The sequence below is a fragment of the Pristiophorus japonicus genome, chromosome 9 (assembly GCF_044704955.1).
Source record: "Pristiophorus japonicus isolate sPriJap1 chromosome 9, sPriJap1.hap1, whole genome shotgun sequence".
NCBI lineage: Eukaryota > Metazoa > Chordata > Chondrichthyes > Pristiophoridae > Pristiophorus > Pristiophorus japonicus.
Window position 1 is genome coordinate 215,371,761 of NC_091985.1, and position 143,792 is coordinate 215,515,552.

At 47.6% G+C, this 143,792-nt stretch overlaps 7 protein-coding genes and 3 pseudogenes across 15 annotated transcripts; 5 read left to right on the forward strand and 5 right to left on the reverse strand.

The window, feature by feature from the left end:
- LOC139274365 (U2 spliceosomal RNA) overlaps positions 1–24 on the forward strand; it is a 239-nt pseudogene extending 215 nt beyond the window's left edge.
- A 122-nt stretch (positions 25–146) lies between these two features.
- On the forward strand, positions 147–347 carry LOC139274334 (U2 spliceosomal RNA; annotated as a pseudogene).
- Positions 348–3,723: 3,376 nt separating this feature from the next.
- On the forward strand, positions 3,724–4,225 carry LOC139273655 (histone H2B 1.2-like). The gene has a single exon (XM_070890692.1). It carries the CDS (start codon positions 3,724–3,726, stop codon positions 4,099–4,101), a length of 378 nt encoding a protein of 125 aa, XP_070746793.1. The 3' UTR covers positions 4,102–4,225.
- Positions 4,226–7,982: 3,757 nt separating this feature from the next.
- Positions 7,983–8,294, reverse strand: LOC139273661 (histone H4). Its single transcript, XM_070890699.1, has one exon. The coding sequence runs from the start codon at positions 8,292–8,294 to the stop codon at positions 7,983–7,985; it is 312 nt and encodes a 103-aa protein (XP_070746800.1).
- Positions 8,295–9,095: 801 nt separating this feature from the next.
- LOC139274119 (histone H1-like) lies at positions 9,096–9,794 on the reverse strand. The gene has a single exon (XM_070891161.1). It carries the CDS (start codon positions 9,792–9,794, stop codon positions 9,096–9,098), a length of 699 nt encoding a protein of 232 aa, XP_070747262.1.
- A 2,542-nt stretch (positions 9,795–12,336) lies between these two features.
- LOC139273675 (zinc finger protein 420-like) lies at positions 12,337–49,671 on the forward strand. The gene is made up of 5 exons (XM_070890712.1): positions 12,337–12,450; positions 13,224–13,310; positions 15,296–15,410; positions 21,218–22,317; positions 48,205–49,671. Exons 4-5 carry the CDS (start codon positions 21,571–21,573, stop codon positions 49,108–49,110), a joined length of 1,653 nt encoding a protein of 550 aa, XP_070746813.1. The 5' UTR covers positions 12,337–12,450; positions 13,224–13,310; positions 15,296–15,410; positions 21,218–21,570; the 3' UTR covers positions 49,111–49,671.
- LOC139273651 (gastrula zinc finger protein XlCGF67.1-like) lies at positions 29,126–75,524 on the reverse strand. Of its 9 annotated transcripts, none has more exons than XR_011595273.1 (3): positions 75,438–75,524; positions 74,573–74,663; positions 29,126–29,754 (listed from the first exon to the last, which is right to left on the reverse strand). XR_011595273.1 is itself a non-coding variant. In XM_070890679.1 (2 exons), exons 1-2 carry the CDS (start codon positions 71,145–71,147, stop codon positions 29,385–29,387), a joined length of 393 nt encoding a protein of 130 aa, XP_070746780.1. In that variant the 5' UTR covers positions 71,148–71,179; the 3' UTR covers positions 29,126–29,384. The 9 variants fall into 9 exon arrangements, 1 of the variants encoding a protein (XP_070746780.1); XR_011595275.1 differs by lacking the exon at positions 29,126–29,754 and adding an exon at positions 64,484–64,591; XR_011595280.1 differs by lacking the exons at positions 74,573–74,663; positions 75,438–75,524 and adding an exon at positions 75,277–75,338.
- Positions 75,525–85,977: 10,453 nt separating this feature from the next.
- Positions 85,978–86,289, reverse strand: LOC139273665 (histone H4). Its single transcript, XM_070890704.1, has one exon. It carries the CDS (start codon positions 86,287–86,289, stop codon positions 85,978–85,980), a length of 312 nt encoding a protein of 103 aa, XP_070746805.1.
- A 5,489-nt stretch (positions 86,290–91,778) lies between these two features.
- On the reverse strand, positions 91,779–92,904 carry LOC139273637 (zinc finger protein ZFP2-like; annotated as a pseudogene).
- Positions 92,905–137,368: 44,464 nt separating this feature from the next.
- On the forward strand, positions 137,369–138,699 carry LOC139274120 (zinc finger protein ZFP2-like). Its single transcript, XM_070891162.1, has one exon. The coding sequence runs from the start codon at positions 137,689–137,691 to the stop codon at positions 138,697–138,699; it is 1,011 nt and encodes a 336-aa protein (XP_070747263.1). The 5' UTR covers positions 137,369–137,688.
- Positions 138,700–143,792: the final 5,093 nt, after the last annotated feature.

A 143,792-nucleotide genomic window follows, 5' to 3' on the forward strand; every position in this document is an offset into this window, starting at 1 on the left:
ACTTCCAGGAACGGTGCAGTGGCTCTAGGCCTTTTGGCTAAGAGCATTGGCGCAGAGTGATCCTTGAATGGGCCCAAGGTGACCTCTGGCGTTTGTGATTTGACAAAGAATTGGAACGATTGGCTACGAATTTTAAAAAAAAGAAACCAGCTTCTCGGTTTTTTGGCCAAGATCATGCGTAACTGACCTGACAGGGGAATAACCATGACCAGAAAGTGGTTCTCCCTGGATCAGGAAGGTGGTTCTCCTATGCTTTTTGGAAATAGGAGGTGGGTGTGGGGCTTGACCCATCCACCTCCATGGCACGAACCTGATATTGCAGTACTTCCAGGAACGGTGCTTGGGCTCGAGGCCTTTTGGCTAAGAGCATTGGCGCAGAGTGATCCTTGATGGGTGCAAGGTGACCTCTGGCGTTTATGATCTCACAAAGAATTGGAAAGATTGGCAACGAATAATAAAAAAAGAAACCAGCTTCGAAAAAGGGTGCCAAAAAAGTCATCAAAAAAACATCACCAAAGGGCGGCAAGAAGCGCCGAAATTCGAGGAAGGAGAGTTATGCTATCTACATCTACAAAGTGATGAAGCAGGTTCACCCCGACACCGGCATCTCCTCCAAGGCCATGGGCATCATGAACTCGTTTGTGAATAATATTTTCGAGCGCATTGCGGGTGAGGCTTCCCGCCTGGCCCATTACAACAAGCGTCGCGCCATCAGTTCCCGGGAGATCCAGACCGCCGTGCGCCTGCTGCTGCCCGGGGAGCTGACCAAGCACGCCGTGTCGGAAGGGTCAAAGGCGGTGACCAAGTACACCAGCTCCAAGTAAAACTCCACGCTGTCCTGACAGAACAAACCCCAAACACAACGGCTCTTTTAAGAGCCACCCACAACATAATTGAAAGAGCTGCACAAACATCACCCTTTAGACTGAATTTACTGTAATTATTTCCTGAACAAGTGTGTGTGAGAACCTTTGTAGTTCCAGCTGTAGATTTAGTTTTGAATTCTCATAAGTAGCTTCACTGACCGGCTTGACCTTGGCGTCACTGGAATTTCCTGTAGTGAGTAAACTACAAACACGGTCCCTGGTCGCTTTCCCTTTGTTCTCAGACCCGTTCATTCACAGCGCCTGCCGACGAATTTATTTTGGGGGGCGGGGAAACTCCGATTTCAGTCACATTCTCAATCAAGTCCTTTTCACGAGTTTTTTTTATTCCGTTGCGCTCAGTCCGTTTATTAACCCGAGACTCCCCGCAGTGTAACAACCCAGAATGGGAGTTCTTAGAGATTGGAACAGGGGCAGTTTGAACACCCTGTCCCTCTTCTCTTTTTACAGAAGGACTCTCAGTTCTGGTCTCACTCCCACAGCAGCTCCTGTGAAAACAAGTTCACTTTTACGAAGATGGAGCTGGAATGTGTCCCGTTACAGAATCAGTGGGGACTGAGTCCCGCCCGTTACAGACAGTTTGAAGCTGAAGCCGAATTTAATCCTAATTGTTACAGGCTGGAATTTGCAAGGGAAATATGGAATAAGACAAAAGGAAACAAAAAGTGTTTTGAAGTATTTGGCTAATGGTGAAGTTACTAACTCAATCCGCAATTTTCACAATTATTGGCGGGATTTTTGAATTTAAAAAATCGTTAGGTTCTGGCTGTTGGGAAACCAGTAATTTCCGCCCTCCTTTCATTGGTGGACTAGACAGGCTGTGATTGGTCATCGGAAACGGCCAATGAAATCCACGACAGAGTGACCAATCACAAGTTCGCTCCCTGCATCCCTCCAGAAGGGATAAGAAGGGCAAATATGGGAGGAGTTTATCATTCTTTCTCTGAGCCTGTGGATTGTGGAAATGTCTGGAAGAGGAAAAACCAGCGGTAAAGCTCGGGCCAAGGCCAAGTCTCGCTCCTCCCGGGCTGGATTGCAATTCCCCGTGGGCCGTGTTCACAGACTCCTGCGAAAGGGGAACTACGCTGAGCGTGTGGGTGCCGGAGCCCCTATCTGACCGCTGAAATCCTAGAGCTGGCCGGCAACGCGGCCCGCGACAACAAGAAAACCCGTATCATCCCCAGACACCTGCAGCTGGCCATCCGCAACGACGAGGAGCTCAACAAGCTGCTGGGAAAGGTGACCATCGCTCAGGGCGGGGTGCTACCTAATATCCAGGCTGTGCTGCTGCCCAAGAAAACCACCACTTCGTCCAAGGCCAAGTAAAGCGGACAAGATTTAAACTAATAACCCAAAGGCTCTTTTCAGAGCCACTCACAGTATCTGTGAAACGGCTGCTTACTGTATTAATGGAGACCTTGAGTTCAGGTACCGATAAATTGGTCTATTTCAGACCTGTATGCGGGAGTTTTCAGTTCCTGGTATTTCCATTATGGTTTTCTGCTCACACAAACTGTTCTAGTTAGCAGCTAATAATTAAACTACAGTTGTCAGAGACTCAAAACTTGTATAAATACCGCAACCGGTTCCCTAAATATTTAATCTTATCAATGAAAGCTGTATGAAGAAAGTCGGCGGTTATTAAAAGGGCCTAGTTTAATTCTGGTCTGGTTTGAGAGTTTGAATGCTGGTTCTGTTCCCGGGAGCTCCAGTCGTTCCGGGCTGTGTATTTTTCTCCTAAGCCGGTCAGTTTAGGCCTACACTGAGCAGCCAAGCGCAAGACGGTCACTGCCATGGATGTGGTGTGCACTCTGAAACGGCAGGGCCGCACTTTCTATGGATTCAACGGGACTCTCTTCCCCCAAGCACAAAGCAAAGGCTCTTCTAAGTCCCACCCACCGCCTCACGGGGGGAGGGAGGGAGATATAGTTCATTTACATTTTGTTCGGTATCGATAGATATTTTAAATCAGCATATGCACGATGGACGGAATATCCTTTTAGTTTCAGAATTATAGATATTTATCATCGAAGCTTACAACACGGAATGAGGCCACTTCGGCCCATCGTGTCCGTGCCGGCCAACAAAAGGCTATCCAGCCGAATCCCACTTTCCAGCTCTAGGTCCGTAACCCTGCAGGTTACGGCACTTCAAGTGCACATCCAAGTAGTTTTAAATGTGGTGAGGGTTTCTGCCTCTACCACCCTTTCAGGCAGTGAGTTCCAGAGCGCAGCCACCCTCTGCGTGAAGATATTTCCCCTCTAAATCTTCTACCAATTACTTTAAATTTATGCCTCCTGTGCTAAGGGAAATAGGCCCTTTACGGCACAGAAGGTACGGCATATTCCAGGTGAAGGTAACACTGAAACAACTAATGTAGTTACAGCAGTGAAAGATAAGAAAGGTGTTGAATTAAACGGTGGGAGGAAGGCAGCATCAGGGAGGAAGGACATTGAGGGTCTTTTGACCTCATAGACTTCCAAGTCCTGACCAGAAGTGGCCCTCAGGCAATCTCGGTTACAAACCGGTCAATGTCTGTCAAACATGTAGAAATCTAGATCGATAAAGAACAGAGTATAAGTCGGGAGGGGATGTAACTGATGACCTAATTGAAGAATTTGAGATTGTGGCGAGCAGTAAATCTGATTGGTCTCTTTAAACATCCAATCAGAGAATTACAGAACAATAGAAATTGACAACGCAGTGAGTGAACCAATCACAATTGTTGCCTTCACCCATCCCTCATTAGCATAGGGCTGTGGGCGGAGTGTGGGGCTGCCTATATAATGCGAGCTCCGAGCTAAGTTTACGTCATGTCTGGGTTGGATTGAACAAGACGATGCCTGAAGAGAAGAAATCAGTTACTGCCAAGAAAGGCGCCAAGAAAGTGATCAAGAAAACACCACCAAAGGGCGGTAAGAAGCGCAGGAAGTCGAGGAAGGAGAGTTACTCCATCTACATCTACAAAGTGATGAAGCAGGTTCACCCCGACACCGGCATCTCCTCCAAGGCCATGGGCATCATGAACTCTTTTGTGAACGATATTTTCGAGCGCATCGCAGGTGAGGCTTCCCGCCTGGCCCATTACAACAAGCGCCGCACCATCAGCTCCCGGGAGATCCAGACCGCCGTGCGTCTGCTGCTACCCGGGGAGCTGGCCAAGCACGCCGTATCGGAAGGGACAAAGGCGGTGACCAAGTACACTAGCTCCAAGTAAAACTCCACGTTGTCCTCACACAACAATCCCTAAACACAACGGCTCTTTTAAGAGCCACCCACAACGTCTCTGAAAGAGCTGCACAAACACATCACCCTTTAAACTCAATTTACTGTATTTATTTCCTGAGCAAGTGTGTTTGACAGCATTTAAAATTCCAGCTGTAGATTTAGATTTGAATTATCAGATAAGCGGTTTTACTGTCCGGTTCAACCTTAGCTTCTCTGATGAATTTTCCTCCCAGTAAACTGCACACACTGTCCCTGGTCGCTTGCCAATGAATTATGATCTTGTTTTAGGAGGTGAAACTCAGACTTTAGTCACCTCATTCTCTCTCAAACCCTTTACAATATAAAAAAAATTCTAGTTCGGGTCAACCCGCTTATTAATCCGAGATTCCGAGTGCAACAGCCCAGACTGGGAGTTCTTACAGAGACCAGAACAGGGAGTTTGAACCCTCTGTCCCTCTTTTCACAGAAGAACTCCCAGTTCTGGTCTCACTGCCGCCTGTGCGGATGATCGATCCATGATCTGTGATTCCCAAATTGTACAAAGATTGTGCTGGAATGTGTCCCGTTACAGAACGTTTGAAACTGAACGCGAATTTAATCCTGATTGTAACATCCTGGAATTTGGAAGGCAATAAAGAATACGGCAAAAGGAAATAAAAAGTGTTTGGAAATCTTTGGCTAATGTTGAATTTATTAACATAATCCGCATTGTAAAAATTATTGGCGGGGTTTTTGAAATTGAAGATTCGTTGGCAGTCGAACAGTAATTTTCGCCCTGTTTACATTGGCGGGCTAAACAGACGGTGATTGGTCAGCGGAAAAGACCAATGAAATCCACTTCAGAGCGACCAATCACAAGTTCGCTCCCTGCATCCCTCCAGAATGTATAAGAAGGGCAGATGTGGGAGGAGTTTCTCATTCTTTGTCTGAACTTGTGAATCGTGGAAATGTCTGGAAGAGGAAAAACTGGCGGCAAAGCTCGCGCCAAGGCCAAGTCTCGCTCCTCCCGAGCCGGACTGCAGTTCCCTGTGGGCCGTGTTCACAGACTCCTGCGAAAGGGGAACTACGCTGAGCGTGTGGGTGCCGGAGCCCCGGTCTACATGGCTGCTGTGCTCGAGTATCTGACCGCTGAAATCCTGGAGCTGGCCGGCAACGCGGCCCGCGACAACAAGAAGACCCGCATCATCCCCAGACACCTGCAGCTGGCCATCCGCAACGACGAGGAGCTCAACAAGCTGCTGGGAAAGGTGACCATAGCTCAGGGCGGGGTGCTGCCGAATATCCAGGCTGTGCTGCTGCCCAAGAAAACCACCACTTCGTCCAAGGCCAAGTAAAGCGGACAAGATTTAATCTAATAACCCAAAGGCTCTTTTCAGAGCCACCCACAGTATCTGTGAAGGGGATGCTTACTGTCTTAATGGAGTCAGAGCCCTTTAATTCATGTACCGATCGATGGGCCTGTTTTAGACCTGGAAACATAGAAAATAGGTGCAGGAGTAGGCCATTCGGCCCTTCGAGCCTGCACCACCATTCAATAAGATCATGGCTGATTATTCCCTCAGTACCCCTTTCCTGCTTTCTCTCCATATCCCTTTAGCCATAAGGGCCACATCTAACTCCCTCTTGAATATATGTAACGAACTGGCATCAACAACTCTGCGGTAGGGAATTCCACAGGTTAACAACTCTGAGTGAATAAGTTTCTCCTCATCTCAGTCCTAAATGGCTTTCCCCTTATCCGTACGCGGGAGTTTTCAGTTCCCGGTCTCTGCATTACGGTTCTCTGCTCACACATACACTTCCCGTTAACAGCGAATAATTGAACTACAGTTGTCACTCAACAATTGTATAAATACTGCCACCGGTTCTTTAAATATTCTTTAATCTGTCTGAAAACGAGAGAGTCGGCAATGATGAATTAATGTAGTAATAAAAGGGCCTAGTTTAATTCTGGTCTGGTTTGAGATAGTTTGAATGCTGATTTTGTTCTCGGGAGCTCTGGCCGTTCCCGGGCTCTGTATTTCTCTGCTAAGCCGGTCAGTTTAGACCGCACTGGAGCAGCGAGCGATGCACACATACAGGACCCGAGTCCATTGCAGTGCTTCCCAGATCTACCTGCCCCCATTCTCCGGCAACACCGAATGGGGAAATCTGTGCTCTGCCCCGGGGAACTCGAGGTCAGAGCGACGCAAAGCCGATGTCAGTTTCTGAAAATATTAAGACTCACCAGTTAATCGTCAATAATTCCCATGTGAACCGAGTTGGTATATGAAGACACGATCAGTAATCAGTCTCACACCCTCTGCCCGTCCCTACAATGGGTTAATGAACAACACGAAGCTCTGGTTACAGTAGATCGCAGCTCTTTCCTTTGCTGATTTGGTGGCTCTGAAAAGAGCCGTTGTTGCACTTGGTGCTGAAGCTTGGAGCCGGGGCAGGGGGAGTCTAGGCGCGCTCCCCGCGGATGCGGCGGGCCAGCTGGATGTCTTTGGGCATGATGGTGACTCGCTTGGCGTGGATGGCGCACAGGTTGGTGTCCTCAAAGAGCCCCACCAGGTAAGCCTCGCTGGCTTCCTGCAGGGCCATGACGGCCGAGCTCTGGAAGCGCAGGTCGGTCTTGAAGTCCTGAGCGATCTCCCGCACCAGGCGCTGGAAGGGCAGTTTGCGGATCAGCAGCTCGGTGGATTTCTGGTAGCGGCGGATCTCCCTCAAAGCCACGGTGCCGGGTCGGTAGCGATGAGGCTTCTTCACTCCGCCCGTGGCCGGAGCGCTCTTCCGGGCCGCTTTGGTCGCCAGCTGTTTGCGAGGAGCTTTCCCTCCGGTGGATTTGCGCGCTGTCTGCTTGGTCCTGGTTCTGAACGGATCTCAACACAATCTGGGACACACGGATTGTTAATGCGGGGACTCCTCTTTGCTTCCATTTAAAGTGTGTGAGGGTCCGCATGGAGCTGTGATTGGCTGCAACCCGACCGCCAATCAAGTTTGAACCAAGCACCGAGTGAAAATGAAGGGCGAGGAATACTGGGCCCTAATTGGCTGAACTGAAACTGACATTTGGTCAATTTCAAAAAGCCCGCCAATTTCAGAATATCAACCAACAGAGATTAAATAAAATCTAATTTCCCGCCAGCAATTTAAGAATCCCGCTCTTTATAACGGCGATTGTGCCCCATTATAAGTCACCAATCCCATTCTGTCACATTCCGGTTTGAATTATGTTCCATTCCCTGATCCGTCTGTACCGGGCGGGAATAAATCCGCGGTCACTGCTTCCTGTAAACATAAAGTCCCGCATCGATCCCGCCAGTGCCGTCCCACTTAACCGATTCTCACACAGAAACCTCACATGACAGGAATTATCTGTGAGGGGAGACTGTAATGTGTAAAGAGGACTGTGTATCCTGCCCGGTAATTGTGACTGTCAGCCGGAGTTTCTGATCTCTCATATTTACAATAGTTGTAAAATATTTAATAATTCCCATATTCCTAGAGACTACACTCCAAAAGTACTTCATTGGTCTTGTTCATTGGATGTGGTCCTTGCGGCTGAGGGGGGGGCGGGGGTTGGGAGTGTGGAGGGGGCGTGGGGAGGTGATCAGCTGTGATCTTGTTGAATGGCGGTGCAGGCTCGAAGGGCCGAATGGCCTACTCCTGCACCTATTTTCTATTTTTCTGTGTCTTGAGACGTTCGGTGGTCGTGAAAGGCGCAATATAAATCCAAACCTTTCTTTCCATTAATTAAACAGCCGAAACCATTTCCCAACCAAACTGTCCGCGCTCCGATCCCCAGGTCGCTGCTCTCTCTGTGTGCCGGTGGGTGGCTCTTAGAAGAGCCTTTGTGTTGTGTTTGGGGGAAAAGGGTCGAGTTATTCAGCCGCCGAATCCATAGAGAGTGCGGCCCTGCCGTTTCAGAGCGTACACCACATCCATGGCAGTGACCGTCTTGCGTTTGGCGTGTTCAGTGTAGGTGACCGCATCCCTGATCACATTCTCCAGAAAAACCTTCAGCACCCCGCGGGTCTCCTCGTAGATGAGGCCCGAGATCCGTTTGACACCGCCACGGCGAGCCAAGCGGCGGATGGCTGGTTTGGTGATGCCCTGGATGTTATCACGGAGCACTTTACGGTGCCGCTTGGCTCCGCCTTTACCCAGTCCTTTGCCTCCTTTCCCGCGACCAGACATGATAATGACTCTTCACTTAAACTGCCGCTGAATGAGAAGTGAACTGCTGCCGGCTCCTTTTTATAGAGCCGGAGCCGACCTGACTGAGAAAGCGCAGAGTGAGAGAGGCGGGAAGGGGAGGAGACATAGTCAAGATTGACAGACAGAGCAGAGAGCGGCCTCTGATCTTCCAGCTTTCTGCAGCCGCTAATTTCAAACCGTTTTCCGACAATAGAACCGAAACAGACTCGGAATTTATATTCAAAGCTTCCAGGAACCTGAAGCTTTTAAATAAAGTCCCGCTACAATTAACAATCGCGAATATTCCCGCCTATATACAGCCCCTTCCCTGTCAATCTCAGACCTTGTTCCATCTCCCCACACTTCCTCTCACAGACGGGTTCAACAGTTTACAAACACCTTATTCCAGCTGATTTGGAGAATGTGGTGTTTGGGGTTTGAGTTGTGAGGCGGGGTATCTCCGCCAGTGTCACCGTCTCACAGACTCTCCCCCTGAATCTGTGAAATGACAATGACCAGGAACTGAGACTGGAGCTGAACACATCCCCAGTTACAGTGAGGCCCGGGCCGGACATCCCATTCTCTGTGTGTTTTATTGCAGACACTGGGGGAGGGGTGGGTGCAGCCAATGTCAGCGAGTCACCAGGGATCCTGGCTTCATGTTCAATGATTTCTGTCTGAAATCTGAGCCCGGCCCCGGGACAGGGATCATTTGATTCGGGGATCAACTCTTTTCTGAGAGGCGTGGGTGGCTCTGAGAAGAGCCTTTGGGTTCAGATGTTTACAAGTTGCACTTTTTATTTACTTTTTGAGCGCTGGTTTCTTGGGTTTTGTTGATTTGGCCTTGGCCCTCGGTTTTCCCACCTTTTTGGCCGCCTTCACCTTTGCGCCCGAGGCCTTCTTGGGGCTCTTGGGCTTCGCCGCTGCCGCCTTCTTCCCAGCCGCCGCTTTCGCTGACTTTTTTACTGTTAGCGCCTTCTTGGTGCTCGTTTTCTTGGCCGGAGATTTCTTGGCTGCTGGTTTCTTGGCCGGAGATTTCTTGGCTGCTGGTTTCTTGGCCGGAGATTTCTTGGCTGCTGGTTTCTTGGCTGGAGATTTCTTGGCTGCTGGTTTCTTGGCTGGAGAGTTCTTGGCTGCTGGTTTCTTCACCTTCCTTCCCACTTTCCCCTGGTTTTCCTTCTTAGCGACTTTGAAGGAGCCCGAGGCGCCCGTGCCCTTGGTCTGCAGCAGGAAGCCATTTGTCACATTCCTCTTGATACTGAACCTGATCTGGGACCCGCGCTTCTCCACATCCACGCCTTTGGCCGCCAGAGCCTTCTTTATCGCGGCCAGAGACATCCCCTTGCGATCGCTGCCATCGGTCACAACCTTGAGGATCTGTTCGCCCAACGTGGGGCCGGCTGGCTTGGAGCGGGGAGCTGCCTTCTTCTTCTTGCGGGGGGCCTTGGCTTGAGCGGCGGCGGCAGAAGGAGCTGTTTCGGCGGCTGAAGTGTCAGTCATGTCGGCGACTCTGTGGAAAATCTCTCTGACAGTCAGAGCTCGGTCAGAAATGAAACGACGGGAGGCGGCGGCACAGAGCAACTTAAAGGCAGCGAGCGGACGGGGCGAGACATCCTGCTGTCAGCTCCCCGCCCCTCCAGCCTCTCTGTGTTTCTCTCTCCTCATTAACTGTCCGATTCCAATTCAACCCGGGCCCTCCAGATTTCCAGACTGGCCTCTTTCTGTCCCGAAGACCGGGATGTTTGTTATCGAGAAAGCTTCCTCCGAATTAATGGCAGCATTGCTGCACTGATCGCGCTCACTCACCCGATCGCGGACATTTTCTCTGTTTTTCGATTGAAATTTGAAATCACATCAAACTTGACGTTTAATTCCCACTTTAGACCTGAGCAGGGCAGCAGGGCGATCCTGTGACAGGAAAATCTTTGAATTTTACACAAGCGGGACTCTGGAATCCGGCGATGACACAAACAAAGTGACATTCGTCTCACCGGCCCGCCCCTTTAACACACTCTCGCTCACACAATGTTCACATCTGCACATTCACAGCACAAACTGTCCCAGATTTACAGCTCCCAGCACAGGGTTACCTCTCCGCTCGGCCTGTGCTGCCGATTCTCGGGGTTAGTTGTAGTTTCCTAGCTCAGTAAGTGTTAAACACTCTGAGGCCGGCGTTCCTCAGAGTGTCTGTTCCCCAGATTCAGGGGCAGGAGCCAATCACAGCAGAGGCTGGCTTAACCCATATATGCTGTTAAGTTATTACATTGTTCGCACGCAGAAATATGTTTGATTAACGTGAAAATAGAAATTATGAGTTCACCGCCCCTCCACCCTCTCTTTGTCTCTCTCTCTCTCTCTCCTCCGAAAATGAGGGACATATAACAGTAACTGGTATCCTATCCATCCCATACTCACCACCCAGAGATGGCTATCAGAGGGAGCGACAGAGAGACAGACACAGAATCAGTCTTAAACTCCCTAACTGTGTCTCAATATTACTCTCAATAATAGTATCACACATTCATGTATAGCACCACCGAAAGAGAGAGAAAGAGACAGACACATTATCAGTCTTACACTTGGTATCAGTGTTTCCATATTACGCTCAGTAACAGTGCCACACCGTCATGTATAGCACCAGAGAGAGAAACAGAAACAGTATCATAGAAACATAGAAAATAGGTGCAGGAGTAGGCCATTCGGCCCTTCAAGTTTGCACCACCATTCAATATGATCATGGCTGATCATGCAACTTCAGTACCCCATTCCTGCTTTCTCTCCATACCCCTTGATCCCTTTCGCCGTAAGGGCCATATCTAACTCCCTTTTGAATATATCTAACGAACTGGCCTCAACAAATTTCTGTGGTAGAAAATTCCACAGGCTCACAATTCTCTGAGTGAAGAAGTTTCTTCTCATCTCGGTCCTAAATGGCTTACCCCTTATTCTTAAACCGTGACCCCCGGTTCTGGACATCCCCACCATCGGGAACATTCTTCCTGCATCTAACCTGTGCAATCCCGTCAGAATGTTATATGTTTCTATGAGATCCCCTCTCATTCTTCTAAATTCCAGTGAATATAAACCTAGTCTATCCAGTCTTTCTTCATATGACAGTCCTGCCATCCTGGAATCAATCTGGTGAACCTTCGCTGCACTCCCTCAATAGCAAGAATGTCCTTCCTCAGATTAGGAGACCAAAACTGTACACAATATTCAAGGTGTGACCTCACCAAGGCCCTGTACAACTGCAGTAAGACCTCCCTGCTCCTATAGTGTTGTACTCACAAGTGTTTCCACATCACGCGAAATAACAGTATCCCCCCTTCACAGACAGTACAAGAGAAAAGGATTGTAACAGAGTCAGAGATGGGGGAGAGTGCTAAGTGAGAGATCGGAGAGATCGAGGCAGGACGGTGAGACACAGAAAGACTTACACAGTATCTGTCCCAATTGATCTGTGAGGTCCGGTTTTATCCTGAAAGTTCCCATTGGGGAGACAGAAGATACAGTCCCCTCTCTCACTGATATTGTACCACATACAGACACATTATTAATCCCACACTGCGGGACAGTGTCAGAGAGTGAGAGAAACAAGGTCCCACATTTAACCCTCGCTTGCCTGTTGTACTCCCTGTAATCTTGCAGCTCAGGGCCGTTCGGTATTACTCTCAGTAACCGAGTGTTTCACTCTGATTCAACTAAACTGGGACAGTTTCTGTCAGATATTAACTCCTGCACAGTCCCAGCAAACACTCCTACTCCGCCGTCCCTCCGATGTTTCGACAGGATTGTTTTGTGAAGACGGGCTCACGAAGAGAAAAACACCCTGCATAGAATGATCCCAAATTGAGCATCTCAAAGGGGCAAGGTTCCCAGCTTTAAACATTCTCTGTCCTTGCCCCCCCCAGGCCCAGTTCCTTTGCTCAGATTCTGATAAAAGTAAATTTGGAAAAGTTCACTTTGATTTTTAAAGGCCGAATTATTGCAGCGAGCTGCGCGTGCGCGGATAAGCCCCGCCCCTTGGGTCGATTGCCAGTGAGCAGAAGAGCGCATACGCCCTCCCCTCCCCCAGCCCTGCCTGTGAGCGCCATTCACTCAGTGAGCGGAAGAAGGTGGTTTAAACAACCGGGAATTGAGTCACCGCGGCCCCGGGGTAAGGCAGCGAGCTGCAGCCTCCTTACAGCAGCACATCGCTTTAGGAGCGTGTCCGCAGATGGGCTCAGAGATCGGCACTGAGTCCGGGGGAAGTTCAGGGGGAGTCGGAGTCTGTGTGTAACAGGCGGAGTGGAGCAAGAACTGGTCTCAGTGCGTGGAGTGAGTGGGGGAAGGGAGAGGCCATTCTCGGGCTGTGTGTGGACAGCGTGTGTCCCGGGTAAGGGAGACAGAATGGGAAGGATCTGCTGTTGACAATCATTGCTGCTTTCTCCCTGCAAATCAGTAGTGAACGTTCCTGCTTTAGTTCCAGTCTCATCGTGTTTGTTGTCATTGGACAGCGAGCAGTGGAAGCAGAGCCGGACACTGAGGATTTATACAAGGAGCATCTATTGCAGGCACCGGGTGAGAAATGTGAAGGACATGTTTTAAACAGTGGCTCTTTGTTTTTGGTTGAACGGTTAGTGCCCTGGGAGAGGGGAGTAGCAATCTGAGCTGTGTAAAAGTCCGTGCCCCATCGGGTAGTCCCATTCCTGAAGCAGGGCAGGGGTTGGGTTGTATCTGGATGTCAGTAAATTGCTGTAAATCTGCCCAACACACTTGGTGTGCAGAAGCTCAGTGCTGCAGAGGAGTCAGACACTGACACTGTTTGTATCGCTGGCTTCCCTTTGTGAATGTTCATAATGAATATTAATTGAACGATTACATTAATCACTTTAGTCTTTTCTACCTCTCCTGTTCTTGAATGATCAGAGATACCTTATCCTCCTGCAGGCAAGGAATTGAAGGAACTGGAACAAATGTGAAGTTTCCTCCACCTGAGACATAAGGAACAGTGCAACCAGCTCCTTCTCACACACAGTAGGTTCAGTACCGATCACAGTGTGCGGGTACATCGACAGGTTATCCAAATTAAACATGTTTGTGGTGCTGAATGGCCTCCTCCTATTCCTGTGTAACAGGCCCGAGGGGGCTGATGGCCACCTCCTGTTCCTAAATTAACAGACTGGAGATACTGAGTGGCCTTCTCCTGTTCCTAATGTAATAAACACGAGGGGCTTAATGGCTTCCTCCTGTTAATATGTAACAAGCTCTCGGGGCAGAATGACCTTCCCCTGTACCTGTGTATCAGGTTAGAATAGGTTGAATAGCCTCCTTTAGTTCTTATGAATAGCCACTTCTATTCCTGTGTAACAGGTTCCAGGGGCTGAATAGCCTCCTCCAGTCCCGATGGAACAAGCTCGAGGGGCTGAATGCCTTCCTCCTGTTCCCATGAAACAATCCCATGGGGATGATTGCCCTTGTCCTATTCCTAATGTAACAGACCCGAGGGGCAGAATTGTGTTGTCCTATTGCTTTTTAACTCCAGTTGCTGAATGGCCTTCTCCAGTTCCTAATGTAATCGGCTCAAGGAACTGAATGGCCTTCTCCAGTTCCTAATGTAATAGGCTTGAGGAGCTGAATGGCCTCCTCCAGTTCCTAATGTAATAGGCTCGAGGAGCTGAAAAGCCCTCTCCAGTTCCTAATGTAATAGGCTCGAGGAGCTGAATGGCCTCCTCCGGTTCCTAATGTAATAGGCTCGAGGAACTGAAAAGCCCTCTCCAGTTCCTAATGTAATAGGCTCGAGGAGCTGAATGGCCTCCTCCTCTTCCTATATAACATTCTTGACGGGTTCTATGGCCTTCTCCTGCTCCCATGTCACAGGGTCAAAGGGCTGAATGGCCTGCTCATGATCCTAATTAAACATGCTTGGGGGCTGAATGTCTTCCCCCTGTTTCTATACCACATGCTCGAGTGGCTGAATGTCCTCCCCCAGTTCCCATATAACATGCAGGAGGGGCTGAATGGCCTCCTCCAATTCCTCTAACAGGCTCGAGGGGATGAATGGTCACCTCCTGTTCCTGGTTAACAGTTCCGAGGGGTGGAATTGGCCTACTCCTGTTCCTATGTAACAGACCCGAGGGACTGAGTGGTCTTCTCCTGTTCCTAATGTAAGAAGCTCGAGGGGATGAAAAACATCCTGCTGTTCCCATGTCACAGAATCAAAGGCTGAGTGGTCTGCTCATGTTTCTAATGTTAGAGAGGCTGAATGGTCTCCACTTCTTCCCACATAACAGAATGGAAGGGCTGAATGGCATTCTCCTGATCCAATGAAACAGGCTCGAGGGGAAGAATAGCCTCATCCTGTTCCTGTCTAACAACATTCGGTGCTGAACAGCCACTTTCTGTTCCTGTGTAATAAGTTAGATGGGATGAGTGGCCTCCTCCAATTGCATTATAACATGTGCAACTGGCTTATTGGCCTCTTCCAGTTCCTATAACATTCTCGGTGGGCTGAATGGCCTCCTCCTGTTCCTATGTAACAGGTTCGAGGGACTGAATGGTCTCCCCCTGTTCCTTATGTAACACGTCGAGGGACTGAATGGCCTCCTCCAATTCTAATTTAACAGACTCTAGGAACTACATGGCCTCCTCCTGTTCCACTGTAACAGGCTCGAGGGACTGAATAGCCTCCCCCTGTTCCTTATGTAACAGACTTGTGGGACTGAATGGCCTCCTCCTGTTCCTTATGTATCAGGCTCGAGGGCCTGAATGGCCTCCCCCTGTTCCTTATGTAACAGGCTCGAGGGACTGAATGGCCTCCTGGATCCATGTGCTGTAAGGCCTCCGCAAGTTCCCAGATCCAGGGACCGTTCTTCCCTGCTGTTTTGGAAATAGCATCGGGCAGTAAACAGGAGCTCAATGCTTCTTGCCCGCCAGCTCTCTGATCGGCTCCTCGCGCTGATTATGTTTTCTCATCTCGCTCAAACGTCACAAAATGTTGCTTTCTTTTCCATCACCTCTAGAGTTATTAGCCAAGTTTGCATCGAGCACATCGTGATCTCACCAGTAACAGCACTTTCCCGACGGTTATCCACGAGGCTGCTTCTGACATTTTCTTCTGCGTAAATGTTAACCACCGTAAGTAACTGAAAAATTTCATTTCTACAACAACAACAAACATTTGCATTTATGACAGATACAGCATGAATCTCACACTCACTCACTGTACCCCTGACTGTCAGATACAGAGTGAATCCCACACTCACTCACTGTACCACTGACGCATAATAGCTCGTCTCTACTCGAAATATTTCTGAATCGCATTCATCCAATATAATGAGGAAAAAAAATTCACAGATATAGGATAAAACACACTAACATACCAGAAGCTGACAGATACAGAATAAATCCCACTCAGATACTAGAAAATGACAGGTTCAGAATAAAACCCACACTCACATACCGGAAACTGACAGGTACAGAGGAAACACACGCTCACTTACCCCAGAATGAGAGATACAGAATAAAACCCACACTCTCATACCAGAAACTAACAGGTACAGAGGAAACACACACTCACTTACCCCAGAATGAGAGATACAAAATGAATCCCACATTCACATTGCACAAACTGACATATAAAGATAAAAATCCACATTTGAATACCAGAAACTGACACCCTACACATCTACCACAAACTGACAGGTGCAGAAAAAAAACACAATCACATACCAGAAACTGGAGGTACATATTAATTCCTACACTCACACAGCAGTAACTGACCAGAACAGAATAAAATCCACATTCACAAAGCAAAAACTGACAGGTACAGAATATAATCAACACCCAGATTCCAGAAACTGTCAGGTACAGAATGCAATCCACACTTGGATACCAGAAAGTGACCGGTACAGATTAAAACCACAGTCACATATCAGAAACTGACAGGTACCGATTCAACCCCATACTCCCATACCGGAATCTGATAGGTACAGAATAAAATCCATATTCCAATCCGAAAAACTGACAGATACTGGTCAATATCCACACTTACCTTCCAGAAGCTGATGATATAGGTTAAAGTACACACTCAGATACCAGAAACTGACAGGTACAGAATAAAACCCACACTCACATACCAGAAACTGACAGGTACAGAATAAAACCCATACTCGCATATCAAAACTTGACGGGTACACAATAAATCCCAACTCACACATAGCAGAGATTGACAGGTACAGAATAAATCTCTCACTCACTTCACAAAAACTGACAGGTACAGAATAAAACACACACTCTGATACCAGAAACAGAGAGGTACCGATCACTCATTTCAAGGGGATCCTTCACTAGGAGATTGTTTATTAATCCTATCTCATTACACAGGACCAGATCTAAGATAGCCAGCACTTCAGAGAGGGAGAGGAAACCAGTGATTGTAGAATTAAACCCAGCCAGAGTCAGCACCATCAGGGGAGGGAAAGGGAAGGGAACAAGTGAGTTTAGAACTCAATTCGGCCAGAGTCAGCACCTTCAGGCGAGGAGAACCAGTGAGTGTAGAATTGAACCCAGCCAGAGTCAGTACCTTCAGTACCTTACGCCTGATTTCCAAGTGTTTTTCTGAGCGTGCAAAAATCTACACTTACTCCATTCTAAGTTAGTTTGGAGTAAGTTTTCGCTGCCTAAACTTGCAAAACGGGCGTAAGTGGCCAGACACGCTCTCTTTTGAAAAAAAATCTGTTCTAAAATGAAACTGTTCTAACTCACTAGAACTGGAGCAAACTAAATGACGAGAATTGCAATTTCTAAGATACTCCATTCTAAACTAGTTGCTCCAAGAAAATAGGAGCAACTCAGGCCAAAACTTGATCCCACTAAGTGACACTCATGAGGAAAATTCAACAAGAACTTTCACTCATCTATTTTTAGGGATATCTTCCTTATTTTAAAAATAAATTAGAAAATAGTAGTGTTGTTGCAATAGTAATCCTGCTCAGTACAAGAGGAACCGCAGGTTCAAACATTTGGTGTATGTGCTTGCACGGACGTGTCAAGGAACGGAGGGCCTTGGAAGGCATGTTCACAGATCCCTGAAGGTAGCAGGACAGGTAGATAAGGTGGTTAAGAAGGCATACAGAATACTTGCCTTTATTATCCGAGGCGCAGAATACAAGAGCAGCGAGGTTATGCTTGAACTGTATAAAACACTAGTTAGGCCACAGCTAGAGTACTGTGTGCAGTTCTGGTTACCACATTTCAGGAAAGATGTCATTGCACTAGAGAGGGTACAGAGGAGATTTAGGAGGATGTTATCAGGACTGGAGAATTTTAGTTATGAGGAAAGATTGGATAGGCTGGGGTTTTTTTTCTTTGTAACAGAGGAGGCTGAGGGGAGACCTAATTGAGGTGTATAAAATTATGAGGGGCCGAGATAGAGTGGATAGGAAGGACCTATTTCCCTTAGCAGAGGGTCAACAACCAGGGGGCGTAGATTTAAAGTGGTAGGATGTTTAGAGGGGAAATCTCTTCACCCAGAGGGTGGTGGGGGTCTGGAAACCACTGCCTGAAAGGATAGTAGAGACAGAAACCCTTGCAGCATTTAAAATGAACTTGGATTATGTATTTGAATTGTTGAGACCTACAAGGCCATGGACCAAGAGCTGAAAAGTGAGATTAGGCTGGATAGCTCTTTGTTGGCTGGCATGGACACGATGGGCTGAATGGCCTCCTTCAATGCTGTAAACTTCTGTGATTCTATGATCCTGTACTGACAGTGATGAAGTTTGTAAATTATGAGAAATATAGAAGATTAAGGGGTGATGTAATTGAGGTGTTTAAGATGATTAAAGGAGTTGATTGGGTGGATGGAGAGAAACTATTTCCTCTGGTGAGGGAGTCCATAACAACGGGACACAACCTTAAAATCAGAGCTCGGCCATTCAGGGCTAATGTCAGGAAGCACTTCCTCACACAAATGCTGATTGGCTGTTTCTCTTGTCTGGAGAGTCTAGAACTAGGGCTCATAGTCTCAGGATAACGGACGGCCATTTAGGACTGAGATGTGGAGAAATGTCTTCACTCAAAGCGTTGTGAATCTTTGGAATTCTCTGCCCCAAAGAGCTGTGGATGCTCAGTCATTGAGTGTATTCAGGGCTGAGATCGATAGATGTTTGGACAGCAAAGAAATCCAGGGATATGGGGATAGTGTGGGAAAGTGGAGTTGACGTAGAAGATCAGCCATGATCTTGTTGAATGGCGCGGCAGGCTCGAGGGGTTGTTTAGCCTACTCCTGTACCTATTTCTTATGCTCTTAAAGCATAGTGGAAATCCGGAACTCTGTTCCCCATAAAACGGAGGCTGGGGGCCAATTGAAAATCCCAAAACTGAGATTGATAAATTCTTCTTAGGCAGGGGTATTAAGGTAATGGAACCAAGGCAGGTAGACGGAGTTAAAATACTGATCAGCCACGATTAATTGAATGGTGGGACAGGCTCAAGGGGCTGAATGTCCTTTTCCTGTTCCTATGTTCCTACTTACAGTGATGACTTTTGTAAACAGCTTTTACAGGGGATTAGAAGGTGAGGATATTCAAACAGGATTAAACCTGGGCCCCTCCTGTGGCTATGACTCAGTCACACTGGGTGTTACCTTTACCCAGTGAGCCATTGGGAGGAGGCTCCAGTGACCCTGTTGGAAAATGCAGGTGAGGACAGTGGAATAGCCTGTCGACACTCACTGTCGAGGATCACACATGGAGATTGGGCACATAGGTCATACATTGGTGAGTGTAGAACTGAACCCAGCCAGAGTCAGTACCTTCAGGGGAGGAGAGGGAGGGGAACCAGTGAGTGTAGAACTGAACCCAGCCAGAGTCAGTACCTTCAGGGGAGGAGAGGGAGGGGAACCAGTGAGTGTAGAACTGAACCCAGTCAGAGTCAGCGTCTTCAGGGGAGGAGAGGAGAGAAGGATAAAATAATAGGAATATGTGCAATGTGCCTTGCTCTCTCCCTGGATCCTAAAACTACTGAACTCACTCTTCCCATCTGAAGTCTACAGGCTCTAAAACTGAAGCTTGGTGTCCCTCCGTCCCGACTCCTTCATTTACACCTCCTTCCCCCCCTTGGTTGTGTTCCACACTCTAGGCCCTGGTCCTTCCCCGGGACAAGGAGAGGACCCGCTGGGCTGACTGGCCCTGCTTTATAACATCACTGCAGTGCCTAGCAACTAACCTCCCTGAGCCGTGCTCATTATGGTCTGGGTTTAGCATTTGATGGGACAGTGTAGAGTGAGCTTTACTCTATATCTAACCCGTGCTGTACCTGCCCTGGAGTGTTTGATGGGACAGTGTCGAGGGAGCTTTACTCTGTATCTAATCCGTGCTGTACCTGCCCTGGAGTGTTTGATGGGACAGTGTAGAGAGAGCTTTACTCTGTATCTAACCCGTGTGTACCTGCCCTGGAAGTGTATAAGAAATAGGAGCAGGAGTAGGCCATTTGGACCCTCTAGCCTGCTCCGCCATTCAATAAGATCATGGCTGATCTGATCATGGATTCAGCTCCACTTCTCTGCCCGCTCCTCATAATCCTTTACTCTCTTATCGCTCAAAAATCTGTCCATCTCCGCCTTAAATATATTCAATGACCCAGCCTCCATAGCCCTCTGGGGCAGAGAATTCCACAGATTTACAACCCTCAGAAAATAAATTTCTCCTCGTCTCAGTTTTAAATGGGCGGACCCTTATTCTAAAACTATGTCCCCTAGTTTTAATTTCCACTATGAGTGGAAATATCCTTTCTGCTTCCACCCTGTCGAGCCCCCTCATTATCTTATAAGTTTCAATAAGATCACCTCTCATTCTTCTGAACTCCAATATGTCTAGGCCCAACCTACTCAACCTATCCTCATAAGTCAACCCCCTCATCTCTGGAATCAACCTAGTGAACCTTCTCTGAATATCCTCCAATGCAAGTATATCCTTCCTTAAATACGGAGACCAAAATATATGAAGGTTAAAATCGCCCATGATTATTGCCGTTCCTTTTTTACAAGTTTCCATTATTTCTTGATTTATGCTCCGTCCAATTGTGTAGCTACTATTAGGGGGCCTACAGATTATGCCCACCAGTGACTTTTTCCCTTTATTATTCCTTATCACCACCCAAACTGATTCAACCTCTTGATCCTCTGAGCCAATATCGTTTCTCATTAACGCACTGATCCCATCCTTTATTAACAATGCTACCCCACCTCCTTTTCCTTTCTGTCTGTCCTTCCGAATTGTCAAATACCCCTGAATATTTTGCTCCCAGTCTTGGTTACCTTGCAACCATGTCTCTGTAATGGCTATCAGATCATACCCATTTGTATCTATTTGTGCCGTCAATTCATCTATTTTGTTGCGAATGCTACATGCATTTAGACAAAGCTTTTCAATTTATTTTTTTCCCCTTTTTTCCCCTTGTTTCCTCTGACTTCAAACTTACTTTCTACATGTTTGATGGGACAGTATAGAGGGAGCTTTACTCTGTATCTGACCAGAACGTATTTCAGGCACACACTCGGTGCTCAGCATACCCGTAGAATACAGTGTAGAACTGAACCCAGATAGAGTTAGCACCTTCAGGGGAGGAGAGGGGAACCAGTGAGTGTGGAACTGAACCCAGCTAGAGTCAGCACCTTCAGGGGAGGAGAGGGAGGGGAACCATTGAGTGTGGAACTGAAGTCAGCCAGAGTCAGCACCTTCAGGGGAGGAAGAAAATAGCGAGAAGGAAGAAATGATGGAGATTGTGCGATGGGTTTGGATTTCCGCTCAGGGAGGAGGGATGGGGATTTACAGCTTTGGGGGGAACAAGACAGAAAAGAATGTTCCATAGAAACTAGAATTGTCTGTTCTGAATTTCTGTCCTGTCCTTACAGTGATGAGTTTTGCAAACTCCTTTCACAGGGTATTATAAGGGGAGGATTTACAGACGGGGAACTCGAACCAAACATTGTGTCAAGATCTGACAGAGTCACTCGATGCATCAGGATCTGAATATCATCGGCCTTTGAAAGGGAAAGGAGAAATGTTTGTCTGTGGGAAAAGATTTCAAACATCAGTGTGACTGGAAAAGCACCAGACACACACACCCGAGTGAGAGTGTTCCAGTGCACTGACTGCGGAAAGAGCTTTAACCAGTTACACAGCCTGAAAAAAATCGCACCATGTACAGCGGGGAGAAACTGCAAACGTGTTATGTGCGTGGGCGAGGCTTTAACTGATCGTCCAACCTGGAGAGACACAAGGATAGCCACACCATGGAGAAACCGTGGAAATGTAGTGACTGTGGGAAGGGATTCGGTTACCCATCTGAGCTGGAAATTCATCGACGCAGTCACACTGGGGAGAGGCCGTTCACCTGCTCGGTGTGTGGGAAGGGATTCACTCATTCATCCAGCCTTGTAGCTCACCAGCGAGTTCACACTGCGGAGAGACCTTTTAAATGTTTGGACTGCGGGAAATGCTTTAAAAGTTCCGGGGAACTGAGGCGCCATAAACTTGTTCACTCTGATAAGGGAGCTTTTAAATGTTCTGACTGTGAGAAAAGCTTTAAAATCAAAATGGATTTGCTGAGACATCAGCGAGTTCACACCGGGGAGAGGCCATTCACCTGCTCTGTGTGTGGGAAAGGATTCACTCAGTCATCCAGCCTCACTGCCCACCTCCTTGTTCACACCAATAAGAGGCCTTTTAAATGCTCTGACTGTGAGAAGAGCTTTAAAAGCAGAAATCAGCTGATGATGCACCAACACACTCACACTGGGGAGAGACCGTTCACCTGCTCAGAGTGTGGGAAGGGTTTCACTCAGTCATGCCATCTCACTACACACCAACTTGTTCACACTAATAAGAGGCCTTTTAACTGTTCTGATTGTGAGAAGAGCTTTAAAAGCAGAAGTAGTCTGATGATGCACCAACGCACTCACACTGGGGAGAGACCGTTCACCTGCTCTGAGTGTGGGAAGGGATTCACTTGTTCATCCAACCTGCTGAAACACCAGCGAGTTCACAAGTGATTGCAGGGTTGGATTCTGCTGTGAACCACATCGGGACTGAACCGTGTTCATTCTGATAGTCGGGCTGTGTTTCTCCTGTAACTGGGCCGGAGTTTAATTTTCTGGCTATCTGACAAATAAATCAGTTTTGGTTCCAACACACTGTGTCGATTCCTTGATTTCTCCATTATAAGAGGAGACTAATTGTTGTCCTGTTACCAACTGTTCCTTTTTTGGAACTTTTCTCCTCCATTTAACAAAGACTTGTCCTTATGCAGCACCTCACATGACCTCAGGATGTCCCAAAGTGCTTTACAGCCAATGAAGTACAACAATATCAAAGTACATTTGAAGTGCATTCACTGCTGTAGTATAGGAAATGCAGCAGATGATTTGCACACAGCAAGCTGCCATGAACAGCAATGGCCAGATAATCTGTTTGAGTGATATTGTTTGAGGGCTGATGGGGCCTCCGTTGAACGACTCATCTGAAAGATGGCAACGCCGACAATGCAGCAATCCTGTGCTGTATCTGCCCTGGGAGTGTTTGATGGGACAGTGTAGAGGGAGCATTACTCTGTATCTAACCCGTGCTGTACCTCCCCTGGAAGTGTTTGATGGGACAGTGTAGATTGAGCTTTATGTATCTAACCCGTGCTGTACCTGCCCTGGAAGTGTTTGATGGGACAGTGTAGAGGGAGCTTTACTCTGTATCTAACCCCGTGCTGTACCTGCCCTGGAAGTGTTTGATGGGACAGTGTAGATTGAGCTTTATGTATCTAACCCGTGCTGTACCTGCCCTGGAAGTGTTTGATGGGACAGTGTAGAGGGAACTTTACTCTGTATCTAACCTGTGCTGTTCCTGACTGCAGAGTGCTTCAGGCAGACAATATGATCTCAGAATACCCCATTCCCCAGCACTGACATCCATCACCTCGATGAGAACATCAGTTAACCCAAAGATAAGAGAAACCCATCAGTTCCTCCCCTGGACACAGATCCGGAGGGGCGAGTGTCCTGAACATTGTTGTACAGTGTGCTCAATAGTTCCTCCCTGGGTCTGAGCCTTTTGGTGATGATTTGAATTTGATGCCCTCGAGTTACTGACTCATCGACTGGTGGAAATAGTTTATCCTCATTTACATGATCAAATTTTGAACACCTCCCTCAGATCTCCAATTACCCTTTGTTCTAATGAAAAGAACCCCAGTTTCTCCAATCTCCCCAATAACTAAAGGCTCTTGTCCCTGGTATCATCTCAGTGAATCTCCATGGCCTCCACATCCTTCCTGGTATAAGATCCCCAAAACCTGACACAATATTCGAACTGCAGCCTAACCAATGATTTGTGCAGGTTTACATGACCTTTGCCCCATTGTACTCCACATCCCTATTTATAAAACCTCAGATCCTATGTGCTTTTTAACCACTTTATCACTTGTCCCTCCTACTTTTAAAGGTTTATGTATCTGAAGCCCTTGTAGGTTTTAGAGATATTAACATAACATGGCTAAAACACATTGACATAAAGTGGCTGATAAAATGTGCATCATGGGAAAGAGAAGTTTAATCTGAGGTAACTCAAACAATCGATTCACTGCAGACAGGTCACCATGGCAACACTGATAAGACATTCCATTCACTGAACCCACTGTTGGAATCTGTAATCAGATCAGGGGAAAGAACAGGGTTTGTCTGTTAGTAACCACAATGTAAGCTCAAACCAGAGTGAGTAACACAATAGATTAGATTATAATGTGTGATGTTTATACCTAGAATTGTGAAACTATAAGAAACAACTACTAACAGCAGGCAGGGGAGTTTAGCGATACTGACAAAATTACTGAAGAAAAGTAACTGCTGGGAACCAGGGAAAGTGTCCTTGTAAATTAGAGAAATTCCAGCTGTCTTTTCCCAGCTTCTTGCCCAAACCGAGCAGAGAAGACAAAGAAGAGTCCGGTGCCAGAGGTGGATCACTGTAGGGTATAACAGTGAGGGGAGACTGATGTAAGGGGGTAATCAGGACTGGAGACACCGGAGATCAAGCTCAGGGCGCCTGAGGTTCCATCCAGCGGGTTGACCTCGTGTCTGTTACTGTGGACACGTGGGACTTGCATGTTTACTCTGATGTGGTAGAGCACAGAGAATCTGGTCAAATTATATTTCTTAAGATATTAAAATTGCTAATAATTAATCATTGAATATATTTAAGGTGGAGATAGACAGAGTTTTGAAAGATAAGGGAGTCAAGGGTTATGGGGAGCAGGCAGGGAAGTGGAGTTGAGACCAGGATCAGATCAGCCATGATCTTATTGAATGGCAGAGCAGGCTCGAGAAGCCAGATGGCCTATTCCTGCTCCTATTTCTTATGTTCTTGTGTTCTAACAGTGGACTCTCAATCCCTAATAAGACAAGGAATTAGCTAGAATCTTACAACCCTAAATCTCTCTGCTCCTCTACTCCATTGAAAGTTTTACCATTTAATGTACATTTCCTCCCAAAATCTATCACAGCACATTTCTTTGCATTAAATTTCATTACACATCTACCTGCCCCAATTACTAACCTATGTAAAAACAATGAAGGCACTTAAAGTCCTCTTCACAGTTGGCCATGGGCCCTTTTTGGTGTTCCCTGGAGATTTTGATCATGTGCCCCATATACCAAAGCCCAGATCATTTCTCTGTATTGAGAAGAGCAATGGTCCTAACACTGACCCTGGGGACACCACTGTTTACATCCCTCCAGTCTGAAGAACATTCATTAACCACTACTCTCTGTTTTCTGCCCTTTACCCAAATTCCTCTCCACACTGCCCCATTCCCTTTAATACCGTGAGCCTTAATTTGATCAACAAGCCTCCTGTCCGGCACCTTATCAAACATCTTTTGACAATCCATCCACACAACCTCCACTGCATTTCCTTTCTCACTGCATTGTGTTATTTCCTGAATCCCTGCTGTCTGTCCTGAATCAATCCATTTCACAAACAAATGTTGCAATGTTTGCTCCACCCTTCAGGGTTCCATCTGTTTAAAGCCACAACAGAAAGGTCCCGTTTCCTCCTGGAGTTTGAGAGAAATCAGCTTTAACAATGGGGCAGAGTTTCAGCCAATCAGGGACATCCGGGCTCATCCCCGCCCACTGGGTGCCGCAAGCCCCGCCCCTCAGACACTGATTGGTTGGAGGACCATCCGACTGCTGCTCTGGCCCCGCCCCGCTCTTCCTAATCTCTGAGGGGTCTTCACACACACCGCGTGTGGGCCCAGGCCCGAGAGACAACACTCCGCATTATCCACCTCCCCACAACTACCCGCCAGTTTCAGACACAAACTCCGGGACAACTAGGAAGTGCCGGGAAATCCCCAGCGAGCGTCTGTAAATGGAGGAGAAATGGGGACTGGTCAGGGAGTGTCTATAAATGGAGGAGAATAGGGGACTGGTCAGGGGGTGTCTGTAAATGGAGAAATGGGGACTGGTCAGGGAGCATCTGTAAATGAAGGAGAAATGGGGACTGGTTAGGGAGCATCTGTAAATGGAGGAGAAATGGGGACTGGTCAGGGAGCGTCTGTAAATGGAGGAGAAATGGGGACTGGTCAAGTAGTGTCTGTAAATGAAGAAATGGGGACTGGTCAGGTAGCGTCTGTAAATGGAGGAGAAATGGCGACTGGTTAAGGAGCGTCTGTAAATGGAGGAGAAATGGGGACTGGTCAGGGAGTGTCTGTAAATGTAGAAATGGAGACTGGTCAGGGAGCATCTCTAAATGGAGGAGAAATGAGGACTGGTCAGGAAGCATCTGTAAATTAAGGCAAAATTACTATTTTTAGTTAACAAATGTATCAGTGATTTTAATGGGACTCTTCCTGTGCCCCAGCTCTTGTAAATATTGGCTGTAAAAGGACCAGACTCTCAGGAGGCTCCACACCACTGGCTGCTTCTATGTCAGTGATCTCCCATCACATTAATGTGCGTCTGCTGTGTGTGTTTAATAAAGTGCCAAGAGCACTTCACAAAAAGTAGGGAACCAGTGAGTGTAGAACTGATCCCAGCCAGAGTCAGCAGTTTCAGGGGAGGAGACGGAGGGGAACCAAAAATTGAGGAGCACCCCTTCAGGTAACTATACAGGGACTGCAACCTCTCACATTGAATATATACATGGGCCATGGACTCCTCTAGGCTGCAAAACACAAACCAGCCTTCGAGTCTGGAAGGGCGTTAAGAACTCTCTTGCTGCTGAAACTCTCATCCATGCCTTTGTTACCTCTAGACTTGACTACTCCAACTCACTCCTGGCTGGCCTCCCACATTCTATACTACATAAACTTGAGGTCATCCAAAACTCAGCAGCCTGTGTCCTAACTCACACCAAGTCACGATCACCCCTGTGCTTTCTGACCTACGCTGGCTCCCGGTTACACAACACCTCGATTTCAAAATTCTCATCCTTGTTTACAAATCACTCCATGGCCTCACCCCTCCCTGTCTTTTTCAGCCTCACAGCCCCACAAGACGTCTGTGCTCCTCAAATTCTGCCCTCTTGAACAACCCTCATTATCTCTACTCAACCATCGGTGGCTATGCCTTCAGCTGTTTGGGCCCCAAGCTCTGGAACTCCCTCCCTAAACCTCAGTCTCTAGCTGTCTTTCCTCCTTTAAGACGCTCCTTAAAACCTACCTCTTTAACCAAGCTTTCGGTCATCTGCTTTTGTGGCTCGGTGTCAAATTTATGTTGTGTCTTGTTAACACTGCTGTGAAGCACCTTGGGACGATTTACTACGTTAAAGGCGCTATATAAATAAAAGTTATTATAAAAACCGTTTCACACGACTGTTCCATGCAACACTCTCCACCCCAGATCCCCAATGGTGCAGGGAAGGACCCCTGCGTAGAGAGCCCTCCATTGGGGATCTCCGCCTCGGCTGGACAGCAGGATGTCCCACCATTGCGACTGAGACTGGGCAATGAACAAAATTCATCAATCAATATACACAGACCTGAGTGCCCGGGTTCTCAGTCCTGGAGCCAAGTACGCTGGCCGCCACTTTTCCATCACTAACTCGCACCTTAAGCCCGGCCCAGTCACTAAATGCTTTCTAACTGTGATTCTAACTCTGGTGGAAAGCTATGAGGCCTCATTTTATTGTGCGACCCGAGAGGCTTTTAATGGCTTCAATAAACTGGCAATAAGATTTTTATTTTAAAAATTGGAAAGTGGTGAAAAATGCCACTTGGGCTGCCTCAAAACTCAGAGAAACCCACTTCATCAGCGCCCGTGCCACAGGGCTCAATATCCACCCCCTCCCACCACTGGTGCACTGTGTCTGCAGTATGTACGGTCTTACAAAATGACCACGGTCAGGTCGTGTGGAGTCAAAGGTCAGGTAACAGAATGAATGGAAATATGGCAAAAAACTGCCCTCAACTCCAACAAATGATTCCTGTTTTGCAGCCATCTTTCCATCCATTCTGCTGCCTGGCCCTTCACTCCACGTGGCCTGACTTTGATCATCTTGTAGATCTTACATATTGTTGTGGATAGCAAGCTGGTTACAAAACAGGAAACAGAGTAGGGTTAAGAGTAGCTACTCAGACTGGCAATAGGTGGGAGGTGGTGTTCCCCAGGGATCAGTGCTGGGAGCACTGTTCTGGCAATAGGTGGGAGGTGGTGTTCCACAGGGATCGGTGCTGGGACCACTGTTCTGGCATTAGGTGGGAGGTGGTGTTCCACAAGGATCAGTGCTGGGACCGCTGTTCTGGTAATAGGTGGGAGGTGGTGTTCCACAGGGATCGGTGCTGGGATCACTGTTCTGGCAATAGGTGGGCAGTGGTGTACCACAGGGATCAGTGCTGGGACCACTGTTCTGGCAATAGGTGGGAGGTGCTGTTCCACAGGGATCGGTGCTGGGACCACTGTTCTGGCAATAGGTGGGAGGTGGTGTTCCACAGGGATCAGTGCTGGGACTACTGTTCTGGCAATAGGTGGGAGGTGGTGTTCCACAGGGATCGGTGCTGGGACCGCTGTTCACGCAATAGGTGGGAGGTGGTTCCACAGGGATCGGTGCTGGGACCACTGTTCTGGCAATAGGTGGGAGGTGGTTCCACAGGGATCGGTGCTGGGACCACTGTTCTGGCAATAGGTGGGAGGTGATGTTCCACAGGGATTGGTGCTGGGACCACTGTTGTTCACTAATTAAATAAAGGATTTGGACTCGGGAATGAGAAGTAAAATTTCCAAATTTTTAGATGACACAAATTGGGAGGTAGAGTTAATACTGAGGAAGACTGTGACAAAATGCAAGACATTAATAAGTTTGCAGAATGCGTGTGTAATTGGGAAATGAATTTCAGTATAGATCAGTGTGAGGTGGTGCGTTTTGGTAGGAAGAATAAGGAGGCCACATTCTATTTGGGAAATAAGAGTCTAAATGGGGCCGAGGGCCAAAGGGATCGAGCGGTACAGATACACAAATCACTAAAAGTAGTGACGCAGGTTAATACGGCCATTTTAAAAAGCAAACAAAGCACTGGGGTTCATTTCTAAAGGAACCTTCTGTTCCATGCCCAGGAGTCTGAACCATGGAAGAGAGCGGCTGGGAACATTTCTTACACAGCTCAAGATTAACCCGCACGGCGACTTTGTTGTCAGTGCAGAGAGACGAGAAAGACCAAAGTGCTGTTTGCCCCTCTCCCTGAAGGACTGTGTCCAGGCTGAAGTTCTGTTTCACCCATACAATCCTCCCCCCAGATTGTCCTCTCTGAGCTCCAGCCAGGTGATGCTAAACACTCAGGTGGGAAAGACAAAAATCCACAGCAATGTGTTTAAAGCAAAGCTGATTTATTTCCCATTCATCCAGAATATTAAACTCCAGCCCAGTTATAGGGTTATTAAGCAGAAACAAACCCCAACTGTCAGAATGAACATGGTTCAGTCCTGGATGTGACTAACAGCAGCAACAACAGCAGAATCCATCCCCTGCAGTCACTTGTGAACTCGCTGGTGTGTCAGCAGATGGATGAACGAGTGAATCCCTTCCCACACTCAGAGCAGGTGAACGGTCTCTCCCCACTGTGAACATGTTAATGGTACATCAGTTCCCCAGAGCTTTTATAGCAGTTCCCACAGTCCGGACATTTAAAAGGTCTCTCGTCAGTGTGAACTCGCTGGTGTATCAGAAGGTAGGATGAACGAGTGAATCCCTTCCCACACTCGGAGCAGGTGAACGGCCTCTCCCCGGTGTGACTGCGCTTGTGTCTCGATAGGCCAGAGATTCGGCTGAAGCCTCGTCCACACACAGAACACGTGTACACTTTCTCCCCACTGTCAACGGTGCTTTTTGCTTCTATATTGAGAGGCCGATGATATTCAGGTCCCGATGAATCGAGTGACGCGGTCAGATCTTGATGCGGTGTGCGATTTGAGTTTCCCGTTGGCAAATCCTCCCCTCCCCTGTAAAATTAATTTAGAACAGGAAAAAGGCAGTGTGAGAGAGAACATACAAAGAGGCAGGTTAGTAATTTAAACTTAATGAATCTGCTAATTTGTGGGGGTGGCATGACAACAAAGTGACCTTGAAAGCGGCCGGATTGTCGTAAAAACCCAACTGGTTCACTAATGTCTGACTCTGGCTGGGTTCAGTTCTACACTCACTGGTTCTCCTCCCCTGAAGGTGCTGACTCTGGCTGGGTTCAGTTCTACACTCACCAGTTTCTCTCCAATATGTGACTCATGTGCCCAATGTCCATGTGTGAACCTCGACAGTGAGTGTCGACAGGCTATTCCATTGCCCTCACCTGAGGCCTCATCATGCATTTTCCAGCAGGGTCACTGGACTATCCTCCCAATGGCTCAGTGGCTACAGGCACTGACCAGTGTGACTGAGTCACATTCACAGGAGGGGCCCAGGTTTAATCCCCTCGGCGTATCCTCCCCTTCTAAACCCCTGTAAAAGCTGTTTACAAAAGTCATCACTGGAACATAGAAAGAGGAATAGGCCATTCGGCCCCTTGAGCCTGTTCAATTGGCCCCCAGTCTCAGTTATATGGAAAACATCGAGTTCTGCATTTCCACAACCCTTTACGAACATAAGAAATTGGAGCAGGAGTAGGCCCATTGGCCCCTTGAGCCTGCTCCACCATTCAGTAAGATCATGGCTGATCTTTTACCTCAACTCCACTCTGGTTACCGACCCTTCTGACACTGAAAATTGTTTCTCCTTCTTAAGAGGGTTGGCGGGCTGGAGGAGGTTACAGAGATAGGGAGGGGCGAGGCCTTGGAGGGATTTGAACAAGAGGAGGAGTATTTTAAAGGCTGAAGTCACCAGCCATCTCCCCCAGTGCAGAATGTGACTCATTACGAACAGGAAGGATTTTTGTTTAACTACTAAAGATGCATAATGAGGGGGAAATCAGTCTCTGTACCTTTAACTAACAGCAACATGGAAAGAGGGAAATCTTTAAACACCTGGTCCACTTGGCACCAAAGTTTCTGAAACTCATAATAGGAACTCCAGGGAAACAAAATAGCTATGTTGATAAAGGATGGAATCACTGCAATAGTGAGAAATGACATTGGCTCGAATGATCAGGATGTTGAAACAGTTTGGGTGGAGATAAGGAATAATAAAAGGGGAAAAAGTCACTGGTGGGCATAGTCTATAGGCCCCCTAACAGTAGCAATTCTGTTGGTCAGAGTATAAACCAAGAAATAGTGGGGGCTTGTAAAAAGGGAACAGCAATAATAATGGGGGATTTTAACCTCTGTATTTATTGGACAAATCAAATTGGTCAGGATAGCCCTGAGGAAGAATTCATAGAGTGCATAAGGGACGGGTTCCTTGAGCAATATGTAACGGAACCAACCAGGGGAAAGGCGATCTTAGATCTAGTCCTGTGTAATGAGACAGGATTAATAAACAATCTCCTAGTAAAGGATCCATTTGGAATGAGTGACCATAGCATGGTTAAATTTCAAATTCAGATGGGGGGGCGAGAAAGTTGGATCTCAAACCAGCGTACTAAGGTTAAATAAAGGAGAGAAAAAGTTATGAGGGCAGAGTTTGATAAAGTGGACTGGGAAAATAGATTAAAGTATAGGACAGTTGATGAACAGTGGCGTACATTTAAGGAGCTAGTTCATAACTCAAGAAAAATACATTCAAGTGAGGAGGAAAGGGTGTAAAAGAAAAAATAGCTATCCATGGCTAACTAAAGAAATAAAGGATGGTACCTAATTAAAAACAAGGGCATACAAAGTGGCCAAAACTAGTGGGAGGACAGAAGATTGGGACGCTTTTAAAAACCAGCAAAGAATGACCAAAAAAATGATTAAGGGAAGGTAGACTATGAAAGTAAACTAGCACAAAATATAAAAACAGATAGCAAAACTAAGACAGTAATAAGAATATAACAGAACCAAACCCTAAACAATAATTTAAAAAATTTATATTTTTTATTATTTAAATCAAAAAACAAACATTTATGGAAAGTAAGGGAAAAGGAGATATACGGCAGAAAAGAAACAAACAAACCAGTAGGAAAATAAAACATTAGACCCCTCCCACAAAAAATGCCCACCCCAAACCACGGGTATTCAACTCGGTGTGGCATCACATACTAACAGAACAAAAAGATGGCGGGCTTCTACATTTTCACCTAACAAACAGTTGGGCAACAGACTACAAAAACATAGAAAATAGGTGCAGGAGTAGGCCATTCGGCCCTTCGAGCACAGCAGAGGGAGAAATAAGGACCATAAGACCAGACAAAACAAACAATTAACACCACATCACTGAGAGAAGCAGGAGCTTTAAATAGTTCTTGTCCCTGCTCACAGCCCTTCTCGTTTTGACTGACCTAGCGGAAGGTGAGGAGCTCTAAACCCTCCATAACCTCTCACTGTACGTTTTTCATTCTAATAGCCTCTGACCCTTGAACCCCCCCCCCCCCCCCCCCCCTGCTTTCCCCGGCCTGTGGTGAAGCCCCAGTCAGGGTGAAAGGTGAGGCCGACAGACTACAATCAGCCACCGAGACACGGATCATGGAGTGAGTATAAATCCCCCCGGACCTTTCCTCCCCCTCCCTGGTGGATTTCTCTCTCACTCTCTCAGATTTCGGACCCACGGTGCTCCTGTCCCATTAGTTACAATCAATGTCAGTGTGTGCCGCCGGGCCTGATGTCTCTGTCCCCTTGCCCCACAACAGGGCATTATTGCCGTGGTACCGGAGTGTACACAGACAAAAATACATCGAAAAACAAGAGCAAAGTGCGTCCTAAACCCCCCGCCCCATCATTCATAAACACAACCCTCACCCAAACAGTTAAAACAAGGTCATTTGTTGTTATTAAACAATTAAATTAAAAATCCAAAAATAAAAATCAGACAATCACACCACCAAAGTACAAAACTCAGTCTCCCCAAAGAACGTAACAGCGACTTAAAATCAACCTAAAAAACCCGGAGACGGATTCCCTTCCCCGGGACCTCCGCTCCAACCCGCCTCCCTCCCGGGCCACACAGAAATCCAGCCCGAGGCTCATCATCGGCACTAGGCCCGAACACACAAACCACCGATTGACCCGAGACACCATCCCGAAAACCGCACTAACCCCCAGCCCCCCGCACACCCTGACCCAGGGCCCGAGGCCCGGATATAGTCGCACAAAAATTACATTTAAAATAATAAAATAAAGTCGGGAATCTCTGGAAAACAGAGAGTAGCAAGAAACGGCAGTCGAGGAGGCGGGAGCTCGGAGCAGTCAGTCGAGGAGGCGGGAGCTCGGAGCAGCTCGAGTCCGGGGTCGGCGAGAGGCCTATAAAGGCCAGCGGGAGCTCGGAGCAGTCAGTCGAGGAGGCGGGAGCTCGGAGCAGCGCGAGTCCGGGGTCGGCGAGAGGCCTATAAAGGCCAGCGGGAGCTCGGAGCAGTCAGTCGAGGAGGCGGGAGCTCGGAGCAGCTCGAGTCCGGGGTCGGCGAGAGGCCTATAAAGGCCAGCGGGAGCTCGGAGCAGTCAGTCGAGGAGGCGGGAGCTCGGAGCAGCGCGAGTCCGGGGTCGGCGAGAGGCCTATAAAGGCCAGCGGGAGCTCGGAGCAGTCAGTCGAGGAGGCGGGAGCTCGGAGCAGCGCGAGTCCGGGGTCGGCGAGAGGCCTATAAAGGCCAGCGGGAGTCGAGCAGTCAGTCGAGGAGGCGGGAGCTCGGAGCAGCGCGAGTCCGGGGTCGGCGAGAGGCCTATAAAGGCCAGCGGGAGCTCGGAGCAGTCAGTCGAGGAGGCGGGAGCTCGGAGCAGCGCGAGTCCGGGGTCGGCGAGAGGCGTACCGGTGCAGCTACAGGGAGAAGGCAAAAAAACAAAGGTGACGTCACAGCCTAGGGGGTAAGTGATTGGCTGGTGATTGGTGAGTAGTTTTTCTTTTTCTTCTTATATTGGTCAGTAACTTTTAACATTGTTATTACCAGTTTAAGTGTATCTAAGGGTTAAGACATGGCAGGAGAGCTCGGTCGGGTGTTATGCTCCTCCTGTACCATGTGGGAACTCGGGGACGCTTCCGGTGTCCCTGACGACTATGTGTGCGGGAAGTGTATCCGCCTCCAGCTCCTGACGGTCCGCGTTACGGAATTGGAGCTGAAGGTGGATTTACTCTGGAGCATCCACGATGCTGAGAATGACGTGAGTATCACGTGTAGTGAGTTGGTCTTACCACAGGGAAAGGGTCCACAGCCAGATAGGGAATGGAAGACCAACAGGAAGAGTAGAGCAAGGAAGGTAGTGCAGGGGTCCCCTGCGGTCATCCCCCTGCAAAACAGATACACCGCTTTGGGTACTGTTGAGGGGAATGACTCATCAGGGGAGGGCAGCAGCAGCCAAGTTCATGGCACCGTGGCTGGCTCTGCTGCACAGGAGGGCAAGAAAAAGAGTGGGAGAGCGATAGTGATAGGGGATTCAATTGTGAGGGGAATAGATAGGCGTTTCTGCGGCCGCAACCGAGACTCCAGGATGGTATGTTGCCTCCCTGGTGCAAGGGTCAAGGATGTCTCGGAGCGGGTGCAGGACATTCTGAAATGGGAGGGAGAACAGCCAGTTGTCGTGGTGCACATTGGTACCAACGACATAGGCAAAAAAAGGGATGAGGTCCTACGAAACGAATTTAAGGAGCTAGGAGCTAAATTAAAAAGTAGGACCTCAAAAGTAGTAATCTCGGGATTGCTACCAGTGCCACGTGATAGTCAGAGTAGGAATCGCAGGATAGCGCAGATGAATACGTGGCTTGAGCAGTGGTGCAGCAGGGAGGGATTCAAATTCCTGGGGCATTGGGACCGGTTCTGGGGGAGGTGGGACCAGTACAAACCGGACGGTCTGCACCTGGGCAGGACTGGAACCAATGTCCTCGGGGGAGTGTTTGCTAGTGCTGTTGGGGAGGATTTAAACTAATATGGCAGGGGGATGGGAACCAATGCAGGGAGACAGAGGGAAACAAAAAGGAGCCAAAAGCAAAAGACAGAAAGGAGATGAGGAAAAGTGTAGGGCAGAGAAACCCAAGGCAAAGAACAAAAAGGGCCACTGTACAGCAAAATTCTAAAAGGACAAAGGGTGTTAATAAAACAAGCCTGAAGGCTTTGTGTCTTAATGCAAGGAGTATCCGCAATAAGGTGGATGAATTAATTGTGCAAATAGATGTTAACAAATATGATGTGATTGGGATTACGGAGACGTGGCTCCAGGATGATCAGGGCTGGGAACTCAACATTCAGGGGTATTCGACATTCAGGAAGGATAGAATAAAAGGAAAAGGAGGTGGGGTAGCATTGCTGGTTAAAGAGGAGATTAATGCAATAGTTAGGAAAGACATTAGCTTGGATGATGTGGAATCTATATGGGTAGAGCTGCAGAACACCAAAGGGCAAAAAACGTTAGTAGGAGTTGTGTACAGACCTCCAAACAGTAATAGGGATGTTGGGGAGGGCATCAAACAGGAAATTAGGGGTGCATGCAATAAAGGTGTAGCAGTTATAATGGGTGACTTTAATATGCACATAGATTGGGCTAGCCAAACTGGAAGCAATACAGTGGAGGAGGATTTCCTGGAGTGCATAAGGGATGGTTTTCTAGACCAATATGTTGAGGAACCAACTAGGGGGGAGGCCATCTTGGACTGGGTGTTGTGTAATGAGAGAGGATTAATTAGCAATCTCATTGTGCGAGGCCCCTTGGGGAAGAGTGACCATAATATGGTGGAATTCTGCATTAGGATGGAGAATGAAACAGTAAATTCAGAGACCATGGTCCAGAACTTAAAGAAGGGTAACTTTGAAGGTATGAGGCGAGAATTGGCTAGGATAGATTGGCGAATGATACTTAGGGGGTTGACTGTGGATGGGCAATGGCAGACATTTAGAGACCGCATGGATGAAGTACAACAATTGTACATTCCTGTCTGGCGTAAAAATAAAAAGGGGAAGGTGGCTCAACCGTGGCTATCTAGGGAAATCAGGGATAGTATTAAAGCCAAGGAAGTGGCATACAAATTGGCCAGAAATAGCAGCGAACCTGGGGACTGGGAGAAATTTAGAACTCAGCAGAGGAGGACAAAGGGTTTGATTAGGACAGGGAAAATGGAGTACGAGAAGAAGCTTGCAGGGAACATTAAGGCGGATTGCAAAAGTTTCTATAGGTATGTAAAGAGAAAAAGGTTGGTGAAGACAAACGTAGGTCCCCTGCAGTCAGAATCAGGGGAAGTCATAACGGGGAACAAAGAAATGGCGGATCAATTGAACAAGTACTTTGGTTCGGTATTCACTAAGGAGGATACAAACAACCTTCCGGATATAAAAGGGGTCAGAGGGTCTAGTAAGGAAGAGGAACTGAGGGAAATCTTTATTAGTCGGGAAATTGTGTTGGGGAAATTGATGGGATTGAAGGCAGATAAATCCCCAGGGCCTGATGGCCTGCATCCTAGAGTACTTAAGGAGGTGGCCTTGGAAATAGCGGATGCATTGACAGTCATTTTCCAACATTCCATTGACTCTGGATCAGTTCCTATGGAGTGGAGGGTAGCCAATGTAACCCCACTTTTTAAAAAAGGAGGGAGAGAGAAAACAGGGAATTATAGACCGGTCAGCCTGACCTCAGTAGTGGGTAAAATGATGGAATCAATTATTAAGGATGTCATAGCAGTGCATCTGGAAAATGGTGACATGATAGGTCCAAGTCAGCATGGATTTGTGAAAGGGAAATCATGCTTGACAAATCTTCTGGAATTTTTTGAGGATGTTTCCAGTAAAGTGGACAAAGGAGAACCAGTTGATGTGGTATATTTGGACTTTCAGAAGGCTTTCGACAAGGTCCCACACAAGAGATTAATGTGCAAAGTTAAAGCACATGGGATTGGGGGTAGTGTGCTGACGTGGATTGAGAACTGGTTGTCAGACAGGAAGCAAAGAGTAGGAGTAAACGGGTACTTTTCAGAATGGCAGGCAGTGACTAGTGGAGTGCCGCAAGGTTCTGTGCTGGGGCCCCAGCTGTTTACATTGTACATTAATGATTTAGACGAGGGGATTAAATGCAGTATCTCCAAATTTGCGGATGATACTAAGTTGGGTGGCAGTGTGAGCTGCGAGGAGGATGCTATTAGGCTGCAGAGTGACTTGGATAGGTTAGGTGAGTGGGCAAATGAATGGCAGATGAAGTATAATGTGGATAAATGTGAGGTTATCCACTTTGGTGGTAAAAACAGAGAGACAGACTATTATCTGAATGGTGACAGATTAGGAAAAGGGAAGGTGCAACGAGACCTGGGTGTCATGGTACATCAGTCATTGAAGGTTGGCATGCAGGTACAGCAGGCGGTTAAGAAAGCAAATGGCATGTTGGCCTTCATAGCGAGGGGATTTGAATACAGGGGCAGGGAGGTGTTGCTACAGTTGTACAGGGCCTTGGTGAGGCCACACCTGGAGTATTGTGTACAGTTTTGGTCTCCTAACTTGAGGAAGGACATTCTTGCTATTGAGGGAGTGCAGCGAAGGTTCACCAGACTGATTCCCGGGATGGCGGGACTGACCTATCAAGAAAGATTGGATCAATTGGGCTTGTATTCACTGGAGTTCAGAAGAATGAGAGGGGACCTCATAGAAACGTTTAAAATTCTGACGGGTTTAGACAGGTTAGATGCAGAAAGAATGTTCCCAATGTTGGGGAAGTCCAGAACCAGGGGTCACAGTCTGAGGATAAGGGGTAAGCCATTTAGGACCGAGATGAGGAGAAACTTCTTCACCCAGAGAGTGGTGAACCTGTGGAATTCTCTACCACAGAAAGTAGTTGAGGCCAATTCACTAAATATATTCAAAAGGGAGTTAGATGAAGTCCTTACTACTCGGGGGATCAAGGGTTATGGCGAGAAAGCAGGAAGGGGGTACTGAAGTTTCATGTTCAGCCATGAACTCATTGAATGGCGGTGCAGGCTAGAAGGGCTGAATGGCCTGCTCCTGCACCTATTTTCTATGTTTCTATGTTTCTATGACCCAGCAAGTCCGAGAAATAACCCCCCCAACAACTTTGTCGTAGTGTGTTACAACTGAGTGATATTTCAGAGTCAACCACATTGCTGTGGGATCTGGAGTCACATATAGGCCAGACCAGATAAGGGCATCAGATTTCCTTCTCTCAAAAACATCAGTGAGCCAGATGGGTTTTTACAACAATCCAGTAGTTCCATTACTGATAGTAGCTTTTTATTCTAGATTTATTTAATTAATTGAATTTAAATTCCCCAGCTGCCATGGTGGGATTTGAACTCACATCTCTGGATTATTAGTCTACGCCTCAGGATTACCAGCCCAGTGATGTTACCACTCTGTTCCCATTCCCATTATGCAGTGAGCTAGAATGAAAAGGATCTGGCCCAGGTGGATGGGAGGCAAAACAGCAAGTGAACAATGGGAGGCCTTCAAAGAGGAGATGGTTCGGGGACAGAGGAGACACATTTCTATTAGGGGAAAGGACGGGCATCCAAAGCCAGAGCTCCCTGAATGACTAAACGTATAGAGGTTAAAATGACAAAAAAGGAGCCATTTGACAAATGCAAGGTTCAGATACAGTGGGGAATCAAGCTGAATATAGAAAGTACAGAGGAGATCTAAAATATGGAATAAGAGGGTCAAAGAGAGAGTATGAAAATAGATTAGCAGCTAACATAAAGGGGAACCGAAAAGTCTTTTATAAACACATAACTAGTAAAAGGGTGGTCGAAGGAAGGGTTGGGTTGATTAGGGACCAAAAAGGAGATCTTGTGCAGGCAGAGGGCATGGCTGAGGTATTAAATGAGTCTGTTACAGCTGTCTTCACTAGAGAAGAGGATGCTACCAATGTAGCAGTAAAGAAGGAGGCAGTAGTGATATTGGATAGGACAAAAATCGATGAAGAGGAAGTGCTTAAAAGGTTGGCAATCCTCAAAGTAGAAAGGTTACATGACCCTACATTACTGAGGGAAGTAAGGATGAAAATTGCGGAGGCTCTAGCCACAATCTTCCAATCCTCCTTGGATATCGGCGTGGTGCCAGAGGACTGCAGGACTGCAAATGTTACACCCCTGTTTAAAAAAGGGGCGAGAGATAAACCCGGAAACTACAGATCAGTGAGCCTAACGTCGGTGATAGGGAAACTTCTAGAAACAATAATCTGGGACAAAATTCATTGGCATTTGGGAAACTATGGGCTAATAACTGGAAGTCAGCACAGATTTGTTAAAGGCAGATCATGTTTGAGTAACTTGACCGAGGTTTTTGATGAAGTAATGGGGAGGGTTGATGAGGGTAGTGCGGTTGATGTTGTGCAGATGACTTACAAAAAGCACTTGACAAAGCACCACATAATAGAATTGTTAGCAAAATTAAAGCCTATGGGATTAATGGGACAGTGGCAGCATGTGTACATAATTGGGTAAGGGACAGAAAGCAGAGAGTAGTGGTGAATGGTTGTTTTTCAGACTGGAGGTAAGTATCCAGTGGTGTTTTCCAGCGGTCGTTAGGACCACTGCTCTTTTTGGGCTGGATTTGGGTATACAGGGCATCATTTCATCGTTTGCAGATGACACAAAACTTGGAGGAGAGTAGTAAAAGACTTCAGGTGATAATAGACAGACTGATGAAATGGGCAGCCATGTGGCAGATGGAATTTAATGCAGAGAAGTGTGAAGTGATATATTTTGGTAGGAAAAATAAAGAGAGGCAATATGAATGAAATGGTACAATTTTGAAAGGGATGCAGGAACAGAGAGACCTGGGGTGTATGTATACAAATCTTTGAAGGTGGCAGGAGAACATTGGAATACTGAAGTGTGGATGTAACAAAGGAATGGTTGTGGGTTTCAGCAGTAGATCAGCTGAGACATCCTTTCACCTCCGTAATATCACCCTGCTTCGCCCCTGCCTCAACTCATCTGCTGCTGAAACCCTCATCCATGCCTTTGTTGCCTCCAGACTTAACTATTCCAGTGTTCTCCTGGCCAGCCTCACAACTTCCACCCTTCCTAAATGTCTCAGTTTAGACACTTTGAGCATGCTCTAGGCTACCTGACCTAACATCTCTTTATGTGGCTCTGTGTCAAATCTTTTTTGATAAGAGTCTTGTGAAGAGCCTGGGAATACTTTACTATGTTAAAGGAGCTATATAAATGCAAGTTGTTGTTGTTGACTTCAGAGGAGGTAGAGAAGGATCATACACTCAACATTTCTGGCTGAAGATAGTTATGAATGCTTCAGCCTTTCTTTTGCACTTAGGTGCTGGGCTCTGCCATCATTGAGGATGGAAATGTTCATGGAGACGCCTCCTTCTGTTAGTTGTTTAATTGTCCACCACCATTCATAACTGGATGTGGCAGGACTGCAGAGCTGTGATCTGATCCATTGGTTGTGGGATCACTTAGCTCTGACCATAGCATGCTGCTTATGCTGGTTAACAGGCAGGTAGTCCTGTGTTGTAGCTTCTCCAGTTTGGTAGCTCATTTTTAGGTACACCTGGTGCTGCTCCCAGCATGCTCTTCTACACTCCTCATTGAACGGAGGTTGGTCAGCTTGCTTGATGGTAATGAAGGAGTAAGAATATGCCAGGCCATGAGCTTGCAGATTGTGTTGGAATACAATTCTGCAGCTGTGGATAGCCCAGAGCACCTTATGGCTGCCCAGTTTTGAGCTGCTAGGTCAATTATTAGTCTATTCCATATGGCACAGTGGTAGTGCCACACAATATGATGGTGGTTGTCCTCAGTGTGAAGGCAGAACTTGGTCTCCACATGGGCCAACTTGGTATCCTCTGCAAATTTGGAAAACATGCCACAATTTCTGAGTCTATATAATGGTGAACAACAGTGGTCCTGGCACGGATCCCTGCGGGACATCACTTCTCACTTCCTGCCAGTCTGAGAAACTTCACTTAGCTCATATCCTCTGATTTCCGTTTAGTAGTCATCTTTCCATCCATTCTACTACCTGGCCCTTGACTCCACATGGTCTGACTTGCGTCATCTTATAGACCATAATTACTGCAGAAACAGTACCAATGGTAGAGAGGGTGGATACTGAGTGCTGTGGCAGGGGCACTGTGAACTGGATTTCTCTGTCCCATGTGTTTTGAGGCATCACTAATAGTGTTTTTCACCTCCAAAATTAAAAAAAACTTGTTGCCAGTTTATTAAAGCCATTAACAGCCTCTCCAGTGGGACACACAAACAAAATGAGACCTCGTAAATTTCCCTCAGAATGAGGCCAGAACTCAAGTTACAAAACAGTTAGAATATATTTAGCAATGAACTCAGACACGGTGTGTCCTAAGATGCGAGTTAGTAACGGAAATGTATCAGCACCATGGCTGAGGACCCTGGCACTCCGGTCTTTGTATAATTTATTTATTAAGTTTGTTTATTGAAAAATCAGACTGGTGGGTTATCTTCCGACCGAGGCTGGGTTCCCCAATGGGGGCTTTCTACGCGCGAGTCCTCCCCTGCACCACTGGGGTCTAGGGCGGAGACTGTTACACGGAGCAGTCATGTGCAATCATTTTTCATAGAATCATAGAAAAATTATGACAGAGGAGGCCATTCGGCCCATAATGTCCATGCCAGTCGAAAAAGAGCTAAACAGCCTATGCCCACCTTCCAGCACTAGGCCCGTAGCCCTGCAGGTTGCGGCTCTTCACGTGCACATCAAGAACTATTTAAATGTGATGAGGGTTTCTGCCTCTACCACCCTTTCAGGCAGTGAGTTCCAGACTCTCACCCTCCAGGGAAAGAAATGTTTCCTTATTTCCCCTCTAATCCTTTTACCATATACTTTAAATCTATAGCCCTGGTTATTGACCCTTCAGCTAAGGGAAATGTCCTTCCTATCCACTGTATCTAGGCCCCTCATAATTTTATACACCTCAATTAAATCTCTCCTCGGCCTCCTCTGTTCCAAGGAAAACAACCCCAGCCTACCCAATCCTTCCTCATAGCTAAAGTTTTCCGATCCTGGAAACAGCCTCTTCTCAGAACCCTTTCTAGTGCAATCACATACTTCCTGTAATGTGGTGACCAGAACTGCACACAGTAATCCAGCTGTGGCCAAACTAGTGTTGTATACAGTTCCAGCATAACTCCCCTTTCCGGGCTCCAAGGCCAGATGTGGATTTTTGTGGGGAGAGGAGTCCATGGGCTATGTATATATTCAGTGATCGATTTTTCAGCCCCTGCATAGTTACCTGAAGCGGCTGCTCCTCAAGTTTTGGTTACACTTCAGCACCATGCTTTATTCTTCGATTGCCCGATGTGGAGGGTGATGGAGTGGAAATGTCGGATGAGTAAGTCAGAGGATCTTCTCCTGGACCTGCTCTTGGGTCTGGCAAAAACATAAAATTTGCAAGTCCAAGATGAGCGGGCCCATTGGGAGGTCACACTGGCTGCCTACCTCGCTTCCACGGTCTTGCCCGGCTGGCTATGGAGAGGGACCATGTGGTGTCCATGTGGAAGGCTTGATAACTTTCGTGACCGGTGGGCACCGCAGGTTAAAGAGGTGATAATTGATCCTCACAATCACTTTATGATTTGTGTGTAAATAGTTATTACTATTTATTTCATATTTGTGGTATACGAGGGCACTTGCTTTAAAGATTTCTGTTCCCATCTGCTAACACTGGAGCAACTTGGTGTGACCCCCTACAGGTAGTGAAAAAAAACAATTTCAATCGGCTGACACAAAATAAATGTTATCTTCACCACCTGGGGCTTTCAATGAATGGAAGGATGTTTACCCAGAAACCCCCGCGAGGCTCAAAGTGGCCTATCAATGACTACAGGAGCCCAGTACGCAGGCGTGCGGCCGGTCTGTGCTCTGGGCATGCGCAGTGCCAGTGGTGAAGATCGTTTGTGACAGAAGATACGGTTCTGCGAGGCGCCGGGAGATTGTGGTCTGAGCGGAGGAATTGGACAGCCGGATACGCTGGGAAGCTTCATAAACAGGTCGCGAAAGCCTCAGGCACTGAATAAGAGCATAGAGGCACCGAATATGAGCGGACAGGCTCCGAATAAGAGCTCGCAGGCCCGTGTTTGCACCGCGGAGATAGGCCCGACCGCCCGGGTTCACTGGCCGCCATCTTGGACAGGGACGTTCAGGGCGGCTGTGCGGCCATATTCGCAAAGGCTTTTCCCCGGTGACAAGCCCGGATTATTGCGACTGCGCAGCCATTTTCGTACAGGAGCAGAGAGTGGGCGGGGCTTCAGGGTCCCAGTACCCAGGAGAAAAACATTAATGCCTCATTGATTTTATTCTCACTTTCCACACAGCGGGTGTAGAACTGAACCCAACCAGAGCAAAGGGAGGGAGCAAACATAGAAACATAGAAACATAGAAAATAGGTGCAGGAGCAGGCCATTCAGCCCTTCTAGCCTGCACCGCCATTCAATGAGTTCATGGCTGAACATGAAACTTCAGTACCCCCTTCCTGCTTTCTCGCCATAACCCTTGATCCCCCGAGTAGTAAGGACTTCATCTAACTCCCTTTTGAATATATTTAGTGAATTGGCCTCAACTACTTTCTGTGGTAGAGAATTCCACAGGTTCACCACTCTCTGGGTGAAGAAGTTTCTCCTCATCTCGGTCCTAAATGGCTTACCCCTTATCCTCAGACTGTGACCCCTGGTTCTGGACTTCCCCAACATTGGGAACATTCTTTCTGCATCTAACCTGTCTAAACCCGTCAGAATTTTAAACGTTTCTATGAGGTCCCCTCTCATTCTTCTGAACTCCAGTGAATACAAGCCCAATTGATCCAATCTTTCTTGATAGGTCAGTCCCGCCATCCCGGGAATCAGTCTGGTGAACCTTCGCTGCACTCCCTCAATAGCAAGAATGTCCTTCCTCAAGTTAGGAGACCAAAACTGTACACAATACTCCAGGTGTGGCCTCACCAAGGCCCTGTACAACTGTAGCAACACCTCCCTGCCCCTGTATTCAAATCCCCTCGCTATGAAGGCCAACATGCCATTTGCTTTCTTAACCGCCTGCTGTACCTGCATGCCAACCTTCAATGACTGATGTACCATGACACCCAGGTCTCGTTGCACCTTCCCTTTTCCTAATCTGTCACCATTCAGATAATAGTCTGTCTCTCTGTTTTTACCACCAAAGTGGATAACCTCACATTTATCCACATTATACTTCATCTGCCATGCATTTGCCCACTCACCTAACCTATCCAAGTCACTCTGCAGCCTAATAGCATCCTCCTCGCAGCTCACACTGCCACCCAACTTAGTATCATCCGCAAATTTGGAGATACTGCATTTAATCCCCTCGTCTAAATCATTAATGTACAATGTAAACAGCTGGGGCCCCAGCACAGAACCTTGCGGCACTCCACTAGTCACTGCCTGCCATTCTGAAAAGTACCCGTTTACTCCTACTCTTTGCTTCCTGTCTGACAACCAGTTCTCAATCCACGTCAGCACACTACCCCCAATCCCATGTGCTTTAACTTTGCACATTAATCTCTTGTGTGGGACCTTGTCGAAAGCCTTCTGAAAGTCCAAATATACCACATCAACTGGTTCTCCTTTGTCCACTTTACTGGAAACATCCTCAAAAAATTCCAGAAGATTTGTCAAGCATGATTTCCCTTTCACAAATCCATGCTGACTTGGACCTATCATGTCACCATTTTCCAGATGCACTGCTATGACATCCTTAATAATTGATTCCATCATTTTACCCACTACTGAGGTCAGGCTGACCGGTCTATAATTCCCTGTTTTCTCTCTCCCTCCTTTTTTAAAAAGTGGGGTTACATTGGCTACCCTCCACTCCATAGGAACTGATCCAGAGTCAATGGAATGTTGGAAAATGACTGTCAATGCATCCGCTATTTCCAAGGCCACCTCCTTAAGTACTCTAGGATGCAGGCCATCAGGCCCTGGGGATTTATCTGCCTTCAATCCCATCAATTTCCCCAACACAATTTCCCGACTAATAAAGATTTCCCTCAGTTCCTCTTCCTTACTAGACCCTCTGACCCCTTTTATATCCGGAAGGTTGTTTGTATCCTCCTTAGTGAATACCGAACCAAAGTACTTGTTCAATTGATCCGCCATTTCTTTGTTCCCCGTTATGACTTCCCCTGATTCTGACTGCAGGGGACCTACGTTTGTCTTCACCAACCTTTTTCTCTTTACATACCTATAGAAACTTTTGCAATCCGCCTTAATGTTCCCTGCAAGCTTCTTCTCGTACTCCATTTTCCCTGTCCTAATCAAACCCTTTGTCCTCCTCTGCTGAGTTCTAAATTTCTCCCAGTCCCCAGGTTCGCTGCTATTTCTGGCCAATTTGTATGCCACTTCCTTGGCTTTAATACTATCCCTGATTTCCCTAGATAGCCACGGTTGAGCCACCTTCCCCTTTTTATTTTTACGCCAGACAGGAATGTACAATTGTTGTACTTCATCCATGCGGTCTCTAAATGTCTGCCATTGCCCATCCACAGTCAACCCCCTAAGTATCATTCGCCAATCTATCCTAGCCAATTCTCGCCTCATACCTTCAAAGTTACCCTTCTTTAAGTTCTGGACCATGGTCTCTGAATTTACTGTTTCATTCTCCATCCTAATGCAGAATTCCACCATATTATGGTCACTCTTCCCCAAGGGGCCTCGCACAATGAGATTGCTAATTAATCCTCTCTCATTACACAACACCCAGTCTAAGATGGCCTCCCCCCTAGTTGGTTCCTCAACATATTGGTCTAGAAAACCATCCCTTATGCACTCCAGGAAATCCTCCTCCACCGTATTGCTTCCAGTTTGGCTAGCCCAATCTATGTGCATATTAAAGTCACCCATTACAACTGCTACACCTTTATTGCATGCACCCCTAATTTCCTGTTTGATGCCCTCCCCAACATCCCTATTACTGTTTGGAGGTCTGTACACAACTCCTACTAACGTTTTTTGCCCTTTGGTGTTCTGCAGCTCTACCCATATAGATTCCACATCATCCAAGCTAATGTCTTTCCTAACTATTGCATTAATCTCCTCTTTAACCAGCAATGCTACCCCACCTCCTTTTCCTTTTATTCTATCCTTCCTGAATGTTGAATACCCCTGAATGTTGAGTTCCCAGCCCTGATCATCCTGGAGCCACGTCTCCGTAATCCCAATCACATCATATTTGTTAACATCTATTTGCACAATTAATTCATCCACCTTATTGCGGATACTCCTTGCATTAAGACACAAAGCCTTCAGGCTTGTTTTATTAACACCCTTTGTCCTTTTAGAATTTTGCTGTACAGTGGCCCTTTTTGTTCTTTGCCTTGGGTTTCTCTGCCCTACACTTTTCCTCATCTCCTTTCTGTCTTTTGCTTTTGGCTCCTTTTTGTTTCCCTCTGTCTCCCTGCATTGGTTCCCATCCCCCTGCCATATTAGTTTAAATCCTCCCCAACAGCACTAGCAAACACTCCCCCGAGGACATTGGTTCCAGTCCTGCCCAGGTGCAGACCGTCCGGTTTGTACTGGTCCCACCTCCCCCAGAACCGGTCCCAATGCCCCAGGAATTTGAATCCCTCCCTGCTGCACCACTGCTCAAGCCACGTATTCATCTGCGCTATCCTGCGATTCCTACTCTGACTATCACGTGGCACTGGTAGCAATCCCGAGATTACTACTTTTGAGGTCCTACTTTTTAATTTAGCTCCTAGCTCCTTAAATTCGTTTCGTAGGACCTCATCCCTTTTTTTGCCTATGTCGTTGGTACCAATGTGCACCACGACAACTGGCTGTTCTCCCTCCCATTTCAGAATGTCCTGCACCCGCTCCGAGACATCCTTGACCCTTGCACCAGGGAGGCAACATACCATCCTGGAGTCTCGGTTGCGGCCGCAGAAACGCCTATCTATTCCCCTCACAATTGAATCCCCTATCACTATCGCTCTCCCACTCTTTTTCTTGCCCTCCTGTGCAGCAGAGCCAGCCACGGTGCCATGAACTTGGCTGCTGCTGCCCTCCCCTGATGAGTCATTCCCCTCAACAGTACCCAAAGCGGTGTATCTGTTTTGCAGGGGGATGACCGCAGGGGACCCCTGCACTACCTTCCTTGCTCTACTCTTCCTGCTGGTCTTCCATTCCCTATCTGGCTGTGGACCCTTTCCCTGCGGTAAGACCAACTCACTACACGTGATACTCACGTCATTCTCAGCATCGTGGATGCTCCAGAGTGAATCCACCCTCAGCTCCAATTCCGTAACGCGGACCGTCAGGAGCTGGAGGCGGATACACTTCCCGCACACATAGTCGTCAGGGACACCGGAAGCGTCCCTGAGTTCCCACATGGTACAGGAGGAGCATAACACCCGACCGAGCTCTCCTGCCATGACTTAACCCTTAGATACACTTAAACTGGTAATAACAATGTTAAAAGTTACTGACCAATATAAGAAGAAAAAGAAAAACTACTCACCAATCACCAGCCAATCACTTACCCCCTAGGCTGTGACGTCACCTTTGTTTTTTTGCCTTCTCCCTGTAGCTGCACCGGTCCGCCTCTCGCCGACCCCGGACTCGCGCTGCTCCGAGCTCCCGCTGGCCTTTATAGGCCTCTCGCCGACCCCGGACTCGCGCTGCTCCGAGCTCCCGCCTCCTCGACTGACTGCTCCGAGCTCCCGCTGGCCTTTATAGGCCTCTCGCCGACCCCGGACTCGCGCTGCTCCGAGCTCCCGCCTCCTCGACTGACTGCTCCGAGCTCCCGCTGGCCTTTATAGGCCTCTCACCGACCCCGGACTCGCGCTGCTCCGAGCTCCCGCCTCCTCGACTGACTGCTCCGAGCTCCCGCTGGCCTTTATAGGCCTCTCACCGACCCCGGACTCGCGCTGCTCCGAGCTCCCGCCTCCTCGACTGACTGCTCCGAGCTCCCGGTGGAGGGGGGAGGGTAAAGAAATGTTGGAGATGGTGCGATGGGTTTGGATTTCAGCACAGCGAGGAGGGAGAGTGTGCGGGACAGGGATTTACAGCTTTGGGGGAACAATAGAGGGGAAAGACTGTGCCATAGAAATGAGAATTGTCTGTCTTCAATTTCTATCCTGCACTTCCAGTGCTGACTTTTGTAAAATCCTTTTACAGGATATTAGAAGGGGAGCATTTGCAGACGGAAAACCCAACCAAATATGTCAGATCTGACAGAGTCACTCCATTCATCAGGAGCTGGATATCATCGGCCTTTTAAAGTGGAAGGAGAAACATCGCACCATTCACAACGGGGAGAAACCGTACCTGTGTGTGTGTGTGGATGAGGCTTCAACTGATTGTACAACTTGGAGAGACACAAGGACACCCACATCACGGAGAAACCATGGGAATGCGGAGATTGTGGGAAGGGATTCAATTGCCCCTCTGAGCTGGAAACTCATCGACGTCGTCACACCGGGGAGAGGCCGTTCACCTGCCCTGTGTGTGGGAAGGGATTCATTCGTTCAGCTCACCTTCTATCACACCAGCGAGTTCACACGAATGAGAGACCTTTTAAATGCTCTGACTGTGGGAACAGCTTTAAAACCTCTCGTGAACTAAATCAACACCAACGAGTTCACACTGGGGAGAGGCCGTTCAGTTGCTCTTACTGCGAGAAGAGGTTCAGGCAGTCATCCAACCTCACTGAGCACCAGCGAGTTCACACTGGGGAGAAACCATTCATCTGCTCCGTGTGTGGGAAGGGATTCACTTGTTCTTCACGCCTCACTGAACACCAGCGAGTTCATACTGGGGAGAGACCATTCATCTGCTCCATATGTGGGAAAGGGTTTGTTAATTCATCTCATCAGCTGAGACACCAGCGAGTTCACAGCGGGGAGAGGCCGTTCATCTGCTCTGTGTGTGGGAAGGGATTCGCTCGTTCATCCATCCTCACTGAACACCAGCGAGTTCACACCGGGGAAAGGCCGTTCACGTGTTCCATGTGTGGTATGGAATTCGCTCGTTCATGCCAGCTCACTGCACACCAACCTGTTCACACTGGGGAGAAACATTTTACCTGTTCTGTGTGTGGGAAGGCATGCACTCGTTCATCCCAGCTCACTGAACACCAACTTGTTCACACCAATAAGAGACCGTTTAAATGTCCTGACTGTGAGAAGAGCTTTAAAAGCAGAAAGGATCTGATGACACACCAACGCACTCACACTGGGGAGAGGCCGTTCACCTGCTCTGAGTGTGGGAAGGGATTCATTCAGTCGTCCCACCTACTGAGACACCAGCGAGTTCACACTGCAGGTGTGGATTCTGCTGTTAATCACATCCAGGACTGAACCGTGTTCACTTGGACAGTTGGGGTTTGTTGCCACTGATGTAATTAATCCCTATAACTGGGCTGGAGTTTAATTTTCTGGAAAGCTTAGAATCATAGAATGGTTACAGCTTTCGACCCATCAAGCCCATGCAGGCTCTCTGCAAGAACACCTCAGCTAGTCCCACTCCCCCGCCCTTGCCCCGTAACCCTGTGAATTTTTTCCTTCAGGTACTTATCCAATTCCCTTTTGAAAGCGACAATTGAGTCTGCCTCCCACCCTTTCAGGAGTGCATTCCAGATCCTAACCACTCGCTGCGTAAAATTTTTTTTCCTAATGTCGCCTTTGGTTCTTTTGCCAATCACCTTTTGTCCTCTGGATCCACTCTGTCTATACCCCTCATGATCTTGAACACCTCTATCAAATCTCCTCTCAATCTTCTCTGCTGTAAGGAGAACAACCCCAGCTTCTGCAGTATATCCACATAACTGAAGTCCCTCAGCCTTGGAACCATTCTTGTAAATCTTTTCTGCACCCTCTGTCAAACAACTCTCAAATAAATCAGCTTTGTTTCCAACATACAGTCGATTCCTTGATTTCTCCAAGAGGAGACTAATTGATAGCCTGTTCCATTTTTGAGCCTTTTCTCCTTTGTTAAAGGAAGACTTGTATTTATAAAGTGCTTTTCATGCCAAAGCACTTGACAAGCAAGTGCTTTTTAAGTGCAGTCACTGTTGTAATGGAGGAAATGCAGCAACCAATTTGCACACAGCAGGCTCCCACAAACAGCAATGTGATAATGGCCAGATAATCTGTTTTAGTGATGTTGGTTGAGGGACACTGGGGTAAACTCCCTTTTTCTTTGAATAATGTCATGGGATCATTTACGCCCATTTGAGAGGTCAGATGGGGCCTTGATTGAACGTCTCATGTGAAAGACGGCACCTCTGACAGTGCAGCGCTCCCTCTGTATTGCATTGGAATGCCGGTCTAGATTTTATGCTCAAGGCTCTGGAGGTGGACTTCAATCCACAATCTACTGACTCAGAGACAAGAATGCTACCACTGAGCCATGACCAACACCTCATTACTCTGGATTATTTCAGTTCTCTTGCTGTTGGTTATTATCATGGACAAGTCCGAGCTCCCCATACCTTCCAGAGTGCCGCTCCCAGCCTTGGGATCCAGGGAAGCCATTAGTAACACGCCCGTGTACATGCCCTGGGAGTGTTTGATGGGACAGTGTAGAGGAAGCTTTACTCTGTATCTAACAACTCTCTGCGGTAGGGAATTTCACAGGTTAACAACTCTCTCAGTGAAAAGGTTTCTCCTCATCTCAGTCCTAAATGGCTTACCCCTTATCCTTAGACTGTGTTCCCTGGTTCTGGACTTCCCCAACATCGGGAACATTCTTCCTGCATCTAACCTGTCCAGTTCGTCAGAATTTTATATGTTTCTATGAGATCCCCTTTCATCCTTCTAAATTCCTGTGAATACAGGCATAGTCGATCCAGTCTCTCCTCATATGTCAGTCCTGCCATCCTGGGAATCAGTCTGGTGAACATAGAAACATAGAAACATAGAAAATAGGTGCAGGAGCAGGCCATTCAGCCCTTCTAGCCTGCACCGCCATTCAACGAGTTCATGGCTGAACATGAAACTTCAGTACCCACTTCCTGCTTTCACGCCATACCCCTTGATCCCCCGAGTAGTAAGGACTTCATCTAACTCCCTTTTGAATATATTTAGTGAATTGGCCTCAACTACTTCCTGTGGTAGAGAATTCCACAGGTTCACCAGTCTCTGGGTGAAGAAGTTTCTCCTTATCTCGGTCCTAAATGGCTTACCCCTTATCCTTAGACTGTGACCCCTGGTTCTGGACTTCCCCAACATTGGGAACATTCTTCCTGCATCCAACCTGTCCAAACCCGTCAGAATTTTAAATGTTTCTATGAGGTCCCCTCTCACTCTTCTGAACTCCAGTGAATACAAGCCCAGTTGATTCAGTCTTTCTTGATAGGTCAGTCCCACCATCCCAGGAATCAGTCTGGTGAATCTTCGCTGCACTCCCTCAACAGCAAGTATGTCCTTCCTCAAGTTAGGAGACCAAAACTGTACACAATACTCCAGGTGTGGCCTCACCAAGGCCCTGTACAACTGTAGCAACACCTCCCTGCCCCTGTACTCAAATCCCCTCGCTATGAAGGCCAACATGCCATTTGCTTTCTTAACCGCCTGCTGTACCTGCATGCCAACCTTCAATGACTGATGTACCATGACACCCAGGTCTCGTTGCACCTTCCCTTTTCCTAATCTGTCACCATTCAGATAATAGTCTGTCTCTCTGTTTTTACCACCAAAGTGGATAACCTCACATTTATCCACATTATACTTCATCTGCCACGCATTTGCCCACTCACCTAACCTATCCAAGTCACTCTGTAGCCTCATAGCATCCTCCTCGCAGCTCACACTGCCACCCAACTTAGTGTCATCCGCAAATTTGGAGATACTACATTTAATCCCCTCGTCTAAATCATTAATGTACAATGTAAACAGCTGGGGCCCTAGCACAGAACCCTGCGGTACCCCACTAGTCACTGCCTGCCATTCCGAAAAGTACCCATTTACTCCTACTCTTTGCTTCCTGTCTGACAACCAGTTCTCAATCCACGTCAGCACACTACCCCCCAATCCCATGTGCTTTAACTTTGCACATTAATCTCCTGTGTGGGACTTTGTCGAAAGCCTTCTGAAAGTCCAAATATACCACATCAACTGGTACTCCTTTGTCCACTTTATTGGAAACATCCTCAAAAAATTCCAGAAGATTTGTCAAGCATGATCTCCCTTTTACAAATCCATGCTGACTTGGACCTATCATGTCACCATTTTCCAAATGCGCTGCTATGACATCCTTAATAATTGATTCCATCATTTTACCCACTACTGAGGTCAGGCTGACCGGTCTATAATTCCCTGCTTTCTCTCTCCCTCCTTTTTTAAAAAGTGGGGTTACATTGGCTACCCTCCACTCGATAGGAACTGATCCAGAGTCAATGGAATGTTGGAAAATGACTGTCAATGCATCCGCTATTTCCAAGGCCACCTCCTTAAGTACTTCTGGGATGCAGTCCATCAGGCCCTGGGGATTTATCGGCCTTCAATCCCATCAATTTCCCCAACACAATTTCCCGACTAATAAAGATTTCCCTCAGTTCCTCCTCCTTAATAGACCCTTTGACCACTTTTATATCCGGAAGGTTGTTTGTGTCCTCCTTAGTGAATACTGAACCAAAGTACTTGTTCAATTGGTCTGCCATTTCTTTGTTCCCCGTTATGACTTCCCCTGATTCTGACTGCAGGGGACCTACGTTTGTCTTTACTAACCTTTTTCTCTTTACATACCTATAGAAACTTTTGCAATCCGCCTTAATGTTCCCTGCAAGCTTCTTCTCGTACTCCATTTTCCCTACCCTAATCAAACCCTTTGTCCTCCTCTGCTGAGTTCTAAATTTCTCCCAGTCCCCAGGTTCGCTGCTATTTCTGGCCAATTTGTATGCCACTTCCTTGGCTTTAATACTATCCCTGATTTCCCTAGATAGCCACGGTTGAGCCACCTTCCCTTTTTTATTTTTACGCCAGACAGGAATGTACAATTGTTGTAATTCATCCATGCGTTCTCTAAATGTCTGCCATTGCCCATCCACAGTCAACCCCTTAAGTATCATTAGCCAATCTATCTTAGCCAATTCATGCCTCATACCTTCAAAGTTACCCTTCTTTAAGTTCTGGACCATGGTCTCTGAATTAACTGTTTCATTCTCCATCCTAATGCAGAATTCCACCATATTATGGTCACTCTTCCCCAAGGGGCCTCGCACAATGAGATTGCTAATTAATCCTCTCTCATTACACAACACCCAGTCTAAGATGGCCTCCCCCCTAGTTGGTTCCTCGACATATTGGTCTAGAAAACCATCCCTTATGCATTCGCTGCACTCCCTCAATAGCAAGAATGTCCTTCCTCAGATTAGGAGACCAAAACTGAACACAATATTCCAGGCCCTGTACAACTGCAGTAAGACCTCCCTGCTCATATACTCAAATCCCCTAGCTATGAAGGCTAACATACCATTTGTCTTCTTCACCGCCTGCTGTACCTGCATGCCAACTTTCAATGACTTATGTACCATGACACCCAGGTCTCATTGCACCTCCCCTTTTCCTAATCTGCCGCCATTCAGATAATATTCTGCCTTCGTGTTTTTGCCCCCAAAGTGGATAACCTCACATTTATCCATATTATACTGCATCTTCTATACATTTGCCCACTCACCTAACCTGTCCAAGTCATCCTGCAGCCTCTTAGCAGCCTCCTCACAGCTCACACCACCACCCAGCTTAGTGCCATCTGCAAACTTGGAAATATTACACTCAATTCCTTCATCTAAATCATTAATGTATATTGTAAATAGCTGGGGTCCCAGCACTGAGCCCTGCGGCACCTCACTAGTCACTGCCTGCCATTCTGAAAAGGACCCGTTTATCCCGACTCTCTGGTTCCTGTCTGCCAACCAGTTCTCTATCCACGTCAGTACATTACCCCCAATACCATGTGCTTTAATTTTGCACACCAATCTCTTGTGTGGGACCTTGTCAAAAGCCTTTTGAAAGTCCAAATACACCACATCCACTGGTTCTCCCTTGTCCACTCTACTAGTTGCATCCTCAAAAAATTCCAGAAGATTTGTCAAGCATGATTTCCCTTTCATAAATCCATGCTGAGGTTTCAGTGCAGTACTGAGGGAGTGCTGCAGTGTCGGAAGTGCCACCTTTTAGACGAGAAGTTGAACCGAGGCCGTGTTTGCCTGGATATTAAAAGATCCCCCGGCACTATTGGGAGGCCTCCCAATTTCCTGGCCAGCATTTCTCCTTCAACCAACACCACCTGATTCTTGGCAATATTGCATTTGCAAAGTTTTCCATGTGACCTATCTAAGCAAGGCTATCAAGGTAGTGGTGGTGAGAGATCATGGCGGAGGTGCGGCGAATGTTTGTGGTGGAGGAGCGATGGGAGCTCATGGCGGGGGTGCGGCTAATGCGGGTACGGCACCCAGAAGAGCCAAGTGCCCTGGGGCAGCACGGGCCAGCCCACACTGCGATATGTGTGCGCACTAGGTCCGTGCAGCAGAGCAGGTCTCCAGTCGTCCTGCTTAACCCTTGGCACTGGATAAAGGCCTAGCTCTGTCAAGCCCGTGTGGTGGCTGGTGTGCAATGGTCACCACACCTTAAAAAAATCCACGCACAGGCATCTTCCACCCCTGGAGTTCAGGACTGGTACATCGGGTCCTTCATTGAAACATTTATGAACTCATGTGGAAGCAAGTCATCCTCGTTCGAGGGACCGCCTATGATGATGATCACCAAAGTGAGCCATCTGCAGATTTTGATCTTGTGGCCCATACACCAAAGCTCAGATAATTTCTCTATATTCAGAAGAGCAATAGTCCCAACATTGACTCAGGGACACCAGAATTTACATAATTCTTGGATAAAGATTATCCATTACATAAGAACATAAGAATTAGGAACAGGAATAGGCCAGCTAGCCCCTCGAGCCTGCTCTGCCATTCAATAAGATCATGGCTGATCTGGCCGTGGACTCAGCTCCACTTATCCGGCTGGTTCCCGTAACCCTTAATTCCCTTATTGGTTAAAAATCTATCTATCTGTGACTTGAATACATTCAATGAGCTAGCCTCAACTGCTTCCCTGGGCAGAGAATTCCACAGATTCACAACCCTCTGGGAGAAGAAATTCCTTCTCAACTCGGTTTTAAATTGGCTCCCCCGTATTTTGAGGCTGTGCCCCCTAGTTCTAGTCTCCCCTACCAGTGGAAACAACCTCTCTGCCTCTATCTTGTCGATCCCTTTCATGATTTTAAATGTTTCTATAAGATCACCCCTCATCCTTCTGAACTCCAACGAGTAAAGACCCAGTCTACTCAATCTATCATCATAAGGTAACCCCCTCATCTCCGGAATCAACCAAGTGAATCGTCTCTGTACCCTCTCCAAAGCCAGTATATCCTTCCTTAAGTAAGGCGACCAAAACTGCGCGCAGTACTCCAGGTGCGGCCTCACCAATACCCTATACGGTTGCAGCAGGACCTGCCTGCTTTTGTACTTCATCCCTCTCGCAATGAAGGCCAGCATTCCATTCACCTTCCTGATTACCTGCTGCACCTGCAAACTAACTTTTTGGGATTCATGCACAAGGACCCCCAGGTCCCTCTGCACCGCAGCATGTTGTAATTTCTCCCCATTCAAATAGTATTCCCTTTTTTTGTTTTTTTTCCCAAGGTGGATGACCTCACACTTTCCGACATTGTATTCCATCTGCCAAACCTTAGCCCATTCACTTAACCTATCTAAATCTCTTTGCAGCCTCTCTGTGTCCTCTACACAACCCGCTTTCCCACTAATCTTTGTGTCATCTGCAAATTTTGTTACACTACACTCTGTCCCCTCTTCCAGGTCATCTATGTATATTGTAAACAGTTGTGGTCCCAGCACCGATCCCTGTGGCACACCACTAACCACCGATTTCCAACCCGAAAAGGACCCATTTATCCTGACTCTCTGCTTTCTGTTAACCAGCCAATTCTCTATCCATGCTAATACATTTCCACTGACTCCGCGTACCTTTATCTTCTGCAGTAACCTTTTGTGTGGCACCTTATCGAATGCCTTTTGGAAATCTAAATACACCACATCCATCGGTACACCTCTATCCACCATGCTCGTTATATCCTCAAAGAATTTCAGTAAATTAGTTAAACATGATTTCCCCTTCATGAACCCATGCTGCGTCTGCTTGATTGCACTATTCCGATCTAGATGTCCCGCTATTTCTTCCTTAATGATAGTTTCAAGCATTTTCCCCACTACAGATTTTAAACTACCCGGCCTATAGTTACCTGCCTTTTGTCTGCCCCCTTTTTTAAACAGAGTCGTTACATTAGCTGCTTTCCAATCCGCTGGTACCTCCCCAGAGTCCAGAGAATTTTGGTAGATTAAAACGAATCCATCTGCTATAACTTCCGCCATCTCTTTTAATACCCTGGGATGTATTTCCTCAGAACCAGGGGACTTGTCAATCTTGAGTCCCATTAGCCTGTCCAGCACTACCCCGCTAGTGATAGTGATTGTCTCCAGGTCCTCCCTTCCCACATTCCTGTGACCAGCAATTTCTGGCATGGTTTCTGTGTCTTCCACTGTGAAGACCGAAGCAAAATAATTGTTTAAGGTCTCAGCCATTTCCACATTTGCCATTATTAAATCCCCCTTCTCATCTTCTAAGGGACAAACATTTATTTTAGTCACTCTTTTCCGTTTTATATATCTGTAAAAGCTTTTACTATCCGTTTTTATGTTTTGCGCAAGTTTACCTTCGTAATCTATCCTTTATTGCTTTCTTAGTCATTCTTTGCTGTCGTTTAAAATTTTCCCAATCTTCTATTTTCCCACTAACCTTGGCCACCGTATACGCATTGGTTTTTAATTTGATACTCTCCTTAATTTCCCTGGTTATCCACGGCTGGTTATCCCTTCTCTTACCGCCCTTCTTTTTCATTGGAATATATTTTTGTTGAGCACTATGAAAGAGCTCCTTAAAAGTCCTCCACTGTTCCTCAATTGTGCCACCGTTTAGTCTGTGTTTCCAGTCTACTTTAGCCAACTCTGCCCTCATCCCACTGTAGTCCCCTTTGTTTAAGCATAGTATGCTCGTTTGAGACACTACTTCCTCACCCTCAATCTGTATTACAAATTCAACCATACTGTGATCACTCATTCCGAGAGGATCTTTTACTAGGAGATCGTTTATTATTCCTGTCTCATTACAGAGGACCAGATCTAAGATAGTGTTCTGTAACATACTGTTCTAAGAAACAATCCCGTATGCATTCTATGAATTCCTCCTCCAGGCTACCCCGTGCGATTTGCTCAGACCAATCGATATGTAGGTTAAAATCCCCCATGATTACTGCCGTTCCTTTTTCACATGCCTCCATTATTTTCTTGATTATTGCCCGCCCCACCATGAAGTTATTATTTGGGGGCCTATAAACTACGCCCACCAGTGACTTTTTCCCCTTACTATCTCTAATCTCCACCCACAACGATTCAACATTTTGTTCATTAGAGCCAATATCGTCTCTCACAACTGCCCTGATATCATCTTTTATTAACAGAGCTACCCCACCTCCTTTCCCTTCTTGTCTATCTTTCTGAATCGTCAGATACCCCTGTATGTTTAATTCTCAGTCTTGGCCACCCTGCAACCACGTTTCTGTACTGGCCACCAAATCATACCCATTTGTAATGATTTGTGCCATCAACTCATTTACTTTATTTTGATGTTTTAATACTAGTTTTTAATCCATGATTTTTAGTTTTGACCCCTCCTGCAGCCCCTTTACATTCAGTGGCCCTTTTTGTTTTTTGCTTTGGGTTTCTCTGCCCTCCACTTTTACTCATCTCCTTTCTGTCTTTTGCTTTTGTCTCCTTTTTGTTTCCCTCTGTCTCCCTGCATTGGTTCCCATCCCCCTGCCATATTAGTTTAACTCCTCTCCAACAGCACTAGCAAACACTCCCCCTCGCACATTGGTTCCGGTCCTGCCTAGGTGCAGACCGTCCGGTTTGTACTGGTCCCACCTCCCCCAGAACCGGTTCCAATGCCCCAGGAATTTGAATCCCTCCCTGCTGCACCACTGCTCAAGCCACGTATTCATCTGAGCTATCCTGCGATTCCTACTCTGACTCGCACGTGGCACTGGTAGCAATCCTGAGATTACTACTTTTGAGGTCCTATGTTTTAATTTAGCTCCTTAAATTCATGTCGTAGGACCTCTTCCCTTTTTTTACCTATATCTTTGGTACCAATGTGCACCACAACAACTGGCTGTTCACCCTCCCTTTTCAGAATGTCCTGCACCCGCTCCGAGACATCCTTAACCCTTGCACCAGGGAGGCAACATATCATCCTGGAGTCTCTGTTGCGGCCGCAGAAACGCCTATCTATTCCACTTACTATCGAATCCCCTATCACTATCGCTCTCCCACTCTTTTTCCTGCCCTACTGTGCAACAGAGCCAGCCACGGTGCCATGAACTTGGCTGCTGCTGCCCTCCCCTGATGAGTCATCCCCCTCAACAGTACTCAAAACGGTGTATCTGTTTTGCAGGGGGATGACCGCAGGGGACCCCTGCACTACCTTCCTTGCACTGCTCTTCCTGCTGGTCTTCCATTCCCTAGCTGGCTGTTGTCCCTTCACCTGCGGTATGACCAACTCACTAAACGTGCTATTCACATCATTCTCAGCATCATGGATGCTCCAGAGTGAATCCATCCTCAGCTCCAACTACGCAATGCGGTCTGTCAGGAGCTGGAGGTGGATACACTTCCCGCACACGTAGTCGTCAGGGACACTGGAAGCGTCCCTGAGTTCCCACATGATACAGGAGGAGCATAACACCTGACCGAGCTCTCCTGCCATGACTTAACCCTTAGATAGGCAACAACAATGCTAAAGTTTACTTACTGTTATAGAAGAGAAAAAAGAAAAACTTCTCACCAATCACCAGCCAATCACTTACCCCCTTGGCTGTGACGTCACCTTTTTGTTTCTTTCTACTTCTTTTTTGCCTTCTCCCTATAGCTGCACCGGCTGGGCCTTTTGCAGGCCTCTCGCCATCCCCGGAACTTACGGCTCTCCACGCACCTCCACACGCTGTTCCCGACTGCCGCCGCATTGGGCCTTTTGTACTCTTTTTGTCTCTGTACCCCCTCCAAAGCCAGTATATCCTTCCTTAAGTAAGGTGACCAAAACTGCACGCAGTACTTCAGGTGCGGCCTCACCAATACCCTATATAGTTGCAGCAGGACCTGCCTGCTTTTGTACTCCATCCCTCTCGCAATGAAGGCCAACATTCCATTCACTTTCCTGATTACCTGCTGCGCCTGCAAACTAACTTTTTGGGATTCATGCACAAGGACCCCCAGGTCCCTCTGCATCGCAGCATGTTGTAATTTAGTAATTTCTCCCCATTCAAATAATATTCCCTTTTACTGTTTTTTTCCCAAGGTGGATGACCTCACACTTTCCGACATTGTATTCCATCTGCCAAACCTTCGCCCATTCGCTTAACCTATCCAAATCTCTTTGCAGCCTCTCTGTGTCCTCTACACAACCCGCTTTCCCACTAATCTTTGTGTCATCTGCAAATTTTGTTACTCTACACTCTGTCCCCTCTTCCAGGTCATCTATGTATATTGTAAACAGTTGTGGTCCCAGCACCGATCCCTGTGGCACACCACTAACCACCGATTTCCAACCCGAAAAGGACCCATTTATCCCGACTCTCTGCTTTCTGTTCGCCAGCCAATTCTCTATCCATGCTAATACATTTCCTCTGACTCCGCGTACCTCTATCTTCTGCAGTAACCTTTTGTGTGGCACCTTATCGAATGCCTTTTGGAAATCTAAATACACCACATCCATTGGTACACCTCTATTCACCATGCTCGTTATATCCTCAAAGAATTCTAGTAACCACTGCTCTCTGTTCCTATCCACGTGGAACGCATTGCCTGAAAAATGGTGGAAATTACTTTCAAGAAGAAATTGGAAATGTACTTGAAAGGGAGGAGTTATGGGATTCTGGGGAAAGAGTGGGGGTGTGGGACTAATTGGACAGGTTTTCAAAAAGCCGGCACAGACTCGATGGACTGAATAACCTCCTCCTGCACTGTATGATTCCATGATTATTGGTCACTAATAAAGTAGATAAGAGATTGTCAATGGATGTTGTCTAGAGACTTCCAGAAGGCTTTCCATAGAGTGTCACACAACAGATGTGGTCCTGAGCTGTAGTTGGCCTTCTGCGACTGGTGGGTACCGGAGGGACTGGAGTGCATCATCACCCCAGCAAACAGAACTCTAATTTAATCTGCTAAGTTTCCTTTTAATTGTGGTGAAGTTCCAGTCTTTATGGGTTGTGCCCTTTAAGAAGGGGGCATCTGCTTCCCTCTGAATGGCTGATGGCGATTATCATCCACCAGTGGAATCAGAGTGAGCTGCAGTTGGAAAATAAACATTAATTGAAGGCGTCAGTTACAACATTCAATAAATCTAAATTAATAAAAATGACTGGAAAAAATATTTTCCAGAATTGACTAAATTGTGGGCGCGTCTACACTGAGTGTGACAGTTTTTAATGACACCAAGTGCTGGGGTTTCAGTTTATTTTGTTGTCCTTGCTCCAAACACATTTCACCTGCTTCCAATCACATTCTCGTTAGGTGGAAGATCAAGACATTTAATGGCGGCTGTCTCACCCAGCCTGCAGTGCGATACAGAATGTGCCACCCGACTCTCTGACACCTCCTCCTACCTCCCCCAGACCATGACCCCGCTACCCAACATCAAACCATTGTTTCCCAGACTGTCACTGATCTTAATGCCTCTGGAGATCTTCCCTCCACGGCCGCCAACCTCAAAGACCCCCAACCACGCACAGCCCGCTTCTACCTCCTTCCCAAGATCCACAAACAGGACTGCCCTGGTAGACCCATCGTTTCACCCTGATCTCAGCTCTATTTTTTTCTCCCCTTGTCCAGTCTCTTCCCGCCTACATCCATGATTCTTCTGATGCCCTCTGCCATTTTAACAGTTTCCAGTTTCCTGGCCCCAACCATCTCCTTTTCACCATGGATGTCCAATCCCTCTACACTTCCATCCCCCACCAGGACAGCCTGAGTGGCCTCTGCTTCTTCCTCGAGCAGAGGCCCAACCAGTCCCCATCCACCACCACCCTCCTCCGCCTGGCTGAACTTGTTCTCACATTGAACAACTTCTCCTTTGACTCCACTCACTTCCTCCAAATTATGGGAATCCGCGAGGGTCCTAGCTATGCCTGCTTTTTTGTGGGATATGTGGAAAATTCTTTGTTCCAGTCCTCCTCAGTTCCTTCCCTCACCTCTTCTTCTGGTACATCGATGACCGTATCGGTGCGGTTTCCTGCTCTCGCCCTGAACTAGAAAATTTCATTCACTTTGCTTCCAATTTCCACCATTCCCTTACCTTCACATGGTCCATATCTGACTCTTCCCTTCCCTTCCTTGACTTCTCTGTCTCCATTTCTGGGGATAGGCTATTGACAAACATTCAATGACTGTCTGCTGGCTGCCAGAGCTACCTGGACTACAGTTCCTCCCACCTCGCTTCCTGTAAGGACTCCATTCCATTCACCCATTTCTCATCTCCGTCGCATCTGCTCTGATGATGCCACCTTACACACTAGTGCCTCTGATATGTCCCTTTTCCCTTAACCAAGGATTCTCCTCTGCTGTGGTTAACATGGCCCTTGACCGTGTCTGTTCTATTTCTCACCATTCTGCTCTCACCCCTTCCTTGCCCTCCCAGAACCACGATGGGGTTCCCCTTGTCCTCACCTTTCACCCCACCAGCCTCCACATTCAATGGATCATCCTGGACCCTTTCCGCCTCCTCCAGGGTGGTCCCACAACCAATCACATCTTCCCCTCCCCTCAGTATTCCGAAGGGATCGCTCCCTCTGAGACATGCTGATCCACTCCACAGTCACCCCCAGCACCCCTCCCCTTTCCACGGCAACTTACCGTGCAAGCACAGGAGCTGCAACACCTGCCCTTTTCGCTCCTCCATTCCCACTGTCCAGGGCCCCAAACACTCCTTCCAGGTAAAACAGTGCGATTTACTTGTACTTCTTTCAATTTATAATGTATTCCCTGCTCACAATGTGGTCTCCTCTACAATGGGGAGTTCAAACACAGATTGGGTGACTGCTTTGTGGAAAACCTCCATTCAGTCCGCGAGGGTGACCCCGAGCCTCTGGTCGCCTGTCTCCGGCCCACTCCCACTCCCACATCTCTGTCCTCGGCCTCCTACACTGTTCTAATGAAGCTGAGTACAGAATTCGAGGAACAGCACCTCATCTTCTGATTAGGCCTTCTGGACTCGACATAAGAGTTTAACAATTTCAAACCAGAACTTCTGCTCATATTTTTTTTCTTTTCTGTTTTTTTGTCTTTCCCATGGCAGCTGTTGATGATTCTGCCATCTCCATTTACGCCCTATCAAGACTCATAGAAACATTGAAAATAGGAGCAGTAGTAGGCCATTCGGCCCTTCGAGGCTGCACCACCATTCAATATCATGGCTGATCCTCTATCTCAACACCATATTCCTGCTTTTCCCCATACCCCTTAATGCCTTTTGTTTCTAGAAATCAATCCATCTCCCTCTTAAATATATTCAGTGACTTAGCCTCCACAGCCTTCTGTGGTAGAGAATTCCACAGATTCACCACCCTCCAAGTGAAAAAATTTCTCCTCATCTCGGTCCTAAATTTCCTATCCCGTATCCTGAAACCTCCTTGTTCTTGACTTCCCATCCAGGAGAAACATCCTCCCCGCATCCAGTCTGTCCAACCCAGTCAGAATTTTATACGTTTCTATGAGATCCGCCCTCATTCTTTTAAACTCTAGTGAATACAGGCCTAGTCGACCCAATCTCTCCTATTCGACAATCCTGCCATCTCAGGAATCAGTCTGGTGAATCTTCGCTGCACTCCCTCTATGGCAAGTATACCCTTTCTTAGGTAAGGAGACCAAAACTGCACACAATACTCCAGGTCTCATCAAGGCCCTGTATAACTGTAGTAAAACATCCTTGCTTCTGTACTCAAATCCTCTTGCAATGAAGGCCAATATACCATTTGCCTTCCTAACTGCCTGCTGCACCTGCTTGTTTGCTTTCAATGACTGGTGTACAAGGACACCCAGGTCTCTCTGTACATCGACACTTCCCAAGTCATAACCATTTAAATAATACTTTGTCCTTATGTTTTTCCCACCAAAGTGGATAACTTCACATTTATCCACGTTATATTGCATCTGCCTTGTGTTTGCCCACTCACTCATCCTATCTAAATCGCCTTGTAGCGTCTTTGCATCCTCCTCACAACTCACAATCCCACCTAGTTTTGTGTCGTCAGCAAACTTGAAAATATTACATTTGGTTCCCTCATCCAAATCATTTATATATATATATTGTGAATAGCTGGGGTCCAAGCACTGATCCCTGTGGTACCCCACTAGTCACTACCCACCACCCCAAAAAAGTTTATTCCTACTGTTTCCTGTCAGTTAACCAATTTTCAATCCATGCCAATACATTACCCCCAATCCTATGTGCTTTAATTTTGCACACTAACCTCTTATGTGGGACTTTATCAAAGGCCTTCTGAAAATCCAAATACACTACATCCACTGGTTCTCCATTATCTATTATATCAGTTACATCTTCAAAAAAACTCCAGTAGGTTTGTCAAACGTGATTTTCCTTTCATAAATGTACGTTGACTTTGTTTAATCCCGTTGATATTATCTAAGTGTGCCGTTATCACATCCTTTATAATAGACTCTAGCATTTTTGCTACTACTGATGTCAGGCTAACCGGTCTGTAGTTCCCCGTTTTCTCTCTCCCTCCTTTTTTAAATAGTGGGGTTACATTTAACACTCTCCAATCTGCAGGAACTGATCCATAATCTATAGAATTTTGGAAGATGACAACCAATGTATCTACTATTTCCATGGCTACCTCTTTTAATACTCTGGGATGCAGATCATCAGGCCCTGGGGATTTGTCTGCCTTCAGTCCCATTAGTTTCTCCAGCACTATTTTATTACTAATAATCATTTCCATTAATTCCACTTGCTCACTAGACCCTTTGTTCCCTAGCATTTCTGGGAGGTTATTTGTGTCTTCTTCCGTGAAAACAGAACCGAAGTATTTATTTAATTGTTCTGCCATTTCCTTGTTTCCCATTACAAATTCTCCTGTTTCTGTCTCTAAAGGACCTACATTTGTCTTCACTAATCTTGTTTTTTTACATACTTATAGAAATTTTTGCAGACATTTTTTTATGTTCCTTGCAAGTTTCCTCTCATACTCTATTTTTCTCCACTTAATCAATCTCTTGGTCCTCATCTTTTGTTTCTTACCATCTCCTTTTGCCTCGCACCATCATCCCTTTTGTTTCTTAATCTCTTCTGCCTTCCACTCTATCACAGACCTTCCCTTTTGTTCTTTCCTCACCACCCCCCCCCCCCCCCGCCTATCCCTGCCTCTACACTTGCTTCAAATCCTGTTACAGCTCTAACTTTTTCCAATTCTGATGAAGGATTAACAAAATGTTAACATTGTTTCTCTCTCCACAGACGCTGTTAAGTTTTTCCAGCATTTTTTATTTTTATTTAAACATAAGCATGTCCCTTACAACGGAGGCAGCACGAGCCTGGAGCAGTTGGAGGGAGTTTTGAACCTGGAACAGCAGGAGGGAGTTTTGACCCTGGAGCAGCTGGAAGCAGCTCGAGTCTGGAGCCAACACAGGTCCTGTCAAGGGGACGAAATGAGAAATAAAAAGTAATAAAATTAGGACATCACAAGGATGGAGATTGGTTCTTCCAATATTAATTGAATCACTGGACAGGGAATGAATCTTAAAGAAAGCTAATAACTGATTTAATTTGCTTCAATTGCTGAGTTTCTAATTTTAACTTAATTTATAATTATGGTATATATTATTTTTGTTTAATTATAATTAATCTTTATTATAGTGATCTTACTATTGTATACTCCTTATTGTATTATTTACAATGTAATTTGAATTGTTTTTTTTTTTATAAAGTGTTTTTGCCTGTCTATCTGCTGCAGGGAGCGGAGATATCCCGGGCCCGAGTAAGGGAGCAAACAGTAGCCTCCTTACAGCAGCTCATCGCATTGGGACTGTGTCCACAGATGGGCTTTGAGTCGGGGTAAGTTCAGCAGCAGTCGGGGGCTGTCTGTAAGAGGCAGAGTGGAGCAGGAACTAGTTCTGGAACATGGAGTGAATGGGGGAAGGGAGAGGCCATTCTCGGGCTGTGTGTGTACAGTGTAAGGTAACAGAGAAAGTAAACCACATCGCTCTTTCAAATCATTGCTGCTTTCTTTCCCCAAATCAGTAATAAATGTTCCTGATTCAGTTCCAATCTCAGTGCTCGTTGTTCTTGGACATTGAACAGTGAAAACACAGCCTGAGAGTGAGGATGTGAGGAGTGTCACAAAGTGCATCTATTGCAGGCACCAGAAGAGGAGTGTGAAAGGAGACATTTCAAAAATGGGTTATTTTGTTTGGGTGCGTTGAATTCTCAGAACCGTGTTGCTGGTGATCGAGAGATACATTGTCACTCCCTCAGATACATCAGGATCCGGTCACTGTGACATTTTGTTAATGACACAGGCCCGCAACTTGGTTTCAATAGACTGAGAACAATTGTTGTACAGCCCAAGTACCTGTGATTATATTCCAGGAAGGAATTCAGAATTTTACAGGTAGTCCCATGGGAGTGGGAGATATAAACCTGGACTGTGCCAATCGGGTGGTCCCATTCATGGACCTGTGCTGAGTTTGGGTTGTGTCTGGATGCTGATAACTTACTATAGAACCATCCTACACACCTGGTGTGGGGAATCTGAGTGCCGCTGCACTGCAGTGAGATCAGGCAATGACACTGTTTGTATCGCGGATTCCTCTCTCCAGATACTTTACTTTATTACAAACAAACGCATTGTAATAAATAACTTTATTTTTATATTCTCTCCATATTCTGTCCATATCATAACTAATAGTGTTCTCCTATTATTATTCTCAGCAAAATACTTCAAGCCAGAATAAATTTGATCTTTCCTCAACCCGGAACACAAGGAACAGTGCAGGCAGCTCCTTCTCACACACAGTAAGTACATTATCACTCACAGAGCGCAGAGACACAGAACTGACCTCAATCATATTGTCACAGGCAGCAGAAGCTGTCAGTCCCACAGTGATCCGAATTTCCAGAGTTATATTATGAATCCCACAGTCACTTGGAGTAGTACAATAATATGTTATTTCAAAGTCCAATCATATCGCACTGAAAGGCAGATCCAATTTCACTCCCTTACTCTCACCCACGATCAGTTAGACACTGACACGGTGTCAATCCACACTGGTGTCTGTACACTGACTTTCAAACCCAACAGCTAACTTACAAGAGCAGAGAAATGGAGGTAATGGACTGAACCAAACCTCCTCCTGAGACAGTCATCGATAATCTCAAACTATCATCCGCCTACAGCAGGTGGAGACGGAACCAAATCCAACACTCACACAGAGCAAGAATAGCTCAGTACAAGAGACTGTCAATTACATAATCAATCCCACACTCACACACAACACCAGTCTAACAGATACATAATCAATCCCACACTCACACATCACCAGTCTAACAGATACATAATCAATCCCACACAACACCAGTCTAACAGATACATAATCAATCCCACACTCTCACACATCACCAGTCTAACAGATGCTTAATCAATCCCATGCTCACAAACAATACCAGAGACTGAGAGAAACATAATGATTCATACACTCAGACACATTGAATGACAGATTGAGAGAGAATCACAATCACTTCCAGTACCTGAGATTGACTGACTGATAGTGAAACCCACACTCCCATACCAGGCCCTTACAGCTACAGACAAATTCTCACACTCGCATACCAGACACAGATAGTTAGTGAACTCCACAGTCATTCACCAGAAACTGACAAGTGCAGAAAAAAACACTTTTGCTTTCCAGAGACTGATAGATACAGAGTAATACCCACACTCACATGCCAAAGACTGAGAAATACAGACTAAAAACCACACTCCCATAACAGAAACTTACAGGTGCTGATTAAAACCCTTACTCAAATATCAGAAACAGATAGATACAGAATAAAACCCACACTCACTTCCCAGAGATGGACTGATACAGAATAAAACACAGTCACATATCAGAGAGTGACAGGTAGAGAGTAAAATCAACACTCACCTGAAAGTGACTGACTGATTCAATGTCAAACCCACAATACCACAGCTGTACCAGACACTTAAAGGCACAGAATGAAATCAACATTCATATAGCCATTGACAGGTACAGAAAACATACACACATTAACATACCAGTGACAGACAGGTAGAATGTGGTAAACTCCACACTCACATAACAGAAACTGTGATGTATAGAATATAACTGCACTCATAACAGAAACAGACAGGTACAGATAAAAAGTGCCACACTCACACACAAGAGACTGACAGGTACAGAGTGAAATCTACATTCACATACTTGAATAAAACACACGTTCACATAACAGCAACTGACAGGAGGAAAACCCACATACACATCCCAGAGACTGACATTCACAGAATAACACTCACACATAGACTGATGGATACAAAATAAAACTCACACTCACGTACCAGAAACTGACCAGTACAGATTAAAGCCCACATTACCTGAAACTGACCGAGAGTAAAACCCACACTCGCCTACCAGAGATTGAAATTTACAGATAAAATCCACACATATAGAAACATAGAAACATAGAAAATAGGTGCAGGAGTAGGCCATTCGGCCCTTCAAGCCTGCACCACCATTCAATGAGTTCATGGCTGAACATGCAACTTCAGTACCCCATTCCTGCTTTCTCACCATACCCCTTGATTCCCCTAGTAGTAAGGATTTCATCTAACTCCTTTTTGAATATATTTAGTGAATTGGCCTCAACAACTTTCTGTGGTAGAGAATTCCACAGGTTCACCACTCTCTGGGTGAAGAAATTCCTCCTCATCTCGGTCCTAAATGGCTTCCCCCTTATCCTGAGACTGTGTCCCCTGGTTCTGGACTTCCCCAACATTGGGAACATTCTTCCTGCATCTAACCTGTCTAACCCCGTCAGAATTTTAAACGTTTCTATGAGGTCCCGTCTCATTCTTCTGAACTCCAGTGAATACAAGCCCAGTTGATCCAGTCTTTCTTGATAGGTCAGTCCCGCCATCCCGGGAATCAGTCTGGTGAACCTTCGCTGCACTCCCTCAATAGCAAGAATGTCCTTCCTCAGGTTAGGAGACCAAAACTGTACACAATACTCCAGGTGTGGCCTCACCAAGGCCCTGTACAATTGTAGCAACACCTCCCTGCCCCTGTACTCAAATCCCCTCGCTATGAAGGCCAACATGCCATTTACTTTCTTAACCGCGTGCTGTACCTGCATGCCAACCTTCAATGACTGATGTACCATGACACCCAGGTCTCTTTGCACCTCCCCTTTTCCTAATCTGTCACCATTCAGATAATAGTCTGTCTCTCTGTTTTTACCACCAAAGTGGATAACCTCACATTTATCCACATTATACTTCATCTGCCATGCATTTGCCCACTCACCTAACCTATCCAAGTCGCTCTGCAGTCTCATAGCATCCTCCTCGCAGCTCACACTGCCACCCAACTTAGTGTCATCCGCAAATTTGGAGATACTACATTTAATCTCCTCGTCTAAATCATTAATGTACAGTGTAAACAGCTGGGGCCCCAGCACAGAACCTTGCGGTACCCCACTAGTCACTGCCTGCCATTCTGAAAAGTCCCTATTTACTCCTACTCTTTGCTTCCTGTCTGACAACCAGTTCTCAATCCATGTCAGCACACTACCCCCAATCCCATATGCTTTAACTTTGCACATTAATCTCTTGTGTGGGACCTTGTCGAAAGCCTTCTGAAAGTCCAAATACACCACATCAACTGGTTCTCCCTTGTCCACTCTACTGGAAACATCCTCAAAAAATTCCAGAAGATTTGTCAAGCATGATTTCCCTTTCACAAATCCATGCTAACTTGGACCTATCATATTACCTCTTTCCAAATGCACTGCTATGACATCCTTAATAATTGATTCCATCATTTTACCCACTACCGATGTCAGGCTGACCGGTCTATAATTCCCTGTTTTCTCTCTCCCTCCTTTTTTTTTTTTTTTAAAAGTGGGGTTACATTGGCTACCCTCCACTCCATCGGAACTGATCCAGACTCTATGGAATGTTGGAAAATGACTGTCAATGCATCCACTATTTCCAAGGCCACCTCCTTAAGTACTCTGGGATCAGTCCATCAGGCCCTGGGGATTTATCGGCCTTCAATCCCATCAATTTCCCCAACACAGTTTCCCGACTAATAAGGATTTCCCTCAGTTCCTCCTCCTTACTAGACCCTCTGACCCCTTTTATATCCGGAAGGTTGTTTGTGTTTTCCTCAGTGAATACCGAACCAAAGTACTTGTTCAATTGGTCCGCCATTTCTTTGTTCCCCGTTATGACTTCCCCTGATTCTGACTGCAGGGGACCTACGTTTGTCCTTACTAGCCTTTTTCTCTTTACATATCTATAGAAACTTTTGGAATCCGTCTTAATGTTCCCTGCAAGCTTCTTCTCGTACTCCATTTTCCCTGCCCTAATCAAACCCTTTGTCCTCCTCTGCTGAGTTCCAAATTTCTCCCAGTCCCCGGGTTAGCTGCTATTTCTGGCCAATTTGTATGCCACTTCCTTGGCTTTAATGCTATCCCTGATTTCCCTTGATAGCCACGGTTGAGCCACCTTCCCTTTTTTATTTTTACGCCAGACAGGAATGTACAATTGTTGTAGTTCATCCATACGGTCTCTAAATGTCTGCCATTGCCCATCCACAGTCAACCCCTTCAGTATCATTCGCCAATCTATCCTAGCCAATTCACGCCTCATACCTTCAAAGTTACCCTTCTTTAAGTTCTGGACCATGGTCTCTGAATTAACAGTTTCATTCTCCATCCTAATGCAGAATTCCACCATATTATGGTCACTCTTCCCCAAGGGGCCTTGCACAACGAGATTGCTAATTAATCCTCTCTCATTACACAACACCCAGTCTAAGATGGCCTCCCCCCTAGTTGGTTCCTCGACATATTGGTCTAAAAAACCATCCCTTATGCACTCCAGGAAATCCTCCTCCACCGTATTGCTTCCAGTTTGGTTAACCCAATCTATGTGCATATTAAAGTCACCCATTATAACTGCTGCACCTTTATTGCACGCACCCCTAATTTCATGTTTGATGCCCTCCCCAACATCACTACTACTGTTTGGAGGTCTGTACACAACTCCCACTAACGTTTTTTGCCCTTTGGTATTCTGCAGCTCTACCCATATAGATTCCACATCATCCAAGCTAATGTCCTTCCGAACTATTGCCTTAATTTGCTCCTTAACCAGCAATGCTACTCCACCTCCTTTTCCTTTTATTCTATCTTTCCTGAATGTTGAATACCCCTGGATGTTGAGTTCCCAGCCCTGATCATCCTGGAGCCACGTCTCCGTAATCCCAATCACATCATATTTGTTAACATCTATTTGCACAGTTAATTCATCCACCTTATTGCGGATACTCCTTGCATTAAGACACAAAGCCTTCAGGCTTGTTTTTTTAACACCCTTTGTCCTTTTAGAATTTTGCTGTACAGTGGCCCTTTTTGTTCTTTGCCTTGGGTTTCTCTGCCCTCCACTTTTCCTCTTCTCCTTTCTGTCTTTTGCTTTTGCCTCCTTTTTGTTTCCCTCTGTCTCCCTGCATTAGTTCCCATCCCCCTGCCATATTAGTTTAACTCCTCCCCAACAGCATTAGCAAACACTCCCCCGAGGACATTGGTTCTGGTCCTGCCCAGGTGCAGACCGTCCGGTTTGTACTAGTCCCACCTCCCCAGAACCGGTTCCAATGCCCCAGGAATTTGAATCCCTCCCTGTTGCACCACTGCTCAAGCCACGTATTCATCTGCGCTATCCTGCGATTCCTACTCTGACTATCACGTGGCTATATACCAGAGACTGAAAGGTCGAGAGTGAAAACCACACTCACACACCAGTAACTGACGGATACAGATTACAACCCACACTCACACATCAAACACTGATAAATAAAGAGTAAAACCGCACTCACAAAGAAAATCAACACAAATACCAAAAATTGACAGTGCCAGACGAAAACCCACAATCGCAGAGTAGAACCAGACATGTTCAACGATCATCAGCCCAGCACAGAGGAAACGGCAGCCGCCGACAGAGCTGGAGGAGGGGAGCTCGCCTGGGCCCTTCCCGTCGGTTTAAACACTGTGGGGGGAGGGGAGGAGCAGCATGTTTTTAGCTCATGCTCAGACCATCTTTTTGTCACAAATTAAATTAGCAAAAATGGGATTGTTTTGCAAGTTGCTTTTATCACTAATTAAATGGGCCACATTGAGAAAATGTTAGTTATCATCCAAATTACTGAAACAACGAATGTGTGAGCCTGACCCTGGAGTAAGAGTGCCGAAACTGTTCTACTCATTCCGTAGTCTCTGGTGTGTGTGTTTCCCTGTCAGTTTCCGATAGGCGAGTATGGGTTTTACTTGCATATTATTGTTCAGATACGTGGGTGTGGATTCCATACTGTACCTGTCAGTTTCTGCTATGTGAACGTGGGATTTATTTTGTACCTCTCTGTTTCTATTATCTGAGTGTGTATTTTATTCTGTACCTGTCAGATTTGGCGGTGAAGGTGAGATTTATTCTGTACCTGTCAGTATCTGCTATGTGATTTGAGATTTATCGTGTACCTGTCAAGTTTTGATATGTGAGTATGGGGTTTATTCTGTACCTGTCAATTTCTGAGATGTGAGTATGGGTTTTATTGTGTACATCAGTTTCTGATATGTGAGTGTGGGTTTTATTCTATACCTGTTAGTTTCTGCTATGTGAATGTGGGTTTTATTTCAGCTACTGCTGTGTGAGTGTAGGAATTAATATGTACCTCAGTTTCTGGAATGTGATTGTGTTTTTTTTCTGTACCGGTCAGTTTGTGGTACATGTGTGGGGTGTCAGTTTCTGGTATCTGAGTGTGGATTTTTACCTTTATATGTCAGTTTGTGCTATGTGAATGTGGGATTCATTCCGTATCTCTCAATCTGGGCTAAGCGAGTGTGTGTTTCCTCTGTACCTGTCAGTTTCTGGTATGTGAGTGTGGGATTTATTCTGTATCTGTCAGTTTCCGTATCTGCGTGTTGCTTTTATTCTGTACCGGTCAGTTTCTGGTATGTGAGAGTGTTTTATCCTATATCTGTGAAATTTACAGATCAGAGACAGCCCCAACAGACAACAGTTTTTAACATTATAGTGGACAAATGTGATTCAAAAATATTTGGAGTAGAGACGAGCTATTAATACGTTATATAAATCATATTTGTCAGGGGTACAGTGAGTGAGTGTGGGATTTATTCTGTATCTGACAGTCTGTGGGTACAGTGAGTGAGTGTGGGATTCACTCTGTATCTGTCAGTCTGTGGTACAGTGAGTGTGGGACTTATTCTGTATCTGACAGTCTGTGGTACAGTGAGTGAGTGTGGGATTCACTCTGTATCTGTCATAAATGCAAGTGTTTGTTGTTGCTGTAGAAATTAAGCTTTTCAGTTACTTATGGTGGTTAACATTTACGCAGAAGAAATTGTCAGAAGCAGCCTCGAAGATAACCATCAGGAAAGTGCTGTTACTGGTGAGATCACGATTTGCTCGATGCAAACTTGACTAATAACTCTAGTGGTGATGGAAAAGAAAGCAACATTTGGGGACGTTTGAGCGAGATGAGAAAACATAATCAGCGCGAGGAGCCCGATCAGAGAGCTGGTGGGCAAGAAGCATTGAGCTCCTGTTTACTGCCGATGCTATTTCCAAAACAAGAGGGAAGAACAGTCCCTGGATCTGGGAATTTGAGGAGGCCTTTCAGCACACGGAACCTGAAGGCAAATCATCCCTTCGAGTCTGTTACAAAAGGAACAGGGGGAGGCCATTCAGTTCCTGGATCCTGTTACATAAGGAACAGGAAGAGGCCCATTCAGTCCCTGTTACATAGGAAAAGTGAGCTATTCTGCCCCTCAACTCTGTTACATTAGAAACTGGAGTTGACCGTTCAGCCTTGGAATCTGCTTTACAGGAATAGATGGACGCCATTCAGCCCCTCCAACCTGTTACAAATGAACAGGCAGCCATTCAATCCCTCAAGATTGTTGCATAGGTACAGGAGGTGGGCATTCAGCACCTTAGCCTTGCTATAAAGGAATTGGTGGAGGCAATGCATCGACTGGATACTGTTACTCTGGAACCTTTCACATCGGAATAGGAGGAGGCCATTCAGACCCTCAAGCATGTTACGTAGGAACTGGAGGAGACCATTCAGCCCCCCGAGAATGTTATAGGAACTGGAAGAGGCCAATAAGCCAGTCACATATCTTATAACGCAAGTGGAGGAGGCCACTCATCCCACCTAACTTATTACACAGGAACAGGAGGTGGCTGTTCAACACCTAGAGTTGTTAGACAGGAACAGGATGAGGCCATTCTTCCTCTCGAGCCTGTTACATTGAATCAGGAGGATGCCATTCAGCCCTTCCATTCTGTTACGTGGGAAGAGGAAATTCAGCCTCTCTAACATTAGAAACATGAGCAGACCACTCAGCCTTTGATTGTGTGACATGGGAACAGCAGGACGTTTTTCATCCCCTCGAGCTTCTTACATTAGGAACAGGAGAAGACCACTCAGTCCCTCAGGTCTGTTACATAGGAACAGGAGTAGGCCAATTCCACCCCTCGGAACTGTTAACCAGGAACAGGAGGTGGCCATTCAGCCCCTCGAGCCTGTTACAGAGGAATTGGAGGAGTCCATTCAGCCTCTCCTGAATGTTACATAGGAACTGGGGAGGACAGTCAGCCCCTCGAGCATGTTGTATAGGAACTGAGGGAGGACATTCAGCCCCCAAGCATGTTAAATTAGGATCATGAGCAGGCCATTCAGCCCTTTGATCCTGTGACATGGGAGCAGGAGAGGGCCATTCAGCTCCTCGAGCCTATTACATTAGGAACTGAGGAGGCCATTCAGCTCCTTGAGCGGATTACATTAGGAACTGGAGAGGGCCATTCAGCAACTGGAGTTAAAAAGCAATAGAATGATGCAATTCTGTCCCCCGGGTCTGTCACATTAGGAATAGGAATAGGACAAGGACAATCATCCCCACGGGATTGTTTCATGGGAACAGGAGGAGGGCATTCAGCCCCTCGAGCTTGTTACATAGGAACTGGAGGAGGCTATTCAGCCCCTGGAACCTGTTACATAAGAACTAAAGGAGGCCATTCAACCCATTCTAGCCTGATACAAAAGGTACAGTGGAAGGTCATTCTGCCCTGAGAGCTTGTTACATATGAACAGGAGGAAGCCATTAAGCCCCTCGTGTTTATTACATTAGGAACAGGAGAAGGCCACTCAGTATCTCCAGTCTGTTAATTTAGGAACAGGAGGTGGCCATCAGCCCCCTCGGGCCTGTTACACAGGAATAGGAGGAGGCCATTCAGCACCTCACACATGTTTAATTTGGATAACCTGTCTGTGTATCCGCACAGTGATCGGTACCGTACCTACTGTGTGTGAGGAAGAGCTGGTTACACTGTTTCTTATGTCTCAGGTGGAGGAAACTTCACATTTGTTCCGGTTCCTTCAATTCCTTGCCTGTAGGAGAAGGTATCTCTGATCATTCAAGAATAGGAGAGGTAGAAAAGACTAAAGTGATGAATGTAATCGTTCAATTAATATTCATTATGAACATTCACAAAGGGAAGCCAGCGATACAAACAGTGTCAGTGTCTGACTCCACTGCAGTACTGCAGCACTCAGCTTCTGCACACCAAGTGTGTTGGGCAGATTTACAGCAATTTACTGACATCCAGACACAACCCAACCCCTGCCCTGCCCTGCTTCAGGAATGGGACGACCCGATGGGGCACGGACTTTTACCACAGCTCAGATTGCTGCTCTCCTCTCCCAGGGCACTAACCGTTCAACCAAAAACAAAGAGCCGCTGTTTGAAACATGTCCTTCACATTTCTCACCCGGTGCCTGCAATAGATGCTCCTTGTATAAATCCTCTCTGCTTCCACTGCTCACTGTCCAATGACAACAAACACGGTGAGACTGGAACTAAAGCAGGAACGTTCACTACTGGTTTGCAGGGAGAAAGCAGCAATGATTGTCAACAGCAGATCCTTCCCATTCTGTCTCCCTTACCCGGGACACACGCTGTCCACACACAGCCCGAGAATGGCCTCTCCCTTCCCCCACTCACTCCACGCACTGAGACCAGTTCTTGCTCCACTCCGCCTGTTACACACAGCGTCCGACTCCCCCTGAACTTTCCCCGGACTCAATGCCGATCTCTGAGCCCATCTGCGGACACGCTCCCAAAGCGATGTGCTGCTGTAAGGAGGCTACTGCTCGCTGCCTTACCCCGGGGCTGCGAAGTCTCCATTCCCGGTTGTTTAAACCATCTTCTTCCGCTCACTGAGTGAATGGCGCTCACAGGCTGGGCTGGGGGAGGGGAGGGCGCATGCGCTCTTCTGCTCACTCGAGGGGCGGGGCTTATTCGCGCATGCGCAACTCTGCAATAATTCAGCCTTTTAAAAAGCAAAGTGCACTTTTCTCGATTTACTTTTATCAGAATCTGAGCAAAGGAACTGGGCCTGGGGGGCAAGGACAGAGAATGTTTAAAGCTGGGGGCCTTGCCCCTTTGAGATGCTCAATTTGGGATCATTCCGTGCAGGGTTTTTTCTCTTCGTGAGCCTGTCCTCACAAAGCAATCCTGCAGAAACATCGGAGGGACGGGGGAGTAGGAGTGTTTGCTGGAACTGTGCAGGAGTTAATATCTGACAGAAACTGTTCCAGTTTAATTTAATCAGAGTGAAACATTCGGTCACTGAGAGTAATACCGAACGGGCCTGAGCTGCAAGATTACAGAGAGTACAACAGGCAAGCGAAGGTTAAATGTGGGACCTTGTTTCTCTCACTCTCTGACACTGTCCCGCAGTGTGGGACTAATAATGTGTCTGTCTGTGGTACAATATCAGTGAGAGAGGGGACTGCATCTTCTGTCTCTTCAATGGGATCTTTCAGGATAAAACCGGACCTCACAGGTCAGTCTAGAACTGATACTGTGCATGTTTCTGTGTCTCACCGTCCTGCCTCGCACTCCCCTGTCTCTCTCTCTCTCTCTCTGCCCACTCTTTCTCTCTCTGTCGCTTTCCCCTTTCTCTTGTACTGTCTGTGAAGGCGGGATTCTGTTATTTCGCGTGATGTGGAAACACTTATGAGTACAACACAATAGGAGCAGGGAGGTCTTACTGCAGTTGTACAGGGCCTTGGTGAGGTCACACCTTGATTATTGTGTACAGTTTTGGTCTTCTAATCTGAGGAAGGACATTCTTGCTATTGAGGGAGTGCAGCAAAGCTTCACCAGACTGATTCCCGGGATGGCAGGACTGACATATGAAGAAAGACTGGATAGAATAGACTTATATTCTCTGGAATTTTGAATAATGAGAGGGCATCTCATAGAAACATATAAAATTCTGACAGGATTGGACAGGTTAGATGCAGGAAGAATGTTCCCGATGTTGGGGATGTCCAGAACCAGGGGTCACAGTCTAAGGATAAGGGGTAAGCCATTTAGGACCGAGATGAGGAGAAACTTCTTCACTCAGAGAATTGTGAACCTGTGGAATTTTCTATCACAGAAAGTTGTTGAGGCCAGTTCGTTAGATATATTCAAAAGGGAGTTAGATATGGCCCTTACGGCGAAAGGGATCAAGGGGTATGGAGAGAAAGCAGGAATGGGGTACTGAAGTTGCATGATCAGCCATGATCATATTGAATGGTGGTGCAGGCTTGAAGGGCCGAATGGCCTACTCCTGCACCTATTTTCTATGTTTCTATGATACTGTTTCTGTTTCTCTCTCTGTTGCTATACATGACAGTGTGGCACTGTTACTGAGCGTAATATGGAGACACTGATACCAAGTGTAAGATTGATAATGTGTCTGTCTCCCTATCTTTCGGTGGTGCTATACATGAATGTGTGATACTATTATTGAGCGTAATATGGAGACACAGTCAGGGAGTTTAAGACTGATTCTGTGTCTGTCTCTCTGTCACTCCCTCTGATAGCCATCTCTGGGTGGCTCTTAAAAGAGCCGTTGTGTTTCTGGTTTATTCTGTCAGGACAGAGTGGAGTTTTACTTGGAACTGGTGTACTTGGTCACCGCCTTTGTCCCTTCCGACACGGCGTGCTTGGCCAGCTCCCCGGGCAGCAGCAGGCGCACGGCAGTCTGGATCTCCCGGGAGCTGATGGTGCGGCGCTTGTTGTAATGGGCCAGGCGGGAAGCCTCACCCGCGATGCGCTCAAAAATATCGTTCACAAAAGAGTTCATGATGCCCATTGCCTTGGAGGAGATGCCGGTGTCGGGGTGAACATAGAAACATAGAAAATAGGTGCAGGAGTAGGCCATTCGGCCCTTCTAGCCTGCACCGCCATTCAATGAGTTCATGGCTGAACATGCAACTTCAGTACCCCATTCCTGCTTTCTCACCAATAGAAACATAGAAAATAGGATAGAAACATAGAAAATAGGTGCTTCATCACTTTGTAGATGTAGATGGAGTAGCTCTCCTTCCTCGACTTCCTGCGTTTCTTACCGCCCTTCGGTGGTGTTTTCTTGATCACTTTCTTAGCGCCTTTCTTGGCAGTAACTGATTTCTTCTCTTCAGGCATCGTCTTGTTCAATCAGACCCAGACATGACGTAAACTTAGCTCGGAGCTCGCATTATATAGGCAGCCCCACACTCCGCCCACAGCCCTATGCTAATGAGGAATGGGTGAAGGCAACGGTTGTGATTGGTTCACTCGCAGCGTTGTCAATTTCTATTGTTCTGTAATTCTCTGATTGGATGTTTAAAGAGACCAATCAGATTTACTGCTCGCCACAATCTCAAATTCTTGAATTCGGTCATCAGTTCCACCCCCTCCCGAGCCACATTCTGTTCTTTATCGATCTAGATGTTCGACAGACATTGACCGGTTTGTAACCGAGATTGCCTGAGGGTCACTTCTGGTCAGGACTTGGGAGTCCTTCTATGAGGGCAAAAGGCCCTCCCTGTCCTTCCGCCCTGATGCTGCCTTCCTCCCACCGTTTAATTCAACACCTTTCTTATCTGTCACTGCTGTAACTACATTAGTTATTTCAGTGTTACCTTCACCTGGAATATTCCGTACCTTCTGTGCCGTAAAGGGCCTATTTCCCTTAGCACAGGAGGCATAAATTTAAAGTAATTGGTAGAGGATTTAGAGGGGAAATATCTTCACGCAGAGGGTGGCTGCGGTCTGAAACTCACTGCCTGAAAGGGTGGTAGAGGCAGAAACCCTCACCACATTTAAAACTACTTGGACGTGCACTTGAAGTGCCGTAACCTGCAGGGTTACGGACCTAGAGCTGGAAAGTGGGATTCGGCTGGATAGCCTTTTGTTGGCCGGCACGGACACGATGGGCCGAAGTGGCCTCATTCCGTGTTGTAAGCTTCTATGATAAATGTCTATAATTCTGAAAATAAAAGGATATTCCGTCCATCGTGCATATGCTGATTTAAAACATATAGACCTTGTCGAAAAATATATATCAATACGGAACAAAATGTAAATGAACTATATCTCCCTCCCTGCATCCCCTTCCCTCCCTGCATCCCCTTCCCTCCCTCCGTAAGGCGGTGGGTGGCACTTAGTCGAGACTTTGCTTTGTGCTTGGGGGAAGAGGGTCGCGTTGAATCCATAGAAAGTGCGGCCCTGCCGTTTCAGAGTGTACACCACATCCATGGCAGTGACCGTCTTGCGCTTGGCTGCTCAGTGTAGGCCTAAACTAACCGGCCTCGGAGAGAAATACACAGCCCGGAACGACCGGAGATCCTGGGAACAGAACCAGCATTCAAACTCTCAAACCAGACCAGAATTAAACTAGGCCCTTTTAATAACCGCCGACTTTCTTTATACAGCTTTCATTGATAGATTAAATAATATTTAGGGAACCGGTTGCGGTATTTATACAATTTTTGAGTCTCTGACAACTGTAGTTTAATTATTAGTTGCTAACTAGAACAGTTTGTGTGAGCAGAAAACCATAATGCAGATACCAGGAACTGAAAACTCCCGCATACAGGTCTGAAATAGACCAATTTATTGGTACCTGAATTCAAGGTCTCCATTAATACAGTAAGCAGCCCTTTCACAGATACTGTGGGTGGCTCTGAAAAGAGCCTTTGGGTTATTAGTTTATATCTTGTCTGCTTTATTTGGTCTTGGACGAAGTGGTGGTTTTCTTGGGCAGCAACACAGCCTGGATATTAGGCAGCACCCCGCCCTGAGCGATGGTCACCTTTCCCAGCAGCTTGTTGAGCTCCTCGTCGTTGCGGATGGCCAGCTGCAAGTGTCTGGGGATGATGCGGGTCTTCTTGTTGTCGCGGGCCGCGTTGCCGGCCAGCTCCAGGATTTCAGCGGTCAGATACTCGAGCACAGCAGCCATGTAAACCGGGGCTCCGGCACCCACACGCTCAGCGTAGTTCCCCTTTCGCAGGAGCCTGTGAACACGGCCCACAGGGAACTGTAGTCCGGCCCGGGAGGAGCGAGATTTTGCCTTGGCCCGAGCTTTACCACTGGTTTTTCCTCTTCCAGACATTTCCACAATCCGCAGGTTCAGACAAGGAATGAGAAACTCTTCCCACATCTGCCCTTCTTATACCTTCTGGAGGGATGCAGGGAGCGAACTTGTGATTGGTCACTCTGTCGTGGATTTCATTGGCTGTTTCCGATGACCAATCATAGTCTGTCTAGTCCACCAATGAAAGTAGGGCGGAAATTACTGGTTCCCAACAGCCAGAACCTCATGATTTTTTTAAATTCAAAAATCCCGCCAATAATTGTGAAAATTGCGGATTATGTTAGTTACTTCACCATTAGCCAAATACTTCAAAACACTTTTTGTTTCCTTTTGTCTTATTCCATGTTCCTCTTGCAAATTCCAGCCTGTTACAATCAGGATTACATTTGGATTCAGTTTCAAACTGTCTGTAACGGGCGGGACTCAGTCCCCACTGATCATGTAACCAGACACATTCCAGCTCCATCTTTGTAAAAGTGAACTTGTTTTCACAGGAGCTGCTGTGGGAGTGAGACCAGAACTGAGAGTCCTTCTGTAAAAAGAGAAGAGGGACAGGGTGTTCAAACTGCCCCTGTTCTAGTCTCGAAGAACTCCCATTCTGGGTTGTTACACTGCGGGGAGTCTCGAGTTAATAAACGGACTGAACGCAACGGAATAAAAAAAACATGTAAAAAGGGCTTGAGTGAGAATGTGACTGAAATCGGAGTTTCCCCGCCCCCCAAAATAAATTCGTCGGCAGGCGCTGTGAATGAACGGGTCTGAGAACAAAGGGAAAGCGACCAGGGACCGTGTTTGTAGTTTACTCACTGCAGCAAATTCCAGCGACGCCAAGGTCAAGCCGGTCAGTGAAGCTTTTTATGAGAATTTAAAACTAAATCGACAGCTGGAACTACAAAGGTTCTCACACACACTTGTTCGGGAAATAATTACAGTAAATTCAGTCTAAAGGAAGATGTGATTGTGCAGCTCTTTCAATGATGTTGTGGGTGGCTCTTAAAAGAGCCGTTGTGTTTGGGGTTTGTTCTGTCAGGACAACGTGGAGTTTTACTTGGAGCTGGTGTATTTGGTCACCGCCTTTGTCCCTTCCGACACGGCGTGCTTGGCCAGCTCCCCGGGCAGCAGCAGGCGCACGGCGGTCTGGATCTCCCGGGAACTGATGGTGCGGCGCTTGTTGTAATGGGCCAGGCGGGAAGCCTCACCCGCAATGCGCTCGAAAATATCGTTCACAAACGAGTTCATGATGCCCATGGCCTTGGAGGAGATGCCGGTGTCGGGGTGAACCTGCTTCATCACTTTGTAGATGTAGATAGCATAACTCTCCTTCCTCGACTTTCGGCGCTTCTTGCCGCCCTTTGGTGGTGCTTTCTTGATTACTTTCTTGGCACCCTTTTTCGAAGCTGGTTTCTTTTCCTCAGGCATCGTCTTGTTCAGTTAAGCACAGAAATGAAGGAAATTTTGCTCAGGGCTCGCATTATATAGACAGTCTCACACTCCGCCCACAACCTTATGTTAATGAGGGATGGGTGAAGGCAATGGCTGTGATTGGTTCATTGGCTGCGTTGTCAATTTCCATTGTTCTGTATCTCTCTGATTGGTCTCTTTAAACATCCAATCAGATTTATTGCTCGCCACAATCTCAAATTCTTGAACTCGGTCATCAATTACATCCCCTCCCGATTTATACTCCGCTCTTTATGTTTCTATTCTGCTCTCAGGCAAAAATGGTTAATGACGGCCGGACTTATGTGGAAGGTTCATTCACGTTTTTTTCTATATATACATTCAATAATCTGAACAGCTGTGTTTGTCGATCTACATTTCTGCATGTTCGAGACATTGACCGGTTTGTAACTGAGATTGCCTGAGGGTCACTTCTGATCAGGACTTGGGAGTCCTTCTATGAGGGCAAGGGACCCTCACTGTCCTTCCGCCCTGATGCTGCCTTCCTCCCATCGTTTAATTCAACACCTTTCTTATCTGTCACTGCTGTAACATGGATGTAACAGCATGGATTTATGAAGGGGAAAGTCATGTTTGACAAATTTGCTGGAATTCTTTGAGGATGCCAGGAACAGGGTGGATAATGGGGAAGCAGTGGATGTGGTGTATTTGGACTTCCAGAACGCATTTGACAAGGTACTGAAAGAGCTGCACAAACACATCACCCTTTTAACTCAATTTACTGTAGAATTTTCCTGAGCAAGTGTTTGACAACATTTAAAGTTCCAGTTGTAGATTTAGATTTGAATTCTCAGACAAGCGGTTTTACTGTCCGGTTCAACCTTAGCTTCTCTGATGAATTTCCCTCCCAGTAAACTGCACACACTGTCCCTGGCCGCCTGCCAATGAATTATGATCTTGTTTTAGGAGGTGAAATTCAGACTTTAGTCACCTCATTCTCTCTCAAGCCCTTTACAATATAAAAAAAATTCTAGTTCGGGTCAACCCGCTTATTAATCCGAGATTCCGAATGCAACGGCCCAGACTGGGAGTTCTTACAGAGACCAGAACAGGGAGTTTGAACCCTGTGTCCCTCTTCTCTTTTCACAGAAGAACTCCCAGTTCTGGTCTCACTCCCGCCTGTGCGGAGGATCGATCCATGATCTGTGATTCCCAAATTGTACAAAGATTGAGCTGGAATATGTCGCGTTACAGAACGTTTGAAACTGAACCCGAATTTAAACCTGATTGTAACATCCTGGAATTTGGAAGGTAATATGGAATACGGCAAAAGGAAATAAAAAGTGTTTGGAAATCTTTGGCTAATGGTGAATTTATTAACATAATCCGCATTGTAAAAATTGGCGGGGTTTTTGAAATTGAAGATTCGTTGAAAGTCGGGTACGCTCGCGGCCTTCCGCGAGAGGTGGGCACCGGAGGGACTGGAGTGCATCATCACGCCCGGCAACCAAATTTTAATTTGATTTTACGTTTTAAAGCTTAATTTGTTTTAATTGCCGGTGTTTTTAGTGTCCCCTTCCCTTTTATAGGGGGCACCGGAAAAATTGTGATTTCAGTGCCCAAAAAAAAGAAAAACACAAAAAAAAACACAAAAAAAGGAAAAAAAAGGGCCTTGTAAATGTCTGGTGTGTCACCCAGGTCGGGTGGCACGGTTTAATGTTTATGTTTTGCAGGTAGACTCTAAAAGAGTTTCGTTGAAAGTCGAACAGTAATTTTCGCCCTCTTTTCATTGGCGGGCTAAACAGACGGTGATTGGTCAGCGGAAAAGACCAATGAAATCCACTTCAGAGTGACCAATCACAAGTTCGCTCCCTGCATCCCTCCAGAATGTATAAGAAGGGCAGATGTGGGAGGAGTTTCTCATTCTTTGTCTGAACTTGTGGATCGTGGAAATGTCTGGAAGAGGAAAAACCAGTGGTAAAGCTCGGGCCAAGGCCAAGTCTCGTTCCTCCCGGGCCGGACTGCAGTTCCCTGTGGGCCGTGTTCACAGGCTCCTGCGAAAGGGGAACTACGCTGAGCGTGTGGGTGCCGGAGCCCCGGTTTACATGGCTGCTGTGCTCGAGTATCTGACCGCTGAAATCCTGGAGCTGGCCGGCAACGCGGCCCGCGACAACAAGAAGACCCGCATCATCCCCAGACACCTGCAGCTGGCCATCCGCAACGACGAGGAACTCAACAAGCTGCTGGGAAAGGTGACCATCGCTCAGGGCGGGGTGCTGCCGAATATCCAGGCTGTGCTGCTGCCCAAGAAAACCACCACTTCATCCAAGACCAAGTAAAGCGGACAATATTTAATCTAATAACCCAAAGGCTCTTTTCAGAGCCACCCACAGTATCTGTGAAAGGGCTGCTTACTGTCTTAATGGAGTCAGAGCCCTTTAATTCATATGCCGGATGGATTGGTCTGTTTTAGACCTGTAAACATAGAAAATAGGTGCAGGAGTAGGCCATTCGGCCCTTCGAGCCTGCACCACCATTCAATAAGATCATGGCTGATTATTCCCTCAGTACCCCTTTTCTGCTTTCTCTCAATATCCCTTTAGCCATAAGGGCCACATCTAACTCCCTCTTGAATATATCTAACGAACTGGCATCAACAACTCTCTGCGGTAGGGAATTCCACAGGTTAACAACTCTTGAGTGAATAAGTTTCTTCTCATCTCAGTCCTAAATGGCTTACCCCTTATCCGTATGCGGGAGTTTTCAGTTCACGGTCTCTGCATTACGGTTCTCTGCTCACACATACACTCTTCCCGTTAACAGCGAATAATTGAAATACAGTTGTCACTCAACAATTGTATAAATACCGCCACCGGTTCTTTAAATATTCTTTAATCTGTCTGAAAACGAGAGAGTCGGCGATGATGAATTAATGTAGTAATAAAAGGGCCTAGTTTAATTCTAGTCTGGTTTGAGATATTTTGAATGCTGGTTTTGTTCTCGGGAGCTCCGGGCTTCTCTGCTAAGCCAGTCAGTTTCGACCGCACTGCATCAGCGAGCGATGCACAACACATACAGGATCCGGGTCCATTGCAGTGCTTCCCAGATCTGCCTGCCCCCATTCTCCGACAACACCGAATGGGGAAATCTGTGCTCTGCCCCGGGGAACTCGAGGTCAGAGCGACGCAAAGTCGATGTCAGTTTCTGAAAATATTAAAGGGCTCATCAGTTAATCGTCAATAACTCCCATGTGAACCGAGCTGGTATATAAATACACGATCAGTAATCAGTCCCACACCCTCTGCCCGTCCCTACAGTGGGTTAATGAACAACACGAAGCTCTCGTTACAGGAGATCGCAGCTCTTTCCTTTGCTGATTTGGTGGCTCTGAAAAGAGCCGTTGTTTCACTTGGTGCTGAAGCTTCGAGCCGAGGCAGGGGGAATCTAGGCCCGCTCCCCGCGGATGCGGCGGGCCAACTGGATGTCTTTGGGCATGATGGTGACTCGCTTGGCGTGGATGGCGCACAGGTTGGTGTCCTCAAAGAGCCCCACTAGGTAAGCCTCGCTGGCCTCCTGCAGGGCCATGACGGCGGAGCTTTGGAAGCGCAGGTCGGTCTTGAAGTCCTGAGCGATCTCCCGCACCAGGCGCTGGAAGGGCAGTTTGCGAATCAGCAGCTCGGTGGATTTCTGGTAGCGGCGGATCTCCCTCAGAGCCACGGTGCCGGGTCGGTAGCGATGAGGCTTCTTCACTCCGCCCGTGGCCGGAGCACTCTTCCGGGCCGCTTTGGTCGCCAGCTGTTTGCGAGGAGCTTTCCCTCCGGTGGATTTGCGCGCTGTCTGCTTGGTCCTGGCCATTTTCTGAACGGATCTCAACACAAACTGGAACACACGGACTGGTAATGCAGAGCCTCTTCTTGTGCCTCCTTTTAAAGTGTGTGAGGGTCGGCCCCGGGGCTGTGATTGGCTGCAGCCTGACCGCCAATCAAATTTGAACCAAGCACCAAGAGTGAAAATGAAGGGCGGGGAATACTGGCCCCTGATTGGCTGAACTGAAACTGACAGTTGGTCAATTTCAAAAAGCCCGCCGATTTCAGAATATCAACCAACAGAGATTAAATAAAATCTAATTTCCCGCCAGCAATTTAAGAATCCCGCTCTTTATAACGGCGATTGTGCCCCATTATAAGTCACCAATCCCATTCTGTCACATTCCGGTTTGAATTCTGTTCCATTCCCTGATCCGTCTGTACCGGGCGGGAATAAATCCCCGGTCACTGCTTCCTGTAAACATAAAGATCCCGCCAGTGCCGTCCCATTTAACCGATTCTCACACAGAAACCGCACATGACAGGAATTATCTGTGAGGGGAGACTGTAATATCTGGGACTGTGTATCCTGCCCGGTAGTTGTGACTGTCAGCCGGAGTTTTTGATCTCTCATATTTACAATAGTTGTAAAATATTTAATAATTCCCATATTCCTACAGCGACTACACTCCAAAAGTACTTCATTGGTCTTGTTCATTGGATGTGTTCGGGAGGGAGTTGGATGTGGTCCTTGCGGCTGAGGGGGGGGGCGGGGGTCGGGGAATGGAGGTGCTGGAGTGGGTGATCAGCTGTAATCTTGTTTAATGGCGGTGCAGGCTCGAAGGGCCGAATGGCCTATTCTACTCCTGCACCTATTTTTTGTTTCTATGTCTTGAGACGTTCGGTGTTCGTGAAAGGCGTTATATAAATCCAAACCTTTCTTTCCATTAATTAAACAGCCGAAACCATTTCCCAACCAAACTGTCCGCGCTCCGATCCCCAGGTCGCTGCTCTCTCTGTGTGCCGGTGGGTGGCTCTTAGAAGAGCCTTTGTGTTGTGTTTGGGGGAAAAGGGTCGAGTTATTCAGCCGCCGAATCCATAGAGAGTGCGGCCCTGACGTTTCAGAGCGTACACCACATCCATGGCAGTGACCGTCTTGCGCTTGGCGTGCTCAGTGTAGGTGACTGCATCCCTGATCACATTCTCCAAAAAAACCTTCAGCACCCCGCGGGTCTCCTCGTAGATCAGGCCCGAGATCCGCTTGACACCGCCACGGCGAGCCAGGCGGCGGATTGCTGGTTTGGTGATGCCCTGGATATTATCACGGAGCACTTTACGGTGCCGCTTGGCTCCACCTTTACCCAGTCCTTTGCCTCCTTTACCTCGACCAGACATGACAACAACTCTTCACTCAAACAGCTGCTGAATGAGAAGTAACTACTGCCGGTTCCTTTTTATAGAGCCGGAGCCGACCTGACTGAGAAAGCGCAGAGTGAGAGAGGCGGGAAGGGGAGGAGATAGTCAAGATTGACAGACAGAGCAGAGAGCGGTCTCTGATCTTCCAGCTCCGCCTCCAGCTTTCTGCAGCCGCCAATTTCAAACCGTTTTCCGACAATAGAACCAAAACAGACTCGGAATTTATATTCAAAGCTTCCAGGAACCTGAAGCTTTTAAATAAGGTCCCGTTACAATTAACAATCGCGAATATTCCCGCCGACATGCAGCCCCTTCCCTGTCAATCTCAGACCTTGTTCCATCTCCCCACACTTCCTCTCACAGACGGGTTCAGCAGTTTACAAACACCTTATTCCAGCTGATTTGGAAATGTGGTGTTTGGGGTTTGAGTTGTGAGGCGGGGTATCTCCGCCAGTATCACCGTCTCACAGACTCTCCCCCTGAAAATGACAATGACCAGGAACTGAGACTGGAGCCGAACACATCCCCAGTTACAGTGAGGCCCGGGCCGGACATCCCATTCTCTGTGTTTTATTGCAGACACTGGGGGAGGGGTGAGTGCAGCCAATGTCAGCGAGTCACCAGGGATCCTAGCTTCATGTTCAATGATTTGTCTGAAATCTGAGCCCGGCCCCGGGACAGGGATCATTTGATTCGGGGATCAACTCTTTTCTGAGAGGCGTGGGTGGCTCTGAGAAGAGCCTTTCGGTTCAGATGTTTACAAGTTGCACTTTTTATTTACTTTTTGAGCGCTGCTTTCTTGGGTTTTGCTGATTTGGCCTTGGCCCTCGGTTTTTCCACCTTTTTGGCCACCTTCACCTTTGCGCCCGAGGTCTTCTTGGGGCTCTTGGGCTTCGCCGCTGCCGCCTTCTTCCCAGCCGCAGCCTTCGCTGTCTTTTTTACTGTTGGCGCCTTCTTGGTGCTCGTTTTCTTGGCTGCTGGTTTCTTGGCCGGAGATTTCTTGGCTGCTGGTTTCTTGGTCGGAGATTTCTTGGCTGCTGGTTTCTTGGCTGGAGATTTCTTGGCTGCTGGTTTCTTCACCTTCCTTCCCACTTTCCCCTGGTTTTCCTTCTTAGCGACTTTGAAGGAGCCCGAGGCGCCCGTGCCCTTGGTCTGCACCAGGAAGCCATTTTTCACATTCCTCTTGATACTGAACCTGATCTGGGACCCGCGCTTCTCCATATCCACGCCTTTGGCCGCAGAGCCTTCTTTATCGCGGCCAGGGACATCCCCTTGCGATCGCTGCCATCGGCCACAACCTTGAGGATCTGTTCGCCCAACGTGGGACCGGCTGGCTTGGAGCGGGGAGCTGCCTTCTTCTTCTTGCTGGGAGCCTTGGTTTGAGCAGCGGCGGCAGGAGGAGCCGTTTCGGCGGCTGCAGTGTCAGTCATGTCCGCGACTCTGTGGAAAATCTCTCTGACAGTCAGAGCTCGGTCAGAAATGAAACGGGAGGCTGCGGCACAGAGCAACTTAAAGGCAGCGAGCGGACGGGGCGGAGACATCCTGCTGTCAGCTCCCCGCCCCTCCACTCTCTCTGTTTTTCTCTCTCCTCATTAACTGTCCGATTCCAATTCAACCCGGGCCCTCCAGATTCCCAGACTCGCCTCTTTCTGTCCCGAAGACTGGGATGTTTGTTGTCGAGAAAGCTTCCTCCGAATTGAAGGCAGCAATTTGGATTTAAACCCGTTTCATTGCTGCACTGATCGCGCTCTCTCACCCGATCGCGGACATTTTCTTCGTTTTTCGATTGAAATTTGAAATCACATCAAACTTGATGTTTAATTCCCACTTTAGACCTGAGCAGGGCAGCAGGGCGATCCTGTGACAGGAAAATCTTTGAATTTTACACAAGAGGGACTCTGGAATCCGGCGATGAGACCGACACACAAACACAGTGACATTAATCTCACCGGCCCGCCCCTTTAACACACTCTCATCACACAATGTTCACATCTGCACATTCACAGCACAAACTGTCCCAGATTTACAGCTCCCAGCACAGGGTTACCTCTCCGCTCGGCCTGTGCTGCCGATTCTCGGGGTTAGTTGTAGTTTCCCAGCTCAGTAAGTGTTAAACACTCTGAGGTCGGCGCTTCTCAGTGTCTGTTCCCCAGATTCAGGGGCAGGAGCCAATCACAGCAGGGGTGGCTTAACCCACATATGCTGTTAAGTTATTACATTGTTCGCACGCAGAAATATGTTTGATTAACGTGAAAATAGAAATTATGAGTTCACCGCCCCTCCACCCTCTCTGTCTCTCTCTCTCTCCTCCGAAAATGAGGGACATATAACAGTAACTGGTGAACATGTCTGTGGCGCTTTGGACCCGAGCCATTTACCTCTTTTTATACTTCCTTCTCATGCTTTTTCTCTCTTTCCCTCAATGGTCAATATCCAACATGCTGTAAAATTGTTGTGAAGCACCTTGGGATGTTTTATTACGTTAAAGGCGCTATATAAATAAAAGTTATTATTTCAGGTTCAGCACGGATTAGACGTAGAGTAAAGCTCCCTCTACATTGTCCCATCAAACACTCCCAATGCAGGTACAGCACGGGGTTCGATCCAGATTAAAGCGCCCTCTACACTGTCCCATCAAACACTGCCAGGGCAGGTACAACATGTGTTAGATACAGAGTAAAGCTCCCTCTACAATGTCCCATCAAATACTCCCAGGGCAGTGTCGAGGGAACTTTACTGAGATCCATCACCTCGATGAGCACAAAAATTCACCGAAAGAGGGTAACATAAACCCAACAGCTGCTCCACAACAGAGATACTGAGGGACAGAGAGTGTTCGGGACAATGATATTTCTTACTCAATAAGGTATAAATTGATCCTGTACTTCTCCCCATTAATCCTGGGCTCCACACGGGTTGAATCCTGCTGTTTCCCTTCCTGTCACAGCACTGAGCTAAACCCAGTCCATAATGCGCAGGGCTCAGGGAGGTTGGTTGCTGGGCACTACAGTGATGTCATAAAGCAGGGCCATTCAGCCCAGCGGGTCCTGTCCTTGTCCCTTTAAAGGTGGAGAGCTGGGACATCCTGTCTCAACACACATTCCCCCTGTTCATACTGAGAATCCCCAGGGAAGGCCCAAGGCCCAGAGTGTGGAACATGACCAAGGGGGAAAAAGGAGAGAAGGGGAGGTAAGTCAAGTACTAGGGAGTGAGGGACACCAAGCTTCAGGTTTAGAGCCTGTAAACTTCAGGAGGGACAGACCGAGTTCAGTAGTTTCAGGATCCAGGGAGAAAACAAGGAGCAGATTTGGAGACTGGTGTGGATTCCAGCACAGTGAGGATGTGGGGGGAGGGAGATTGTGTAGGGCCATGTATTAGGGGTGTAGGAGGAACAAGAGAGGAAAGGTCAGAGGAGCAATTACTGCAGCTACGTTCATAGTGAGAGAGAAGGTGGGAGTTAGAGTGGACCATGGAGTCTGTTAAACTGTCTGTGTGCTGTAACCAGCTTTCCTTCTGTTAAAAATAGCCTCCTGTAGCCCATTAAATTCCACCAATGTCCTTTGGTCCAGTCTCTCTTTGTAAAACATCGGCTGTTATTAAAGCTTCTTATTCTGACTCACTCACAGAGAGAAATGAGCTGCAGAACTGCCCACACTATCAGCTTTAAGGAGACATTGCCATTTGGAGATCGGATTGCCCATTGAGTTTGACTAAATTGATGTTAAAGTAACAATGCTGCTTTGCCCCGAGACAATAACATCAGAATATTTCCCACAGGTTAAAATCCAATATTACAGGGACTCACTGCCCTGGATGGTTGAAGTGGACCCTGTCATATAATCGAATTTTCTGTCCTGTCATCTTGTAGATTCATCTTTTAGAATGTTGTGGGAACTCAGTTTTCAGATGGGATTTAATGACCGACTGAATCCTGCCAGTCAGGGAGCAGATAATCAGCCTCTCCCAATATCGATGAGTTTCCAGCTGGGATGAGGAACTGAACTCATTCCCACACTCCCATTTCCATGGTTTCTCCATGGTGGCAGTGTCCTCATGTTTCTCCAGGTTCAATAACCAATGGCTGATGAAATACAGGTCCCAATGAATACATTGACTGTTAGATGTTGATGGGATGTTTGGTTTAAGCTTCCCGTCTGTAAATCCTCCCTGTCTCGGCTATATACTGCTTTTCTGGACTGCAACCGTTCAAGAAAGTGGCTCACCATCACCTTCTCAAGGACAGTTAGGTATGGGCAATAAATGATGGCCTTGCCAGTGCTGCCCACATACCAGGAATTTTTTAAAAAGTAAGGAAGAAACCAGTCAGAATTGGAAAACTATTGACAAAGAATTCAAGGGATTCTTCCATTTGGGATCGTTATTTATTTTGTCCACTCAAGGAGTTAGATAACAGACTTTCACCTGCAAATATAGAGCTGGATTATTGGGCCGTGATGTGTTTACTTTTGTTGAGTACATTTGCTGAGTGGATTTAAATTGAAAACCAGGTTTGCAGGCATGATTCTCTATCCACACATCGAAGGTGAGAGAGATGCTATGGGGCACACGCTAAGTCCAGTAGCTGGAAGTGATTAACAGACTGGGTTTTGTGTTTAGTGACCCCAGGCGTGTTACCGATACCATCCCTGGATACCAAGGCTAGGAGAGGCACTCAAAAGGTATGGAGATGTGGGACTTGTCCATGAGAGAAATGAAAGATATGAGAACTGAAATGATCTAGAGTTAGAAAGGAGAAAAGATCCAAAAATGGAACAGTCTGTAACAGGACACCAATTAGTCTCCTCTTATCTTGGAGATGTCAAGGACATGACACATTGTGTTTGAAACAAAGCTGATTTATTTGAAAGATATCAAAACACAAAATCCAGCCCAGTTATTGGGGTTATCAGCAGAAACAAACCCCAACTGTCAGAATGAACATGGTTCAGTCCTGGATGTGATTGTTGGGGCAGGAGAGCGGCCTCTCCCCAGTGTGAACTCACTGGAGTGTCAGAAGGTTAGATGACTGATTGAATCCTTTCCCGCACACACAGCAGGTGAACAGCCTCTCCCAGTGTGAACTTGTTGGTGTCTCAGCAGGTTGGATGAGGTAGTGAATCCCTTCGCACACTCGAAGCAGGTGAACGGCCTCTCCCCAGTGTGAACCCGTTGGTGTCTCAGCAGGGTGGATGACTGAGTGAATCCCTTCCCACAATCAGGGCAGATGAATGGCCTCTCCCCAGTGTGAACTCGCGTGTGCCTCAGAAGTTGGGATGACTGAGTGAATCCTTTCCCACACACAGAGCAAGTGAACGGCCACTCCCCAGTGTGAGTATGTTGGTGTGCCAGCAGATCATTTTTTATTTTAAAACTCTTCTCACAGTCAGAACATTTAAAAGGTCTCTCCCCAGTGTGAACTCGCTGGTGTGTCAGCAGGATGGATGAACGACTGAATCTCTTCCCACATACAGAGCAGGTGAACGGTCTCTCCCTAGTGTTAGTGCGTTGGTGATTCATCAGCTCATTTGTGCTTTTAAAGCTCTTCTCGCAGTCAGAACATTTAAAAGGTCTCTCATCAGTGTGAAATCGCTGGTGTGTCAGCAGGTTGGATGAGTGAGTGAATCCCTTCCCACACTCTGAGCAGGTGAACGGCCTCTCCCTAGTGTGAACTCGCTGGTGTCAGCAGGTTGGATAACCGAGCGAATCGTTCACCACACACTGAGCAGGTGAACGGCCTCTCTCCAGTGTGAGTGCGTTGATGATTCAGCAGATCCCTTGTGCTTTTAAAGCTCTTCTCACAGCCAGAACATTTAAAAGGTTTCTTATTGGTGTAAGTTGGTGAGACGTGAGGTGGGATAACTGAGTGAATCCTTTCCCACACACGGAGCAGGTGAATGGCCGCTCCCCAGTGTGGATTCGCTTGTGCACTGTGAGGTGGGATGACACAGTGAATCCCTTCCCACACACTGAGCAGGTGAACGGCCTCTCCCCAGTGTGAACTCGCTGGTGTCTCACCAGGCGGGATGAGACAGTGAATCCCTTCCCACACACGGAGCAGGTGAACGGCCTCTCCCCGGTGTGAATTCGCTGGTGTTCCGTGAGCGTGGATGACTGCCTGAATCTCATTCCACAGTGAGAGCAACTGAACGGTCTCTCATCAGTGTGAATCTGCTGGTGTCTCACCAGGTGGTATGACTGAGTGAATCCCTTCCCACACACGGAGCAGGTGAATGGCCTCTCCCCAGTGTGAACTCGCTGGTGATTCAGCAAAGTGGATGACTGAGTGAATCCCTTCCCACAGTCCCCACATTCCCACGGTTTCTCCATGGTGCAGGTGTCCTTGTGTCTCTCCAGGTTGGACGATCAGTTGAAGCCTCGTCCACACACAGAACACGTGTACAGTTTCTCCCCGCTGTGAATGGTGCGATGTTTTTTCAGGCTGTGTAACTGGTTAAAGCTCTTTCCACAGTCAGTGTACTGGAACACTCTCACTCGGGTGTGTGTGTCTTGGTGCTTTTCCAGTCACACTGATGTTTGAAATCTTTTTCCACAAACAGAACAAACATTTCTCCTTCCACTTTCACGGTCCGATGATATTCAGGTTGCAATGAATCGAGTGACTGTCACATCTTGATGTGATGTTTGGTTTGAGTTTCCCGTCTATAAATCCTCCCCTTCTAATACCCTGTAAAAGGAGTTTACAAAAGTGATCACTGTAAGTACAGGATAGAAAGTTAGAACAGACAATTCTAATATTTATGGAACATTCTTTCCTCTCTTGTTCCCCAAAACATGTGGTCCAATCAAACAAATAGCAGAAAAAATAAGCAACAAAGTCACAACAATAGCAAAGGGAACCTTCCCAACTAAACCAGGATATTGTTATCAGTGTCTATAACACACTCTGTATGCTGAGGTGGAACATATGAAGTGTACCAACGGACACCGCATTCTCCAGGGCCACTCAGACAAGACGGCGGAAGATAGGCAGGCAGCCAGAGCAACCACCCACCATGGGTCCCCCGGCCATCCTGGACCTACAAATTGCTGTTTTAGCCAGGCCCAAGGGCAGGTGCAGGAGAAGAACCAGCAGCTTGTTCACACTGTTCAGAAACCATTTAAATGTTCCGACTGTGGGAAGAGCTTTAAAACACCCAGGTAGCTGAAGGGACACCAGCGAGTTCACTGAAAGAACACTGGGGAGAGGCTGTTCACCTGCTCCGAATGTGGGAAAGGATTCACTGAGTCATACACGCTGAAGACACCAACTTGTTCACACTGATGAGAGACCCTTTAAATGTTCTGACTGTGGGAAAGCTTTAAAAGCTCCGGGGAGCTGAAGAGACGCCAGCTCATTCACACTGGGGAGAGGCTGTTCACCTGCTCCATGTGTGGGAAGGGATTCACTCAGTCATCCACCCTCCTGTCACACCAGCTTGTTCACACGGACGAGAGACCCTTTAAATGTTCTGACTGTGGGCAGTGCTTTAAAAGCTCTAAGAGCCTTAAGAGACACCGGCGTGTTCACACTGATCATAGAATCCTACAGCACAGAAGGAGGAGCTTCGGCCCTTCATGTCTGTGCTGCCATTTTGAAAGAGCTGTCCAATTTAGTCCCCTACCCCAGCTTTATCCCCATAACCCTACAATCTTGTCCTCTTCAAGTACATGCCCAATTGCTGTTTGAAAGTTCTTATAGAACCTGATTCCACCATCCTTTCAGATGGTGCATTCCAGACCTTAACATCGCTCTGTGTGAAAATATTTCCCCGCTAGTTCTTGTGGCAATTATTTTAAATCTGTGCCCTTTGGTTACTGACCCTTTTGCCAGAGGAAACAGTTTCTCCCTGCTTGCTCTATCATAACCCCTCCTAACTTTGAATACCTCTATTAGGTCTCACCTTAATCTTCTCTGCTCGAAGGGGAACAATCCCAGATTCTCCTACTCTCCACATAACTGAAATCTGTCATCCCTGGTAACATCGTGGTAAAGCTCCTCTGTACCCTCTCCAAGGCCTTGTCATCCTTCCGAAAGTGTGGTGCCCAGAACTGTACACAAGTCTCCAGCTGAGGCTAAAACCGTGCAGCCATACAGAGCCCTGGTTAGAAACATAGAAAATAGGTGCAGGAGTAGGCCATTTGGCCCTTCGAGCCTGCACCACCATTCAATAAGATCATAGCTGATCATTCACCTCAGTACCCCTTTCCTGCTTTCTCTCCATACCCCTTGATCTCTTTAGCCATGAGGGCCACATCCAAGTCCCTCTTGAATATATCTAACGAACTGGCATCAACAACTCTGTGGTAGAGAATTCCACAGGTTCACAATTCTCTGAGTGAAGAAGTTTCTCCTTATCTCGGTCCTAAATGGTTTACCCCTTATCCTTAGACTGTGATCCTTGGTTCTGGACTTCCTCAACATCGGGAACATTCTTCCTGCATCTAACCTGTCCAGTCCCGTCAGAATTTTATATGTTTCTATGAGATCCCCTCTCATTCTTCTAAACTCCAGTGAATACAGGCCCAATCGATCCAGTCTCTCCTCATATGTCAGTCCTGCCATCCGGGGAATCAGTCTGCAGAACCTTCGCTGCACTTCCTCAATAGCAAGAACGTCCTTCCTCAGATTAGGAGACCAAAACTGAACATAATATTCCAGGTGAGAACTCACTCACCAAGGCCCTGTACAACTGCAGTAAGACTTCCCTGCTCCTATACTCAAATCACCTATGAAGGCCAACATGCCATTTGCCTTCTTCACCGTCTGCTGTACCTGCATGCCAACTTTCAATGACTAATGCACCTCCCCCTTTCCTAATCTGCCGCCATTCAGATCATATTCTGCCTTCATGTTTTTGCCACCAAAGTGGATAACCTCAAATTTATCCACATTATACTGCATCTGCTATGCATTTGCTCACTCACCTAACCTGTCCAAGTCACCCTGCAGCATCTTAGCATCCTCCTCACATCTCACACAGCCACCCAGCTTAGTGTCATCTGCAAATCTAAATCATTGATGCATACTGTAAATAGCTGGGGTCCCAGCACTGAGCCCTGCGACACCCCACTAATCACTGCCTGCCATTCTGAAAAGGACTTGTTTATCCCAACTCTCTACTTCCTGTCTGCCAACCAGTTCTCTATCCATGTCAATACATTATCCCCAATACCATGTGCTTTAATTTTGCACACCAATTTCTTGTGTGGGACCTTGTCAAAAGCCTTTTGAATGTCCAAATACACCACATCCACTGGTTCTCCCTTGTCCACTCTACTAGTTACATCCTCAAAAAATTCCAAAAGATTTGTCAAGCATGATTTCCCTTTCATAAATCCATGCTGACTTGGACCGATCCTGTCACTGCTTTCCAAATGCGCTGCTATTTCATCCTTAATAATTGATTCCAACATTTTCCCCATCACTGAAGTCAGCCTAACTGGTCTATAATTACTCCCTTTCTCTCACACTCCCTTTTTAAAAAGTGGTGTTACATTAGCTACCCTCCAGTCCATAGGAACCGATCCAGAGTCAATAGACTGTTGAAAAATGATCACCAATGCATTCACTATTTCTAGGGCCACTTCCTTAAGTACTCTGGGATGCAGGCACTGGAGATTTATCAGCCTTCAATCCCATCAATTTCCCGAACACAATTTCCAGACTAATAAGGATTTCCTTCAGTTCCTACTTCTCACCAGACCCCCGGTCCTCTAGTATCTCCGGAAGATTATTTGTGTCTTCCTTCGTGAAGACAGAACCAAAGTATTTGTTCAATTGGTCTGCCATTTCTTTGTTCCCCATTATAAATTCACCTGATTCTGACTGCAAGGAACCTTCGTTTGTCTTCACTAATCGTTTTCTCTTCACATATCTATAGAAGCTTTTGCAGTCAGATTTTATGTTCCCAGCAAGCTTCCTCTCAAACTATTTTACCCTTCCTAATTAGACTCTTTGTCCTCCTCTGCTGAATTATAAAATTCTCCCAGTCCTCAGGTTTGCTGCTTTTTCAGGCCAATTTATATGCCTCTTCCTTGGATTTAACACTATCCTTAATTTTCCTTGTTTGCCACGGTTGAGCCACCTTCCCCATTTTATTTTTACTCCAGACAGGGATGTACAATTGTTGAAGTTCATCCATGTGATCTTTAAATGTTTGCCATTGCCTATCCGCCGTCAACCCCTTAAGTATCATTCGCCAGTCTATTCTAGCCAATTCACGTCTCATACCATCGAAGTTAGAGAGTCGGGATAAACGGGTCCTTTTCAGAATGGCAGGCAGTGACTAGTGGAGTGCCGCAGGGCTCAGTGCTGGGACCCCAGCTCTTTACAATATACATTAACGATTTAGATGAAGGAATTGAGTGTAATAGCTCAGAGTTTGCGGGTGACACTAAGCTGGGTGGCGGTGTGAGCTGTGAGGAGGACGGTAAGAGGCTGCAGGGTGACTTGGACAGGTTAGGTGAGTGGGCAAATGCATGGCAGATGCAGTATAATGTGGATAAATGTGAGGTTATCCATTTTGGGGGCAAAAACACGAAGGCAGAATATTATTTGGATGGCGGCAGATTAGGAAAAGGGGAGGTGCAACGAGACCTGGGTGTCATGGTTCATCAGTCACTGAAAGTGGGCATGCAGTGAAGAAGGCAAATGGCATGTTGGCCTTCATGGCTAGGGGATTTGAGTATAGGAGCAGGGAGGTCTTACTGCAATTGTACAGGGCCTTAATGAGGCCTCACCTGGAATATTGTGTACAGTTTTGGTCTCCTAATCTGAGGAAGGACGTTCTTGCTGTTGAGAGAGTGCAGCGAAAGTTCACCAGACTTATTCCAGGGAGACTGGACTGTTATATGAGGAGAGACTGGATCAACTGGGCCTTTATTCACTGGAGTTTAGAAGGATGAGAGGGGATCTCATAGAAACATATAAGATCCTGACGGGACTGGACAGGTTAGATGTGGGAAGAATGTTCCCGATGTTGGAGAAGTCCAGAACCAGGGGACATAGTCTTAGGATAAGGGGTAGGCCATTTAGGACTGAGATGAGGAGAAACTTCTTGATTCAGAGAGTTGTTAACCTGTGGAATTCCCTGCCGCAGAGAGTTGTTGATGCCAGTTCATTGGATATATTCAAGAGGGAGTTAGATATGGCCCTTACGGTTAAGGGGATCAAGAGGTATGGAGAGAAAGCAGGAAAGGGGTACTGAAGGAATGATCAGCCATGATCTTATTGAATGGCGGTGGAGGCTCGAAGGGCCGAATGGCCTACTCCTACATCTATTTTCTATGTTTCTATGTTACCTTTCCTTAAGTTCAGGACCTTAGTCTCTGAATTAACTGTGTCACTCTCTATCTTAATAAAGAATTCTACCATATTATGATCACACTTTCCCAAGGGGCCTCTTGCACAACAAGATTGCTAATTAGTCCTTTCTCATTACACATCACCCAGTATAGGATGGCCAGCCCTCTAGTTGGTTCCTCGACATATTGGTCTAGAGAACCATCCCTAATACACTCCAAGAAATCCTCATCCACCGTATTGCTACCAGTTTAGTTTGCCCAATCTATATGTAGATTAAAGTCGCCCATGATAACTGCTGTACCTTTATTGCACGCATCCCTAATTTCTTGTTTAATGCTGGCCCCAACCTTACTTCTACTGTTTGCTGGTCTGTACACAACTCCCACTAGCGTTTTCTGTCCTTTGCTATTCCGCAGCTCCACCCATACAGATTCTACATCATCTAAGCTAATGTCTTTCCTTACTATTGCGTTAACTTCCTCTTTACCAGCAAAGCTATCCCACCACCTTTTCCTTTCTGTCTATCCTTCCTAAATGTTGAATACCCCTGGATGTTGAGTTCCCAGCCATGGTCACCCTGGAGCCCTGTCTCCGTGATGCCAATTATATCATATTCATTAATTTCTGCCTGTGCAGTTAATTCATCCTCCTTATTATGAATACTCCTCGCATTGAGGCACAGATCCTTCAAGCTTGTCTTTTTAACACACTTTGCCCCTTTAGAATTTTGCTGTAATGTGGCCCTTTTTGATTTTTGCCTTGGGTTTCTCTGCCCTCCACTTTTACTTTTCTTCTTTCTATCTTTTGCTTCTGCCCCCAGTCTACTTCCCTCTATCTCCCTGCATAGGTTCCCATCCCCCTGCCATATTAGTTTAACCCCTCCCCAACAGCACTAGCAAACACTCCCCCAAGGACATTGGTTCCGGTCTTGCCCAGGTGCAGACCATCCTGTTTGTAATGGTCCCACCTCCCCCAGAACCGGTTCCAATGTCCCAGGAATTTGAATCCCTCCCTTCTGCACCACTCTTCAAGCCACATACTCATCTTCGCTATCCTGCGATTCCTCCTCTGACTAGCATGTGGCACTGGTAGCAATCCTGAGATTACTACCTTTGAGGTCCTACTTTTTAATTTAACTCCTAGCTCTTTCACCTTGTAGGACCTCATCCCACTTTTTACCTGTATCGTTGGTACCTATATGCACCACGACAACTGGCTGTTCACCCTCCCCCTCCAAAATGTCCTGCAACCGCTCCGAGACATCAGGGAGGCAACATTCCATCCTGGAGTCTCGATTTCGGCCGCAGAAACGTCTATCTATTCCCCTTACAATAGAATCCCCTACCACTATAGCTCTCCCACTCTTTTTCCTGCCCTCCTGTGCAGCAGAGCCACCCACGGTGCCTTGGACTTGGCTGCTGCTGCCCTCCCTTGATGAGTCGCCCCCCCAGCAGTACCCAAAACGGTGTATCTGATTTGGAGGGGGATGACCGCAGGGGACCCCGGCACTACCTTCCTTCCACTGCTCTTCCTGTTGGTCTACCATTCCCTATCTGTCTGTGTCACCTTTACCTGCAGTAAGACCAACTCACTAAATGTGCTATTCACGGCATCCTCAGCATCGTGGATGCTCCAGAGTGAATCCAGGCGATGCTAGATCAATTGTTAAATCTGAGATTGATAATTTATTTTTTGAAAACCATTATGGGATATGAACCAAAGATGGGTGTGCAGAGTTAGGTCGCAGATCAGCCCTGATCTCATTGAATGATAGAACAGGCTTGAGGGGCTGAATAGCCTACTCCTGTCCTATGGTCCTAACTAGTGATTTGTAAATGTTTAGTGTAACTTCCTTGCTTTTGTATTCAATGGCCCTATTTGTAAAGCCAAGTACCTCATATGCTTTCTGAACTGCCTTACCAACTTGTCGTTGCACTTTCAACGATTTGTGAATATGCACCCTCAGGTCCCTCTGTCTTGCACCCCCTCAAAATATTGCCAGTTAGATTATACTGTTATCCATGTTGTTTCTCCAAAAGTGCATCACTTCACACTTATCCGCATTTTATTGCATCTGCCATGTGTCTGACCATTTCACCATTCTGTCTATGTCCTCCTGACGTCTGCTACTATCATGCTCATGATTTACAATGTTCCCAAGTTTTGTTTCATCCGTAAACTTCAAAATTGTACACCCAAACCCAAGTCCAGGTCATTTATATATCACAGATAGATAGATTTTTAACCAATAAGGGAATTAAGGGTTACGGGGACTGGCCGGATAAGTGGAGCTGAGTCCACGGCCAGATCAGCCATGATCTTATTGAATGGCGGAGCAGGCTCGAGGGGCTAGATGGCCTACTCCTGTTCCTAATTCTTATGTTCTTATAACAAGAAAAGCGATTGTGCTAATACGAACCCCTGGGAACCCCACCACATACTTCCCTCCAGTCCGAAACATATCCATTCAGCCTCCTATGCATTAGCCAATTATATACTCAAATTACCAGCATCTCTTTAATTCCCTGTGCTTCTATTTTCTGATTTTCTCACTTATGTGGTACTTTATCAAATGCCTTTTGAAAGTCCATATACACAACATCTACTGCACTACCTTCATCAACCTGAGACTCATAGAATCATGGAAAATTACAGCATGGAAGGAGGCCATTTCAGCCCATCGTGTCCACGTCGGCTGACCAAGAGCTATCCAGCTCTTGGTCCGTTGCCTTGTAGGTTACAGCACTTCAAGTGCACATCCAAGCAATTTTTAAAATGTGGTGAGGGTTCCTGCCTCTTCCACCCTTTCAGGCAGTGAGTTCCAGACCGCCACCACCCTCTGGGTGAAGACATTTCCCCTCATATCTCCTTTAAACCTTCCCCCAATTACTTTAAATCTATGCCTCCTGGTTGTTGCCCCCTCTGCTGACGGAAACAGGTCCTTCATATCAATTTTATCTAGGTCCCTCATAATTTTATACACCTCAATTAGGTCTCCCCTCATCCTTCTGTAGTCCAAATAAAACCACAGCCTATCCAATCTTCCTTTATTGCTAAAATTCTCCAGTCCATACAACATCCTCGTAATTCTCCTCTGTACCCTTTATAGTGTAATCACATCTTTCCTGTAATGTGGTGACCAGAACTGCACGCAGTACTCCAGCCGTGGCCTAACCAGTGTTTTACACAGTGCTGGAAGGTGGGATTAGACTGGGTAGCTCTTTTTCGACCAACACGGACACAAGGGGCCAAATGACCTCCTTCTGTGTCGTAATTTTTTATGATTGCATGAGTAAGATTATGAAAGGGTTTGGTAGGGTAGGTGTAGAGAAAATGCTTCTACTTGTGGGGGAGACCAGAGCTCGAGGCCATGAATTTCTGTAGTCCCTTTAACATAGTGAAACGTTGTAAGGCACTTCACAGGAGCATTGTGAGATAATAGAGCCGCACAAGTAGAAATTCGTGTAAATGACCAAAAGCTTGGTCAAAGAGGTAGGTTTTAAGGAGCATCTTGAAGGAGGAAAGAGAGGTAGAGAGAGGTGAAGAGGTTTAGGCAGGGAGTTCCAGAGCTTGGGGCCTAGGCAACAGAAGGCACGGCCACCAATAGTTGAGCGATTATAATCAGGGATGCTCAAGAGGGCAGAATTAGAGGAACAGATATCTCAGGGGGTTGTGAGGTTGATTACAGAGATAGGGAGGGTCGAGGCCATGGAAGGATTTGAAAATAAGGATGAGAATCTTGAAATCGAGGCATTGTTTAACCAAAAACCAATGTAGGTCAGCGAGCACAGGGGTGATGAGTGAACGGGACTTGGAGTAAGGAAAGGGGCAGCTGAATTTTGGATCATAGAAATTTACAGCATGGAAGGCCATTTTGACCCATTGCGTCCATTCCAGTCGACAACAGGAAACAGGTCCTTCATATCAACTTTATCTAGGCCCCTTATAATTTTATACACCTCAATCAGGTCTCCTATTAACCCTCTGTTACTTCATCAAAGAACTCAATAAGGTTAGTCAGACACAATTTGCCTTTAACAAATCCATATTGGCTGCCCCTTATTAATCCATGCTTCTCCAAGTGAGAATTAATTTTGTCCTTGACAAAGGTCTCTAGTCATTCACGCACCACTTACGTTAGAGTGATTGGCCTGTAGTTACCAGATTTAGCCCTCTCCCCTTTTATAAACAGGGATGTAATATTTGTAATCCTCCAGTTCTCTGCCATCACTCCCATACATCCACTTCCATCTTTCCTCCTTATGAGAATATGTTTGGTTTGTACCCGGTGTAAAATTTTGTTTAATAATGCTCCCGTGAAGCACGTTGGGACGTTTAAGATACTGTATAAATACAAGTTGTTGTTGTCTGAACTGACAATACATTGCGCAGAAGTAAAATATAGTATTTTTAGTCCTAAATATTAAATATTTTGTACCACAGAAGCACGGGGCATGTATGCTTTTATTCATGAATTTAAAAAGTCTATATTAAAATCTGAGCCGGTGGGTTGTGAGCCCAAGAGCCTTGTGTCCAATAAGGACAATAAATGCCCCCAGACTCCCCTGGCCCTGATGGCCGCCGGGGTGGCAGCTTCCGGGGGAGCTCCTCTGCTGAATAACTTTATCCCTTGCCGTCTGCTGCCATCCGACACCCTTTCTCCCAGAATCTCCCCGCTTTAAGCTCTCCCTGGCCCCAATAGGGGGCACATTTCTTACCGCTTAAGCACAAATCCATGCTGCAAGAGCAGTTACCTGAACACACTGCCAATCCCCCAAACATGCCTGTTCTTCACCTCCATCAGTGAGTGCGGGATCCCCACCTCCATCAGTGAGTGCGGGATCCCCACCTCCATCAGTGAGTGCGGGATCCCCACCTCCATCAGTGAGTGCGGGATCTCCACCTCCAACAGTGAGTGCAGGATCCCCACCTCCATCAGTGAGTGCAGGATCTCCACCTCCATCAGTGAGTGCAGGATCCCCACCTCCATCAGTGAGTGCGGGATCTCCACCTCCATCAGTGAGTGCAGGATCCCCACCTCCATCAGTGAGTGCAGGATCTCCACCTCCATCAGTGAGTGCAGGATCCCCACCTCCATCAGTGAGTGCAGGATCTCCACCTCCATCAGTGAGTGCGGGATCCCCACCTCCATCAGTGAGTGCGGGATCCCCACCTCCATCAGTGAGTGCGGGATCCCCACCTCCATCAGTGAGTGCGGGATCCCCACCTCCATCAGTGAGTGCGGGATCTCCACCTCCATCAGTGAGTGCAGGATCTCCACCTCCATCAGTGAGTGCGGGATCCCCACCTCCATCAGTGAGTGCGGGATCTCCACCTCCATCAGTGAGTGCAGGATCCCCACCTCCATCAGTGAGTGCAGGATCCCCACCTCCATCAGTGAGTGCGGGATCTCCACCTCCATCAGTGAGTGCAGGATCTCCACCTCCATCAGTGAGTGCGGGATCTCCACCTCCATCAGTGAGTGCGGGATCTCCACCTCCATCAGTGAGTGCGGGATCTCCACCTCCATCAGTGAGTGCAGGATCTCCACCTCCATCAGTGAGTGCAGGATCCCCACCTCCATCAGTGAGTGCAGGATCCCCACCTCCATCAGTGAGTGCCACCTCCATCAGTGAGTGCGGGATCCCCACCTCCATCAGTGAGTGCGGGATCCCCACCTCCATCAGTGAGTGCGGGATCCCCACCTCCATCAGTGAGTGCGGGATCCCCACCTCCATCAGTGAGTGCGGGATCCCCACCTCCATCAGTGAGTGCGGGATCCCCACCCCCATCAGTGAGTGCGGGATCCCCACCTCCATCAGTGAGTGCGGGATCCCCACCTCCATCAGTGAGTGCGGGATCTCCACCTCCATCAGTGAGTGCGGGATCTCCACCTCCATCAGTGAGTGCAGGATCCCCACCTCCATCAGTGAGTGCGGGATCCCCACCTCCATCAGTGAGTGCAGGATCTCCACCTCCATCAGTGAGTGCGGGATCTCCACCTCCATCAGTGAGTGCGGGATCTCCACCTCCATCAGTGAGTGCGGGATCTCCACCTCCATCAGTGAGTGCGGGATCTCCACCTCCATCAGTGAGTGCGGGATCTCCACCTCCATCAGTGAGTGCGGGATCTCCACCTCCATCAGTGAGTGCGGGATCCCCACCTCCATCAGTGAGTGCAGGATCTCCACCTCCATCAGTGAGTGCGGGATCTCCACCTCCATCAGTGAGTGCGGGATCTCCACCTCCATCAGTGAGTGCGGGATCTCCACCTCCATCAGTGAGTGCGGGATCCCCACCTCCATCAGTGAGTGCAGGATCTCCACCTCCATCAGTGAGTGCAGGATCTCCACCTCCATCAGTGAGTGCGGGATCCCCACCTCCATCAGTGAGTGCAGGATCCCCACCTCCATCAGTGAGTGCGGGATCCCCACCTCCATCAGTGAGTGCGGGATCCCCACCTCCATCAGTGAGTGCGGGATCTCCACCTCCATCAGTGAGTGCGGGATCCCCACCTCCATCAGTGAGTGCGGGATCCCCACCTCCATCAGTGAGTGCGGGATCTCCACCTCCATCAGTGAGTGCAGGATCTCCACCTCCATCAGTGAGTGCAGGATCTCCACCTCCATCAGTGAGTGCGGGATCTCCACCCCCATCAGTGAGTGCCACCTCCATCAGTGAGTGCGGGATCTCCACCTCCATCAGTGAGTGCGGGATCCCCACCTCCATCAGTGAGTGCGGGATCCCCACCTCCATCAGTGAGTGCAGGATCTCCACCTCCATCAGTGAGTGCGGGATCTCCACCTCCATCAGTGAGTGCGGGATACCCACCTCCATCAGTGAGTGCAGGATCCCCACCTCCATCAGTGAGTGCAGGATCCCCACCTCCATCAGTGAGTGCGGGATCTCCACCTCCATCAGTGAGTGCAGGATCTCCACCTCCATCAGTGAGTGCAGGATCCCCACCTCCATCAGTGAGTGCGGGATCTCCACCTCCATCAGTGAGTGCGGGATCTCCACCTCCATCAGTGAGTGCAGGATCTCCACCTCCATCAGTGAGTGCAGGATCCCCACCTCCATCAGTGAGTGCAGGATCTCCACCTCCATCAGTGAGTGCAGGATCCCCACCTCCATCAGTGAGTGCGGGATCGCCACCTCCATCAGTGAGTGCGGGATCTCCACCTCCATCAGTGAGTGCAGGATCCCCACCTCCATCAGTGAGTGCGGGATCCCCACCTCCATCAGTGAGTGCGGGATCTCCACCTCCATCAGTGAGTGCGGGATCCCCACCTCCATCAGTGAGTGCTGGATCCCCACCTCCATCAGTGAGTGCAGGATCTCCACCTCAATCAGTGAGTGCGGGATCTCCACCTCCATCAGTGAGTGCGGGATCGCCACCTCCATCAGTGAGTGCAGGATCTCCACCTCCATCAGTGAGTGCGGGATCTCCACCTCCATCAGTGAGTGCGGGATCTCCACCTCCATCAGTGAGTGCGGGATCCCCACCTCCATCAGTGAGTGCGGGATCCCCACCTCCATCAGTGAGTGCGGGATCTCCACCTCCATCAGTGAGTGCAGGATCTCCACCTCCATCAGTGAGTGCAGGATCTCCACCTCCATCAGTGAGTGCGGGATCTCCACCTCCATCAGTGAGTGCAGGATCTCCACCTCCATCAGTGAGTGCAGGATCCCCACCTCCATCAGTGAGTGCTGGATCCCCACCTCCATCAGTGAGTGCAGGATCTCCACCTCCATCAGTGAGTGCAGGATCCCCACCTCCATCAGTGAGTGCGGGATCCCCACCTCCATCAGTGAGTGCGGGATCTCCACCTCCATCAGTGAGTGCGGGATCCCCACCTCCATCAGTGAGTGCGGGATCTCCACCTCCATCAGTGAGTGCGGGATCTCCACCTCCATCAGTGAGTGCGGGATCTCCACCTCCATCAGTGAGTGCAGGATCTCCACCTCCATCAGTGAGTGCAGGATCCCCACCTCCATCAGTGAGTGCAGGATCTCCACCTCCATCAGTGAGTGCAGGATCTCCACCTCCATCAGTGAGTGCGGGATCTCCACCTCCATCAGTGAGTGCGGGATCTCCACCTCCATCAGTGAGTGCGGGATCTCCACCTCCATCAGTGAGTGCGGGATCTCCACCTCCATCAGAGAGTGCGGGATCTCCACCTCCATCAGTGAGTGCGGGATCTCCACCTCCATCAGTGAGTGCAGGATCTCCACCTCCATCAGTGAGTGCAGGATCTCCACCTCCATCAGTGAGTGCAGGATCTCCACCTCCATCAGTGAGTGCAGGATCCCCAATCAAACCCATCTTTAACCCGCCGCACTTTCCTGCTGCCCAGCCCGCGCTCCCCCGCCAGTTGTGGCCGACCCAGCGACTCCTCGCGGACACCATCGGCGTCCGGGGAGCTCCCGCCCAACTCCCAGCGGACAACTGCACTGCTCCAGGCGGCCCCCGGGATCTCAGCGGCCGGCGGTGAGCCTTTGACCAACTGCCAAAGCCGCTTTGGGCCGAGCTCCCGCGCAGCCCTTCCTCCGGCCGCGTCCTGACCAACGGACGGCCCAACTCGCGCCCTGCGGCTCAGCCAATCAGCGGCGCAAGTCCCGCCCCTCGGGCTCCCCGATTGGCTGGATGTCCCGCCGCCGGCTCGTCCTCCAGCCCCGACCTGCTCGCTCCCAATTGGACGAAAGCTCCTCCAGCCCCGCCCTACTCGCTTCCCCCATTGGTCGGAAGTTCCCGTCAATCAGGCTGTGGGCTCGGGTCACGTTTCCCTTGAGCACGCTCCGCCAAATTGACCAAGCACAGCGCGGGGCCCGGATGGACGGACTCAGGTTTGGATTTCCCTTTATTCTCTCCCGATCCCCCCTCGATTCTCTACCCAATCCGAGCGGAGAAAACTCACTGCGCGTCACCGATCGCTGCTCTGTCACGGACACAAACGCCTTTCCCCGGAAGGCTCAGCGTCGAGTCCGTACCACAGCATCCGAGCAGCACCGAGTGGGGATGGGGCGGGTGGTGTTTTCTGGGCATGCGCGGTTATTACCGAGGGTGACCGAGAGGGGACGTTGTGGCGGACACGGTGCCGCGTGCGCATGCGCGGCTGCTGGTGAGACCTGTGACATCATAGAGTCAGAGCCAGTGACATCTCAGAAGGAGGCCATTGGACCCATCGTGTCATCGCAACAACGCTCTTCTCAAGCTTCCTCGCTGCAACGCTTCAGCTCGCCTTTAACAAGCTCCATCATTGAGTGCAGGATCTCCACCTCCATCAAGCAATGTGTCCTCACACATTGCTTTCCCTCCCATCTTTATATCGTCAGCAAACTTGGCTATGTTACACTCGGTCCTTCCTCCAAGTCGTTAATATACTTTGTAAATAGTTGGGTTCCCAGCACTGATCCCTGCGGCATCCCACTGGTTACTGAATGCCAACCCGTGAATGAACCATTTATCCCTACTCTTTGTTTTATGTTCATTAGCCAATCCTCTATCCATGCTAATATATTACCCCTAACCCCGTGAACTTGTATCTTGTGCAGTAACCTTTTATGTGGCACCTTGTCAAATGCCTTCTGAAAGTCCAAATACACCACATCCACTGGTTCCCCTTTATCTGCCCTGTTCATTACATCCTCAAAGAATTCTAGCAAATTTGTCAAACATGACTTCCCCTTCATATATCCATGCTAACTCTGCCTGACCGAATTTTGCTTTTCCAAAACTCCTGCTACTGCTTCTTTAATAATGGACTCCAACATCTTCCCAAGCATAGATGTGAGGCTAACTGGTCTATAGTTTCCCACATTTTGTCTGCCTCCTTTTCAGTTTTCCAATCTGCTGGAACCTCCCCAGAATCCAGGGATGCAACCACTATCCCTGCCGCTACTTCTTTTCAGACCCTAGGATGCAAGCCATCAGGTCCAGGGGATTTATCTGCCTTTAATCCCATTATCTTACTGAGTACCACCTCCTCAGTGATTGAGATTGTGTTAAGTTTCCCCCCCCCCCCCCCCCCATTAACTATCCACTGTTGGAATATTGTTAGTGTCCTCTACTGTACAAAGTATTTGTTCAGAGTTTCTGCCATCTCCATGTTCCCCATTACTAATTCCCTGGTCTCATCCTCTAAGGAACAAACATTTACTCTAGCCATTCTTTTTTTTTTATATACCTATAGAAACTCTTGCTATCAGTTTTTATATTTTGTGCTAGTTTACTTTCATAGTCTAACTTCCCTTTCTTAATCATTTTTTTAGTCATTCTTTGTTGGCATTAAATGCTTCCCAATCTTCTGTCCTCCCACTAGTTTTGGCCATTTTGTATGCCCTTGTTTTTAATTGGATACTTTATTTCTTTAGTTAGCCACGGATGGCTATCTTTTCTCTTGCACCCGTTTCTCCTCACTGGAATATATTTTTCTTGAAAGTTGTGAAAATTCTCCTTAAATGTACGTCATCAACTGTCCTATGCGTTAATCTATTTTCCCAGTCCACTTTAGCCAACTCTGCCCTCATACCTTCATAGTCTCCTGTATTTAAGCTTAGTACGCTGGTTAGAGATCCAACTTTCTCACCCTCCATCTGAATTTGAAATTCAACCATGCTATGATCACTCATTCCAAGGGGATCCTTTACTAGGAGATTGTTTATTAATCCTGTCTCATTACAGGACCAGATCTAAAATAGCCTGCCCCCTGGTTGGTTCCGTTACATACTGCTCAAGGAACCTGTCCCTTATGCACTTCATGAACTCTTCCTCAAGGCTGCCCTCTCTATTTCCTGGTTTATGCTCCGACCAACAGAGTTGCTACTGTTAGGGGGCTTATAGATTACGCCCACCAGTGATTTTTCCCTTTATTATTCCTTATCGCCACCCAAACTGTTTCAACATCCTGATCATTTGAGCTAATATCCTTTCTCACTATTGTAGTGATTCCTTCCTTTATCAATAGAGCTACCCCACCTCCTCTTCCTTATGTCTGTCCTGCTTGATTGTCAAGTACCCCTGAATAATTAATTCCCAGTCCTGATCACCTTGCAACCATGTCTCTGTAATGGCTTTCAGATCATATCCATTTATTTCAATTTGTGCCGTCAACTCATCTATTTTGTTACAAATGCTGTATGGATTTAGACAACGTGCCTTTAAATTTGTTTTTTTACCCTTTTTTCCTGCTTGTTTCCTCTCTCCTTCAAACTCACTTTCCACATTTTTGCTTTCTAATTCCAGCTTTACTCCCCTCCCTACTGAATCTATTTTCAGGTTCCCATCCCCCTGCCAAGCTAGTTTAAAACCTCCCCAATAACACTAGCAAACCTCCCCGCGAGGATATTGGTCCCGGCTCTGTTGAGGTGCAATCCATCCGGCTTGTACAGATACTACCTCCCTCAGAAACGGTCCCAATGCCTCAGGAATCTAAAGCCCTCCCACCTGCACCATCTCTCCAGCCACCTATTTATCTGCTCTATCTTCCTATTTCTGTTCTCACTAGCTCATGGTACTGGGATTAATCTGCAGATTACTACCTTTGAGGTCCTGCTTTTTAATCTCTCTCCTAGCTCCCTAAACTCTGCCTGCAGGACCTCATTCCTCTTTCTACCTATGTCATTGGTACTGGTATGACCACAACCTCTGGCTCTTCACCCTCTCCCCCCAGAATGCCCTGCAGCCGCTCAAAGACATCCTTGACCCTGGCACCAGGGAGGCAACATACCATCCTGGAGTCACATTTGCAGCCACGGAAACACCTGTCTGCTCCCTTGACTACCGAATCCCCTACCACTATAGCTCTTTCATTCTTCTTCCTTCCTCCTCCCCCCCCCCCCCCCCCCCGCGCAGTTGAACCACCTGTGGTGCCGTGGATTTAGCTCTGGCTGCACTCCCCAGAGCCACCATCGCCCTCACCAGTACTCAGAACAGAATACCGGTTGGAGAGCGATATGGACTCCTCAGGGGATTCCTGCCCTGCCTGCCTAGTCTTCCTCTTCTGTCCAGGGGTCACTCACTCCCTGTCTGCCTGCACACTCTTAAGCTGCGGGGTGACCATCTCCTGAAATGTGCATTCCACGTTGCTCTCAGTCACGCGGATGCACCAAGGTGATTCCAGCTGCCGCTCAAGCTCCAAAACACGGAGCTCGAGTTGGTGCAGCTGGAGAAACCACCTGCACACGTGATCGTCCCGGCTGTGTGAAGCATCCAGGATTTCCCACATGCCACAGGATGTGCAATCCACGGGACTGAGCTGCCCTGCCATCCCTCTAGTTACACTCGCAACTATCAAGTAGAACTAAACTCTAAACCACACACCCAGCCACTACTCAGCAAACAGCCAATTTAATTAACTGGTTGTCCTTAGATAATAAAGATCACTTATTTAATCGCAGTTCCTAACCTACAACAATGCAAAAGATTCCTTAAAGAAAAGAAAAAATACTCTCCAATCCACCAGCCAATCACTTACTTGCTTGGCTGTGACGTCACACTTCGATTTAGATTTTTTTTTACTTTCTGTCCCTGCTGCAGCTCCCCCGCCCGCTCAGGTCTCGCGATACTGGCCTCCTCCCGATCGGCCGCTGCTCCAAGCTGCCGCTGCCCTTTGTACTCCCCCGCCCGCTCAGGTCTCGCGATGCTGGCCTCCTCCCGATCGGTCGCTGCTCCAAGCTGCCGCTGCCCTTTGTACTCCCCCGCCCGCTCAGGTCTCGCATTGTTGGCCTCCTCCCGACACGCTCAATGACCCAGTCTCCACAGCTCTCTGGGGCAGAGAATTCCGAAGATTTACGACTCACTGAGAGAAGAAATTTCCTCTCATCTCAGTTCTAAATGGGCGACCCCTTATTCTGAAACTAAAGCCCCTCGTCCTGGATTCCCCCACGAGTGGAAACATCCTCTCTGCATCTATGAGAGTCTGGGCCTTACATTAAACATCCATAAGACAAAGGTCTTCTACCAACCTGCCCCCGCCACAAACCACTGCTCCCCCGAGATTATCACGATCCACGACAAGACCTTGGACAATTTGGACCACTTTCGATACCTCGGGAGTCTACTGTCAGCAAGGCCAGACATCAATGGTGAAGTCCTACACCACCTTCATTGTGCCAGTGCAGCCTTCGGTCGCCTGACATAAAGAGTGTTCAAGCTCATGGTCTACAGAGCAGTAGTGATACCCGCCCTCCTATATGCTTCAGAGTCATGGACTAAGTACAGTAGACACCTCAAGGCACTGGAGAAGTACCACCAACGCTGCCTCTGCAAAATACTGCAAATCCATTGGCAGGATAGGTGCACCATCGTCAGTGTTCTCGCTCAGGCCAATGTCCCCAGCATCGAGGCATTGACCATTGCTTGATCAGCTCCGATGGATGGGCCACATTGTCCGCATAACCGATACAAAACTCCCGAATCAAGCACTCTACGGCAAGTGAGTCCCAGGAAGAAAAAGAAAGTGATTCAAGGACACCCTCAAAGCCTCCTTGAAAAAATGAAACATCCCCACCGACTCTTGGGAATCTCAGGCCCAAGGACACGCAAAGTGGAGGAGAAGCATTCGAGAAGGCCGAACCCTAACCCTTTGTCATGAGCACATGGAAGCCAAATACAAACAGTGGAAGGAGCGTGCGACAAACTAAGCACCCCACCCACCCGTCCCTTCAACCAACACCTGCCCCACCTGTGATAGAGACTGGAGATCCCACATAGGACTCAATAGTCACCTTAGAACTCGTATTGGTGTGGGGCAAATCATCCTCGACTCCGGGAGGCTGCCTAAGAAGAAGAATTTCCAGCTCTTGGTCACTAGCCTTGTAGGTTACGGCACTTCAAAAGAAACAACGACTTACATTTATACAGCACCTTTCACCAGATGTCTCAAAGCCCTTTACAGAGAATTAAGTACTTTTGGAGTTTAGTCACTGTTGTAATGTGGGAAACGCGGCAGCCAGTTTGTGTGATAATGACCAGATAATCTGTTTTTGTTATGTTGATTGAGTGATAAATATTTGCCAGGACATTGGGGATAACTCTTCAAGTAGTGCAATGGGATCTTTTACGTCCACTTGAAAGAGCAGAGGGGACCTCAGTTTAACGTCTCATCTGAAAGACGGCACCTCCGACAGTGCAGCACTCCCTCAGCACTGCACTGGAGTGTCAGTCTAGATTTATGTGCTCAAGTCCCTGGAGTGGGACTTGAACCCACAACCTTCTGACTCAGATGCGAGTGTGCTACCCAATAAGCCAAAGCTGACCGCTCTTCGAAGGGAAATAGGTCCTCCTGGTCACTCTATCTAGGCCCCTCATAATTTTATACACCTTTAAACCTTCTACCAATTACTTTAAAGCTATGCTCCCCAGTTATTGACCCCTGTGCTAAGGGAAATGAGTCCTTCCTATCCACTCTATCTAGGCCCCTCAAGTGCATATCCAGGTACATTTAAATGCTATGAGGGTTTCTGCCTCTATCACCCTTTCAGACTCACTTCTCAAATCCCCTCTAAACCTTTGACTAATTACATAGAAACATAGAAAATAGTTGCAGGAGTAGGCCATTCGGCCCTTTGAGCCTGCACCACCATTCAATATAATCATGGCTGATCATGCAACTTCAGTACCCAATTCCTGCTTTCTCTCCATACCCCTTGATCCCTTTAGCCGTAAGGGCCACATCTAACTCCCTTTAGAATATATCGAACGAACTGGCCTCAACAATTTTCTGTGGTAGAGAATTCCACAGGTTCGCAATTCTCTGAGTGAAGAAGTTTCTTCTCATCTCGGTCCTAAATGGCTTACCCCTTATCCTTAGACTGTGACCTCTGGTTCTGCACATCTCCAACATCGGGAACATTCTTCCTGCATCTAACCTGTCCAATCCCGTCAGAATTGTATATGTTTCTGTGAGATCCCATCTCATTCTTCTAAATTCCAGTGAATATAAACCTAGTCGATCCAGCCTTTCTTCATATGTCAGCCCTGTCATCCCAGGAATCAGTCTGGTGAACCTTCGCTGCACTCCCTCAATAGCAAGAATGTCCTTCCTCAGATTAGGAGACCAAAACTGTACACAATATTCAAGGTGTGACCTCACCAACATCCTGTACAACTGCAGTAAGACCTCCTGCTCCTATACTCAAATCCTCTCGCTATGAAGGCCAACATGCCATTTGCTTTCTTAACCACCTGCTGTACCTGCATGCCAACATTCAATGACTGATGTACTATGAAATTAGGTCTCATTGCAGCTCCCCTTTTCCTAATCTGTCACCATTCAGATAATATTCTGCCTTCCTGTTTTTGCCACCAAAGTGGATAACCTCACATTTATCTACATTATACTGCATCTGCCATGCATTTGCCCACTCACCTAACCTGTCCAGGTTACCCTGCAGCCTCTTAGCATCCTCCTCACAGCTCACACTGCCACCTAGTTTAGTGTCATCTGCAAACTTGGAGATATTACACTCCATTCCTTCGTCTAAATCATTAATGTATATTGTAAGTAGCTGGGGTCCCAGCACTGAACCTTGCGGTACCCCACTAGTCAGTGCCTGCCATTCTGAAAAGGACCCATTTACTCCTACTCTTTGCTTCCTGTCTGCCAACCAGTTCTCAATCCACATCAGCACATTACCCCCAATCCATTGTGCTTTAACTTTGCACATTAATCTCTTGTGTGGGACCTTGTCGAAAGCCGTCTGAAAGTCCAAATACACATCAACTGGTTCTCCCTTGTCCACTCGACTGGAAACATCCTCAAAAAATTCCAGCAGATTTGTCAAGCATGATTTCCCTTTCACAATTCCATGCTGACTTGGACCTATCATGTCACCTCTTTCCAAATGTGCTGCTATGACATCCTTAATAATTGATTCCATCATTTTACCCACTACCGATATCAGGCTGACCGGTCTATAATTCCCTGTTTTCTGTCTCCCTCCTTTTTAAAAAAGTGGGGTTATATTGGCTACCCTCCACTCCATAGAAACTGATCCAAAGTCAATGAAATGTTGGAAAATGACTGTCAATGCATCCGTTATTTCCAAGGCCACCTTCTTAAGTACTCTGGGATGCAGGCCCTGGGGATTTATCGGCCTTCAATCCCATCAATTTCCCCAACACAATTTCCCGACTAATAAGGATTTCCCTCAGTTCCTCCTTACTAGACCCTCTGACCCCTTTTATATTGTTTGTGTCCTCTTTAGTGAATACCAAACCAAAGTACTTGTTCAATTGGTCTGCCATTTCTTTGTTCCCCGTTATGACTTCCCCTGATTCTGACTGCAGGGGACCTATGTTTGTCTTTACTAACCTTTTTCTCTTTACATATCTGTAGAAGCTTTTGCAGTCCGTCTTAATGTTCCTTGCAAGCTTCCTCTCGTACTCTATTTTCCCTGCCCTAATCAAACCCTTTGTCCTCCTCTGCTGAGTTCTAAATTTCTCCCAGTCCCCGGGTTCGCTGCTATTTCTGGCCAATTTGTATGCCACTTTCTTGGCTTTAATGCTATCCCTGATTTCCCTTGATAGCCACGGTTGAGCCATCTTCCCTTTTTTATTTTTACGCCAGACAGGGATGTACAATTGTTGTCGGTCATCCATGCGGTCTCTAAATTTCTGCCATTATCCATCCACTGTCAACCCCTTAAGTATCATTCGCCAATCTATCCTAGCCAATTCACGCCTCATACCATCAAAGTTACCCTTCTTTCAGTTCTGGACCATGGTCTCTGAATTAACTGTTTCATTCTCCATCCTAATGTAGAATTCCACCATATTATGGTCACTCTTCCCCAAGGGGCCTTGCACAACGAGATTACTAATTCATCTCGCAGCGTAATGTCGGCGAGTGGTGATTGATTGCCCTGGGAACCAACAGGAAGAGAGGTCAGAGGTCAGAGGCCGGAGGGCCCCGGGAGCAGCGTGTTCTGCAACCAATCGCAGTGCTTGAGGGGTGGATCCTGAGTCGGCCTGTCAGGTGAGTCAGTGAGAACCCCTGTTAAACAATTCATTTTTAAAAAGTTAAATCAAGATTTATTTTGTCAACCAAACAGTTTAACATTTGTCAGTATGTTGTTTTACTGGAGTTCCTATTATAAGTTTCAGACACTTCATTGCCATGTGGACCAAGTGTTTGAAGATCATTCAATTCCCTCTCTACATGTCACTGTTAGTTAAAGGGACAGAGATTAATTTCCTCTCATTGTACATCTGTCGTAGTTAAAGTAACATCCTTCCTGTTAGTGAGTCACAGTCTGCACTGGGGAGACGGCTGGTGGCTTCAGCTTTTAAAATTCTCATCCTCTTGTTCAAATCCCTCCAAGGCCTCGCCCCTCCCTATCTCTGTAACCTCCTCCAGCCCACCAACCCTCTTAATAAGGAGGAACCATTTTCAGTGTCAGAAGGGTCGGTAACCAGAGGGACAGATTTAAGGTGTTTGACCAATGAACCAAATGCTACATGAGGGGACAAATTAAGCAGTGAGATGTTATGACCTGGAACGCATTGCCTGAAAGGGTGGTGGAAGCAGATTCACCAGTAACTTCTTTAGGTGACTCTTTGTGCTCATTGAGGTGATGGAGGTTAGTGCCGGGCAACAGAACATTTTATAAGAACAGAAGAATTAGGAGCAGGAGGAGGCCATACCACCCCTCGAGCCTGCTACGCCAATCAATAGGATCGTAGCTTATCTTAAAGTTTTTATCAGTCAGAGCATCTCATGTCACCCTCTGGGATTCCTGGGGCAGGGACAGTCTAATTTACATACAGAATATAGCTCCATCGACACTTCCCTGAGAGTGTTTGATGGGACAGTGTAGCGTGAGCTTTACTCTGTATCTAACCCGTGCTGTACCTGCCCTGGGAGTGTTTGATGGGACACTATAGAGGGAGCTTTACTCTGTATCTAACCCGTGCTGTACCTGATTGAAGAGTGCTTCAGACAGACACTTGGTGCTCAGAATACCCCGTTCCCCAGCACTGACATCCATCACCTCCATGAGAACATAATTTAACTGTAACTAAAAGATAAGAGAAACCCATAAGTTCCTCCTCCGGACACAGATCCAGAGGGACAGTGAGTGTCCCGAACATTGTTGTACAGTGTGCTCGATAGTTCCTCCCTGGGTCTAAGCCTTTTGGTGATGATTTGAATTTGATGCCCTCGAGTTACTGACTCGCTGACTGGTGGAAATAGTTTATCCTCATTTACCTGATCACATTCTGACCACCTCCCTCAGATCTCCAATTACCCTTTGTTCTAATGAAAAGAGACCCAGTTTCTCCAATCTCCCCTGATAACTAAAGGCTCTTGTCCCTGGTATCGTCTCAGTGAATCTCTCTGCACCCTCTCCATGGCCTCGACATCCTTTCTGGTGTAAGATCCCCAAAACCTGACACAATATTCGAACTGCATCCTAACCAATGATTTGTACAGGTTTACATAGAAACATAGAAATGAGGTGCAGGTGTAGGCCATTTGGCCCCTCGAGCCTGCACTACCATTCAATAAGATCATGGCTGATCATTTAACCTCAGTACCCCTTTCCTGCTTTCACTCCATACCCCTTGATCCCTTTGGCCGTAAGGGCCATATCTATCTCCCTTTTGAATATATCTAACGAACTGGCATCAACAACTCTGTGCGGTAGAGAATTCCACAGGTTAACCACTCTCTGGGATCAGGTTTCGGGCCGCGCCTGATTTCCATGCTTAAAACCGCGCCTAAAACTTACCTCGGTATTTTCCCCACTGCTGGAACGTCCCAGGCACTTGGCGCAGCGCAGCACAAGCTGTGGGGGGGCGGAGCCAGGTCCCGGCGCTGCACACACTGCTGGGAACGCTGCACATGTGCGCTAGAGTGTGCGTGCATGTGCAGTAGCTCCAGGCAGCCCCCGTTCAGCTCCCGCTCTGCTCCCCCGCCCTGCATGTCCTTGGTGGGGTCCGCCCGCCCGGCATCTTGCTCGGGGCGCGCCCCGCCTGAAGTCTTCGGCCCGACTTCCTTTCGTCGGCCGGGCCCGTTCAGCCTCCCCGCCCCCCTCCCGCCTCTCCTCTCTGCACCTCTCCCCCCCTCCCTCTCCACCTCCCTCCCTCTCCTCTCCCCTCCCTCTCCTCTCCCCCCTACCCTCCCTCCCTCTCCCCTCTCTCCCTCCGCTCTTCCCCTCCCTCCCCCCTCTCCTCTTCCCCTCCCTCCCCCCTCTCCTCTCCCCCTCCCTCCTCTTCTCTCCCCCTCCCTCCCCCCGCTTCTCTCCCCCTCACTCCCCCTCTCCTCTCCCCCCCACCCGCCCTCTCCTCTCCGCCCCACCCGCCCTCTCCTCTCCGCCTCCCTCCCTCTCCTCCCTCTCCTCCCCCCTCCCTCCCCTCCCCCACTCTGTCCCTCCCTCTCCTCGCCCCCCTCCCTCTCCTCTCCCCCTCCCTCCCTCCCCTCTCTCCCTCCCCCTCATCTCCCCGCACCCTCCCTCCCTCTTCTCTCTCCCTCCTTCCCGCCCCTCTCCCCCGCAAGAACCCCTTCCCTGCCCTCCTTCCCTCCCCTCTCCCCCTCCCTCCCTCCCTTCCCTCTCCCACTCCCTCCCTCCCCTCCCCCCCTCCCTCTCCTCTCCCACCTCCCTCCCTCTCCTCTCCCACCTCCCTCCCTCCCTCTCCTCTCCCACCTCCCTCCCTCTCCTCTCCCACCTCCCTCCCTCTCCTCTCCCCCTCCCTCCCTCTCCTCTCCCCCCTCCCTCCCTCTCCTCTCCCCCCTCCCTCCCTCTCCTCTCCCCCCTCCCTCCCTCTCCTCTCCCCCCTCCCTCCCTCTCCTCTCCCCCCTTCCTCCCTCTCCTCTCCCCCCTCCCTCTCTCTCCTCTCTCCCTCCCTCTCCCCCGCCCTCTCTCTCCTCTCCCCCTTCCTCTCCTCTCCCCCCCTCTCCCCCCTCCTCTACCCCCTCCCTCCCTCTCCTCTCCCCCTCCCTCCACCTCCTCTCCCCCCCTCCCTCCCCCCTCCTCTACCCCCTCCCTCCCTCTCCTCTCCCCCTCCCTCCACCTCCTCTCCCCCCTCCCTCCCCTCATTCATTCCCTCTTCTTCTCCCCATTCCCTCCCTCTTCTTCTCCCACCTCCCTCCCTCTCCTCTCCCCATTCCCTCCCTCATCTTCTCCCACCTCCCTCCCTCTCCTCTCCCCCCTCCCTCCATCTCCTCTCCCCCCCCCTCCATCTCCTCTCCCCTCCCTCCATCTCCTCTCCCCCCCTCCCTCCATCTCCTCTCCCTCTCCTCTCCCTCCCTCTCCTCTCCCCCCTCCCTCTCCTCTCCCCCTTCCTCCCTCTCCTCTCTCCCTCCCTCTCCCCCTCTCCTCCTCCATCCCTCCCTCTCCTCTCCCCCTCCTCGCCCCCTCCCTCCCTCTCCTCGCCCCCCTCCCTCTCCTCTCCCCCCTCCCTCCCTCTCCTCTCTCCCTCTCCTCTCCCCATCCCATCCCTCCCTTTCCTCGCCCCATCCCATCCCTCCCTTTCCTCGCCCCCTCCCTCCCTCTCCTCTCCCCCCTCCCTCCCTCTCCTCTCCCCCCTCTCTCCTCTCCCTCCCTCTCCCCTCTCCCTCCCTCTCCTCTCATCCTCTCCTCTCCTTTCCTCTCATCCCCTCCTCTCCTTTCCCCCCCTCCCTCCCTCCCTCTCCTCTCCCTCTCCTCTCCCCCTCCCTCCCTCTCCTCTCCCCTCTCCCCTCTCCCTCCCTCTCCTCTCCTCACCCCCCTCCCTCCCTCCCTCTCCTCTCCCCATCCCTCCCTCTCCCCATCCCTCCCTCTCCTCTCCCCATCCCTCCCTCTCCTCTCCCTCATCCCTCCCTCTCCTCTCCCTCATCCCTCCCTCTCCTCTCCCTCATCCCTCCCTCTCCTCTCCCTCATCCCTCCCTCTCCTCTCCCCCATCCCTCCCTCTCCTCTCCCCATCCCTCCCTCTCCTCTCCCCCATCCCTCCCTCCCTCATCCCTCCCTCATCCCTCCCTCTCCTCTCCCCATCCCTCCCTCTCCTCTCCCCCATCCCTCCCTCTCCTCTCCCCCATCCCTCCCTCTCCTCTCCCCCATCCCTCCCTCTCCTCTCCCCCATCCCTCCCACTCCTCTCCACCATCCCTCCCCCCTTCCTCCCCCCACCCCTCCCCCCTTCCTCCCCCCACCCCTCTCTGTCAGAAACACAGAGGAACACTAACAGACAGAGAGAGAGAGACACGCGGGGGGGGGGGGGGGGGGCATCCCAGCACCCTGTTGGAGGGCTCCCGGTGCTGCAGTCGGTTAGTAGGAACTTAATTTTTTATTTATTGATTTTTAAAATTTATTTATTTATTTTGATTGATTTATTGATTGATTTATTGATTTATTTATCATTTATTATTGATGATGGCTCTTTATTTGTAACAGTGATGTTTCATGTTTGTAAACTCCCCCCCACCGCCCCCCCCCCCCCATCTCTCATTCCTTACGCCTGATTTCTAAGTGTAGGCAAGGATTTTCTGAGCATACAAAAATCTACACTAACTCCATTCTAAGTTAGTTTGGAGTAAGTTTTCGCTGCCTAAACTTGCAAAACAGGCGTAAGTGGCCGGATACGCGCGCTTTTGAAAAAAAAAAGATCTGTTCTAAAATGAAACTGTTCTAACTGACTAGAACTGGAGCAAACTGAATGCTGAGAATTGCAATTTCTAAGATACTCCATTCTAAACTAGTTGCTCCACAAAAATAGGAGCAACTCAGGCCGAAACTTGACCCGTCTGGATGACGAAGTTTCTTCTCATCTCGGTCCTAAATGGCTTATCCCTTATTCTTAGACTGTTGCCCCTGGTTCTGGAACTCCCCAGCAACGGGAACATTCTTCCTGCCTCTAACCTGTCCCATCCCGTCAGAATTTTATACGTTTCCAGGAGATCCCCTCTCATTCTTCTAAACTCCAATGGATACAAGCCCAGTTGATCCAGTCTCTCCTCATATGTCAGTCCTGCCATCCCGGGAATCAATCTGGTGAACATTTTCTGTACTCCCTTAATAGCAAGACCATCCTTCCTCAGATTAGGAGACCAAAACTGAATCCTCTAGCTATGAAGGACAACATGCCATTTACCGCCTTCACCGCCTGCTGTACCTGCATGCCAAACTTCAATGAATGATGTACCATGACACCCAGGTCTCGTTGCAACTCCCCTTTTCCTAATCTGTCAGCATTCAGATAATGTTCTGTCTTCCTGTTCTTGCCCCCAAAGTGGGTAACCTCACATTTATCCACATTATACTGCATTTGCCCACTCACCTAACCTGTCCAAGTCACCCTGCAGCCTCTTAGCATCCTCCTCACAGCTCACACCGCCACTCAGCTTAGTGTCATCTGCAAACTTGGAGATATTACATTCAATTCCTTCATCTAAATCATTGATGTATATTGTAAATAGCTGGGGTCCCAGCACTGAACCCTGTGGCACCCCACTGGTCACTACCTGCCATTCTGAAAAGGATCCGTTTATTCTGACTCTCTGCTTCCTGTCTGCCAACCAGTTCTCAATCCACGTCAATACATTACCCCCAATACCATGTGCTTTAATTTTGCACACTAATCTCTTGTGTGGGACCTTGTCAAAAGCCTTTTGAAAGTCCAAATACACCACATCCACTGGTTCTCCCTTGTCCACTTTACTAGTTACATCATCAAATAATTCTAGAAGTTTTGTCAAGCATGATTTCCCTTTCATAAATCCATGCTGACTTGGACCGATCCTGTCACTGCTTTTCAAATGCGCTGCTATTTCATCTTTAATAATTTATTCCAATAGTTTCCCCACTACTGATGTCAGGCTAACCGGTCTATAATTCCACATTTTATCTCTCTCTACTTTTTTTAAAAGTGGTGTTACATTAGCTACCCTCCAGTCCATAGGAACTGATCCAGAGTCAATAGAATGTTGGAAAATGATCACCAATGGATCCACTATTTCCAGGGCCACTTCCTTAAGTACTCTGGGATGCAGCCTATTAGGCGCTGGGGATTTATCAGCCTTCAATCCCATCAATTTCCCTAACACAGTTTCCTGACTAATAAGGATTTTCTTCAGTTCCTCCTTTTTGCTGGACCCTCGAACCCCTAGTATTTCCGGAAAATTATTTGTACCTTCTTTAGTGAAGACAGATCTAAAGTATTTGTTCAATTGGTCTGCCATTTCTTTGTTCCCCATTATAAATTCACCTGATTCTGACTGCAAAGGACCTACGTTTGTCTTCACTAATCTTTTTCTCTTTACATATATCTATAGAAGCTTTTGCAGTCAGTTTTTACATTCCCTGCAAGCTTCCTCTCATACTTTATTTTTCCCCTGCTAATTAGACCCTTTGTCCTCCTTTGCTGAATTCTAAATTTCTCCCAGTCCTCAGGTTTGCTGCTTTTTCTGGCCAATTTATATGCCTCTTCCTTGGATTTAACACTATCCCTAATTTCCCTTCTTAGCCACGGTTGAGCTACCTTCCCCTTTTTTATTTTTACTCCAGACAGGAATGTACAATTGTTGAAGTTCATCCATGTAATCTATAAATATCTGCCATTGACTATCCACCGTCAACCCTTTAAGTATCATTTTCCAGTCTATTCTAGCCAATTCACATCTCATACCATCGACGTTACCTTTCCTTAAGTTCAGGACCCTAATCTCTGAATTAACACTGTCACTCTCTATTTTAATAAAGAATTCTACATATTATGGTCACTCTTCCCTAGGGGGCCTCGCACAACAAGATTGATAATTAGTCCTCTCTCATTACACAAAACCAATCTAGGATGGCCAGCTCTCTAGTTGGTTCCTCAACATATTGGTCTAGAAAGCCATCCCTAATACACTCCAGGAAATCCTCCACTGCATTGCTCCCAGTTTGGTTAGCCCAATCTATATGTAAATTAAAGTCGCCCATGATAACTGCTGTACCTTTATTGCACGCATACCTAATTTCTTGTTTGATGCCATCCCCAACCTCACTACTACTGTTTGGTGGTCTGTACACAACTCCCACTAGTGTTTTCTACCCTTTGGTATTCCGCAGCTCTACCCATACAGATTCCACATCATCCAAGTTAATGTCCTTCCTTACTATTGTGTTAATTTCCTCTTTAACCAGCAATGCTACCCCAGCTCCTTCTCCTCTCTCTCTATCCTTCCTGAATGTGACCTCTGCCCTTTTGTACTCTACACCCCTATTTATAAAACTTAGGATCACATGTGCTTTTTTAACCGCTATTTCATCTTAAAGATTTGTATATCTGAACCGCTTGTAGGTTTTAGAGATATTAACATAACATGGCTAAAATACATTGACATCAAATAGCTGATTAATGTGTATTATGGGAAAGAGAAGTTTAGTGTGAGTTAGAAACTCAAACAGGCGCTTCACTGCAGACAGGTCGCCATGGCAACACTGATAAGACATTCCATTCACTGAATTGAGCAGTTAGAATCTGTAATCAGATCTGGGGAAAAAACAGGGTTTTGTCTATTATTAACCACAAAGTAAGCTGAAAACAGCGGGAGGAATAGAATAGATTAGATTATAATGTGTGATGTTTATACCTTTAACTGTGAAACAATCAGAAGTAATGTAATTAACAGCAGGCAGGGGTGTTTAGGGATAATGAGAAAATTACTGAAGAAAAGTAACTGCTAGGAACCAGGGAAAGTGTCCTTGTAAATCACAGATTAGAGAATTTCCAGCTGTCTTTTCCTCGCTTCCTGCCAAAACCCAGCAGGGAAGACAAAGAGGAGTCCAGTGCCAGAGGTGGATCACTGCAGGGTATAAAAGTGAGGGCAGACTGATGTAAGGGGGCAGTTGGGACTGGAGACACCAGAGATCAAGCTCAGGGCGCCCGAGGTTCCATCCCACGGGCTGACCTCGTGTCAGTTACTGTGGACACGCGGGACTTGCATGTTTACTCTGATTGATGGATCAATATAAGGTACGTCAGTGGACTGAGAATCTGCTCATCTTGTATTTCTTAGTCGGATATTAAAGTTGCTGACACTGATAATGAATAAGACAAGACCTTAGCTAGAATCTTACAACCCTAAATCTCTCTACTCCTCTACTCTTTTTAAAGTTTTACCATTTAATGTACATTTCCTCCCAAAATCTATCATCACATTTCTCTGCATTAAATTTCATTTGCCATTTACCTGCCCCATTTACTAACCTGTGTGTTCACACTGAAGTCACTTACAGTCCTCTTCACAGTTGGCCATGGTCCCTCTTTTGGCGTCTTCTGGAGATTTTGATCTTGACCTGATGGCATACATCCTAGGGTTTTGAAAGAGGTGGCCATTGCGATAGTGGATGCATTGGCTGTCATCTTCTAAAATTCCAAAGGTTCCCGCAGATTGGAAGGTAACTAATGTAACCCCACTATTTAAGAAAGGAGGGAGAGAGAAAATGGGGAACTACAGACCAGTTAGCCTGACATCAGTCGGAGGGAAACTGCTAGAATCTATTATTAAGGACGTGGTGACAGGACAATTAGAAAATAACAATAGGATTGGGCAGAGTCAACATGGATTTATGAAAGGGAAATCAGGTTTGACAAATCTGTTAGAGTTTTTTGAGGTTGTAACTAATAGAATAGATAAGTGGGAACCAGTGGATGTGGTGTATTTGGATTTTCAGAAAGCATTCGATATGGTGCCACACAAGAGGTTATTAAACACAATTAGGGCTCATGGGATTTGGGGTAATATACTAGCATGGATTTAGGATTGTTTAACTGACAGAAAACAAATAACCAGGTCATTTTCGGGTTGGCAGGCTGTTACTAGTGGGGTGCCGCAAGGATCGGTGCTTGGGCCCCAGCTATTCACAATCAAATCAATGATTTGGATGAGGGGACCAAATGTTATATATCCAAGTTTGCTGATGATACAAAGCTAGGTGGGAATGTAAGTTGTGAGGAGGATGCAAAGAGGTTTCAACGGGATATAGACAGGCTAAGTGAGTGGGTAAGAACATGGCAAATGGAATATAATGTGGAGGAATGTGAAGTTATCCACTTTGGTGGGAAAATTGGAAAAACAGAGTATTTTTTAAATGGTGAGTGGTTGGAAAATGTTGGTGTTCAGAGGGACCTGGGTGTCCTTGTACATGAATCACTCAAAGGTAACATGCAGGTACAGCAAGCATTTAAGAAAGCAAATGGTATGGTGGCCTTTATTTCAATAGGATTTGAGTATAAGTAAAAACATCTGACTGCAATTATATAGGGCCCTGGTGAGACCGCATCTGCAGTATTGTGTACAGTTTAGGTCTCCTTACCCAAGAAAGGATATACTTGCAATAGAGGAAGTGCAACGAAGGTTCACCAGACTGATTCCTGGGATGGGGGGATTGTCCAATAAGGAGAGATTGAGCACACAAGGCCTATATGCTCTAGAGTTTAGAAGAATGAGAGGTGATCTCATTGAAACATATAAAAGTCTTACAGGGCTTGACAGGGTAGATGCAGGGAGGATGTTTCCCCTGGCTGGGGAGTCTAGAACCAGGGGTCACAGTCTCAGAATAAGGGGTCGGCCATTTAGGACTGAGTTGAGGAGAAACTTCTTCACTCAGATGGTGCTGAATCTTTGCAATTTTTTACCCCAGAGGGTTATGAAGGCTCAGTCTTTGAGTATATTCAAGACAGAGATCAATAGATTATTGGATATTAAGGGAATCAAGGGATATGGGTACAGTGCAGGAAAGTGAAGTTGAGGTAGAAGATCAGCCATGATCTTATTGAATGGCGGAGCAGGCTCGAGGGGCCGAATCGCCTACTCCTGCTCCAATTCTTATGTTCTTCTGTTCTTATAGGAACATGGAAACATAGAAAATAGGTGCAGGAGTAGGCCATTCGGCTCTTCAAGCCTGCACCACCATTCAGTAAGATCATGGCTGATCATTCACCTCAGTATCCCTTTCCTGCTTTCTCTTCATGCCCGTTGATCCCTTTAGCGGTAATGGCCATATCCATCTCCCTCTTGAATATATATAACGAACATGCATCAATAACTCTCTGCGGTAGAGAATTCCACAGGTTAACAACTCTCTGAGTGAAGAAGTTTCTCCTTATCTCAGTCCTAAATGGCTTACCCCTTATCCTTAGACTGTGACCCCTGGTTCTGGACGCCCCCAACCCTGGAACATTCTTCCTGCATCTAACCTGTCCAGTCCCGTCAGAATTTTATATGTTTCTGTGAGATTCCCTCTCATCCTTTTAAACTCCAATGAATAAAGACCCAGTTGATCCAGTCTCTCCTCATATGTCAGTCCTGCCATCCCGGCAGTCAGTCTGGTGAACCTTTGCTGCACTCCCTCAATAGCAAGAACATCCTTCCTCAGATTAGGAGACCAAAACTGAACACAGTATTCCAGGTGAGGCCTCACCAAGGCCCTGTACAACTGCAGTAAGACCTCCCTGCTGCTATACTCAAATCCTCTCGCTATGAAGGCCAACATACCATTTTCCGCCTTCACCGCCTGCTGCACCTGCATGCCAACCTTCAATGACTGATGTACCATGACACCCAGGTCTTGTTGCACCTCCCCTTTTCCTAATCTGCTGCCATTCAGATAATATTCTGCCTTCATGTTTTTGCCACCAAAGTGGTTAACCTCACATTTATCCACATTATACTGCATCTGCCATGCATTTGCCCACTCACCTAACCTGTCCAAGTCACCCTGCAGCCTCTTAGCATCCTCCTCACAGCCACCCAGCTTAGTGTCATCTGCAAACTTGGAGATATTACATTCAATTCCTTCGTCTAAATCATTACTGTAAATTGTAAATAGCTGGGGTCGCAGCACTGAGCCCTGCGGCACCCCACTAGTCACTGCCTGCCATTCTGAAAAGGACCCGTTTATCCCGACTCTCTGCTTCCTGACTGCCAACCAGTTCTCTATCCACGTCAATACATTACCCTCAATACCATGTGCTTTAATTTTGCACACCAATCTCTTGTGTGGAACCTTGTCAAAAGCCTTTTGAAAGTCCAAATACACCACATCCACTGGTTCTCCATTGTCCACTCTACTAGTTGCATCCTCAAAAAATTCTCAAAGATTTGTCAAGCTTGATTTCCCTTTCATAAATCCATGCTGACTTGGACCAATCCTGTCATTGCTTTCCAAATGCGCTGCTATTTCATCTTTAATAATTGATTCCAACATTTTCCCCATTACTGATGTCGGGCTAACCGGTCTATAATTACCCGTTTTCTCTCTCCCTCCTTTTTTAAAAAGTGGTGTTACATTAGCTACCCTCCAGTCTATAGGAACTGATCCAGAGTCGATAGACTGTTGGAAAATGATCACCAATGCACCACTATTTCTAGGGCCACTTCCTTAAGTACTCTGGGATGCAGGCCCTGGGGATTCATCGGCCTTCAATCCCATCAATTTCCCTAACACAATTTCCTGGCTAATAAGGATTTCCTTCAGTTCCTCCTTCTCGCTAGACTCTCTTGCCCCTAGTATTTACGGAACGCTATTTGTGTCTTCCTTAGTGAAGACAGAACCAAAGTATTTGTTCAATTGGTCTGCCATTTCTTTGCTCCCCATTATAAATTCACCTGATTCTGACTGCAAGGGAGCTACATTTCTTCACTAGTCTTTTCCTCTTTACATATCTATAGAAGCTTTTGCAGTCAGTTTTTATGTTTCCAGCAAGCTTCCTCTCATACTCTATTTCCCCCTCCTAATTAAACCATTTGCCCTCCTCTGCTAAATTCTACATTTCTCCCAGTCCTCAGGTTTGCTCCTTTTTCTGGCCAATTTATATGCCTCTTCCTTGGATTTAACACTATCCATAATTTAGAAACATAGAAAAATAGGTGCAGGAATAGGCCATTCGACCCTTCGAGCCTGCACCACCATTCAATAAGATCATGGCTGATCATTCCCTCAGTACCTTTTTCCTGCTTTCTCTCCATACCCCTTGATCCCCTTAGCAGTAAGGGCCATATCTAACTCCCTCTTGAATATATCCAATGAACTGGTATCAACAACTCTCTGTGGCAGGGAATTCTACAGGTTAACAACTCTCTGAGTGAAGACGTTTATCCTAATCTCAGTCCTAAATGACCTACCCCTTATCCTAAGACTATGTCCCCTGGTTCTGGACTTCCCCAGCGTCGGGAACATTCTTCCCGCATCAAACCCTGTCCAGTCCCGTCAGAATCTTCTAAGTCTCTATGAGATCCCCTCTCATCCTTCTAAACTCCAGTGAATAAAGGCCCAGTTGATCCAGTCTCTCCTCATATGTCAGTCCAGCCATCCCGGGAATCAGTCTGGTGAACCTTCGCTGCACTCCCTCAATAGCAAGAACGTCCTTCCTCAGATTAGGAGACCAAAACTGAACACAATATTCCAGGTGAGGCCTCACCAAGGCCCTCTCCAACTGCAGTAAGACCTCCCTGCTCCTGTCCTCAAATCCCCTAGCTATGAAGCCAACATACAATTTGTCGTCTTCACCGCCTGCTGAACCTGCTTGCCAACTTTCAATGATTGATAAACCATGACACCCAGGTCTCGTTGCACCATCCCTTTTCCTAATCTGCCGCCATTCAGATAATATTCTGCCTTTGTGTTTTTGCCGCCAAAATGGATAACCTCACATTTATCCACATTATACTGCATCTGCCATGCATTTGCCCACTCACCTAACCTGTCCAAGTCACCCTGCAGCCTCTTGGCATCCTCCTCACAGCTCACACCGCCACCCAGTTTAATGTCATCTGCAAACTTGGAGATTTTACACTCAATTCCTTCATCTAAATCATTAATGTATATTGTAAATAGCTGGGGTCCCAGCACTGAGCCCTGCAGCACTCCACTAGTCACTGCCTGCCATTCTGAAAAGGACCCATTTTTCATGACTCTCTGCTTCCTATCTGCAAACCAGTTCTCTATCCACATTAGTACATTACCCCCAATAACATGTGCTTTGATTTTGCACACTAATCTCTTGTGTGGGACCTTGTCAAAAGCCTTTTGAAAGTCCAAATACACCACCTCCACTGGTTCTCCCTTGTCCACTCTTCTAGTTACATCCTCAAAAAATGACAGAAGATTTATCGAGCATGATTTCCCTTTCATAAATCCATGCTGACTTGGACCGATCCTGTCACTGCTTTCCAAATGCACTGCTATTTCAGCTTTAATAATTGATTTCAACATTTTTCCCACGACCGATGTCAGGCTAATCGGTCATTTCTTTGTTCCCCATTATAAATTCACCTGAATCCGACTGCAAGGGACCTATGTTTGTCTTCACTAATCTTTTTCTCTTCACATATCTATTGAAGCTTTTGCAGTCAGTTTTTATGTTCCCGGCAAGCTTCCTCTCGTACACTATTTTCCCCCTCTTAATTAAACCCTTTATCCTCCTCTGTTGAATTCCCTTGTTAGCCACAGTTGAGCCACCTTCCCCATTTTATTTTTGCTCCAGACAGGGATGTCCAATTGTTGAAATTCATCCATGTGATCTTTAAATGTTTGCCATTGCCTATCCACCGTCAACCCTTTAAGTATCATTCGCCAGTCTATTCTAGCCAATTCACGTCTCATACCATCGAAGTTACCTTTCCTTAAGTTCAGGACCCGAGTCTCTGAATTAACTGTATCACTCTCCAACTTAGAAAGAATTCTACCATATTATGGTCACTCTTCCCCAAGGGGCCTCGCACAACAAGATTGCTAATTAGTCCTTTCTCGTTACACATCACTCAGTCTAGGATGGCCAGCCCTCTAGTTGGTTCCTCGACATATTGGTCTAGAAAACCATCTCTAATGCACTCCAGGAAATCCTCCTCCAGCATACTGCTACCAGTTTGGTTAGCCCAATCTATATGTAGATTAAAGTCGCCCATGATAACTGCTGTACCTTTGTTGCACGCATCCCTAATTTCTTGTTTGATGCTGTCCCCAACCTCACTACGACTGTTTGGTGGTCTGTACACAACTCCCACCAGCGTTTTCTGCCCTTTGGTATTCCGCAGCACTACCCATACAGATTCCACATCATCCAAACTAATGTCCTTCCTTACTATTGTGTTAATTTCTTCTTTAAGCAGCAACGCTACTCCACCTCCTTTTCCTTTCTGTCTATCTTTCCTGGATGTTGAGTTCCCAGCCTTGGTCTCCCTGGAGCCATGTCTCCGTAATCCCACTTCTATCATATTCGTTAATCGCTGCCTGCGTAGTTAATTTGTCCACCTTCTTACGAATACTCCTCGCATTGAGGCACAGAGCCTTCAGGCTTGTCTTTTTAACACACTTTGTCCCTTTAGACTTTTGCTGTAATGTGGCCCTTTTTGATTTCTGCCTTGGGTTTCTCTGCCCTCCACTTTTACTTTTGTTTTTACTATCTTTTGCTTCTGGCCCCATTTTACTTCCCTCTGTCTCCCTGCATAGGTTCCCATCCCCCTGCCATATTAGTTTAACCCCTCCCCAACAGCACTAGCAAACACTCCCCCTCGGACACCGGTTCCAGTCCTGCCCAGGTGCATACCGCCCGGTTTGTACTGGTCCCACCTCCCCCAGAACTGGTTCCAGTGTCCCAGGAATTTGAATCCCTCCCTCCTGCACCACTCCTCAAGCCACGAATTCACCTTAGCTATCTTGTAATTCCTACTCTGACTAGCACGTGGCACTGAAATTACTACCTTTGAGGTCCTACTTCTTAATTTAACTCCTAGCTCCCTAAATTCAGAGGTAGGACCTCATCCCGTTTTTTACCTATATCGTTGGTACCTATATGCACCCCTACAATTGGCTGTTCACTCTCACCCTCCAAAAATGTCCTGCAGCCGCTCTGAGACATCCTTGACACTTGCACCAGGGAGGCAACATACCATCCTCGATTGCGGCCGCAGAAACGTCTATCTATTCCTCTTACAATAGAATCCCCCACCACTATAGCTCTCCCACTCTTCTTCCTGCCCTCCTGTGCAGCAGAGCCACCCATGGTGCCATGAACTTGGCTGCTGCTGCCTTCCCCTGAAGAGTCATCCCCCCAACAGTACCCAAGGTGGTGTATCTGTTTTGGAGGGGGATGACCGCAGGGGACCTCTGCACTACCTTCCTTCCACTGCTCTGCCTGATGGTCACCCATTCCTTATCTGCCTGAGTAATCTTTGCCTGCGGTGTGACCAACTCACTAAACGTGCTATTCACAACATCGTCAGCATCACAGATGCTCCAGAGTGAATCCATGCGCAGCTCCAGTGCCACAATGCGGTCTGTCAGATGCTGCAGCAGGATACACTTCCTGCACATGTAGTCGTCAGGGATACTGGAAGCATCCCTGTCTTCCCACATTGCACAGGAGGAGCATGACACGTGTCTGGGCTCCCCTGCCATGACTTAACCCTTAGATTAACTTAATTTGGCAACAATGTCAAAGGTTACCTACTGATGAGGAAATAAAAAGAAAAAAAAAGATTAAATACCCACCAATCCACCAGCCAATCATTTACCCGCTTGGCTGTGACGTCACCCTTTGATTTCTTTCTACTTCTTTGTTTACCTTCTGCCCCTGCACCTTCACCAGCTCCCTCCTCGACGCTGCTCCGAACTCCCGCAGCTCCTCGAACACCCGGGCCTTTTATAGGCCTCCTCGATGCATCTCCGAACTCCCGCACCTCCTTGAACTCCCAGGCCTTTTATAGGGCTCCTCGATGCCTCTCCGAGTTCATATCGTTTCTCTGTATTGAGAAGGGCAATGGTCCCAACACTAACCCTGGGGTCTCCACTGTTTACATCCCTCCAGTCTGAAGAACATCCATTAACCACTACTCTCTGTTTTCTGCCCTTTACCCAACTTCCTATCCATGCTGCCCCACTCCCTTTAATACCATGAGCCTTAATTTTGATTAACAAGCCTCCTGTCCGGCACCTTATCAAACACGCTTTGACAATCCATCTACACAACATCCACTGCATTTCCTTTCTGACTGCACTGTGTTATTTCCTGAAATAATCCATGCTGTCTGTCCTGAATCAATCCATTTCACTACCAAATGTTGCAGTGTTTGCTCCAACCTTCAGGGTTTCATCTGTTGAAAGCCACAACAGAAAGATCCACAAAGCGGTCCCGTGGCAAACTCCAGGAGAGGAAGGAAGTGAGTCAGGGAGCATCTGTAAATGAAGGAGAAATAGAGACTGGTGAGGGAACATCAGTAAATGGAGGAGAAATGGTGACAGACCAGGGAACGTCTGTAAATAGAGGAGAAATGGTGAGACCAGGGAGCATGTGAAAATGAACACGAAATGTTGATTGGTCAGGGAGCATCTGTAAATGAAGGAGAAATGGAGACTGGTCAGGATGAGGACTTCAGCAGCAGATGAGCTGAAGCAAGGGCTGAGGCGGGTGATGTTAAGGAGGTGAAAATAGGCTGCCTTAGTTATGCTGCGGATATGAGGTCGAAAGCTCATTTCAGGGTCAAATATGACACCAAGGTTGCGAACAGTCTGGTTCAGCCACAGACAGAAGTTGGGAGGAGGGATGGAGTCAGTGACTAGGAAACGGCGTTTGTGGCAGGGACCGAAAACAACGGCTTCGGTCTTCCCAATATTTAATTGGAGAAAATTTCTGCTCATCCAGAACTGGATATCAGACAAGCAGACTGACAATTTAGAGACCGTGGAGGGGTCGAGAGAAGTGGTAGTGAGGTAGAGCTGGGTGTCATCAGCGTACATGTGGAAACTGATGCTGTGTTTTCAGATGATGTCGCCAAGGGGCAGCATGTAGATGAGAAATAGGAGGGACCAAGGATAGATCCTTGGGGGACAAGAAGGGCTAGTTTTCCTTTGTCACAATTAGAAAGGATGTCATTTGTGACTTTGATGAGAGCTGTCTCGATACTGTGGCAGGCACGGAAACCGGATTGAAGGGATTCAAACATGGAATTGCGGGAAAGACGGGCACGGATTTGGGAGGTGACAACACGTTCAAGGACTTTGGAGAGGAAGGGGACGTTGGAGATAGGGCGATAGTTTGCAAGGATGGGTGGGAATAAAGATGCTAAGAGAGGGATGAACCATCCCTGGCTAACTAAGGAAGTAAAGGATGGTATCAAATTGAAAACAAAGGCATACAATGTTGCGAAGTACAGTGGAAGGCCAGAGGATTGGGAAATTTTTACAAACCAGCAAAGGATGACTAAAAAAATGATAAAGGCAGAGAAGATAGTATATGAGAGCAAACTAGCAAGAAATATAAAAACAGACAGTAAGAGCTTCTACAGGTATATCATCATCATAGGCTGTCCCTCGTATCGAGGATGACTTGCTTCCACGCCAAACAGGTATGAGTTCACAGGTGTTTCAAGAAGGACCTGATATTCCAGGTCCCGAATTACATGTTAAAGGGTGGAAGATGCCTGTGTGTGGATTTTTTTAATGTGTGGTGGCCGTTGCACACCAGCCACCACACGGACTTGACAGAGCGAGGTGTTGGTCCAGTGGCAAGAATTAACCAAGACGACTGGAGACCAGCTCTGCTGCATGGACCGAGTGCACACACATTGCAGTGTGGGCTGGCCCGTGCTGCCCCTGGGCCCACACCTCTTCTGGGTCAACAAGGCATGAATTAACCAAGACGACTGGAGACCAGCTCTGCTGCACAGACCTATTGTACACACATTGCATTGTGGGCTGGCCCGTGCTGCCCCTGGGCCTTTGCCTCTTCTGGGTCCAGAACTCACACCTCTCCTGTGCCCCGATCACGTTGCACCACGATCACTCGCCGCTCCTGCTGTAACTGCCCACACTCCAATCAGTAACCTGAACCTTGGTGACATCCAATCCAATCGCCCTCGTCACAGCCGTCGCTCTCCAGCACACGCTGTACCTTGAAGTGCTATGCTCCTTTGTAGGCCCCGACCTGCTGATGATTCTTGCAGGTTGGGGCCGCAGTGCTGAACAAGACCCTTGCCATCCATGAGCTTATCATTGATGATTACAGCGACATCATGGCCCTGATGGAAACTTGGCTGAGGGATGATGGCACATTACCTTTAAACAGGTATATAAAAAGGAAACAAGTAGTTAAAGTAAACATTGGTCCCTTAGAAGCATAGAAACATAGAAAAATAGGTGCAGGAGTCGGCCATTCGGCCCTTCGAGCCTGCACCACCATTCAATAAGATCATGGCTGATCATTCACCTCAGTACCCCTTTCCCGCTTTCTCTCCATACCCCTTGATTCCCATAGAAATTTCGAAGATGAGACTGCAGAGTTAATAATGGGAAACAGGGAAATGGCAGAGACATTGAACAAATATCTTGTATCGGTCTTCACGGTAAAGGACACTAAAAACATTCCAATTATTGATAATCGAGGAGCTATTGCGGGGGTGGAGGGAACTTAAAACAGTCACTATCACTAGAGATAAAGTATTAAGCAAACTAATGGGACTAAAGGTGGTCAAGTCTCCTGGACCTGTTGGCATGCATCCTAGGGTCTTAAAAGATGTGGCTGCAGAGATAGTGGATGCATTGGTTGTAATCTATCAAAATTCCTTGAATTCTGGAGAGGTCCCAGCAGACTGGAAAACCGCAAATGCAACACACCTATTTAAAAAAGGGGGAAGACGGAAAGCAGGAAATTATAGTTTGCTCTCATATGCTATCTTCTCTGTCTTTATCATCTGCCATTGGGAAAATGCTGGAGTCCATCATTAAGGAAGTAGTAGCAGGGCATTTAGAAAATCATAATGCAGTCAAGCAGAGTCAGCATGGTTTTATGAAAGGAAAATCATGTTTGACAAATTTGCTGGAGTTCTTTGAGGATGTAACGAGCAGGATGAATAAAGGAGAACCAGTTGATGTCATATATTTGGATTTCCAGAAAACATCCGATAAGGTGCCATGCAAAAGGTTACTGCACAAGTTCAGAGCTCACGGAATCGGGGGGGTAATATATTAGCATGGATAGAGGATTGGCTAACTAACAGAAAACAGAGAGTTGGGATAAATGGGTCATTTTCAGGTTGGCAAACTGTAACAAGTGGGGTGCCGCAGGGATCCGTGCTGGGGCCTCAACTATTTATAATAGAAACATAGAAAATAGGTGCAGGAGAAGGCCATTCGGCCCTTTGAATGGCGGTGCAGGCTCGATGAGTTCATGGCTGAACATTCAATGTCAGTACCCCATTCCTGATTTCTTGCCATACCCCTTGATCCCCCTAGTAGTAAGGACTACATCTAACTCCTTTTTGAATATATTTAGTGAATTGGCCTCAACAACTTTTTGTGGTAGAGAATTCCACAGGTTCACCACTCTCTGGGTGAAGAAGTCTCTCCTCATCTCGGTCCTAAATGGCTTACCCCTTATCCTGAGACTGTGACCCCTGGTTCTGGACTTCCCCAACATTGGGAACATTCTTCCTGCATCTAACCTGTCTAAACCCATCAGAATTTTACACGTTTCTAAAAGATCCCCTCTCATTCTTCTGAATTTCAGTGAATACAAGCTCAGTTGATCCAGTCTTCCTTGATATGTCAGTCCCGCCATCCCGGGAATCAGTCTGGTGAACCTTCGCTGCACTCCCTCAATAGCAAGAATGTCCTTCCTCAAGTTAGGAGACCAAAACTGGACACAATAGTCCAGGTGTGGCCTCACCAAGGCCCTGTACAACTGTAGTAACACCTCCCTGCCCCTGTACTCAAATCTCCTCGCTATGAAGGCCAATGTGCCATTTGCTTTCTTAACCGCCTGCTGTACCTGCATGCCAACCTTCAATGACTGATGTACCATGACACCCAGGTCTCGTTGCACCTCCCCTTTTCCTAATCTGTCACCATTCAGATCTCTCTGTTTTTACCACCAAAGTGGATAACCTCACATTTATCCACATTATACTTCATCTGCCATGCATTTGCCCACTCACCTAACCTATCCAAGTCACTCTGCAGCCTCATAGCATCCTCCTCGCAGCTCAAACTACCACCCAACTTAGTGTCATCCGCAAATTTGGAGATACTACATTTAATCCCCTCGTCTAAATCATTAATGTACAATGTAAACAGCTGGGGCCCCAGCACAGAACCTTGCGGTACCCCACTAGTCACTGCCTGCCATTCTGAAAAGTACCCATTTACTCCTACTCTTTGCTTCCTGTCTGCCAACCAGTTTTCAATCCACGTCAGCACCCTACCCCCAATCCCATGTGCTTTAACTTTGCACATTAATCTCTTGTGTGGGACCTTGTCGAAAGTCTTCTGAAAGTCCAATATATATTAATGATGGATGAAGGGACCGAGTGTAACGTAGACAAATTTGCTGATGATACAAAGACAGGTGGGAAAGCAAGTTGTGAGGAAGACACAAATAATCTACAGAGGGCTATAGATAGACTCAGTGAGTGGGAAAATATCTGGCAGATGGTCTATAATGTGGGAAAATGTGAGGTTATCCACTTTGTAGGAAAAATAAAAAAGCAAATTTATTATTTAAATAGGGAGCAATTACAAAATGCTGTCGTACAGAGTGGATCTGGGGGTTCATGTACATGAAACGCACAAAGTTAGCATGCAGGTACAGCAATTAATCAGGAAAGCAAATGGAATGCTGGCCTTTATTACAAGGGGAATGGAGTATAAAAGTAGGGAAGTCCTGCTCCAACTGTACAGGGCATTGGTAAAACCACACCTGGAGTACTGGTACAGTTTTGGTCTCCTTATTTAAGGAAGGATATACTTGAACTGGAGGCAGCTCAGAGAAGGTTCATGAGGTTGATTCCTGAGATGAAGGGGTTGTCATATGAAGGAAGTTAAAGCAGGTTGGGTCTATACTCCTTGGAGTTTCAAAGAATGAGAGGTGATCTTATTGAAACATGTAAGATTCTGAGGGGGCTTGAAAGGGTAGATGCAGAGAGGATGTTTCTCCACATGGGGGAATCTAGAACTAGGGGGCATAGTTTCAGAATAAGGGGTCGCCCATTTAAAACAGAAATGAGGAGGAATTTCTTCTCTCAGAGGGTCGTGAATCTTTGGAATTCTCTGCCCCAGAGAGCTGTGGAGGCTGGGTCTTTGAGTATATTTACGGTGGAGATAGGCAGATTTGTGAATGATAAGGGAGTCAAGGATTATGGGGAGCAGGTGGGAAGTGTAGTTGAGGCCAGGATCAGATCAGCCATGATCTTATTAAATGGCGGAGCAGGCTTGAGCGGACAAATGGCCTACTCCTGCTCCGATTTCTTATGTTCTTCTGTTCTCAATAAGGTCACCCCTCAGGCTCCTGTGTTCCAAGGAAAACAAACCCAGCCTATCATGTGCTCAGTGTGGAGACAATTGTTGTGACAACATGCCTCCAGTTACTGAGTCCAAATGATGGTGAACAATAGCAGTCCCAGCACGGATCCCTGCGAGACACCACATCTCACTTTCTGCCAGTCAGAGAAGTTCCCCTTAACTTTCCCCCTCTGATTCCTGTTTTGTGGCAATCTTTGCACCCATTTTGCTGCCTGGACCTTGACTCCGTGCAGTCTGACTTTGGTCATCCTGTAGATCGTACATACTGCAGACACAGTACACCAGTGGTGAAGCGGGTGGACATTAAATCCTGTGGCAGGGATGCTGATGAAGTGGATTTTTCTGTCCGTATGTTTAAAAGCATTGCCAGTGACGATTTTCAACTTTTTCACCTTTTAAAAACTCTTGTTGCCAGCTTATTTAACCCTTTAACAGCCTCTCAGATAGGACACACAAAAAACGAAGCCACTAGAATTTCCCTTTGAACACCAGACCTGAACTCGAGTTGAAAACACAGTTAGAAAACATTTAGTGACTAAACCAGGCTGGGATGGTCGGGCCAGAGGTGGATATACATAATGTAAAAGTGGCGACCAGTATACTTCGCACCATGATTGAGGTGCCCGTCCACCCACTTAGGTTTCTGTATCATTTTGTTCATTGGCCCTCCGGTCCCAATCTCGGTGGAATGACAAGAAAACAATTTTGTTTTACCAATTGGGGCTTTCAATGGCTGAGTCTGTACCCAAATCCCCCGCGCGGCAGAAAGTGTCCCATCAATGACAACAGGAGCCCAGTGCGTAGGCGCGGACTGAGCTGTGCTGCGAGCAGGCACAGTGCCATGAGCATGCGCAGTGCCAGTGATGGAGATGGCCTGAGGCAGAAGAAATGGTTCCGCAAGATGGTAGGCGCTTGTGGGCGCCCGGGAGAGATGGCACCCCTGGGTGGGCTGGGCAGCTTCATAAACATCTCGTGAAGGCCTCAGGCCACGAATAAAAGCCCATAGGTCCAGAATAAGAGCTGTTATGACCCTTGTTTGCACCATGGTGATAGGCCTGGTCGACCGGGGTAGCTGGCTTCCATTTTGGACAGGGAGCAATTAGTGCACCTGCGTGGCCATCTTGGTACAGGAACAGAGAGTGGGCGGGGCTTCAGGATCCCACTGACCAGGAGAGAAAAACATTGCCTCGTTGATTTTATTCTCACTCTGCACACAGCGGGTGAAGAACTGAACCCAACCAGAGCAGAGGGAGGGAGAAAACGAGGGATGGAGAAAAGAAATGTTGGAGGTGGTGCGATGAGTTTGGATTTCAGCACAGGGAGGAGGGAGAGTGTGTGGGATGGGGATTTACAACTTTGGGGGAACAAGAGAGGAAAGAATGTTCCATAGAAACTGGAATTGTCTGTTCTCAATTTCGATCCTGCACTTCCAGTGCTGACCTTTGTAAATTCCCTTCACAGGATATTAGAAGGGCAGGATTTGCAGACAGGATACTCAAACCAAACATGATGTCAAGATCTGACACAGTCACTCGATTCATCAGGACCTGAATATCATCGGCCTTCGAAAGTAAAAGAAATGTTTGTATGTCCGTTCTGTCTGTGGGAAAAGATTTCAAACATCAGTGTGACTGGAAAAGCCCCGAGACACACACACCCGAGTGAGAGTGTTCCAGTGAAATGAATTTGAACCAGTTACACAGCCTGAAAAAACATCGCACCATTCACAGCGGGGAGAAACTGCACACGTGTTGTGTGTGTGGACGAGGCTTCAACTGATCGTCTAACCTGGAGAGACACAAGGACACCCACACCATGGAGAAACCATGGGAATGTGGGGACTGTGGGAAGGGATTCAATGCCCCATCACTGCTGGAAACTCATCGACGCAGTCACACTGGGGAGAGGCCATTCACCTGCCCCGTGTGTGGGAAGGGATTCACTCGTTCATCCCACCTCACTGAACACCAGCAAGTTCACACCGGGGAGAGGCCGTTCACCTGTTCAGTGTGTGGGAAGGGATTCACTTGTTCATCCAGTCTGCTGACACACCAGCGAGTTCACACCGGAGAGAGGCCGTTCACTTGCTCAGTGTGTGGGAAGGGATTCACTTGTTCATCCAGCCTGCTGACACACCAGCGAGTTCACACTGGGGCGAGGCCATTCAGTTGCTCTCAATGCGGGAAGCAGTTCAGGCAGTCAGCCCACCTCACTATACACCAGCGTTTTCACACTGGGGAGAAGCCGTTTACCTGCTCCGTGTGTGGGAAGGGATTCATTTCATCTTCACATCTCACTGTACATAAGCGAGTTCACACAGGCGAGAGACCGTTTGTCTGCTCCATATGTGAGAAGGGGTTTGTTAAATCATCTGATCATCTGAGACACCAGCGAGCTCACACTCGAGAGAGACCATTCATCTGCTCTGAGTGTGGGAAGGGATTCACTTGTACATCCAGCCTCACTGAACACCAGCGAGTTCACACCGGGGAGAGACCTTTTACCTGTTCCGTGTGTGGGATGAGATTCACTTGTTCATCCCAGTTCACTGCACACCAACTTGTTCACACCAATAAGAGACCGTTTAATTGTTCTGACTGTGAAAAGAGCTTTAAAAGCAGAAATTATCTGATGAAACACCAACGCACTCACACTGGGGAGAGGCCATTCACCTGTTCTGAGTGTGGAAAGGGATTCACTCGTTCATCCAACCTCACTGTACACCAGCGAGTTCACACTGGGGAGAGGCCGTTCACCTGCTCAGTGTGTGGGAAAGGATTCACTCATTCATCCACACTGCTGACACACCAGCAGGTTCACATCTGACTGCAGAGGTTGGATTCTGTTATTAATCACATCCAGGACTGAACCATGGTCACTCTGACAGTTGGGTTTCAAGAATCTAAGAAATCAGAGCAGGAGTAGTCCATTTGGCCCCATGAGCCTGCTCCGCAATTCAATAAGATCGTGGCTGATCTGATCTTGGCCTCAACTCCACTTGTCCGCCCGCTCCCCATAACCCTTGAACCAGCCTCCACAGCTCTCTGGGGCAGAGAATTCCAAAGATTCACAGCCTCTGAGAGAAGAAATTTCTCCTCATCTCAGTCTTACATGGGGGGCCCCTTATTCTGAAACTATGCCATCTAGTTCTAGATTCCCCCACCAGAGGAAACATCCTCTCAGCATCTACCCTGTCAAGCCCCCTCAGAATCTTACCTTTCATTAAGATCACCTTGTTGTTGCTGGTGTAATTAATCCCTATAACTGGGCTGGATTTAATTTTCTGGATATCATTGAATCATAGAACGGTTACAGCACAGACAGAGGCCTTTCGGACCGTCGAGCCCGTGCCGGCTCTCTGCAAGAGTACTTCAGCTAGTCCCACTCCCCGCCCTCTCCCCGTAGACCTGCAATTTTTCTCCTCCAGGTACATATCCAATTCCCTTTTGAAAGCCACAATTGAATCAGCCTCCACCACCCTTTCAGGCCGTGCATTCCAGATCTTAGCCACTCGCTGCGTAAAAAAGTATTTTCTTATATCTCCTTTGGTTCTTTTCCCAATCACCTTAAATCTGTGTCCTCAGGTTCTCGACCCTTCTGCCAATGGGAACAGTTTCTCTCTATCTATTCTGTCTGGACTCCTCATGATTTTAGAACACCTCTATCAAATCTCCTCTCAACCTTCTCTGCTGCAACAACAACAACTTATATTTATATAGCACCTTTAACATAGTGAAATGTCCCAAGGTGCTTCACAGGAGTATTATGAGATTTTAAAAATCTGACACCAAGCCACAAGGAGAAATTAGGGCAGATGACCAAAAGCTTGATCAAAGAGGTTTTAAGATGCGTCTTGAAACAGGAAAGAGAGGCAGAGAGGTTTAAGCAGGGAATTCCAGAGCTTAAGGCCTAGGCAATAGAAGGCACGGCCACCAATGGTTGAGCAATTATAATCAGGGATGCTCACGGGGGCAGAATTAGAGGAGCGCAGATATCTTAGAGGGGGGAGGGGAGGGGTTTATTAGTTCCTGGGATGTGGGCGTTGCTGGCAAGGCCTGCATTTATTGCCCATCCAGAATGGCCCTTGAGAAGGTGGTGGTGATGAGAAGTCGTTTGGTGCAGAGGCAGAGGAAAAAAAGTATTGAAGAAATATCAGTAATAACATTTTTATGATATTTGGGTGGGTGGTAGAGAAAGAGAATTTTAAATGGGAGCTGAGAGAGGTGGAATCAGATGACTTGCTCAAAGGAGGAGTAGGGGACAGACCAAGGTGTGATTTGCTGATGAGAACCACACTGCCACCACGGGGGTCTGAGCAGGGCAAGTAGTGGAAGGTATAGCCAGGCAGAAGGGCTTCATTTAAGGGTAAGGTGTCATCCCCCTCAACCAGGTTTGCGTCAGAGCCGTGATGTCGATGCAATCTCCATGATAAGCTCATGGACAGCGAGGGGCTTGTCCGCAAATGAACGGACATTCTGGAGAGAGATGCGGAGAGGGTCGGTGATACCTGCCCCACTGCCTGCGTCCACAAGGTCAGCACTGTGGCGGATGAGTTGGATGGGGAGGAGATTGGCAAAATTAGCCCCCAGTGGGCGAGAGAGTAGGATGGGATAGTCAGGGTTGCTGCTGCTAAGGAGGCAGCGATGAGTGCCTCGATGGACCCACCGGAGGATGCCAAGAGAGGCACAGAGGGAAGCTGTAGGTTTATCAAGGGCGGCAGGCGTGTAGGATTGGGGTAGGGATTTGGGAATATAGAGGAGAGGTGAAAGGAGGCATGATGGCAGGAGAGAATGGTCAGGGAGGGATCAAGAGAAAAGGAAAGAGGGGTAAAATGTGGAAAAATATTGAGTGGCTCGGGAGAACAACCCCAGCTTCTCCAGTCTATCCACATAACTGATTTCCCTCATCCCTGGGACCATTCTTATAAATCTTTTCTGATTTCTCTATCAAACAACTGTCAAATAAATCAGCTTTGTTTCCTACATACAGTGAGTCGATTCCTTGGTTTCTCCAAGAGGAGACTAATTGATGTTCTGTTACCCACTGTTCCATTTTTGAGCCCTTTCTCCTTTGTTAAAGGAAGACTTGTATTTATAAAGTGCCTTTCATGACCTCCGGCTATCCGAAAGCACTTTACAACCAATGAAGTACCTTTTAAATGCAGTTGCTGTTCGAATGGAGGAAATACAGCAACCAATTTGCACACAGCAGGCTCCCACAGACAGCAATGTGATAATGACCAGATAATCTGTTTTAGTGATGTTGGTTGAGAGATAATTGTTAGCCAGGACACCGGGGAGAACTCCCCTTTTATTCAAAGTAATGAAATGGGATATTTATACCCACTTGAGAGGTCAGATGGAGCCTCGGTCTCATGTGAAAGACGGCATTGGAATGTCGGCCTAGATTTTATGCTCAAGGCTCTGGAGGTGGACTTGAACCCACAACCTACTGATACAGAGACAAGAGTGCTACCACTGAGCCACAACTAACACCTCATTACTCTGGATTTCTTCAGTTCCCTTGCTGTCAGTTATTATCATGGACAAGTCCGATCTCCCCATATCTTTCAGAGTGCCTCTCCGAGCCTTGGGATCCAGGGAAGGTATTGGTAACATAGGAGCAGAAGAAATAGGAGCAGGAGTAGGCCATTTGGCCCCTCGAGCCTGCTCCGCCTTTAATAAGATCATGGCTGATCTGATCATGGACTCAGCTCCACTTCCCTGCTCGCTCCCCATAACCCTTTACTCCTTTATCACTCAAAAATCTATGACCCAGCCACCACAGCTCTCTGGGGCAGAGAATTCCATAGATTTACAACCCTCTGAGAGAAGAAATTTCTCCTCATCTCAGTTTTAAATGGGTGGCCCCTTATTTTAAGTCTATGGGCTCAATTTTGGCCAAGAGTTGCTCCTTTTTTTTGGAGCTACTTGATTTTTCTGGAGTATCTTAAAAATCCCCATTTTGCACAGTCAATTTGCGCCAGTGTAAGTGAGTTAGTCGGAATTTTTTTAGTTTAGTTTTTTTCTCAAAAAGAAGCGTTACCAGCCACTTATGCCAGTTTTAGGCCACTTTGGCCAGCTAATAATTACTCCAAATTTACTTAGGCCAGCATATGTGGCCACTCCAGAAAACCTTTGCGGGAAGTTAAGAAATCAGTGCAGGTAGGTACATCGGAGGCCATTCGGCCTGCGATAGGGGCAGGAAGGGAAGCGGAGAGGACCTTGCACCATGACTTACAAAGCACTAAACAAAGCACAAGTAATAAGCATTCAAGAAGAAATAAAAAGTAGAACTAAGTCCAACCTTCATCTGAAAACTCGGCCCTGGGAGGCACACACAGGCTGCAGAAAACAAACTCACCGGACAGACTGCAGCAAGGGCAACACACAAGCAGCTACTTCAACAGCGGGTTGGCTGGTGAGGTAGGCCACTCGGCCAGGGATAGGTGCGTGGTGACCGGGAGACCACTCGGCCTGGTATAGGTGCGGGACGACTGGGAGACCATTCGGCCAGGGATAGGTGCGTGGTGACCGGGAGACCACTCAGCCAGGGATAGGTGCAGGATGACCGGGAGACCACTCGGCCTGGGATAGGGGCGGGACGACAAGGAGACCACTCGGCCTGGGATAGGTGCAGGATGACCGAGAGACTACACGGCCAGGGATAGGTGCATGATGACCGGGAGACTACTCGGCCTGGGATCGGTGCGTGATGACCGGGAGACCACTCGGCCAGGGATAGGTGCGTGATGACCGGGAGACCACACGGCCAGGGATAGGGGCGGGACGACAAGGAGACCACTCGGCCTGGGATAGGTGCAGGATGACCGAGAGACCACACGGCCAGGGATAGGTGCATGATGACCGGGAGACTACTCGCCCTGGGATAGGTGCGTGATGACCGGGAGACCACTCGGCCAGGGATAGGTGCGTGATGACCGGGAGACCACTCGGCCAGGGATAGGTGCGTGATGAGGGGGAGACCACTCGGCCAGGGATAGGGGCGGGACGACAAGGAGACCACTCGGCCTGGGATAGGTGCAGGATGACCGAGAGACCACACGGCCAGAGATAGGTGCATGATGACCGGGAGACCACTCGGCCTGGGATAGGTGCGTGATGACCGGGGGACCACTCGGCCAGGGATAGGTGCCGGATGACCGGGAGACCACTCGGCCAGGGATAGGTGCGTGATGACCGGGAGACCACTCGGTCAGGGATAGGTGCAGGATGACCGGGAGACCACACGGCCAGGGATAGGTGCATGATGACCGGGAGACTACTCGGCCTGGGATAGGTGCGTGATGACCGGGAGACCACTCGGCCAGGGATAGGTGCGTGATGACCGGGCGACCACTCGGTCAGGGATAGGTGCAGGATGACCGGGAGACCACACGGCCAGGGATAGGTGCATGATGACCGGGAGACTACTCGGCCTGGGATAGGTGCGTGATGACCGGGAGACCACTCGGCCAGGGATAGGTGCGTGATGACCGGGAGACCACTCGGCCTGGGATAGGTGCAGGATGACCGGGAGACCACTCGGCCAGGGATAGGTGCGTGATGACCGGGAGACCACTCGGCCAGGGATAGGTGCGTGATGACCGGGAGACCACTCGGCCAGGGATAGGTGCAGGATGACCGGGAGACCACTCGGCCAGGGATCGGTGCGTGATGACCGGGAGACCACTCGGCCAGGGATAGGTGCGTGATGACCGGGAGACCACTCGGCCAGGGATAGGTGCAGGATGACCGGGAGACCACTCGGCCAGGGATAGGGGCGGGACGTCAAGGCGACCACTCGGCCTGGGATAGGTGCAAGATGACCGAGAGACCACACGGCCAGGGATAGGTGCATGATGACCGGGAGACCACTCGGCCTGGGATAGGTGCGTGATGACCGGGAGACCACTCGGC

Excerpts from the sequence above, each read along its gene's own strand:
- LOC139273655 (XM_070890692.1), top strand. The coding sequence starts at position 3,724 with ATGCCTGAAGAGAAGAAATCAGTTACTGCCAAGAAAGGCGCCAAGAAA.
- LOC139273661 (XM_070890699.1), bottom strand. The coding sequence starts at position 8,294 with ATGTCTGGTCGCGGGAAAGGAGGCAAAGGACTGGGTAAAGGCGGAGCC.
- LOC139274119 (XM_070891161.1), bottom strand. The coding sequence starts at position 9,794 with ATGACTGACACTTCAGCCGCCGAAACAGCTCCTTCTGCCGCCGCCGCT.
- LOC139273675 (XM_070890712.1), top strand. The coding sequence starts at position 21,571 with ATGGAGAAACCGTGGAAATGTAGTGACTGTGGGAAGGGATTCGGTTAC. Across the intron at positions 22,318-48,204 it reads ACCTGCTGAAACACCAGCGA|CTGGAAACTCATCGACGTCG; the intron begins GTTCACAAGTGA and ends TGCCCCTCTGAG.
- LOC139273651 (XM_070890679.1), bottom strand. The coding sequence starts at position 71,147 with ATGTCTGGTTCTACTCTGCGATT. Across the intron at positions 29,755-71,124 it reads TCTGGTTCTACTCTGCGATT|GGGAGGGGAGGATTTGCCAA; the intron begins GTGGGTTTTCGT and ends TTAATTTTACAG.
- LOC139273665 (XM_070890704.1), bottom strand. The coding sequence starts at position 86,289 with ATGTCTGGTCGAGGTAAAGGAGGCAAAGGACTGGGTAAAGGTGGAGCC.
- LOC139274120 (XM_070891162.1), top strand. The coding sequence starts at position 137,689 with ATGGAGAAACCATGGGAATGTGGGGACTGTGGGAAGGGATTCAATGCC.